At 40.1% G+C, this 144,179-nt stretch overlaps 3 protein-coding genes across 5 annotated transcripts in view; all 3 read right to left on the bottom strand.

The window, feature by feature from the left end:
* Positions 1-21,915, bottom strand: part of LOC124259313 — a 24,348-nt gene extending 2,433 nt beyond the window's left edge. Inside the window, exons 1-2 of one of the 3 annotated variants that reach the window (XM_046693423.1) lie at positions 21,715-21,915; positions 15,990-16,057 (exon numbers count right to left, since the gene is read on the bottom strand). In XM_046693423.1, coding sequence (XP_046549379.1) covers positions 15,990-15,995 — 6 coding nt within the window. In that variant the 5' untranslated portion in view covers positions 15,996-16,057; positions 21,715-21,915. Of the gene's footprint in view, positions 1-2,540; positions 2,580-15,989; positions 16,058-16,395; positions 16,653-21,714 lie in introns of those variants that run through there. The other 2 variants (XM_046693422.1, XM_046693421.1) reach the window with 2 other exon arrangements.
* A 15,541-nt stretch (positions 21,916-37,456) lies between these two features.
* On the bottom strand, positions 37,457-41,155 carry LOC124259314. The gene is made up of 2 exons (XM_046693424.1): positions 40,933-41,155; positions 37,457-38,673 (listed from the first exon to the last, which is right to left on the bottom strand). The coding sequence occupies exons 1-2, from the start codon at positions 40,975-40,977 to the stop codon at positions 37,588-37,590; spliced, it is 1,131 nt and encodes a 376-aa protein (XP_046549380.1). The 5' UTR covers positions 40,978-41,155; the 3' UTR covers positions 37,457-37,587.
* Positions 41,156-54,887: 13,732 nt separating this feature from the next.
* Positions 54,888-122,289, bottom strand: LOC124259308 (zinc finger protein 423-like). Its single transcript, XM_046693416.1, is given in 10 exon segments — positions 54,888-58,296; positions 59,167-59,294; positions 61,597-62,528; positions 62,531-63,147; positions 63,334-65,020; positions 78,642-78,781; positions 82,147-82,406; positions 108,511-108,696; positions 109,185-109,280; positions 121,861-122,289. Coding segments are annotated over 10 exon segments (4,254 nt in total). The 5' UTR covers positions 121,901-122,289; the 3' UTR covers positions 54,888-58,128.
* Between the last annotated feature and the right edge of the window lie 21,890 nt (positions 122,290-144,179).

Below are 144,179 nucleotides of genomic sequence, written 5' to 3'. Positions count from 1 at the left end.
CCTGATTTTTTAATTTTTATCCTGCAGTGTTTGAAAAATACACACGTAGTGACAGGCAAACACCGTATAACCCAGTGAAGATCCGGGTTAGAATTGGGTTGTTTTAGCAGCCCATGCTTGTCGTACGAGTCGACTAACGGGATCGGCTGGCCAGGCTTGACGACTGGGTTGACACATGTCATCGTATCCCAGTTGCGTAGATGGATGCACGTGCTGTTGATCACTGGATTGTCTGGTCAATCTCGATCATTTACAGACCGACGCCATAGAGTTGGCATATAACGGAGTGCGGCGTTAAAAAACTAACAGACAAACAATGAGTGAGTGAGTGAGTATGCTTTTACGCCGCTTTTAGCAATATTCCAGCAATATCACGGCGGGGGACACCAGAAATAGGCTTCACACATTGTACCCATGTGGGGAATCGAACCCGGGTCTTCGGCGTGACAAGCCAACGCTTTAACCACTAGGCTACCCCACCGCCCCTAACAGACAAACAAAACAGTTATATATGTTACCATCAGTATCTGCCCGGACCCTACAAGCACGCTCGTGTTGGAACGGTAGTGTTAGAAGGAGAGTGACCATACAACGTTAGCAATGTTGAAATAGTATCAAAGCACTATAGCTCACGTGGAAAAGCACCAATTTATCGCCATTCTGTTACTAATACAGTTTACCAAGTCGCTCCATGCCTGAGCTCTTCACATCTGGAATCACCAAAATATCGCTTTCATAGTCAGGCACTTAATCGCTAGCACAGGCCCTTGTGTCTTTGCGAAGATTAACAATTACAAAAATATGTTTTTGAGATGACCCCCGACTCGAAATGCTACACAGTACAATGTCATAATGTATTGTGCTGTAAAACATTTCGAGTCGGCGGTCATCTCAAATGGTTTGTTTTTTATAACATCTTTAATCCTCGCAAAGACAAGAGGGCATCTGATCGCCAGCACATAAAGTCAGCGATCTAACCCACTCAGCCAACGCAGATCACCAGTCTAAACGGTGTCCCTCGATAACTGACTTCTCGACCCTATTGCTTCATGTTCATTGCTTTTTCTCTGTATTTGAGTGAAGTCCACTGTCGCACGGACATCCTTATCGCTCAATTCTTTCTTGGATTTCATTTAAATAGCACTTTATCGGATGTTCTCATGAAGTTTGCTGTTGTTGGTGAAGTACTTTTATGAACGAGGAGTTTAAAAAGTAGCCTTACAACGGGTATCCAAAGTTAAAAGTATTCTTTTTAATTTTGGTTTTGGATATGTTTGGTTGAGCCAATATGTTGATAATGTAAAAATGTTTACAATCTTATTTAAACAAAGATTTACAGATAATTTAAAACAGTCTTTGGTACTCTTCCTTGAGTAATTCCTCCAAATGAAACTATATCAGTATTTTAAGTCAATATTAAATGTCGAATGTTATTTCTCGTTTAACATTTCTACCCATTTAAGAGCTGCTTTAGCACAATTTAGGTGCAGTAATTTTAAGACAGTTGTAGAAACAGGGCCTTTTATCAACACTTACTATATTTAAAGATTATGTACATCATGTAAATCCGTAATGAAGATGAATTCCATCTATTGTTCATTTGTGAAACCTATTCACAACTAAGAGAGTGGTGTATTACAAAAATATTAAAAAGTCATACACCTTTTTCCTTAGTTAATATTTTCCAGAATATTAACTTAGATACTGTAAAATATGTTGCTTTAATTCACTTGGGCCTATTTAATGATAAAAGGATTATCATAAACACTCTTGAAAAATCATTGTGCCCCTGACTACACTGTATTTTTTAATGTATTTTGGGCCTATGGCCCTTTATAGTCTGTTTCAGTGAATTTCACTTTAAACAAAAAAGTAAATCAAATAAAGTGGAATTAAGACAGCAAATCCTCATAAATTTGCCTTGCCAACTGAACATTTAAATCTCAGAATTGTATTCATTGTAGGACAAAAGTTGCTTAACAAACGATCAAACATTCAAATCGCTATTATTGGTTTGTATTACAAGGGGGTGAGCGCAGTAGATGGAACAGTGAAACAAATGCACGTGCGGTTCGTGGTAAGCGTTAACTTAGACCAACTCTACTTGTTCTCGGTGTTTCATTTAATGTGCATACACCCTTGTAATACAAACCAATAATAGCGATTTGAAACTATGATCGTTTGTTAAACAACTTATATCCTAAGTTGAAAACAATTCTGAGATTTAAATGGTCAGTTGGCAAGGTAAAATTATGAGGATTCGCAAACTTAATTTCATCTTATTCGATTTACCTTTTTGTTTAAATTGACATTCATCGGTACGTTTTCAATGCAAACAGACTCTAGTGGATATAAACTATGACTCTGGCTCTCTGTACTTGAATATTGAATATTACGTTTATCTAAATCAGAGTATACACATGATGCAACACAAATAAAGCATCGAATTCATCTTGAAACAAATAACGATCCAATGCCGATGCAGTTAATGTAATCTACCAAAAGATACATATCGAAATTTAAAAATCAAATAAACTCACGTTCGATTCACGTGTTGCTACCATCCGAATTCACGAGACAAATAACATAACGCACGTGCTAACGGAAGCTGCACGCGCAAATTTTGAAGTGTCAGTTAATCGTGCGAATGATAACTGGAAGGGCGGATACGGGGGGACTGTTGTGGATGGTTATGGTACAAAGATTTCTGGGCATGTTGAATAAAAAAGATTTCTTTAAAATATAGAAACAAATTTTAAAAACTGTCATCGAACTTTTTGTCTTTGTTTCTTTATATACCATAAAGGACAAAATACGAGTACATAATGACGCGTAGATTCAACCATCATTTTACTACCCCAACCCCAAAGGTACTGACTGAGTTTGGTTTTACGCCGCTTTTAGCAATATTCCAGCAACATCACGGCGGGGGGACACCAGTAATGGGCTTCACACTTTGTACCCATGTGGGGATTCGAACCCGGGTCTTCGGCGTGACGAGCCAACGATTTAACCACTAGGCTACCCCACCGCCCCTACCCTAAAGGTAATTTTCCAATAAACACGGTATACCCTGGTTATAATGTCACCGGTTGTCCAGGAGAAAATATGGCATTATATCCAGGTTGGCATTATAACCAGGTAGGACAGTTAGAGGCCCTATGCAATCAACAAGGTGACTGAGTGAGTGAGTTAGGATTCCCTTCCCGGAGGACACTTGTATTACGTAAGTCAACCCCCCTTGGGGGTACAGCCACAAACAATCATAGTTATTTATTCATTTGACCATTTATATCATTAAGTTTGAATACAGTACATGATAAAAAATTGTGAATTTAGTCAATTTCTTGTACCCTTGTGGCAGACAATATTTTCATGAACAGTTTAAATTAATTTACAGGATAAATTAATTTCAAGAATATGGAACACAAAATGAAACAGCATTTTCTTGATATTCATTCTGCACAAAAATAATGGATTTCAACCTGTTGGGATACATGTATTTACAAACAAGCAGACAACGGCACATTCGCGTTAGATATTTGAAACACATGATAACAACATGATTCTCATCTTCATCATTACGGCAAACAGTACCCAAACAAATATTGGATGCCCAGCTTCCCTTCTCAGTCATTAGGGAAATGGGAACTCATACGAAAATGTGTTGAGGCCCCTGAATATATACTCATGGGAACCAGAATTTCCCTCACAATTCAACACATACTTTGTGAAGAAACCTAAAAAAGAATAAAGGAACACTTGTACTTTCATGTGTTCCCTTATTAGTTTCTACACAAGAAAAAAAATGGTGATTTCCAAAAATTTCCAAAATTGGAAACATGATATTTCAAAGGCTTGGAATTTTTTGTAAATTTAGGAAGGATTTAACCACTACTTCTTTCAGTTTCTCCTTTTCCCAAGGATCCCCATGAGTGTATAGACTGTGTATTCGTCATCCTAGGAGTGTATTCGGCCTCCTATGCGATCAACTAGGAACCAATTCTATATATTAGTATAACCAGGGAGATTATATATAAGACGTTGTAGATTATCCCTGGTATAACTTCACTCATCTGCATCCTTGTTGTTCTAAGTGTCAAAAATTGATATTGACTGCTATATTTGCCCTTGGTCTGGCTAACATTTTCCAAAATACCGTTTTAAGTGTATGTTTTACTTATTATTCACAGAAGCGCAAATAGTTTTTGTTCTGTCACGGTTTGCATAAACACAAATTACATAGACCTACGTTACTTCATGGATTAAATGAAAGTTTACCGGACCCACTGACTGACTGGAAAGGGTTTATTACATGTCATAAAACTAAACCCTTGCCAGGGAATAATACTAGTAGGCTTATTGTAGTAGAATACATTCTCTAATTGTACCCTATAATTAACACCTGTCACAAGGGATGGACCGTTTGGTGTCAGCCCGATCTGCCGACAAATGAAAAATAGGATGTTGTGCCAGAACAAAAAACCCGGAGTGTCGACATCGCGTGGTCAACATACCGTGACGGTGTTAATTAATGAAAGAGAATGTTTGCTTAGTGGTTTGCAAGTGGCTATGGTGGCTACAGCTATGCTCGTATCATGAGTAAATGAATTAAGTTGATTAAAGAGAGACAGACAGACAGACAGTTTATTCTCAAGAGAACCCACCAACGGTGGTACATGAGAAAAGTACAATATAAATTCGCATATGATAATATAATCAATCAAGATGACAGCAATATAAGGTAAATACATATATATAGTGAAATTTTCAATGAAATATGACAAAGTAAGTTAGCAATATTCTCATGCAGCTGCAACTAGTCTGAAGATGATGTTGATGAATTTAGACAGGTCTTTCACATTTTTTACTCTGGTGCTAGATAAACATTTTTTAGCTTGAACATATTAGGCCATTCGTAGAGATCTTTACGTATGTGTATAGACCGCGGCTGGAGAAGGGCTTCACACCTGAACAGGTAGTGGAACTCATCACCAACCGCCGGGGAATTACATAGATGGCACAAACGTTCCACTCTTGGGGTATCAGACCAGCGTCCGGTTTCAACTGGTAAGTTGTGATTTGTTGTTCTAAATTTCAAGATTGGATAATAGACGTTTTTTGGTAGATAAAGGTATTTTTCAAAACTTATATTTTCTTTAAACATTTTATAGTACACACCTTTCGGGCTTTCAATAATGGAACTATGCCAGTTCTGCAGGAACTGGTCTTTCAATATTTCTTCAACTTTTGAAGCTAACCACCGTGAAGAACACATAAACGGATTGTCAAATATATCACCTAATCCACAGTTATTTAATATTTTCTTAACGAACGTTGTCCATAGTAGTTTTTCAGTGTTGTCAGTGAAATTACTGGTGATAAATCTGTAGATAATATTTGTTAGTTTTGGAGTTTCATTATGACTTGCCATTTTGTGCCAGAATAGAATAGCACGTTTATATATTTTGATGTAGAGGGGTTCCCTACCAAGTTCTCCATAAATCATATAGTTTGGTGTTGAATTTCGAAGACCTGCTGCCAACTTAAGAAATTTTAAATGAACCTTTTCAATTAGTTTTATGTTTTCAAATGCCCAGATTTCAGAGCAGTACATTAGGATCGGAGCAATCAAAGTGTCAAATGCCGATATTAAACAGTCCAACGATAGATTAACTCGTCGTGCTTTTTTTAATAATAAGAACATAGCTTTTGTTGCATTTTCTGCTAAGACTTTAATGGCTTCTACAAATCTCCCGTTTCTGTGTAACTTTATTCCAAGGTAGGTATAAGTATCAACCATTTCGATAGTTTGATTGCCGAACGTGAATTTATATTTTAGTTTACTGTTTTTAGCAGGCCCGCTTCCAAAAACTATTATTTTGGTTTTGGACAAGTTTACTTTTAGTTTCCATCGTGAACAATATACATGAAAAGTGTCGAGTGATTGTTGTAAGTCTTCAGGGTCTTCACTGAATACGACAGCATCATCTGCATATAGCAAGACAATAAACTGCAGGCAAAGTATCAATTCGGTTTCGGTTTGGTATTCTAGATTAACACCTTTACTTCCTCGTTTCAGTAGAAATGGCTCAATATCATTTATAAAAAGTGAAAACAGAAGTGGCGATAGATTTCCCCTTGTCTTACTCCCGTGTTGCATGGGAAGAATGAGGATATTTGATTATGTAACATGACAGTGGATTTTATATTCTTATACATGTTCTTTACTAAGTTAAGAAATCTACCAGATATTCCACAGTTTAGCAGTTTATACCACAGACCAGCCCTCCACACAGTGTCGAACGCTTTTGTGAAATCAACAAAGACGCAATAGAGTTTACGTTTTGTTTGTTTTAAAATTTCCCTAATAGCATGTAGAGCATATACATTGTCGCTTGTAGAGAAACCTCTTCTGAATCCTGCTTGAGCTGGAGTTAAAATATTATTTACTTCGACAAACTTAGTGAGCCTCGCATTAAGTATACTTGTGAATAGTTTACCGAAACAACTGAGAATTGTTATTGGTCTATATGAGTTTGGATCTAGGTGTTCGCCCTTTTTCTTATATATCGGTCTGATTATACCCTTTAGCCAACAGTCTGGTACAAATCCGGAACAAAGTATCAAGTTAAAGAAATGGGTTAGGAGTGGTATTAAATGTGTGGAAGCATCAATAAAATAATCATTTTCAACAAAGTCCAGTCCAGTGGCTTTATTTCTTTTAAGATATTTGATTGCCGAAAGGATTTCCTCACCCGTTATAACCTTATTTAAGACATCAGTGTCATATTGTTGATCATCTACAACATCATCTGATATATCCTCATTAGATTGGGATCCATTAATGTCTTTATAGAACTCAAAGAATGTTTCAATATCAGGTGTATTATCATATTTAGTGATATCCCCTTTACTCAGTAGCTTCCAGTATTCTTTGGGCGAGTGTTTCATAAGGTCACGAAACTGTTTAGTGGTCTCATTTTGAAATTGTCGCATACTTTTGTCCATACATTTTTTATATGCTCTTGACGTTTGATGATAATGCGTTCTATTTAATGGAGTGTTACGTGACTTATATTTTCTTTTAGCTTTATGGAATGATTTTCGCATTGTCCTACACTCATTGTTAAACCACGGTTTATCTTTTTTTCTTTCTATTCTGTTTGGGACGATTCGCGCGAACACTCCTGACGCCGAAAGTTTCGCGTGCAGCGTCCACCAGCACGTGCGCTATGTCTGTTGCAAGCTCGTTGACCAGATCTGGGTCAACACCGCGTTCGCTTGCGCATTGTGTACGCTCAGTGAGGCGTGCGATATTATCAACATTTATATTATTGCAGTAGAGGTCCGATTTTTGGTATCATATCGTAACGGTTTGCCTATAGTAATGTTATCTTCCATTGGATTTACCGAGGGATGGACAATTTCATTGGTGATGTTTCTATGGGATTTTAAAACAAATTGAACAGGGCAGTGGACATCTGAATATAATGGTGAGTAATCAATTATTTCAAAATTAACAAAAGACATAGACATGATGGTGACGAAATAACATAGTCCACAACAGATTTGCCTTTACATGTTGCTTTGCCGATTGTTTTGTCTGAACCAACTCTTCCATTACAGATAAAGAGATTTAAATTCTTACACAATTCTATCAATTTAAACCCAAAGTTGTTAGCCCCATCTTTATCTTGTGTGCACCTCTGGTGTGGTAGGCTCAGTTTGTCTAGTATATTCAGAGGGTTAATATCATTTTCAAGTTGTGGTACGTCCATTTCGAAATCATCAACAATGTGCTTATCAAGTAAAAGGTAATCACACATAGTGTTAGTTCTGGCATTGAAATCCCCCATAAGGCTTACATAATCACTGACTGATAGATAGTGTAATAGGGATTGTTCAATCTCATTAAATGCGTTACAATTCACATACTTAGAACCTTCAGGTGGGAGATATACATTACCAATGTACATATCCTGATCAATGTGAAACACAGACTTTGATATCTTAATCCACAGAACATAAGTGCTTTCTTCTTCTAGACATGTGACTAAATCTTTTAAAGTATTTCTGATTGCAAAACCAATACCACCTGATTTTCTTAAGGACCCAGACCTGTGATGAATATGTAATTCATATCCATGTAATCTTAGATCATCAAAGATGTCAGTTTTGGTTTCTTGCAGACCAATAATGTCATACTTCTCAATAAACTCTGTAAATTCGGCATATTCAAGTCTCTTTCTTAGACCACACACATTAAGATTTAAAAAGCTTACTATCTGTTGACTATAATCATTTGCAAAAGCATCATCTTTGTTATTAACATCATCATCACCATCATCATCATCATCATCATCATCATCATCATCATCATCATCATCATCATCATCAACAACATCAACAACATCAACAACATCATTATCATCAAGATCACTATCACCATCAACATTACCGTCCGCAGCAGCAGAAGAAACACAATCATTATTAACACTTCCCTTATCTATGACGTTCAAGGAATGGTCATGTACAGTTTCAAATGTTGCCTTGGTTGCACAATCAGTTATAATTTCATTATCCATGATATTCAGGGGAGTATTATTTACAGTTTGCATAGTGGAGTTATTTGAACAGTCAAATGCAATTTCTTCATCTGAGATATTCATATAGTTATCATGTGCAAATTCTAATGTAGGGTTGTTCACCCATTTAGATGCAGTTCCTTTATCTGATGAGTTCAGATAGTTATTACTTACATACACTAATGCATGATTGTTTACACAATCAGATGCAATTTCTTCATCTGTGATATTCAAATAGGTGCCATGTGCAGATTCTACTGTGAAGTTGTTCACCCATTTAGATGCAGTTTCTTTATCTGATGTATTCAGATAGTTATTACTTACATACTCTAATGTGTGATTGTTTACACAATCAGATGCAATTTCTTCATCTGTGATATTCAAATAGGTGCCATGTGCAGATTCTACTGTGGGATTGTTCACCCATTTAGATGCAGTTTCTTTATCTGATGTATTCAGATAGTTATTACTTACATACTCTAATGCATGATTGTTTACACAATCAGATGCAATTTCTTCATCTGTGATATTCAAATAGGTGCCATGTGCAGATTCTACTGTAGGGTTGTTCACCCATTTAGATGCAGTTTCTTTATCTGATGAGTTCAGATAGTTATTACTTACATCTCAGATGCAATTTCTTCATCTATGATATTAGGTGCCAGTGGGGTTGTTCACCCATTTAGATGCAGTTCCTTTATCTGATGAGTTCAGATAGTTATTACTTACATACTCTAATGCATGATTGTTTACACAATCAGATGCAATTTCTTCATCTATGATATTCAAATAGGTGCCATGTGCAGATTCTACTGTGGGGTTGTCCACCCATTTAGATGCAGTTTCTTTATCTGATGTATTCATATAGTTATTACTTACATACTCTAATGTGTGATTGTTTACACAATCAGATGCAATTTCTTCATCTATGATATTCAAATAGGTGCCATGTGGAGATTCTACTGTGGGGTTGTCCACCCATTTAGATGCAGTTTCTTTATCTGATGTATTCAGATAGTTATTACTTACATACTCTAATGTGTGATTGTTTACACAATCAGATGCAATTTCTTCATCTGTGATATTCAAATAGGTGTCATGTGCAGATTCTAATGTGGGACTTTTCACCCATTTAGATGCAGTTTCTTTATCCGATGTATTCAGATAGTTATTACTTACATATTCTAATGTGTGATTGTTTACACAATCAGATGCAATTTCTTCATCTGTGATATTCAAATAGGTGCCATGTGCAGATTCTACTGTGGGATTTTTCACCCATTTAGATGCAGTTTCTTTATCTGATGTATTCAGATAGTTATTACTTACATACTCTAATGTGTGATTGTTTACACAATCAGATGCAATTTCTTCATCTGTGATATTCAAATAGGTGCCATGTGCAGATTTTACTGTGAGGTTGTCCACCCATTTAGATGCAGTTTCTTTATCTGATGTATTCAGATAGTTATTACTTACATATTCTAATGTGTGATTGTTTACACAATCAGATGCAATTTCTTGATCTGTGATAATCAAATAGGTGCCATGTGCAGATTCTACTGTGGGATTTTTCACCCATTTAGATGCAGTTTCTTTATCTGATGTATTCAGATAGTTATCTCTTAAATACACTAATGCATGATTGTTTACACATTCAGATACAATTTCTTCATCTGTGATATTCAAGTAGGTGCCATGTGCAGATTCTACTGTCAAAATGTTTATGCACTTAGATCCAGTTTCTTTATCTCTGTAATTCAAAGGGTTGTTATTTACAGGTTTCGTTATACAATTCTTTCCATAGTCAGATGCAATTTCATTATCTCTGATCAAAGGTTTATTGTTTACATATTCCACGGAGGAATTTTTCACTGAATGTGACATATCTCCGATATTCAAAATGGGAGCATTTAAATATTCTAATGTAGACTTGTTTACATAATCAAACTCGGTTTTTGTATCTGTGACGTTCAAAGAGTTATTATTTACAGGTTTTAGTGTGCTATTATTTGCAAAGTCAGAACTAGTTTCATCACCAACAATATTTAGAGAATTCTTGGCATTTTCTACGGTGACATTGTTAAAACAATTATCTTCACTGGCACTGTGTACAGTTTCTATACAGATAGGTGCATTTTTCTTGTTCGCCGGGTCACTGTTTCTCGGATGAGTGACTTTTAGCTTGTGCACTGGGCAACATGCATGGGCATGTTTAGCTTTACTGTAAGTGCACAGTACAGGCACATCCTCGTGACCACCGTCGTTTTCCTATCTATGAGTGGTGTTAGGAACATGCTGTTGTACCCGGTAAGGTGGGGTGGGGCCTTTTGTAACACATTATCTACGTAGAGTTTATCAACGGACATGTAGGCTCTTTTATTGTTCTTTCTTGCATCCCTCAGCAGAGGTAACAGTACATCTCTTCTGTAACAACTGATTTCTTCAGGAAATTGTTCAGCAATTGAAAAATTAGTTCCCTTTAGTTCTCTGGCAGCTCTCTTAACAGAGTCCCTCTCAGTTGTATATATGAATTTAGCAATGAGGGGGCGTGGTTTCACTGTATCACCTGGTCGTTGTGGACGACGGGGGCGCCCAATCCTGTGGACTCTTTTGAATTTTATATTCTGGCTGTCTAGGTGCAATTTGGATTCGATGAACTCTCTGAGTAACACTTCGGAACTTTCAAAAGTCGGGGTACTTTCTGTTTCTGGGATGTTGCCAAAAATCAGATTATCCCTCATTGATCTACATCTTTGATCGGGCATAAACCGACCGTTTGGGTGGTTTATCATTGCGTAATCAACAGTCAACAGACCATGAAATGTTGCTTTAAGACTGTAGGCGAATTGGGGTTTAGGCGACTAGAGAACAACCAGTTTGGGTTTGTGGTCAGAGACGGTGTTATGCAGTTGGAATATTCACGAAATATCATGAACTTGTTAATAGATAATTGGTTGTGTTGTCCACACACGGGCGGACTGAGGCAAAAACAACCCAAATGAATTCCTTCTTAAAAACTTCATAGTGTAACTAATTAATTTGGTCATTGACAATAAAAGGTGACTAAATGTTTAATGCATTATTCATTTTAGATCATGTTAAATAATTTCTAGAGAAATCACTACACAAGTTCATATCACAGATGATTCCAGAGACAAATGGTTCATGAGATTCTAGTTTATGAAAAGCATTAAATTCCAAAATAAGCAAACCAATCTGTTCTCTAATGCTCAGGAATTATTACCACTTACATGACAAAAGTTTGAGAAGGTGTCGACTGAGGAAGCCGACCTTTCGACTTTTATAAGGCTCAGGACGTTGACAAGGGGTACGCTTTGACGTTTGGGTGTTATTTTAGCACATGGCTAATCTCATGTGACGTGTTATTACAAGCTGGTGGTTGATAGAAGGAGGGAGACTATATACCGGCGAGTGGTCACTTCTCGAAAAGCCCCTTAGCGTATGCCTCGTCTCGTCACGTGACCGGTGTAGCCAATATGGCGACAGCGTAGATTTTAAGATTGAGCTTTGTTTATTTTCAACAGCTGATTACGTTCGCTGTGACGGCTGAATACCTACATGTAGAAGATAAGTTGAAATGAAAACATTTTGAAGTTTAATCATCTGGCAATGGATAAAAACGTCAGGAATGAAAAATATCGAAGTCAATGTATGTCTTTATATTTTGTCTTATAATCCTAATTATTTTATTGTCATATTTGTATGCAATTTGAAACTTAATGAACAGCATACGATCTGCTTATACTTATAGTGTATTTATAACATGACTGTAATATCTAGACATTTTATAGAATGCCAACAGGAATCACACACGCCCTAGGTATGACCTTGTGTATGTTGTCTGTCTCATTACGCTACACGACGAAAAAAATGATTCTGTTGAATGCTACCACAAATAAATAAATACAAAATGCAAATATTAGAAATCAAACAGACTAAAGTCTGCAACAATGTCAGACTATTACCTTGTTCAAGGAATGTATCCATCACTATCCACATAGGTTTAGTCCCGATTTTGACAGCCTCAAATTTGACAGTGAAATTTCTCACATAAAGGAACAATATGCCATTCATCTGCAGCTGACAAAGAATCCTGTTCCATGTCAAGTGTCTTTCAACAGTCTAATATGCGAAAAAGGGATACATCGTTTCAATTTTTTTCACATTGGTTTATAATCTCATTGGTCATCCAAGATCGCACACATGGCAACTAATTGCATGATGTCCGCCATTCTTTAAAAAAGTAATTTAATTAGCCAATAATGAGCAATCAATCCACTTGTGTCTTTCTTGGCTTGGTCATCTGTTTAGGTTGAAGAAATTTTGTCAAGGTGGCCAGAAGCCCAGCCCCTGTGTCCGTCACTGTTGAGGAAGCAGATACCGACCAGCTTGCAGTTTGGTTTGGTAATTAGGCTGTTGGCGAGAAACATTAATCGCTCTGGATCAGTTCCCCTCTAATTACATGGGGATATATAATGAGAAGAAGCATGAAAGTGTACATTCGATTTCGAAATGGCTAATGATCAACTTGAACATAAGTTTATTCCTACACCTCGTTGGTGCAATATGCCGAAGGCCAAAGACAACCAACGAAAAGGAAATACCGATACCTGGAACGTCGTCTTCAAGAACTGAGACACCAGTTTCAAAATGGAATGTTAACTGTTAGACAGTTTGCTGATTCAGCGTCTCTTCTTTCACATCATTAATATATTTATAATGTACTTATAGATTTGTGTATGTATATTTAAAATTTTGTATTATTTTGTAACATTTCGTAATATGATGTAATATGACTATTTAGATTCCTGTCAAATGTAGCATGTTGTAACATGATTAAATAAAATCTGTCCATATAGTCTCCCGTTACCACTCGTGGCTTACGCCTTCTATGTATTTTATGTGTTTTATGTTTCAGTGTATATATGCTAAGTGCACAGAGACTGAAATAACACACTATCTTTATAACATATATTTGGCTCGTTTTCTCATTAGGTGTGCTCTAACCCGCATAATCCGGAATATCCTCTTCTATCAACACGTAGGCCCATCATTGTCTCTATAATCCAATGTTAATTGCTAACGGACGGGACATCGACCTTGTTTCTTAACTCATCCGTTTGGACCAAAGGTCGATAGAGGGGAGTTTCCATGTATATTCTCACACCGTTATCAAGATGAAAGTTACTACAACCAGGTGAATAGAGGTATATATGCATAGTGACAAGCAGCAAATTAACAACAGGTACTTCAGCAAGTAGCACGTCGTTGGGGCCAACAGGAGAGTAAGATCAACAAGCCTAAATTCACTCCATTGTCCAAGTGATGTAATCAATCAATCAGCTTGTTTATCCTGAACGATGTACATCGAAATGCCGCTCTATGCAATAAACAGGGAGTTGTAATCACGTAAGTGGTATGTTTCGTTATGTATTCCCATACTGTTCACTGCAGTATAAGTGAGATCTGCTTCACTTTGCGAATGACCAATCTTTTGAATATGATTTAAGTTCAACTTTAGTAAACTGCTACCTAACAGATTGATCTCAGATTAAAACATCTCATTCCAAATTCGTGTTTTCAATTTCAGGTACTAAGAAATACTGAATTTTTACATATTAGATATAAATATATCGGTACTAGTTTGACGTGGTCAATGTTGGTCCACTTCAATTCAAAATTCTAATAAGTGTTTCTATTACTCCCAATTTAAGACATTTTTAAATGTGGAAAGTTATTTAAATTCTGATATTCCTTAAATATACATCTCAGATCTGCACTCTCTAAAGTTAGATGTGGTAATTTTAATTTAGCGGTTGAAACTGGAAGATACAATAAAGTTAATTACAAGGTGAGAATATGTTTATTTTGTAAATTGGATGACAAAAATGTTATTGAAGATGAATTCCATGTACTCCTTAAGTGTGAACGTTTTTCTGATTTAAGGTTAAGATATATTCAGAAATATTTGACTGATTTTATCCAAATGCCCATTTTATTAACATTATGAAAACACATAATAACTGTATCATAAGAGATGTCAGTATTTTTCTGTATCATGTACTTCAGCGCATTAGAAATGTTCCTCTAACACAGCATGTGCACTAAACTATCTATATCATATGCAAATGACTGTATGTTGGCCTGTGGCCTTTTACTGAATAAACTTGTCTGTCAGTTCATGTCATTATGTTCTGGGGGCGGTGGGGCAGCGGTCCCAGTGCCTATTTTGCACTACTCGGGGGGTCGAGTTTCAGATCGAGTTAGGTAGACCCCCATGTCATGTACAAAATCAATAACACCCCCAACCCCCCACCACGACCCCTTCTCATACATGTTAAGCATAAAAACTTGTAAACTCGTATACAGAAACCCGAGCAACTAATTCCTGGTCGATTCGGCCCTACCTACGTTACAGTATCGTCATGAGAAACAACGTCCTGCGTCCTTTTATCACATCGTAAATTTGATTGCTCTGTTTGCACAGTCGTGACAAGTGATAAGGGGGACAAGCCATATAAACCCTTCTGGTCCAAACAAGCAGAGGTGTTCCCGGTCGGTAGTTGTGTGATCATACAGGAATGCAATATTGTAATGTTGTATTGTGATACGAGGCTTAAGATAAATACATCGCTATGCCACTGTTATAACGCAGCACATAAGATTAATTACATAACAAGTTAGATTTGTAAAAACACGAGAATCATAACGGAACATGTTCAATAACCAGTTCGTGCCGATTCTCTTCTATGTCCTGGTTGGCAATGCATGTAAAAAGCAGAATCGTCACAGTGCCTCCAAGCACATATGTTTCTCCTCTTCCTCGTACCATCGAATAACCACCCGTGAACTCCCGGGTTAGAATTGGTCTTCAGTAACCCATGCTTGTCGTAACAGGCGCCTAACCAGACAGGGGGTCAGACTCGCTGACTTGGTTGACACATGTCATAATAACCCTGTTACGCAGATTGATGTTCATGCACTGGATTGTCTGGTCCACACTCGATTATGTACAGACCGCTGCGGCGTAAAGCTAAACTCACTCACTCACTCACCCAATCCTTCATATATTCTACTAATTAAATACAGGTCTTTATTACGAAACTAGACACTGGTACAATTTCGTTACAGCTCAGATTCATATGGGCACCAATCGAATAACAATTTCATAATTGATCTATTTTCAGTCACCGTCAAACATGAGTGAATGTTTTGTTTTGATTGACGGTTCAGCAAACAGTATGAACAGGCGAGTCACTATAGTTCTGAGATCACATAGGAACATTGGAACAAAGAAAATACATTCTTGTGATTTTCAGAGATTATGTCAACTATCTGGACGTATTGTGTTCTTGATATTATTATTTCTCTACTCACCGCCATTTTAACCGTTTGCCTTTCTCCTCCTGACGCCACAAGAGGTTAAAAACAATGACCACCCGTATCTGAAACAAACAAACGCTCTGACTTTATCTCGGGCGGTGGGGTAGCCTAAAGGTTAAAGCGATCGCTCGTCACGCCGAAGACCCGGGTTCGATTCTCCACATGGGTACAATGTGTGAAGCCCATTTCTGGTGTCCCCCGCCGTGATACTGCTGGAACATTGGTAAAAACGGCGTAAAACTCAACTCAATTCACTCATTGACTGACTGTATCTGTGTATATCTGCGGATAGTGATAGCAGCAAATACGACAGAAGAAACAGAAGAAGAAAACGAACTGTTTAGAATTCACCGGACAAAGTTTAGGGTTAGCATTAATGTATACAAAGACAATTCCTGACCTGCCGTGTTATACCAGAGTGAAACGACCGCTGCTGTTTTGCGAATGGATCACGTGAAGCCTGTTCAAAACTAGCCTCCCAACAGTTGCCAAGCTATTGGTCGTGGTGATATTCCTGGTTTTCTCGCCCAGGTGTTGCCTTCATGGTCGGTCGATATCGCCATGGAACATACTGAACATACTATGAGCGCTTTATAGTCACTGGTACCTCCTCTTGTACAGGTGTTGTCCGGGAAACAATGGATTGAGTACAATACCTTTGTAATTTCCGTTACATGGATTATGCATAGTGACCGGGAATGAGGTAATTGCACATGCATAATAAAGACTGGGCACTGGGACCATCTAAAGCAATCAATGTGAATAATGTATGCTATGGTTATCTCACTCGTATCTTGTCCCGGTGTAAATGTATTCTGTTGTATAAATCTGCTATGTAAGGACTCTTCTTTGACAGTATCTATAACTGATTCGAAGAACAACCCTCCAATAAGAAGACTTTTGATGCGTTGCGATGAACTGGCACTGCCTTCCCTCTTCATTGCGTTGACTTCCATGTCGCCTCTTTCGGCAAGCATTGGTTCTGGGACCAATTCTTATAATATATGTTATTTGGGATTACACTTTCTTAGTAAAGTACAGATTCTTGAACTTTGGTGGGGTTCAGTCCCATCCGGGATTCGAACCTACACCCTCACAGTCAGGCACCTAATCGCCAGCACACAATGTCAGCCGCCTAACCCGCTCAGCCACCGAGACCACTTCTTACCTGGATATTCACGGGGTGATAGACAACGCAACCAATCACAGCGCTACACGCTCTACCACCAATGCCCGCAAACAGCGGTCAACGTGTCATAGTCAAGCAAACAATATCACTTCCCTGTTTTACTGAAGGAAAAGAATAGGGATCACATCTATATTGTTTTGCATATATATATAATTTTATGCGATCCCTTATTTTTTTTCTCTCTCAGTATACATACGACACGCATTGCTGACTAGCGTTCAAATCAAATGGTTGACCCAAAGCAACAAAAGAGGAATGCAACATCAACATTTCAACAGTGTATCCACTATTGATTAGTATTATAGCAGCTGATGGAATCTATGGCTTTTATCAATGCCATTTTGTATTTTGGATATCAAATGATCGTTCTCTATCTGAACATTAAAGCTGCTATCGAATGCAATAGGTGAGGTGAAATTGGGTTTAACGTCGTGCTTGAGAATATTTCGCTCATATGACGACGTGCATGCGTGTGCATGTGTATGTGCGGCTGCTTGTACTAGCCCAGACTGAAGCTGGTTTTATAGTGCTAGCCCACTGAGATACCACGCCGCAGTGAAGCATGAATACCCCACTCAGACACATTATACTGACTCCGAGCCGACCAGTCCTTGTTGTACCCATTAATGCCGAGCGCCAGGCAGGGACCAACAAGTACCATATTTTATCGTCTTTTGGTATGACGTGGTCGGAGATCGAACCCGCGACCTTCCGCTCTCCGGGCGGACGCTCTAACCACTACACCACGGAGGCGGTCTTCGAATGCAATACATGGAAGACCTTAAATACTATTACGTGGTTCTATGTGCAAAATGTGTGTGGTTCAGACATGAAAGGGGTTAATAACAGGACTATGGAGATGACGTTAAAAGGGTTCGTGTTCTGCATACATAGTTACATTCGCAGTGATTTATGCCTACATATTATATGTTCATGTCATTACCAATGATATACAATCATGGGATATCAATACCACTTTATCGGGCTGGAATATCAGCAGCATGCTGGAGAATCATTTCGGATAATGTATGATAAATTTTTATATACGCCTCGTTGTTGTTGATTGTCAACCCTTGTTGATGGTTTTTAAGCCACAGGGGCGTGTCACGCTTAGAAACAGCGTTGGAAAGACATATAGGTATATAGACCCTACCCTAGTACTGTATAAAAGGAAAGGGATGTAACGACGGAACCACCCCCTCCTCAGTCAAAGTTGACAGCACCTATGTAGGGCTAGATCCGATCGGCAGCGGCATTCCACGGGTCTAAAAACTTATTGCAACATCTACAAATCATTTCCTCGACAGTAAGCAGGCATTTTCTCCAAAACCATCGGCAATCATACTCACTTGTCGGCCATAGATGGTGAAATCTAACTTAGATTGAGGAGGGGGTGGTTCCGTCGTTACATCCCTTTCCTTTTATATAGTACTAGGGTGGGGTCTATATACCTGTATGTCTTTCTAACGCTGTTTCTAAGCGTGACACGCCCCTGTGTATTAAGCAACATTTCATGCCGTTTCAGCATGATGAGTGAGCCTAGTTTTACGCCGCTTTTAGCAATATTCCAGCAATATCACGGGAGGGCACACCAGAAATGAGCTTCACACACATTGGAATCGAACCCAGGTCTTCATTGTGAAGATCCGGGTTAGAATTGATGTTCAGTAACCCATATTTGTCGTAAGAGGCGACTAACGGGATCGGCCCTTCAGGCTCGATTATTTACAGATCGCCGCCATATAGGTGGAATATTGCTGAGTGAAGCGTAAAACTACACTCACTCACTTCATCGTGACGAGCGGACGCATTAACCACTAGGCTACGCCGCTACCCCACCGCCCCTTCAGCATGATGAAGTAACCGCCCCTTCAGCATGATGAGGTCACTGCACTTCAGCATGATGACATCACCACCCTTCAGCGTGATGAGGTCACCGCCCCTTCAACAAAATGAGGTAACCGCCCTGAGGTAACCGCCCTTCAGCATGATGATGGTCACCGCCCTTCAGCAGATGGAAGTCAATGAGGTTTCGGCCGCCCCTTCAGCATGATGAGGTCACCGCCCCTTCAGCATGATGAAGTCACCGCCCTTCAGCTCAATGAGGTCACCTCCCTTCAGCATGATGAAGTAACCGCCCCTTCAGCATAATGAGGTTACCGCCCTTCAGCAAGATGAGGTCACCCTTCAGCCCGCCCCATCTTTCAGCATGATGAAGTAACCGCCCCTTCAGCATGAGGTCATGAGGTTACCGCCCTTCAGCATGATGAGGTCACATCCCTTCAGCATAATGACATCACCACCCTCACACCGCCCAGCATGCCGGTCACCGCCCTTCAGCATGATGAGGTCACCGCCCCTTCAGCATGATGAGGTCACTGCCCCTTCAGCATGATGAGGTCACCGCCCCTTCAGCATGATGAGGTCACTGCCCCTCTTCAGCATGATGACGTCACCGCCCCTCCATAATGAGGTCACAGCCCCTTCAGCATAATGAGGTCACTGCCCATTCAGCATGATGAGGTCACAGCCCCCATAATGAGGTCACAGCCCTTCAGCATGATGAGGTCACTGCCCCTTCAGCATGATGAGGTCACCGCCCCTTCAGCAAGATGAGGTCACCGCCCTCTTCAGCATGATGAAGTAACCGCCCCTTCAGCATGATGAGGTCACCGCCCCTTCAGCATGATGAGGTCACATCCCTTCAGCATATTGAGGTCACAGCCCCCCATAATGAGGTCACAGCCCCTTCAGCATAATGAGGTCACTGCCCCTTCAGCATGATGAGGTCACCGCCCCTTCAGCAAGATGCGGTCACATCACTTCAGCATATTGAGGTCACAGCCCCCAGCATGAGGTCACAGCCCCTTCCAGCATAATGAGGTCTGGCCCAGCATAATGAGGTCACAGCCCCTTCAGTATAATGAGGTCACAGCCCCTTCAGCATAATGAGGTCACAGCGCCCCATCAGCACCATGATGAGGTCACAGCCCCTTCAGCATGATGACAGGTCACGGATATGAAGCTGACAAACCTAGGAACATTATCAACGCTAATGGGGGTTCATGATCATAGGGACGCCAAATGCTGCTCCTCAGAACACCGAGCAATCCTTGTTCCCTAAAAGCACCGTCAGCAATCGTGAGAAATTTCAAACTCCACATTCACATTTTTGCGGAACTACAACCCAGTACTACTTTGACATGGTACAATTATCTAAAGAACCACAATACTTTCATACCGGAGATAACACTATAGTACTTGCTTCCCTATTTATCAGATATCAAACACTTCATGTCAAACCTTTCCCGTAAACCCCAGCCAAGAGGACAACCAACGTGTGCTTATTTACTGTGCATCTGACCTTGTGTGTCCTTGTCTTAAGTCTTCCATATACAGAGCAACATGTCTTTTTCTGATAATGCGTGGCTTTGTTTTAAATTCCCGATATAATTGATTGTTTGTGTGGATATTTTGTATTTTATTCCGGGCATCTATAACGTTTGTACAAACACCTATTCTGTGTGTCGATTCCTCTCTGGTCTCAACCGTTTGTCTGAACACGTTGACTGTGTATTGAATTCCCGACATAATCAACCGTTTGTCTGAACACGTTGACTGTGTATTGAATTCCCGACATAATCAACCGTTTGTCTGAACATGGACTGTGTATTGAATTCCCGACACCGTTTGTCTGAACACGTTGACTGTGTATTAAATTCCCGACATAATCAACCGTTTGTCTGAACACGTGGACTGTGTATTAAATTCCCGACATAATCAACCGTTTGTCTGAACACGTGAACTGTGTATTGAATTCCCGACATAATCAACCGTTTGTCTGAACACGTTGACTGTGTATTAAATTCCCGACATAATCAACCGTTTGTCTGAACACGTGGACTGTGTATTAAATTCCCGACATAATCAACCGTTTGTCTGAACACGTTGACTGTGTATTAAATTCCCGACATAATCAACCGTTTGTCTGAACACGTGGACTGTGTATTAAATTCCCGACATAATCAACCGTTTGTCTGAACACGTTGACTGTGTATTAAATTCCCGTCATGACCAACCGTTTGTCTGAACACGTTGACTGTGTATTTAATTCCCGACATGATCAACCGTTTGTCTGAACACGTTGACTGTGTATTAAATTCCCGACATGATCAACCGTTTGTGTGAACACGTTGACTGTGTATTAAATTCCCAACATGATCAACCGTTTGTGTGAACACATGGACTGTGTATTAATTCCCCAACATGATCAACCGTTTGATTGTGCACCATCATCTGACCTGACAATTTAACTGTGACCTGCGAAAAACATTGTCCGGGTCGCGTTATTTGTCTGAGTACAAATGTCCCAAGGAAAAAGGGTATAATTTTGAACATTGTGCAATACTGACAAATCTGAGATCAAATGACAAACAATGCATACTTTCAGCGAAAAGGTCACCGGAATAATCTACACGAAAATACGGGGGTTGTTCGATGACAAGTCTGTTAAAAACATTGTATATGTACCTGCAGATATGTCTCCTCAGAGCGATGGTCCTTTCCTGAGATAGCGTTGGTCACTGCCAACAAAAGTATCCAAGACTAACTGTATTTCCCCAACAGCAATTGAATACTCAATGTCAGCCGATAACCCACCCTTCAGGCTTCAGTTACAAACACGCCACTTTATAACCATATCCGCTTTCATGACGTCGCCAACTTGAGCCACCTACAACATAGCTATTATCAACAAACAGCTCAACAGCACTTGCCAGACGGGAGGATTGAATGACTACATTCGATCGTACGATACACTGAAGTCCGGATTCAAAAAGAGGACTTATAATCCCCGCTAGTAGACTGGACCCGGTTGTATCAAACTTTAATTAAGCATTAACGTGCCATCAAACGTTCATTTAGTAATGCTTCATTAAATTTTGTTGTACTAACTAAAAGGTGTTCCCCAATTTCATTATTGAAGTTCAAACAGGATTTATGTCTGACAGATATATTGGTAATAATATTCGTATGATTTATGATCTTCCGCTATATTAATTGTTTCATTTTTCAATCCCTATCAGTTTACTGTAAATAAAACCCACTCAACTAGTCACACAATCAATTATTCGAGGTTTCTTTATGATATAAAGTATAGTATTTCACGAATGACATGTAGAATTCTGAAATGGCGAGAACTGTTAACAGTCAATTGTGAGGAAACACCTGTTTGTACTGCCATGATTCCCTTCCGCCGCGTTATACAAAAAAAACGATCGGCGGCATCCAGCTGGGTGGACACATCGGTGAATAGCTAATTAAGTATCATCATCAATTTTATTTCATTAATTGAACGAACGGCGGAGTAATTTTGTAAATACCGCTAAAATATGGCGATAGATAACTCAACGGCTGCCAGTACACTGTGCGATTACGGAAAGTGTGAGCGAACAAAATACTGTCTGACATCTGAACGACATAAGTATAAAATGGGTTTGTGTGCTTATGTATGACATATAAAGATAAGGGAGACTAACCCCGCTATGCTAACCTCCTGGATGCCACTCAGATCACCTTAACATTCTAATCGATAGCCTAACATATATTGTCTATAGCAGTCTATTCTGAAAGAGGTGTGAAACGACATACCTTTTCGATAATTTGCGAAGTAGATGTTCTTCGCAGGATGTGATAGTGACCGTGACCTTTTCCGTTACTATAAGGGTAATGCTATTTTTGAGGGCATTATCATTTGCAGAAGCCGAGGTCTTCCATTAACTGCCCGACGAAGGGAGGGCAGTTGATAAAGACCGAGGGCTTCTCGCAAAAATAGCTATTACCGATCCTATTACAAAATACATGGAATTTGTGTTGAAAAGAAAAAGGAAACAATGAAGGAATTTGACTGTAATTTACCCAAAACCAACTTCTTACGGGCTTGACTGCCCGAATGCAATTACGTCATCAGAACAATTCAAGTGACGTCACAACAGAAAATGACGATATTCGACCTTGGCCTTTGACAAGACCATAGCCTGCAACATGACAAGCTATGACAGTGTTCGGTTTTGGTCCATCAACAGTCTTAATAGTGCAATTGTTAAGGTTAGCACCAACAAGAAAGCTATTACTGCTATTTAAAGAGGGAATTTGGGTTGCTTACTTTGAACTTGTTTGACCCAGAATATCTGCCAGTCGAAAGCCACTAATGTCGAACTATGACGTCACTTGACAACAGAACTGATAGTGGCCCGTCGTTAAGGTTGAGCGGTCCAATACCATTTGCAGCGGACCGCAAATTTCTGATAACAGGAGGGCCGTTTCATGATAATTCCATGTATTTTAGCTATAATCAGGGGCAGTTAATCCCAGCTAGTTGGGAATGATCTCCCTTCGTATATAAGCCGTCGCTCGACCTTCTATATTTTCGAATTTTATAAAAGTAATAAATCAGTATCTATGACGAAGTGCAAAACCATAAGCTTTTCTCATCGGTTTATACATCAAGAAATGTGTGGTTTCAAGAATGAAAATATACAGTGTATACATTAATCAATTCAGCCAGGAAATGCATATGGTAAAATTTGTGTTATTAAAATGTTATATGTGTGTAAACTGTATGTTTCGTATTATTCTTTATACATAGGAGGACGTAGAGAGCTGCCCTATACCAAAATGAAAATAATACATAATTCTCTAGTATTTGTATCAATGGCTATTTCTAAAAAAACATTACCACAAGAATCTTTAAATTTAGTATTCAAAGCTCCGATTTAAAAAATTTAACAACATACATAACTGATCTTGTATATATCAAACTTAAACACGTATCTTGAATGCTAAATGTATGCTTTTCGATCAAAGGTACTTCCATTGACTCCTACGTTCTACCCGGTAGTGTGTGGTCATGTGCATAGAGCTCAGGCGACAATTCAGTTGAAGTTAAGCACCACTGGACAAGGAGAGTCCTTGGGTGGGTGACCGTGTTTGGCAGCTTGACTCCTGTGGTTTCTAGGACTTCAGTCCTGCCCCACAACGAAGCACATGTCATACATGTGGTCTCATCTTAGGCAAGTGAGTTTGTTCAAAATTGCCACTGTTCACCCAGCAGAAAATGGGTACCCGGTGGGATGTCATGTGACTATTAACCTTCTAACGCCTCACAGGCAGCTTGGGTTATCAGGGGTAATAATGGGCCGTGCTTTGATTGTTAACGCTATGAGCATTCACACAGTGAATGGAGTTTAGCGCATTATAAATGCACTTATTATTGTTACACGCTTTTGCGCGTTGACTAGTGGACCATTTCATGGGATAACATAAGGTATACCTTAGACCTTTGTTTCAATACTAATTACAGTAGTGTAGCAACACAGTGACTCCACTTTTTGATAATAAGATTAACCTTAACAAAGATCTTTACAACATGTAGACCCAGAATAAAAAGAATTTTTTCTGTTCAGTCATTATTTAATAATTGAATAAAAAAAAAGGACTGGTCTAGACGCCAGACCACAAAAATGGTGAAAATGTGGTGCAGTTCTGGCGACCAAATGGGATGTGATTTTTCACAATCAGGACTGATTTAGCTTTCATTTAAAGCCGGTTTTGCATGCATACAGTGCCAACCAAATGTAAATATGACCTTCAAATGATACAGCTGAATAAGAAAAACCTAATTTTGGTAAAAGTACCATTAATTTGCAAAGTTTAACTCATATTGTTTTCATGAAATGAACTTTCTATTAAACTGACCTTTGACCTTACCAAATATTTTTAAGATGAGCAGATATATAACATTTTGTCTACAATTTTAAATCATGACCTAAGCATTCCAAAACTACTATTTTGATGAAACTCGGTCAATCAAAACCAGAGTTATTAAATTAAACCATATATCGGTTAAAATATTACCATATAACTGAAAAGATTTGTTGCACCTTAAGAGGGCCCCTGCACGGTAGTCACGCACAGTACTTAGCTGATGACAACCGGCTTCAAATCAAAGCTAAAACATTCCTGATTATGAAAAATCACATCCCATTCGGTCGCCAGAACTGCACGACATTTTCACCATTTTAAGAACCTGGCTTCTAGATCAGACCAAAAGACATCTCTGACGTACTCCAGACAAAACACTCGAACATATCAGAAAGTGATTTTTGTATTCAAGAGGCTGCAAAGTGTCTATTTCAATAAAGACAGACTGGGTAATGTCTTCCTAAATTTGGTGTTGTAATTTCGCTGAGTAGAAATGCATCTCTTATGTGTGCTAGGGACTTGTGATCGTTGGTTCGAATCCCAGATTCGCGGTGAGAATAATTCTTGGTTTGTTTGGACAATACCCTTGGTATACGCCTAACTTAAATCGATAAAGAGACTTTCAATAATTCAAATAAGACATTTCTAGAGAAAGCAGAGCCGATTCCGATTATGCCATACTCTCGTGGGGCGGTAGGTAGCCTAGTGGTTCAAGCGTTCGCTCGTCACGCTGAAGACCCGGGTTCAATTCCCCACATGGGTATAATGTGTGAAGCCCATTTCTGGTGTCCCCCGCCGTGATGTTGCTGGAATATTGCTAAAAGCGGCGTAAAACTAACCTCACTCACTCATAATCTCGTGTTGTTTTTATCATCTGTCTGCTCAATGTGGGAAGAAAGTCTGTAGTTGACAAGATATCAGTCCGGATTATACATACCTTCAGAGCACATTATCGCGGACACACCGCCACATGATAATTTGTCTGAATCATTGATTCAGTTATGCTTTGTGTGGCGCGTACCTAAGAAAATACATGTATTGACATGTACAATTATTGTAGTTCACGAAGCGACAGCGTCTGTCAACAGACTTAATAATAATGGCGCACTTCGATACGACGCCTGACCCTAACCGGGTTTATGTCAACCCGTTTGCCATTCCGGGGCAACCAGGGCACTCGACTGGCTTCACCAGTTCCACGTGGTCATAAATATTGCAACTGCAACTTGGTGGTGGTGGCGACATTTATTGCAGTCCCCTGTCCCACATCTGTAATTCTGTGGTGAGACATAATAACCCGATTGCCAACAACCAGGGAATGTGACTACAGTCGTTTTTGACGTCAATATTTTGCGACATAAGAGTCTGCTCATTATGTGTATTTTACCACCTCTGACGCCAACACGAGGGCCACTGGTCCAGAGCGATTAATGCTTCTAGCCAACAGTCTAATTACAAAACGAAGCTGCATGCTGGCCACTACCTGCTCCCTCGACCGTGACGGACACGGGGACTGGGCTACTGTCCACCTTGGCAGAATTTCTTCGACCTAAACAGTGGGACATTAGGAAGGGTGGATGCCCATCAGATGCCGTTATTTGAAAATATCCCCGGTACTTCTTGTCTGATTGTAATAAAGTATCCCAGCAGTGTAGGCTTTTTCAGATTTTCTAATGCTTGGATGGTATAATGACTGATCCAATTTGATCCTATTTCTGTGTTTTTTTACCTCGATATTTAATCATGTAAAAATATGATGTCTATTACCTATGCTATGATGTTAAAAACACAGATTTGATTTATTTGAATCCGTCAACCCCGCTTTGCCATTGCTAAAAATCTAAAAGTTTACTTAGGTACATAGGTATATACAGGGCACAGCAAATGCTTATAAGTATTTCTTCTGCAAAATGAAGTTCCGTTCGTATCCTCAAAACAATGTTGACCCATAAGTTTTGTGGGTGTTTTTCAGGCAATCTAACTTGCATGCAATACAGCGATTACTACTCTCTTGCTGTAACCCTTGTTTGGTGGTAAACCTATACACATGTTATTTGTCATTATTCACTTGATGGTTAGTTAATGTATTTATAACAGGTATAATTAGTGGTAACACCACTCAGATTATCCGACAAAGGTTCCCATTTGGCATTTCTCGTGTCTGGAGTAAATACTCATCATTATAAATTGAGGTCTGATGTGGCAAATGTATTACATCTTATGTTATAGGCCCATGAAAGTGCAGCAAGAGGAATTATCAGTTGAGTTGCAAAAACAAACCTCGATCAAAGGATTAACCGATAACACGCTGATTGATTAATTGCCTTTATCCTGCACAGTGGATTTGTCATAAGGTAGTGTTTATGTATGTATTAGAATATTGCAATATTTGGGGCCTATCTGTAAATATCGATATGACTAAAGTATTTTCTTTCCAAAAGTCATATATTTTATCAAAGCAGGTTTTCTATCATGGTAATATACCCCTTGAAAGTGTTGCTGAATTTAATTATTTAGGTTTATTATTTAAATCTAATGGAAACTTGTCGCCAGCTATTAACATACTATCGGATAGGGGCCTGAAGGCGTGTAATGCTTTACTCAGAGAAGTTAGGACCAATAAGATAAATGTGACAGTAGCGTTAGAATTATTTGATGAGTGTGTTGTACCTGATTTGCATTATGGTTGTGAGATTTGGGGATGGAAACAGGCAGAATGTACTGAAAGAGTTCATCGTAGATTTTTTTTAAATATTCTCGGCGTTAAAAGTAGTACAAGTTATTTATTAGTGTACGGTGAACTCGGAAGATTCCCACCAGGCATACAGCGTGAATTACAGATGGTTAAGTTTTGGTTTAAGTTTGTTCAATCAAAGAATTGTAGTATGAAGGAAGTCTATTTTAGATGAAAGATCTGGCTGGTATTCTAAAGTAAAAGATATCTTAATGAGCAACGTTTTTTATTATGCATGGTTGTCTCCCTTTGAGGTAAATATTCCAGTTTTCATGGCTTTCGTGAGTGAGTGAGTTTATTTTACGCCGCACTCAGCAACATTCCAGCTATAAGATAAATTACATAAATTCACGTATTGGTACCAGGAGATAAGGAAATCTACTACTTATATGTTATTCAAACAATTTAAGGTAAAATTTGGTTTTGAAATGTATTTAGTTATGTAAATTATTATGTAAATTAAGATTGTCATCTCATACATTATTAATTGAAACTGGTAGACATAGTAGTAATAAAATCCCACGGGATGAAAGAATTTGTACTAACTGTAATCTTAATGACATAGAAGACGAATTTCACTTTTTACTCGAGTGTCCATCGTACACTCACCTAAGATCTATTCATTTAAAGAAATATTATTGTAAAAATTATTCAGTTTATAAATGTATACAGTTATTATCATCAGAAAATATTAATACTCAACGCTCTCTAGGTAGATATGTGTATGAAGCATTCTGTGTAAGAAACAACTTTTAACTTATTAATAATGTCATCCTCACCATCCAACATAAATATTATCTATATTGTATTGTATGTATGGCCAGAGGCCCATGTGGCTTGCGTCAATCAAATCTGTCTGTCTGTCTGTCATGTAGATTTACTACCTTATACACCCTGTCGTAAAGTGCCTGTGTAAAAACAACGTCATTCCTTCAAAGGATTAACCGCCAATACATTGATTCATTGCTCGTTATATAGTCTCCCTCATTATAGCAAGCGTTATCTGTTTGGAGGCTTTTCGCCTCGAAGTTTCAATTATCGATTTCAGGCAACAGTGAAGCGGCTAAGATCAAGTTTCCAATAAAAATGTGCATTTTATGATAAAAGCACAAAAGTTGGTCATCATTTTCAAGAACATTTCTGATATAATTTCAGATATGGAGGCACATATTTTTATGTCCGTGAGCGCATGTGCAGTAGACCAAAAATGTCGTACTGTTTTTAATGTTTCCTCTTACACAGTCAGCAGTCTAAGTAAACTTACGCTCAGAATTATTCGTTACACTCAGTTTAATTAGACTGACATAGTCAGCATATGCTATCATTACAAACCAATAATTTCCCAATTGATTGTATACAGGTACAGGAAAAGAAGAGAAATAGTTCATTTACATTAATTAAAAACATCCCCAAAATATAAATGCTCCTTCCATCCAAAGTGTCAGGTAGCAGACAGCTTTTCGAATATGGAGCTCCATGACAAAAGATAATGTTCTGGTTTCATCTGATGGCTACTGACTGAAAATGCACGGACTATTTTGTAAAAGAACTCCTGGACAATAATCCATAACTGTTTGGATATTTTCAACAATAAAACCTTTAAGTTGTTAGACTCAAGGGCAAGTGTGGCAGATAAGCCAGGTTATTTGTCTTTCGCAAGGGAGCAGTCATTTATTATCATTATTTTATACCTGTAAACATCACTAAAGCGCACTTTTATTGTTTGATATTTTTTAATCAATTAAATTATTGCAGTTCAGTGACAATTTTGCCTATTTCCATTTTACAAGTGTCAGATCAAATATTTTCTATACGTTTCCTTTAGAAATTACCATTTCAGCATAATCAAGTTGTTATGTGTTGGTTTTCAAGATGGTTCATAAAAATATTTTATTAGAAATTGAAAACTCATGGTGACACATTAATCGTCTTCGCTTACAGGTTAATGCAAGATAAGAGGGTATATAATAAATATAGAGCGTCATACTAGAGCATTTGGATGTTTTGTATTCAACTCGAAGATGTCATGGGAGCAGAGAAACAACTCGTTCTTCGAACTCATTGTTTCTCTGCTCCCATGACATCTTCTCGTCCAATACAAAACATCCAAATGCACTGGTATGACGTTTTATATATTCATTGCATCAATAGGAAGCTGAATGAGTGCACATGCCCCAATATATAGAATATATGCCAAAATATTGTCGAAAATGTGTGACATTGTGCCTTTAATATATACATGTACATGTAGTTAAAGGTATATTCTGTACATGGTATTATATCCCACGACAGTTTAGTTATGACCTGTAATAAGAGTGTGTATGTAATTGTTAGAAAGACCCTGTACATGGTATTATATCCCACGACAGTTTAGTTATGACCTGTAATAAGAGTGTGTATGTAATTGAGGCCCCTGTACATGGTATTATATCCCACGACTGTTTAGTTATGACCCTGTAATAAGAGTTTAGTTATGACCTGTAAGAGTGTGTATGTAATTGAGGCCCCTGTACATGGTATTATATCCCACGACAGTTTAGTTATGACCTGTAATAAGAGTGTCTATGTAATGGAGGTCCCTGTACATGGTATAAGAGTGTGTATGTAATTGAGGGCCCCTGTACATGGTATTATATCCCACGACTGTTTAGTTATGACCTGTAATAAGAGTGTGTATGTAATTGAGGCCCCTGTACATGGTATTATATCCCACGACAGTTTAGTTATGACCTGTAATAAGAGTGTGTATGTAATTGAGGCCCCTGTACATGGTATTATATCCCACGACAGTTTAGTTATGACCTGTAATAAGAGTGTGTATGTAATTGAGGCCCTGTACATGGTATTATATCCCACGACAGTTTAGTTATGACCTGTAATAAGAGTGTGTATGTAATTGAGGCCCCTGTACATGGTATTATATCCCACGACAGTTTAGTTATGACCTGTAATAAGAGTGTGTATGTAATTGAGGCCCTGTACATGGTATTATATCCCACGACTGTTTAGTTATGACCTGTAATAAGAGTGTGTATGTAATTGAGGTCCCTGTACATGGTATTATATCCCACGACAGTTTAGTTATGACCTGTAATAAGAGTGTGTATGTAATTGAGGCCCCCCTGTACATGGTATTATATCCCACGACAGTTTAGTTATGACCTGTAATAAGAGTGTGTATGTAATTGAGGCCCCTGTACATGGTATTATATCCCACGACTGTTTAGTTATGACCTGTAATAAGAGTGTGTATGTAATTGAGGCCCCTGTACATGGTATTATATCCCACGACAGTTTAGTTATGACCTGTAATAAGAGTGTGTATGTAATTGAGGCCCCTGTACATGGTATTATGACCTGTATATCCCGACAGTTTAGTTATGACCTGTAATAAGAGTGTCTGTATGTAATTGAGGCCCCTGTACATGGTATTATATCCCACGACAGTTTAGTTATGACCTGTAATAAGAGTGTGAGTGTGTATGTAATTGAGGCCCCTGTACATGGTATTATATCCCACGACAGTTTAGTTATGACCTGTAATAAGAGTGTGTATGTAATTGAGGCCCCTGTACATGGTATTATATCCCACGACAGTTTAGTTATGACCTGTAATAAGAGTGTGTATGTAATTGAGGTCCCTGTACATGGTATTATATCCCACGACGACATGTTTAGTTATGACCTGTAATAAGAGTGTTATGTATGTAATTGAGGCCCCTGTACATGGTATTATATCCCACGACAGTTTAGTTATGACCTGTAATAAGAGTGTGTATGTAATTGAGGCCCCTGTACATGGTATTATATCCCACGACAGTTTAGTTATGACCTGTAATAAGAGTGTGTATGTAATTGAGGCCCTGTACATGGTATTATATCCCACGACAGTTTAGTTATGACCTGTAATAAGAGTGTGTATGTAATTGAGGCCCCTGTACATGGTATTATATCCCACGACTGTTTAGTTATGACCTGTAATAAGAGTGTGTATGTAATTGAGGTCCCTGTACATGGTATTATATCCCACGACAGTTTAGTTATGACCTGTAATAAGAGTGTGTATGTAATTGAGGCCCCTGTACATGGTATTATATCCCACGACAGTTTAGTTATGACCTGTAATAAGAGTGTGTATGTAATTGAGGCCCCTGTACATGGTATTATATCCCACGACAGTTTAGTTATGACCTGTAATAAGAGTGTGTATGTAATTGAGGCCCCTGTACATGGTATTATATCCCACGACAGTTTAGTTATGACCTGTAATAAGAGTGTGTGTATGTAATTGAGGCCCTGTACATGGTATTATATCCCACGACTGTTTAGTTATGACCTGTAATAAGAGTGTGTATGTAATTGAGGCCCTGTACATGGTATTATATCCCACGACTGTTTAGTTATGACCTGTAATAAGAGTGTCTGAGGCCCCTGTACATGGTATGTAATGGAGGTCCCTGTACATGGTATAACCTGAGTGTGTATGTACTTGAGGGCCCTGTACATGGTATTATATCCCAGGACAGTTTAGTTTTGACCTGTAATAAGAGTGTTTATTACCAACGAGGTCAACGCATTGGTAGTTGCATATTAATCTCGTACGTCACACGAGTGAAACCAAAAACGTAACAAAAATACGCTATTTTCTCAATTTGATGCATGTAAGACGTGGGTAATAAATAAAATACCACACTCGGTCTCATTACATACGAATTATACGAAACTCGTGACTCGTTTCGTATAATTCGTATGTAATGAGACCTCGTGTAGTATTCTCTATGTATGTAATTGAGGCCCCTGTACATGGTATTATATCCCACGACTGTTTAGTTATGACCTGTAATAAGAGTGTGTATGTAATTGAGGCCCCTGTACATGGTATTATATCCCGACGTTTAGTTTGAGTTATGTAATTGAGGTCCCTGTACATGGTATAAGAGTGTGTATGTAATTGAGGCCCTGTACATGGTATTATATCCCACGACAGTTTAGTTATGACCTGTAATAAGAGTGTGTATGTAATTGAGGCCCCTGTACATGGTATTATATCCCACGACTGTTTAGTTATGACCTGTAATAAGAGTGTGTATGTAATTGAGGCCCCTGTACATGGTATTATATCCCACGACAGTTTAGTTATGACCTGTAATAAGAGTGTGTATGTATGTAATTGAGGTGTATGTAATTGAGGCCCCTGTACATGGTATTATATCCCACGACTGTTTAGTTATGACCTGTAATAAGAGTGTGTATGTAATTGAGGCCCCTGTACATGGTATTATATCCCACGACTGTTTAGTTATGACCTGTAATAAGAGTGTGTATGTAATTGAGGCCCCTGTACATGGTATTATATCCCACGACAGTTTAGTTATGACCTGTAATAAGAGTGTGTATGTAATTGAGGCCCCTGTACATGGTATTATATCCCACGACAGTTTAGTTATGACCTGTAATAAGAGTGTGTATGTAATTGAGGTCCCTGTACATGGTATTATATCCCACGACTGTTTAGTTATGACCTGTAATAAGAGTGTGTATGTAATTGAGGCCCCTGTACATGGTATTATATCCCACGACTGTTTAGTTATGACCTGTAATAAGAGAGTCTATGTAATGGAGGTCCCTGTACATGGTATAAGAGTGTGTATGTACTTGAGGGCCCTGTACATGGTATTATATCCCAGGACAGTTTAGTTTTGACCTGTAATAAGAGTGTTTATTACCAACGAGGTCAACGCATTGGTAGTTGCATATTAATCTCGTACGTCACACGAGTGAAACCAAAAACGTAACAAAAATACGCTATTTTCTCAATTTGATGCATGTAAGACGTGGGTAATAAATAAAATACCACACTCGGTCTCATTACATACGAATTATACGAAACTCGTGACTCGTTTCGTATAATTCGTATGTAATGAGACCTCGTGTAGTATTCTCTATGTATGTAATTGAGGCCCCTGTACATGGTATTATATCCCACGACTGTTTAGTTATGACCTGTAATAAGAGTGTGTATGTAATTGAGGCCCCTGTACATGGTATTATATCCCACGACTGTTTAGTTATGACCTGTAATAAGAGTGTGTATGTAATTGAGGCCCCTGTACATGGTATTATATCCCACGACTGTTTAGTTATGACCTGTAATAAGAGTGTGTATGTAATTGAGGCCCCTGTACATGGTATTATATCCCACGACAGTTTAGTTATGACCTGTAATTAGAGTGTGTATGTAATTGAGGCCCCTGTACATGGTATTATATCCCACGACAGTTTAGTTATGACCTGTAATTAGAGTGTGTATGTAATTGAGGCCCTGTACATGGTATTATATCCCACGACTGTTTAGTTATGACCTGTAATAAGAGTGTGTATGTAATTGAGGCCCCTGTACATGGTATTATATCCCACGACAGTTTAGTTATGACCTGTAATAAGAGTGTGTATGTAATTGAGGCCCCTGTACATGGTATTATATCCCACGACTGTTTAGTTATGACCTGTAATAAGAGTGTCTATGTAATTGAGGTCCCTGTACATGGTATAAGAGTGTGTAGTATATCCCATTATATCCCAGGACAGTTTAGTTATGACCTGTAATAAGAGTGTTTATTATGTAATTGAGGTCCCTACATGGTAGTTATATCCTCGTACGACACGTTTAGTTATGACCTGTAATAAGAGACGTGTGTATGTAATTGAGGCCCCTGTACATGGTATATATCGTGACGACTGTTTAGTTATGACCTGTAATAAGAGTGTGTATGTAATTGTGGGGCCCTGTACATGGTATTATATCCCACGACTGTTTAGTTATGACCTGTAATAAGAGTGTGTATGTAATTGAGGCCCTGTACATGGTATATTATATCCCACGACTGTTTAGTTATGACCTGTAATAAGAGTGTGTATGTAATTGAGGCCCCTGTACATGGTATTATATCCCACGACAGTTTAGTTATGACCTGTAATAAGAGTGTGTATGTAATTGAGGCCCCTGTACATGGTATTATATCCCACGACAGTTTAGTTATGACCTGTAATAAGAGTGTGTATGTAATTGAGGCCCTGTACATGGTATTATATCCCACGACAGTTTAGTTATGTCCTGTAATAAGAGTGTGTATGTAATTGAGCCCCTGTACATGGTATTATATCCCACGACAGTTTAGTTATGACCTGTAATAAGAGTGTGTATGTAATTGAGGCCCCTGTACATGGTATTATATCCCACGACAGTTTAGTTATGACCTGTAATAAGAGTGTGTATGTAATTGAGGCCCCTGTACATGGTATTATATCCCACGACAGTTTAGTTATGACCTGTAATAAGAGTGTCTATGTAATGGAGGTCCCTGTACATGGTATTATATCCCACGACTGTTTAGTTATGACCTGTAATAAGAGTGTGTATGTAATTGAGGCCCTGTACATGGTATTATATCCCACGACTGTTTAGTTATGACCTGTAATAAGAGTGTGTATGTAATTGAGGCCCCTGTACATGGTATTATATCCCACGACAGTTTAGTTATGACCTGTAATAAGAGTGTGTATGTAATTGAGGCCCCTGTACATGGTATTATATCCCACGACAGTTTAGTTATGACCTGTAATAAGAGTGTGTATGTAATTGAGGCCCTGTACATGGTATTATATCCCACGACTGTTTAGTTATGACCTGTAATAAGAGTGTGTATGTAATTGAGGCCCCTGTACATGGTATTATATCCCACGACTGTTTAGTTATGACCTGTAATAAGAGTGTGTATGTAATTGAGGCCCCTGTACATGGTATTATATCCCACGACAGTTTAGTTATGACCTGTAATAAGAGTGTGTATGTAATTGAGGCCCCTGTACATGGTATTATATCCCACGACAGTTTAGTTATGACCTGTAATAAGAGTGTGTATGTAATTGAGGCCCCTGTACATGGTATTATATCCCACGACAGTTTAGTTATGACCTGTAATTAGAGTGTGTATGTAATTGAGGCCCCCCCACGACTGTACATGGTATTATATCCCACGACTGTTTAGTTATGACCTGTAATAAGAGAGTCTATGTAATGGAGGTCCCTGTACATGGTATAAGAGTGTGTATGTACTTGAGGGCCCTGTACATGGTATTATATCCCAGGACAGTTTAGTTTTGACCTGTAATAAGAGTGTTTATTACCAACGAGGTCAACGCATTGGTAGTTGCATATTAATCTCGTACGTCACACGAGTGAAACCAAAAACGTAACAAAAATACGCTATTTTCTCAATTTGATGCATGTAAGACGTGGGTAATAAATAAAATACCACACTCGGTCTCATTACATACAGAATTATACGAAACTCGTGACTCGTTTCGTATAATTCGTATAATGAGACGGCAGTATTCTCTATGTATGTAATTGAGGCCCCTGTACATGGTATTATATCCCACGACTGTTTAGTTATGACCTGTAATAAGAGTGTGTATGTAATTGAGGCCCCTGTACATGGTATTATATCCCACGACTGTTTAGTTATGACCTGTAATAAGAGTGTGTAATGTAATGGTGAGGCCCTATGTACATGGTATTATATCCCACGACTGTTTAGTTATGACCTGTAATAAGAGTGTGTATGTAATTGAGGCCCCTGTACATGGTATTATATCCCACGACAGTTTAGTTATGACCTGTAATAAGAGTGTGTATGTAATTGAGGCCCCTGTACATGGTATTATATCCCACGACAGTTTAGTTATGACCTGTAATAAGAGTGTGTATGTAATTGAGGCCCTGTACATGGTATTATATCCCACGACAGTTTAGTTATGACCTGTAATAAGAGTGTGTATGTAATTGAGGCCCCTGTACATGGTATTATATCCCACGACAGTTTAGTTATGACCTGTAATAAGAGTGTGTATGTAATTGAGGCCCTGTACATGGTATTATATCCCACGACAGTTTAGTTATGACCTGTAATAAGAGTGTGTATGTAATTGAGGCCCCTGTACATGGTATTATATCCCACGACAGTTTAGTTATGCTTATGCTGGATCTGTTGTCAGTGGCAAACAGGCGTCTTCATTTCATTGTCACTCCATAAACGTTTCAAGTGGATTATGACACACTCAGAGATACCGATGTCACCGCAACTCTCGCTTGCTTCTGCACATGTGGTCAAACATTGTAAACAGAATTCCATGGCAATCCCCCTACTTTCTCAAGCTACACTGGAGATTCGAGCTCCCACTGGCATGTCTAGGTCACAGTATCACAGGCTCTGACGGGACATGGAATAAAACTTAAGTAAATCTTAAAATATCTACGTTTACAAAATCCTCAGCCATGTTTGTGAACAGATAAGATATCTCCACGTGGCAATAATGACGTCAGAGCATATATATACTGAGGGAAACAAATAAAGGAACACAAGAAAATTCAAGCGTTCCTTTAATATTTCCCAGTTTCCATCACAAGTTTTGAACACCGTTGGGGGACTGAGAATAAATAAAAGAACACTGCCATGAAGTGGTGTTCCCTTATTTGTTTCCCTCAGTATAGTTGAAAGTTCCACAATTTACTGTTCATCAGTGTCGAGGGGACGTGCTTCGGGAGCCGTCATTAATTTTATAATATTTGGTGGTGGCTGGGGTTGTAGTTTGAAACAGGACTTCTTTTCAGTTTGTGTATGTAAGTGTGTTTTTGTTGTTTTTTTCTATAAAAAGAGGAGCCGAAGGATTTTATTTTTTTAAAAACACAACACATTATTTTCAGGACATCCGCCATTCCAGCTAAAACTGTTCATGTTTTATTAACTAAACAGTGTCAAACTATTTCAAGAAAATTCACCCCAAAGTATCGCTTTTTAAACATTTTAGTACATTAAATAGTTAACTGGGAACGTCAAATAATATCCCTACCAGCTCTTGGGCATAAATTCTGGAGAGGTATAATTACATTTAGTGAGTTGTCGATTCATGAAACAATATAGATTATCTTCTCGTTGTCTAAAAAAGGCTGCTATCCTCCCTACACCACTGTTGGTGATCAACAGGGTGTCACAATGACTCAGCACTTCCTGGTCCAGTATCACCTTCCGGAAGCCCTCACATCGAGGTGACTTGTCCACATGCGCAATAACACCCGGAAGTGTCACAGAAGTATTTGGGAAAAGTCGAAGGCTTTCATTTCCTATATTTTCTGAATCTGTCGACACAAATATTTTATATTTTGACGTGTCGTTATATTGTTCCAGAAACTTCCATATTGTTTCAACGCTTTCAGGATCGTTTCTTGTCTCGCTATCATTTGGAATACTTGGATTCTTACCCATACGAATTTGTGCACAAATAAGCGAGTAGTTCCTTGGAACAAGAGATAGGAATTTATCCAGATCCTTTTGCAAATCATCCTTTAAACGAAACAACGTCCTCCACGATTTGGCATAGATTTCACCCACAGTAGCATTCGTCATCCACCCAAGACTATCTCTGTATTTGATATTCTGTTTCAGATATTGAACAAAATCTGTATTAACAGTGAGATAAGTTATGTTTTCTGGGAAGATTTTGCCGACGTCATCAGTAGATAGTTTCACGCGCAAATAATGTGCCCCACTGTTGAGCTTTCTACACGTGTCAGATTTGAGTTTGTGTATCTCAGGATTGACTGTCCAGTCCACTTTATTTGGGCGGAGAAAGTTTGACAACTCACAAGGTTTGTTCATCTCTATACCAAACCCTCGACCCGTCATTACCGACGTGACGTAACCAGCAACGATGCCTTTCTGACGATCTGCATATCCACCGCATTGCCGGCCTTTCAAGCATCTGTATATTATATACTGGGAATGTCTCATTATATCCCCAGCCGATGAATTACTCCTTGATGCAAGGCTGAAGATTGTGACACGCATCTGATTATTCCTCACAGCCATGCCGTAAATGACAACGATGACGGCAACCATGACGATACTCACGACAGCGACGTTACGGGACATGCACTGCGATAACATAAAAAAATAACGTTGTTATATAACAAAGGAATATTTCCATATCTGCTGATGGAAGGGTTGGTCGGTTGGTTGGTTGGGGTGTTGGTTGGGGTGTTATTTAGCGCCGCACCCAGCAATATTACAGCTAAAGCTGTAGATGACGGCGGTCTGTAAATAATCGAGTCTGGACCAGACAATCCAGTGGTCAACAACATGAGCATCAATCTACCCAATTGGGATACGATGACATACGTCAACCAAGTCAGCGAAACTGACCACCCGATCCTGTTTGTCGCCTTTTACGACAAGCATGGGTTGCTGAAAACCCAATTCTAACCCGTATCTTCACGGGTCGTTGATCGAATGGGAACAAGGTCACAGATGTAAAACCTCTCACGTCATTTCGTGTGTTTTGAATCTTAATTTTTGTGGATATATTTTGGTCACTGCCTTTAAAGAAAATTTAGTGAGTGAGTGAGTGAGTTCAGTTTTACGCCGCACTCAGCAATATATTACAGCTATATGGCGGCGGTCTGTAAATAATCGAGTCTGGACCAGACAATCCTGTGATCAACAGCATGAGCATCGATCTGCGCAATTCGGAACCGATGACATGTGTCAACCAAGTCAGCGAACCTGACCACCCGATCCCGTTCGTCGCCTCTTACGAGAAGCATGGGTTACTGGAGGTTCATTCTAACCCGGACCTTCACGGGTTAAAGAAAATTTAGATTTTTCTAAGTTTTCACGTCATCCACTATGCCCACTGAACACGTCTTATTATTGTTTCATAAAACCCGAGACAATATTTGCTTTTACATATCGTTTTTTATTTGTGTGAGTGAGTTGGGTTTTATGCCGCTTTTAGCAATATTCCAGCAATATCACGGCAGGGGACACCAGAAATGGGCTTCACACATTATACCCGTGTGGGGAATCGAACCCGGGTCTTCGGCGTGACGAGCAAACGCTTTAACTACCAGGTTACCCCACCGCCCCTTTTGTATTTGTGGCTCATGTAACTGCTGGGGCGGGTTGGACATCTACACAACATTATCAAATGTAGTGTTCCCTTTTCCACCCGCCAGCATATACAAATATCAGGATAGCGTACAGAAAGTAGCCCCACCAAACGGTAGCAAAAGAATACTGATAACTACAGAAACCTTTAGGACCATTCGGGGTTGTTTTTTCATATTTTTTTTCTTGAAAAAGACTGACTGAGTTTGGTTTTACGCCGCTTTAAGCAATATTCCAGCAATATCACGGCGGGGACACCAGAAATGGGCTTCACACATTGTGCCCATATGGGGATTCGAACCCGGGTCTTCGGCATGACCAGCCAACGCTTTAACCATTAGGCTACCCACCGCCCCCTCAAGAAAAGGAAAAACGCATGGCCCTAAAAGGCCTTCGTAAATAACTAAAACATATCTACTCTCAAAAGAGGACTTTACTCTTAAAAAGAGTTAAAATATATGCTTGGTAATGCAGGATAACACATTCACAAGATAATCGGATGGAGTGATGCTGTCTCGTAACATTCTGTTATCTACCACTCTCTATGTACAACACCCAGTGTCAAAGGACTGCAAAAGTCAACACGCTGTATCCAAAAGCCTGAATAAGACTGGCTGGCTAAAGAAAGTACACGCACGAATATTAGATATACTGACAAATTATAAATGTTATCAAAGCATTACTGCAAACTAAGACAAGGGAATCTTTAGGTCCAAAGCAGAACAATGATCGACAATGACCCTTATCGATTACATTTCATTTGTAGGCACCACCATGGGTGTTTAAAAACTTTCCCCAGCAGTTAAATAGACTCCTTAGGGCGGTGGGTAGCCTAATGGTTAAGCGTCCGTTCCTCACGCTGAAGACCCGGGTTTGATTCCCCACATGGGTACAATGTGTGAAGCCCATTTGTGGTGTACCCCGCCGTGATATTGCTGGAATATTGCTGAAAGCGTCGTACAATTATACTCACTCACTCACTCACTCACTAATAGACTCTGAATTATCTGCAAAGTCAATACGTATCGTTCAACCTTTTGAGGGACGTAGATGTGGCCTTAATATTCCGTTTGGACAACCCATCAATGCAGCCATTTTAACAAACAGACCGCCATCTTGATAGTTTCTTACGACCCACTCGAAGCACATGTACTCACGTCTGTTTTGTAATTGGAGATTAAAATATTAATATTTATGGTTGATACAATCATGTATAAAATATTCCAAAGAATTCCAACAGTGAAATACCTTTCTCCACGACACCCTCTCTCTTTCCAGCCTGGTCCCATTCATCCGTGAGTTGTATCCTGTTGAGGGAGATGTATCTCTTAGAATATAGGGCGAACCCCCGACAGGTGTGTTCCCAATGTCCCACAGTTTACAAAACCACGTTAACCGGGCTGCTGAACCTTGTCCTGGTGTGGACTGAAGAACAGAGAGCAGCGTGTGCAACCTGTGTGTGTTCCGAATGATAACGTCAACCTCTTGTGCCACCTTCTCGCTAAAACTAGGCTATCTTTACTGCCGTACTATGTGTGCACACAGATAATGTCAGGAGCTGCTGTTGATAGGGGCTGTTGATTAACTATTATATGGGTGGCCGGGGCTGTAAGATTGGTCTTGAGACAGTTTCATAATTTCCCCACCCATCACAACATTTTCTCTGACATGACTTTATGCCTAAATGATTGCGTGCGTCCTCTTGAAGGAGAATACTAATGAAAAAACAACAACAACATAAGTGTAAAGGTATTTTAAACGTCACCTTTCGTGATTCAACTGGAACAATACGTTTGTAAAACAGCTATAAACACATAAAGTACGTAGTCCACCCGATCCCAATCTATATCTGCATTCAATAAAATGAAACATTATTTCATTGACACATTTTCAGTTTGTAGGAATGTTACACATGATCACCATACTCCAAGGACACAGTCAGTGTAGCCCATTAATCCGATAACGCCGCTCTATAGTCTCCCCTTCTCCCGGCGGATGCGCTGGTCAGCTTCAACACAGAGTCGGGGATGTTTCGGCTCTCTTGCTATCTTCACTTTGAACAGTGACTGACTGTTCTCTCTTGATCGTGGTGATGAAGGAGAAGATATTCGGATAGGATGATGTCTGCTGGTTCAGTTTGTAATGCCATCCTTCTAGGATGTTGATAGTCCTGTGGGTGTCGTTGGTGTAATGGTTCCAGGTCTGGATTCGCCATGCTCCTTCTATCCACTGTGTCCTGACATAGTCTATAGGTTCAACTACACTAAATCAGTATCACATGCTCCCTGAACAAGTGAAGAGACAGAGACATGTGACAGCTGTGATTGGATGAAATAGTGTAAGATGTTTATGTTTTTAAAACATCCAACCAGTAATTAAAACTGACCACAATTTTAAGTATTTAGTTATGTCATTTTTATCACCATCACTTATGCTTATTGTGTGTACAGATATTTTCCAGTAGGTGGCATTTGGTGCGGAACTAGGGTTGATGTGTTCCGCTTCCTATGCTCGCAAAACGAGCCGGACAAGTTGGCCTGATATTTTGTTTTATGGTAGTTTAAAGGCCAGAGTGTACCCATGTGTACATGGAATGGCTGTTGATAGCCTGGATATTTTTAAAAAAAATATAAGGTTACTATAGAAGTCTATGGGAAAACAGTTGGTGTTGTGTAACCTATATACCATGCCGTCATATGATTCCGTGGTACTTACGTTTCCGTGGTATTTTTTAATGACTCACAATTTCTCACGAGCCACTCGCCAAATCGCGCCACCTATCGATTTGTTACGTTCATCAGATGATCGGCACGGGTCTGAACAAAAAATGTTCAGACTTTCATCAATTTGCGTACGTACAGTCATCTACTATTAAAAACTAATGCAACTTTAAGTCTAGCACGTAATGCATTTTTTGCGCGATCTTTGCAAACATTTTCTATAAACTTACTCAGCTTCAAAGTTTTCCAAACATCGCTCGTCTTCTAGCTGATGGCATCAATAAAAACAATCATGTGACCTAAGGGGGGAATCCCAGCTCTATTTTTTAAACTATAGAAGCCCGATAGGGTCATCTCTTAAGTTGTTTTCTTACTTTTCATTTCACGTATCCCGTATCAACTCTACATATTTTATGAACTGGAAATTTATGCTGAAGATATGTGACTATTGTGTTAATTCTACAAAATCGTTTACTGTATTACAATTTATCAACTTCGATATTACTGTAAACCTACATTGACACTTCCGGATTGGCTGTTGACAACGTGTGAGATTGTGACATGTGCTGTGCGCCCGTAATTTGATCTGAAGGAAATACCACGGAAACATATGACGTCACCAGAGTTTGTGCACAATGGCCGCCTGTCGTCCGTTACGGACAACAATGAACTTCAGAATGACAAAAGTGTTTCATTGACATTAAATGATACAAAGGTATGTTGTCTAACACTATATAATGTTTATATGACTTGGCAATATGAGCGATCATATTCATAGTCGTAAATTTCTTAATACCACGGAAACCCATGACGCGAGGGTACTTGGTAACCAGGTTGGCCGCGGTGGTGAAGATAAGAGTTCTCTTTCCCTGGTTTTCAATGTCAGCAATTAGAAAGTCTTCACTGGAATCTGTTCTTGTCCATTCACACCCCTAACTGGACCTCAGGCTGGGGTGTCACAAACCAATCTGAACGACAAACCAATCAGGACGCGCGTAATGATTGCGGTGCTTTGATAAAAATAATCCCGAGTACTTAAATCGTTTATGGCATTGTCATTTTTTTTTTTAATCATGACAAAATATTTATCGTCACATTAAAAGTGCAAAAAAACGTAGCTAACTCAATTGTTTTTAATTTTAAGGATAATGCCATGGATGATGAGAGAAACAAATACACGCACGTGCGTTTGTTTACATAACGGCTCTCATGGGTCCGATTGAGTGTATTTCAGATGATCTTGAGGGCTTGTTTTGAAGATTGTACATGCGCTTCTAACATTTTTAGGAAATATATTTATAAATCTCAACGAGTTATAAAGCAAGAATATAACATCTGTTTATAACTAATTTCAATCATTACCATTGGGCTTATGTTTCACATCTCTGAGGATATTTTAGTCTGACTTGTTTTTAGAGTATTCTTCTTACAATTCCACCTGGGGTATGACAGCGGAGTTACAAGAATACTCATTTTGAAAGAAATATTTAAAAATCATGTTTGAGTATCTGCTTTTGGAGTTATTGTAACTGTAAAAAGATTATTTTATTTGTATATTCAATAAAACAAATCCCATTTGTGATTCTTAAACCCTGTTTAGAAATATACATTAGGAAATATAACGTGAACAGCTGGTCATTAAGCGATAGAATATGTATAGCATATACTTTTTCTCTCCATCTTTTAGTTGTACCAAAGAGGTTTAATTCTTTGAAATAAATTGAAACAAAACAGCAATACAATATACGAGTGCATCCGTGATATTGGCATCAAACAGGAAGGTGTGTGTGTGTGTGTGTGTGTGAGAGAGAGAGAGTGTGTGTGTGTGTGTGTGTGTGTGTGAGTGTGAGCCTAGTGGTTAAAGCGTTGGCTCGTCACGCCGAAAACCCGGGTTCGAATCCCACATGGTTACAATGTGTGAAGCCCATTTCTGGTGTCCCCCGCCGTGACGTTGCTGGAATATTGCTAAAAAACTGCGTCTCAGTCAGTCAGTCAAACAGGAATAGAGTTATCGTTCTTATTTAAAGTAGTTCTGATGTTCATACGCCGATATGGTCACGAATGTAAATCCTATGGAGGGGCACGAGTCGGTATTTGGTTTGTGTCGAAATAACACGAGTTGATCACGAATGATATGGAAGTGTGAACATTAGTACTACTTCAAACAAGAACGACAACTCTATTTCAATTCCAACAGTAATGATGATGATGGTGATGATGATGATGATGATGATGATGATGATGATTCTAACGTCATTATTACCAGCTGTTCACCTTATATTTCCAAATGTGTACTTTAGATGCGGTTTAAGAATTGCAAATGGGATTTTCTTTCATGAACGGGCAATTGTAATATCATTTTATTTCAGCTGTAATAAGTCCCAAAACATATACACAAAAGTGACTTTAGAATATATCTCAGACTGAAGAATACTATGTAATGTATGTCTCTGCCTCGAGTATTGACTTGTAGATAGAGTAGTCCATTGGGAATGGTGAAGAAATAATTTTAGCGTACCAATTCTGAATCTCTATGTCTTGACATTTTTTGCCACAGCCGTGGAGACTGTACAACGCACCCATGGTTTGAGAAGGAACTCCGACCAAACTGCGTGAAGTGGGGATTCGACCAAGAAGGCCAGTTGACGCCCCTGTTTTGAGAGACTTCCATCCCTGCGATGGTGTCGTAGAGTCCGGAACTGTAACCTTAGAAACTGGAGGCGAGTCTGGTTCAGTTATGAATCACGATTTCTTCGTCACCGGCAAGACAGCGTGTTTACAGTCGGAGAAATGAACGTTTTGCCCTTAATTGCATTCGACAGGTCGACAGTTCGGTGGAGACAGTGTCGGGGTGTGGGGTTCGATATCCAGCACACAATGATCTGATTTAGTGGTGGTTCCGGGGAAATTGACAGCAAATCGGTACATCAACGACGTCCTTACAGGTCACGTGCTTCTGATTATGGACCGACAGAGGGAGTTGTTCCAGCATGACAACGCTACTTCACATACAGCACACGTCACGGTCCGCTACCTCCCTAAGATAAAGCCCATTCTGGGATATTCTTCCCTGTAGGCTGTAGGTCAGGCAGTGACTAGGCTGATATGAGTCCGATAATGTGGACTGTTGCTCAGTAATCACTATGCCTGGGCCAGATCGCCGTGATATAGCTGGAATAGTGTTGAATATGGCATTAAACTTCACTTATTCACTCACTAACTCACTCACTCACTCACTCGGGAGTTCGATCTCATACCCTGTCTTGCGTTTGATATTTGTCGGATACAACAAAGTTCGGCTGGCTTGCAGTCAGTGAGTGGCTGATTAGTTTAGTTTTACGCCGCTTTTAGCAATATTCCAGCAATATCACGGCAGGGGACATCAGAAATGGGCTTCACAGATTGTACCCATGTGAGATTTTTTTGCGTTGGCGGAGCCAAGGGGAGAGGGTGGGGTGGTTCACACATTGTACCCATGTGGGAAATCGAACCCGGTATTCGGCGTGACGAGCGGAGGCTTTAACCACTAGGCTACCCCACCGCCCCTGAACATGGCCAGAAACACCCTTCAAAACAGGAAGGTGTGTTCTAATCATAGTTATCTCCCTCGGGGCGGTGGGGTAGCCTGAGTGGTTAAAGCGTTGGCTCGTCACGCCGAAGACCCGAGTTCGAATCCCCACATGGGTACAATGTGTGAAGCCCATTTCTGGTGTTCCCCGCCGTTATGTTGCTGGAATAATGCTAAAAGCGGCGTAAAAACCAAACTCAGTCAGTCAGTCAGTCCCTCGGTGTCAGCCTACATGGCGTGAAATTATTCAACTGGGTAGGTAAAGTTCATTAGGCAATGTGGGCATTCATGCCTCACTGGTTTTGTAGGATTAGGTTTGATTATTGCTGGACTGGTCCATTATTGACCACAGCAAGAGTGAATCATAAGAAAGTTCAAATATTCATATTGAGATATTTATTTACAATGTTAACAGTGATATATTGAGGAAAAACGTAAGGGATCACATGAAAGCACAAGTGTTCCTTTATTTTTTTCAAGGTTTCTTCACAAGTTGTGCGATACAAAGCTTGTGAAGAAACCTGGGAAAATAGGAGCACTTGTGCTGTCATGTGATCCCTTATTGCTTTCCCTCAGTATATATATGTTACAGGGAATGTGTGAAACCAGGGATTTAACGTTATACCTAAAAGAGTCAGTGATTTCGTGATATCACTGTGACCCCCAGGGATTTCATGTATTCCCTAAAAGTTCAATGGATTTCGTGAAATTACTGATTTTCATGTTGTTCCATTACACACATTCACTGTTAGGATATCAGTGAATGTGTGAAATTAATGTTTGTAGCTTAAAACTTTACCGTTGATTCTCATTTCATCCCCCTTGTTCTTAGGAGTTGAAAACTTTGACAATTTACCGATGACACGTTTGGCTAATTACTACCTTGAGTCGGGGTACCAAGTTACTTTTCTTATCGCGGCATCACACTTGCTAGTGCATCTTATTGTCATGAATAATACTTTTGTCGTTGGGTGTTGATATAAGGATATCAACGTTGTGTATCAATATTCCTTTGGTAGTTCTAAAAGTTACAGAGGTTGTTTTAGAGATTCCGTTTAAAATGAAAAACAAAACCTTTACAAGTTGGTAGTTTAACTGGTAGGTGTGTGTGTGTGTGTGTGTGTGTGTGTGTGTGTGTGTGTGTGTGTGTGTGTGTGTGTGTGTGTGTGTGTGTGTGTGTGTGTGTGTGTGTAATAAGTTACACACGTACTTTAGTTGGATTTTGCAGTGATTTTTATGTTAATTGTAATATGTCTCGCTCTATGAGAAAAGCACTAGCTTGGTTTACATGTGTGGTAGCGCCGCTTAGAATCGAAACTGAAAGAATTTGCTTTTAAAGTAAAGATTTTATTGAAGATGAGTGTCATGTTTTATTGCTGATGAGCGATTGCAACTTTTTAAAATCTGGCTAGCTTGTCTAGGTGTATCGTTTTTATCCGCCAAAACCTGCCTTAATATTCTTAAAAAGACGTACTGCAAATTTGTATATATCTACTTAAAGGTCACATGCAACGTAAAACACAACTTTGCAGATTCTGATACCTTTCGGTATGGACTTACCGAAACAAATCATCAAAAATGCAAATTCAACTTATAAAGTTGAAAAATAACGCGATGAAAAAAAACGCGCGAAATCGGAGTTCAAACGATTCACTAATTTTCCCCAGACTTTTCTGGGGAAAACGGGTTTCAACAGCTGGGCTGCGCTCATAGCACGTGCGCAGTGAATTAGGTTCGCGCAACTTGGAAGCGGGCTGTCCGGTGAATACTCGGCTTTGGTGTGAGCTATTTTCCTAATGTTTTGTTGATATCTCACAGGCGCGAGCTTTTAAATGTTATGACAGTAAATAAACTGTTTATATAATTTCATTTGTCTATTTAACCACACGTTCTTCTTACCGAGTCACTTTCTCAGTTCGATACTAAAAGCAATGTCATTATTTAGCGTTGACAGAATTTCTAACTGTGATATAGATATGTCGTTGTCACAGACAAAACTCAATGTCTTGTTTTATTGACACCTGTGTGTCTGCCTGCCTGTCTGCTAATGACAATATTCAATACACAACTGGGATCACTGACCACATGCAATTTGAACTTAACACCAATCAGGCTATACACCATAAACAAAACGCATTGATTTATGGCCCGAGTTCGGTCTCTGTCACATTATGTAATTACACAGACAGGCAGGTGTGATACTTGAACACATGACATGTTATGATGTCTGTTGATTGCAAAATGTTATACACAAAAAAATGAGCATGTATTTACAAAAGTCAACATCTCTATATATACACACACACAGGGGCATCTGCAAATGAACCAGCCGTTACACTTGAGTGCACACCCACCCGCTCTGACTGGGTTCGGTATCCCGGCTGCTTCGTTTCTAGGGAAGTAAACCCAAGTACACAATATTGCACTTTTGATTTGCGATTGTACGCTTATAATTTTGTTTATATGTTTTTTCATAACCAGCAATGTATATTATATGTCATGAATAAGTGATAATTGTGTTTTAATTATGATTGATTTTTGGGTTGCATGTGACCTTTAATGTAATTTGTACCCTTATTATTGCATTTTAATATTCATATATTATACTCTGTATATTGTGGCACAAGTGTCTCTCATAATTCCGTACGGAATGGCTCAACATTTTCCTGCGATATAGCATTTAAAAATTTAGCGAGGTTTTTCAGAAATTTTGCATTCTTTTTTTTTTGAAATAGGCATTAAAGTTTAAACAGACTAGGCCATTCATAGAAATAACTTGGAACATCATCATCCCGCTGTTGGGATATGGGTTTGGGAAGGAAACGGTATTTTCTTTGTTTGTCCTCAGACTACGAATGATGTGACAATGGACAAAGAACTGTTTGTTGTGATTTTCGAGTCGACTTGTGGTGGTCAGGGTTTCCAGAAATGTAACTGTAGTCCTAACCAATTTCGAACGTTGTAAATGTTTTAAAGTGCACTTGTATATAACAGTCTATCTTGTTTGCATCCTCAGCGTCTTCTATTTCAATCTTTCACGAATGATGTCCCTGGCAATTTTAGGGAATACATGAAATCCCTGACAATGGACAAAGAACTGTTCACTGTTCCCAAACACCAAGTCTCCAACAGGACAGTTGTGTCAGTTTTTTTGCGCAGCAAGCCCTGGTCGACATTGTGGTGGTCCTGTCAGCTGGTTTCTCACTTCAGTCCTAAATGTAACTGTAGTGACACTTGAACCAATGTAAATCGATACGTTGTAAATGTTACTCCTGCTCCTTAGGGACTATCGGCGATTGCATCCACCCACACATTCTCAACTTCCTCAACTGAAACAAGAGGGAAGATCTTCGGCACAAGCTGCTCGCCTATGGAAGTTAGGGTCTTCCTTGTACAGTGAAACAAGTCCAAGAGTCTTCTTCTCCGAACATCTTGAGCATAGTGAAGTTGAAGCACCCACTCAAACGTCAAACACAGTGAATTAGCAGCAACCTTGTCAAAGTCCATCTGGAAGAAGTCAGGACTGAAACGGAGGTTTTGATGACTGGCTTCATCGTTGATCAGCTGGAAGGCCGTAATGTATGCTGCTTCAGTCTTGTTTGGCAGAAGGCAGTAGACTAGATGGTGCGTCAGTCCCCGAATTTCAGCGTGGAGAGTGTAGATCTGTAGGAAGAGTTTGTGTAGAACGTTCCATCACCATGTATGACATCTGCTTCGGAGAGATGTTCCAAGTTCTTTCTTGAAGCAAAGATGAGAATTCGGTCCTCGGCCCCATGATCTGCGATGAGTAAGTCTTCTCCTGGCGGTGGGGTAGCCTAATGGTTAAAGCGTTGGCTCGTCACGCCGAAGACCCGGGTTCGAATCCCCACATGGGCACAATGTGTGAAGCCCATTTCTGGTGTCCCCCGCCGTGATGTTGCTGGAATATTGCTAAAAGCGGCGTAAAACCAAACTCAGTCAGTCAGTCTTGTCGGTTGACTTGAAACCTATGTCCTGCATAGTGTGCAAATCTGCCGTCACGAACATTGGGAAGGTATCTGACATTAACTTGTACATTCGCCACAGTGATGTAGATATGGACACAGCTAAAATCTCTCCAATCTCCTAGTTCCATGCTGTCAGTATAGTTATGCAAAGTCATCACTGCTCCGATGTGAGGGAATGGAACAAACATCAACCTTTACCCGTTACTTGGGGGAAACATAAGCGAGGAAAAGGTGTCTATAGGTCGTTGGTGAAATGTGAAACCCTCTTTGGATTTATTTCTGATTAATGTGTATGATTTGAGAAAAAAACGTTTCTCACATTTTCAATATGAATTTACATTCAAACTTTACAACTTTACATTATATACTTTAATGAGGATTGTGTTATTAGCGTATGAATACGGAGACTGTGAAACGGTTTTGTCACGAGGTGGACCGCGACCTTCCGCTCTCCGGGCGGACGCTCTAACCACTACACCACGGAGGCGGTCGGTTTTGTCACGAGGAAGACGCTGACATGTCTGACCGTAAGTTTTTATTTGCTGGCATTTTAGTTAAAGTTTTCATATAGGCGCATGTGTGTTTACCACATCCACGCATTAATAGTCAGTTTTAAGTGAAACTGTTTTGTATTGAAGCATAGATATGACAAATCATACACATTACCGGTATATATAAAAGTAAAATTGGTTCCACAAGTCGGTTATATTGTCCCTCTCCACAAAAAGTTAAAACAAACCACAAGTCGGATTTAGTTTGTTATGCTCAATAGAAGGAGCCAGATGTCGCATGAAACGATTCCCGTCGTTATTCAGAGAATGATAAAGACACATATATTTATAAATACTAATATGTAATTGCGAATAGTCTACTCATTCACATGTCAAACATTGCTATAAAATTAATACTATTAGCTTCATTTTCGGTTTTGCGGCAGTTATATTTCAAGAGAAGGGGTCACATGTCGAGAATCACCCAGCAAATTATATATTTGGGATGGCTAAAATGATCGATAATCGGAAATATCGTTGATAAGAAAAAGTATTAATAATTATCGATATTGTCATTTATAATATCGTACATTAACTTTTGTGATAGAAAAAAGTTTAAATTTTCTCACACAATATACAAACATAGGACTTTATTCATCGTCTGCTTCTAAATAATGTTCAGGACGATGTTTTGTTAATATCCATGTACAAACATGTCACGACTCAACAGAGATGGGAAATATTTTCATTTCTTTCAGACAATTTTGACATTTGTTTTATAGTAGACCTATGACCAGAAATGATTGAGAATTTTAGGAATATGTTTAACTGGATTTCTAGTGTAAACAACCTATCTATCAAGTGCTTGATTTCATTCAATAGAGACAACTCCGTTAATCCTTTTTCATTAGTTTGTGAAGAGTTATCACCCTTTGTTTACTTGCTAGCAGACGACATTTTCAGTGATCCTCAGTATGGATGATTTAGAGAAGAGGAAATTGATTTTAGAGTATTATAACAAGGACATCAGATCAGCTAAAGTGATTTCAAGTAGAACAGGCATCCCTTTGTACACTGTTTATCGTGTTTTGAAAAATATTGCAAATGGATATGGCATTGAGCACCGGGGAGGCGCAGGTAGGCCCAGAAAATTGACTGTCGGTGACAGGAGGCGGCTTGGTATTCTTGTTTCTAAAAACAAACGAAGGAGTTTAGAAAACCTAAGGCTGGATATGATTGATAGAGGAACTGTGGCTGTCTGTAAGGAGACAATTAGAACTGAGCTGCATGCCATGGGTTGGCAGAAAAGTCGAGGAATTCCATCACCGATCATGAAACCTGAACAAAAGGAGCGAAGGTTGAACTGGTGCTTACAGCATAGAAAGTTTAACTGGGACAATGTGATTTTCTCAGATGAAAGTTCTGTGTGGCTGTTTCCTAATACACTGAAATTCTGGACCAAACAAACTGAAAAACATTTGTATCAGCGCCCAAAGTACAGTCCGAAATTTAATGTGTGGGGTGGCATATCTGTGTTAGGGGCAACGCCCCTCTGTGTATTTGAAGGGAATATGAACAGTGAGCGGGGACCTATAAAGGAAAGTGTCAATAAGAAAAATCTGACAAATATTGCTGAAATGAAATAAGAGTTGGTCCGATATTGGGACAGCATGGACCACGACTTTCTAACTTCTTTGATCAGTAGTATGCCCCGCCGCATTGAAGCCTGCATTGCTGCCCATGGTGACTTGACAAAATACTAACTGTTCATCTGTCTTTGAATCTAGAGTTATGTTCTGCTAATATTCACATTTAATACGTGAGTAATGAGTGAAAAAAAAAAAAATATTACAATCTTTAAATTCTCAATAATTTCTGGTTGTACTGTATCTGTATTATCTATATATCAATAGCCAGCCTTACAAGTTACTGAACCTGAGCCTTGACGCACCAACGAATATTTAGCCATTCAGTTGCATTCAGAACATACTATAAGGTACAATTTCTTAGATGAAATTAACAATATGCTTGAACCATGTAAAATGAAAGCTAGAAATCTCCATGGGGTAAGCATTAATGTATATGTGGTATCAGCAGATTGCCATTCCTTCTGCAAAGTTTGCAACTTGTGTTTCTGGATAATTGCATAGGAATTACTATTAGACACTACATGTACGTGCGGGACCACCTCCGTGGTGTAGTGGTTAGAGCGTCCGCCCGGAGAGCGGAAGGTCGTGGGTTCGATCCCTGGCTGCGTCATACCAAAAAACGTTAAAATATGGTACTTGTTGGCCCCTGCCTGGCGCTCGGCATTAATGGGTACATCAAGGACTGGTCGGCTCGGAGTCAGTATGTGTCTCAGTTGGGTATTCATGCTTCACTGCGGCATCGTATCTCAGTGGGCTAGCACTATAAAACCAGCTTCAGTCTGGGCTAGTACAAGCAGCCGCACATACACATACACACGCATGCACGTCGTCATATGAGCGAAATATTCTTAAGCACGACGTTAAAACCCAATTTCACCTCACCTCACATGGACATGCATGACGAATGACGTGTGATGTTTTGCGGGAAATTGCCATGAAGTGTGTTCGGAGAGCTGTTGACGTGTCTGGATGTAAGTTTACATGTTCAGAACTGTACCAGATTGCCATCATTCTTGCAAAAGGAAAATCCAGTGTGCTCTTTCATTTTTCTTGGCAGACGATGTATACACCGACCAATAGATGCATCTAAGGTTGCTGTTTTCACAAAAGGTATCATTTGTTTTGCTTTCAGCTAAATTACCCCTGATGAGATCTGTAATCAGATCTGTAGCAGAGAATTATGACATTGCGTTTGTCCATGTAGATCGAAAGACATGATCGTAACCATCAAGTTTTCATCGAAATGTGTGTAAAAGCAAAAGATGAACAATCATATAACGCAAGATACAGGAGTTCGAATCCCTGTTTGGACAATAATTTAAAAATATAAAAATCAAGACTTTTGCAATCGTACTTTGTTTCTATATGTTATGGTTAACATATATTTCAAATTTGAACGAAGTCGGTGAAGAAATGAATATTTTAGAAACATATACCGCTACACTCATTACATTGATTTTTCTGTGAGGCAAGAGAACTATCTTTTGAACCAAAGCCAAAACTGAAAATTCTCAAAATAGCGTTTTCTACCCTTACTGACTGACTGACTGACTGAGTTTGGTTTTACGCTGCTTTTAGCAATATTCCAGCAACATCACGGCGGGGGACACCAGAAATGGGCTTCACACATTGTACCCATGTGGGAAATCGAGCCCGGGTCTTCCGCGTGACGAGCGGAGGCTTTAACCACTAGGCTACCCCACCGCCCCTGAACATGTATGGCCCGAAACACCCTTTGATGAGATCTTTATGCCTTACTAATTTTCAATAGGCTGGGGCATTTGGTCCACAGAACAGGTCACATTTCTTTAAAATACTGAAATTAAAACCTGTGGAAAATTAATCCTAAAAACATTGAAATATAGGGCTTGTTACTGTCTGTGAGTTAAATAATAATACAAAAACTATGCGGAATCTCTGTTTCTCCTGTTCATACAATGCCATGTTTTTTCTACCTACCTAACCTTGAGGAAGTATTTGAAATTTGTTTTTTAAATTGTATTTTCATTTACCAAACAGAATTTCGGTCCTCCGCCTCAGTGGTGTAATGGTAAGAATGTCTGTCAGATAGTGGTTTGTGGTTTAATCCCTGGCCTCATCATACCATAAAGAAGTTAAAAAATGGTACTTGATGTTACCATGCCTGGCACTCGGTACTGAGTGGATAAAACCACAACTGTCACCTTGGAGGCAGCATACTGCATCGTCCATGTTAAACTGTGGCATAGTACCACAGAGGGTTAAGTCGAAGGAAAATTCCCTAACAATCACATTCTTACTCATGCTTATACACATGTATACACACACACGCACACATCCAAGCACATGCATGTGCATGCACGCACGCACGCACGCACACACATTGCTTTAAAAATGCCATAATCTTGAACACACCCTTAAATACCATTTCATATCAATATACAATAGGTTCCCTTTGATTGGTGGGGTGATGGTAAATGGGGTTTAACCTCGTACTTGAGAATATTTCAGACTGCTTGTACTAGCCTAGACTTAAGCTGGTTTTATAGTGCTAGCTCACTGAAATACCATGCCGCAGGTAAGCATGAATACCCCACTCAGACTCATTGCACTGAGCCGACCAGTTCTTGTTTTACCCATTAATGCCAAGCGCCAGGCAGGGACGGCAAGTACCATATTTTAACGTCTTTTGGTATGACGAGGCTGGGGGATGCAACCCTCGATCTTCCGCTCTCAGGGCGGACACTCTAACCACTAGACCGCGGAGGCGGTCTCCCTTGGATAGGTTCAGACAAGACAATCAGAAGAAATGAGTTACGAGATTGTGAGTCTTTCACAAGTTTTATTATGAATTCAGCACTTATATCATATCAACACAAAGCTTCACTGGTCACAAAGCTGCTACAGTCAGAACATCGTTGACATGGAATTAAAAAATATACCTTCTATTTTTGCTGCATCCAAAGTAACACACTCCATGATGGATCAACATCGTGGTGACTTGATGTCAGGAAGTCATATTGTTCCTCATAACAATACAGGCAACTTATGAAAATCATTCACAATAATCACTGTTGATGTGTCCAGAGAGGGACTATTTCAGGGGACGTTATTTTTGACACAAAACTTAAATCAGTGAGTAGGTTTTCTACCAAGAGAAGGGCCCACGTGGAGTCAGAATTCTGGTGTCGCTTGTTTTTTGTAAATATCAAATATCTTTCCCTAAATAGAGAGTGAGTGAGTGAGTTTAATGCTGCTCTGAGCAGTTTTCCGTTATATCAGGGATTGTCAGCTTAATCAAGGGTGAAAACCAGAAGTAAAGCGGGTCTCACACATTCACCACTATGATCAAGCAACAAGCCCAGTTACCATGGTTATGGTGCTTAGGAACCTCGAGTGAGTGAGTATGGTTTAGTTTTACGCCGCTTTTAGCAATATTCCAGCAATATCATGGTAGGGGACACCAGAAATGGGCTTCACACATTGAACCCATGTGAGAATCAAACCCGGGCCTTCGGCGTGTTGAGTGAACGATTTTACCACTAGGCTACCCCACTGCCCCTTAGGAACCAAGAAACTTTATTGGGGCAGACTGGGATTCAAACCCACAACCAAAGGTTTCTGATATAACCATGTGAAACAAACCTGCTCACAGAGACTGGATAACTGGATCTCTGAAGCTCCCAGTCAAAGAGGGAGTCAGGGATATTTGTGACTTTGGTTTTTATCACTGTCAGTGATACTCAAGGCACAGCCTGCCTGCATCACCAAGAACTGGTTCCATACATTGTTCCTTTGTTGGGAATCAAACCAGGTTGTTGAGTGTGGTGAGCATGTTCTGTACCCACTAGGCCACCCAGTACCACCAGTAAGTGTGCGACAGTGTAATACTGACATCGCAATATGACAGCAGTATGACAGCATGTAACACTAAGAATCAGATTCAAACATTGTACCAGTGTTGGGAACTGAACTTGGTCTCTGCTGTACGAAACACAACTATGGCCACTCAGCCCCCCACCCCACTACCAAAGAACAAAAGGAAATCATTGTCTTCAGTTATATTCATTATCAAAATCATATGGAAACTAGTGGTGGTAGGTCATTTACAAATATAATTGCATAAATGTATCTAATTCCTCCCTCAAACATTTCCTACATAGAGACAAAATTCATTTTCAAAACTGCTACAAACAACAAAATTTCATCCTCTGTTCGTTCTGTGAAATTCCCTTCACAGGACCAGATAATACATTGCATATGAAAAATTCAACAAGCAACAACAGATTCTCACTAGAGTTAAAATACATTTCTTGCTTCTGATAATTATATTCTTCTGTTAGTCTATTGTGCTATACACAACATTACAAAAATACAGATGTATTCAGAATACTGCAGTCGTAGACTTTCAAACCAAACGTTTCACCAAACATAGTTATATGGACCCTAACAAGCCAATGAATGCATTATTTAGTTTCAAAACTTTTTTTGCGAAAATAACAAAATCTCCAGTGTCACAATCAGAAAACGTTTGCATTTTAAAACCTTTTGCTAGACATGGACAACCTGTTTTGACAGGTATCAAGTTTGTACATAACTACTTGTCTTATATACAAAACTAACAAATCATCACATACAATAAACCACACATCTCCATAGGAATGATTAAGAGTCATATACAAACATTTGTACAAAAAGCAAATTACAATCTTCAAAATATACTAATATTTTCTACTCAAAACTGCCTTAAGTTAAAATACAGATATCACAATCGCCAACATCTCATAGCACTTACATAATCTTCTCCAGCTAAAAAAATAACAATTAAAACAAATATTCCACGGTTCTGAGGCACTACCTGCACAATAAAAAAATAATAATTATGTTGTCCTTTTTCTGTTCTTATTGACAAGACTTAAATACTCTGACACCAGTAAGCAAACCATATTTTACAAACAGGCTGCTTCTGTCAGATTTGTGCAAAACACATATTTTTCTAAATGAACATGTTTTCGTGTACAGAGATGGCAATGCCAAAAGGATTGAAATTAGTAATTTTAATTTTTTAAATACCAACTAATGTCAGTTTTTAAACAATCAATCTTAAAAGGATATGAACATTATATTTGACAAACCTTGCCTATTCTATCAGAACGTTCTCGAGATTTTGATGCATCAGTGAGTTATCCCCCTTTAACCACAATTCAAACAAGGCCTGAGGGTCTCTATGGAGACCTGAAGAAGTTAATCTACTTTGCTCCTAACCTAATAACTGTCAGTACAAACTACCATTAAGGATGTCCATTCGTCGGCATGTAATGCATTTAACTTTTTTAAATATCCTTTCTTCATAGGAAAAGTATATAACAACCTAATTAATCAAAGAGTACAAGTTAATGAAAGGTTGAGTTGTGCAAAATAGCCATACCTGAGCAATCATGCCAGATTCCCTTTGAAGGTATTTTCTAACAGAGTCATTGTGCATTAAAGAATCACTGAAAATGATTCATGGTATTACAATGTTTACCAGATATAAGTAGCATCAGACATAATCAAAATTTAAACATTTAAACGTAGGTCTTAAGCTTGTACTCATAAGCATGGATATGGCACTGCGAAACCCAGAAATATAGTTATGGCTAATTGGAATTGGTACCCATGATTCTATGTTTGTTGCACGCTGAAGGGATGCAACTCTACACAGGGAATTGCAGCAGCTTACACAATGGTCCACTCATGCCCCCGAACTTCTGGGTTCATTTTTGCATCTGTGAACCGTGACTAGACCACGCAGGTACGAGCCAGGTTCAATTTCTGTAGTAACCAGGTTCAATTTCTGTAGTAACCAGACCCGTCCAGCAGACATTCTAACATTCCTAAACAACAAGACCCTACAGCATCAACACTTGAGCAACAGACACATTTACACAGATCAACAGAGTCAGGGTAGAGCTGAGACCATTATTTTAAACAACATTGACATTACATCAAATCTTTAACTGACACAAAATGGACAATCTGAACAACTCAGATCCTGTCAAAGGTGAGCTTCTAATGGACCAGTATTTCATTGGTGGCAGTGGTGGTGGCTCCATCTAGTTCATCCTTCTGGTCAAGGTCAGATAACTCTTGTATGCCATTCTGGCTGGCTTCTTCGCTGGTGGTGTCACTGTGGGTGTCCATCTCAGACATCACCTGTTCCATGAGCGCTGCAGAGTCCTGCACAACAGACAGCATCATCAATATAGGTGGGCATATTCAATACTCAGGAATCTTGTTCATGTATATCTGGAAGCAGTGGGTAGCCTAGTGGTTCAAGTGTCTGCTCATCGCACTGTTTGTTGGTACTGGTGGCTGCGGTGGCTGTGTGGGTTAGATCACTCACAGGTGCCTGACTCTGAGAGTGTGGGTTCGAATCCCGGATGGGACTCGGCCGAACAAAAGTACTAGAAACATTTGACTACTATCTAAAGGGCATTGTGTATTCAAGCAAACTAAGGTGAGCGATGATGTGTTTTATTCCGGATACTTTAGCAAAGTCCGGCCTTCACGCTTCCCATGTAAACAATCAAAACTGGGTCTTTTATAAGCATAAAACAATCTCAACAATATCCACCTGTATGGTCTGCCCACAGAGCTAATGGTCAGTGTTTGAACTCTAAAGTGCCTTAAAGATGGCGCTTGTTGCTACCAAGGGGCCCATTTCACAAAGCGATCGTAGTGCTACGACTGTCGCAAGTTTATGTTAAGTATGGGAGTTATGATCACCTTAACGCTACGATCGCTTTGTGAAACGGGGCCCTGAATGATTAAAATATGCTGCTTGTTGCTACCCTGGCTGATTAAAAGATGCTGCTTGTTGCTACCCTGGCTGATTAAAAGATGTTGCTTGTTGCTACCCTGGCTGATGCTCAGCACTAAGGGGATAGAACAAAGACTGTTGTCATCATAGTCTAATAGCATGAATCACTGGATTGTCTGGCCCAGACTAGATTATAATAGGTCTCTGCCATATAGCTGGAATATTGCTGAGTGTGCCATTAACTACAAACAAAACCTAATGGATGACAGGACTGATTTGAGACTTACATGTTCCACATGGGACTTGATATGATCCCGGAGATATCGGCGGCGGGAGAAGGCACGGTGACAGACCGGACACAGGAAGGGCTTCATCCCTGGGTGACATCTCATCTGGCTCTTGCGGTTTTCTTTTCCTGCGGATGAAAGTTTACCATGTCAGCCCTGTCTCAATCTTCCACAAGGATCAGGAAGTTGATCACTCCAGGAATATGTGAAGTTTTGAGCGAGTAAGCGAGTTTAGTTTTAAGCCGCTTTTAGCAATGTTACAGCAATATCACGGCAGGAGACATCAGAAATGGGCTTCACACATTCTTCCATGTGGGGAATAGACCTCAGGTCTTCGGCGTGACAAGCGAAGGCTTCAACCACTACGCTACCCCACCGCCCCTGAAGTTTTGAGGTTTTGCTGAACAAGTAAAACAGTACTGTACTTTAATTACCCTAAAACATGCATACTACTCAAAACAAGTTAAGAGCACCTGATATTTCACACTACTGTAGGTAATCCCCCATGCTATGATAGATAAACAATGATGTGAAACAATCAGGTATTCTCTAAGTTCTTTTGTGCACCTTATGCAGAATTCTCTGACAGTAGGGGCTGTGAGCTGGCCTGAAGGTTAAAGCATTTGCTCATCACGCCGAAGACCAGGGTTCGATTCCCCACATAGGTACATTCTGTGTGAAGCCCATTTCTGATGTTCCCTGCTGTGATATTGCTTGAATATTGCTAAAAGTGGCCTAAAACTAAATTCACTCACTCTGACAGTAAGGGGCCATCTATATCCATAACATCTACATTTACATGTGTCCCCATTGGTACAAGTTTAAGGGATTATTTTTTAAGTTCAGCTTAATGACTTGTCACTTCCATTTTAGAAAATTCTTAAATAAATTTGATCTTTTTCAACAGAAACAGGTGTACTGTATCAGTTGAAATATGGAAAACAGCTTGGTAACACATGAACTCACCCAATTTAACACACATGAACTTATTCACTTGGCAGATAACACTTGAACCTATTAAATAGGCAGATAATACTTGAACTAACCCAATATTCCAGTAAGTTAGTAACACTTGAACTTGCCAGTTAGACTAACTGGTCAAGTAACAACATAGTGGGCAGGTGGACACCAACATGGGATGTTCGAAGGATTTTCAGTTAAGCACTAAGGCAAGAACTTGGCGAAATGAATCAACATTTTTCAACATTCTTTTTACTTAGATTCTGGAAAATTGCAATTAAATAACTAAATACTAAGTATTAAACTTGCTTTAAGTAATGTTTTTAAGCCAGAATTCAACTTGCTATAAGTTATATCTTAAAGAATTAGAAAAGCTTTTGCAATTACCGGTACATGGGCTGTGTATCAGTCTCTACTAAAACCTACATAGATCCCTGTAACTGTGACATTTGGGGCTGTGCAATATGCATCACAAGAATCACCCACTGTAATACGAAAATCCTCTATAAAAAGGGGAACAATAAGGCATCATTGCTGAAGTGGCACGATGTCCCTATTTGTGTCTTTCAGGGAATAGAAATGACTGTGAATTACAGAGTATTGAGAAAAAATGATGAATCGGGGGATTTGGGGATACTGGAGAATCTCATTTGGCCAACTGGACATTCATATGTTTTTTCCCTGCTATGCAGGCCAACTGGGCAGGGGGACTTCTGGGGCTGAGAGATACGTAGCATGGTAAAGACAAAGCGACGAGGCAGGAAGTGGAGTTTTACATCCGTCTCACATAGCACAAGGATCCACACCTGAACTCTAACATACAGTGATCAAAAGTCAAGACTTATGTACCTAAGGGTAGGACGAGACAGTGTTTTGGTCTGTAGGGCTTATATACACATCTGCAACAAGTAGGTGGAGGATATCATAGAGGTTCCAAACAAATTGTTGTCATAACCTGCCGCTTGATTTGAAATGGCTAAGTTTCATTTGTTTATTGATTAACATTGCACTCAGCAATATTCCAGCCATATGTCAGAAGTCTGTTAATAATCCTGTTTGGACTAGATAAACAAATCACACCATATGAAAGCATGACATCAGTGTATGAAATAAGCCAAAACCCAGCCAGACATCAGGGCTGGTAACTTCAAAATGTTACAAGCCCGAAATGCATTTAACCAGACGAGACACCAAGATATTGTGAATTTACTTAAATGTATGGAACATCTAAATTTTTTACCAGACCATCGGACTGGCTAGCTGTAAATTTAGACCGTCCGTCAGAAATCTAGCCCGTCTCGGGCAGTCGGACGGGCCTTATTTCATACACTGATGACATGATCTCATTAAATTACAACCACCATAGGTTGCTGGGGCCAAACATAACCAGGAATCCCCATGGTAAATGTAATGGAGGGTGACAAGGTTACACAGAGGAGATGCTGCTGCTGCTGCTGAAGCCATACATACCTGTCTTGTGTGTCCTCATGTGTCCCTGGAGATTACCGAGACTAGGGAACTCTTCGTCACACTCGGTGCAGGGGTACGTCTTCTTGATGCCGTCAAGGTCAATGTTGGAGTGTATGCTGAAGAAGTGCTGCTGCATGGTCCCGACTGAAGTGAACACTTTGGGGCAGAGGGAACACTTGATCCTCTCCTCCTTGTTACCATCACATTTCCTCTGGTGAGCCTGGAGGTATGTGGTGCTTGCGAAGTGCTGGTGGCATCGTGGACACTCCACCGTGGTGGATGATGTTGGGGAGCTTTGACGAGACTTGGATGAGTTTTGTAGGGAGGCAGAAGCACCGAGAGCATCTTTCATTTCATTATGGATCATGTATTTCTGTGAACTGTGCAAGTGGTGGGACAATGTGTTGAGGAAGGCTTTCTGAGAGTCAGGGGAGCCATGAGTTGAGGAGACTTTCCCAGGGGACATGCGCAGTCCTGGAGAAGTGTTCATGTGAGGGCTTGAGGAAGCGGCTTGTTGGTGGGAAAAGAGATGGTTCTCAAGCTCGGCACTAAAGAAGAACTTCAGGTTGCACTGATTGCAGGCATACTTGCGTCCACCGACCCCATGTTGTAGAGCATGGGCTTGGATATCTGTGATGGAGCTGTAGACGTTGCAGCAAATACTGCACCTCATTTCATCACCTTGGTACGTATGCTCTATCAGGTGACACTGCAGCTTGGAGGGTGTTTCAAAATTCTTGCCACACAGTTTACACTCATGAATGTTACCCTCCTGAATCATGTGAGTAGCAACATGCATCTGAATCTCATATTCTGTAGCAAAAGACTCTTGGCATTTAATGCACTGAAAAGTCTGCTTGTGGGTCAGTTTATGAGCATCAAGTTGGGCACTTGTTTGGAAAGTCTGGCTGCATTTTTCACATGTATGTTCAACGGTCTCTCCATGATAACATGGCTTACAGACATAGTATGCGTCCTGCCGCTGGTGTTCAGCTTTGAGACAAGGTTTTCTTTAGAGTCAAAGCTTTTGAGACAGACACAGCATGTATAGAAGCTGGGCTTTGACTGAAAATGGTGTTTTCCATGCATATTGAGTTCTACCAGTGAGGCAAGGGTCTGCCTACACACAATGCACTGCAGTAAGGAGCCTTGGTAACCATGTTCCTGGGAATGGATGTAGAATTGGTCCTCACTCTTCAGACTGATCTTACACACAACACAAGAGTTTCCCTGCTGGATCTTACAGTGCTGGAGCTTGTGTTCTGCCAGAATGCTACCCGATGGAAACACTTCATCACAGATGTTACACTTGAGATTCTCCGAGCTGAGATGAATCCTCATGTGCTTCTCATACTCAGATTTGTTCTTGAAGGTCTGGCTGCAGTAGATGCAGGAGGACATCTGTCTGTCTCCAGTCAGAGCAGATATCAGGGCTGAGTTTGGGACCACCAGCTTGTCTCGAGGTGGAGACAGCAAGTCAGTAATGTCCGATGTTTTGGTGATCTTCAGGCCATGATCCTGGGCTTTATGCATGGTGAGGAGGACTGCTGGCTGAACTTCATGTCACATATATTACACATATGCATGGGCTCTGTGTTCTTCCAGATAGCAGATCCCATTGCTGCTGGTGAGGATGCTGGCATGGGACTGGTCCTTGGAACTGGAGCAGGTACCTCTTGTTCAAAGAGAAGCTCGGGGTCTTTTTCAGATTTGATTTTTACAGCTGGAACTTCAGGCTTCGGGATGTGGATGTTCATGTACTGGTTTGTCCCCATGGATATTCTGCATGTGCTGATCTAGAAGATACTCTATATGGAAAGAACTGTCACACATAGGACACTTGAAGGGCTTGCTATGAGTTGTCAGATGACACTGCAGTTCCATCTCGTTAGAGAAACTCTCCTTGCAAAAGAGACACCGGTATGGCTTGGACATATGAAGGTGGTTCACTCGTACATGGACCTGCCATTCAGTCTCTGAGCGGAAGATGTTGTCGCATTGTGTGCACTTAAACAACTTGCACTCATTGCTGTGTTTGATTGCAAAGTGGACCTGGATGTTGACCTTGGAATCAAAGATCTCCTTACAAAGGGAACACCTGTAGAGGTGGTGGGCGTGGATGTCCATCAGATGTTTCTGAAGCTCATCAGGCTTGGAGAAAAGCTTCATGCAGCTTGTGCAGCCGTACTCAGTAGTCATACACAGGTAATGGATGGAGGAGTGATTCTCAAGCTGATCCTCAGTCTGGAAATGCTGGTTGCATTGCTTGCAGGTGAACTTGGTCATGACCGATTCCAGATGGAGCTTCATGTGGGCCTGGAAGTTTGTCAGATCATGGAAGGTAGCGTTACACTGGTCACATGTTAAACTGTTTGGTACACTCTCGTACATACTGGTCCCATTTCCTATTGCACCCATGTTAAGCCTTTTCGGGGGACTACAATGTTTGTGATCCTTGTTCAGCTTGGACCATGATCTCCTATTCTTCATTTTGCCACCAATCTTAACCTTCTCCGAGACTGGAGTCTTGTGAACAGTGTTCCGATGTTCCTCAAGAGCAGTTGGATCTGAGAAGGCCAGGGTACATTGAACACAGTATATAGAGTCTACCATGGCAGTCGACCCTTCCTTGAAGTAGTGAGCAGTCTTCTTGTGCTCTGCAAGAGCTTCTATACTTGGGAACTGCTTTGTGCAAAGACTACAGGGGTACTTGATGTCCATACATGGCTGGTTCCTGTGAACCACATTCATGTGATCATGAAGACTGTAAAGATTTGGATAGGGGGCATTGCAGTAGTTACAAGTGTAGATCTCAGCCGGTTTCACACTATGCATGCTTTGCATGTGAATTTCCAACATTTCAAGGTTATTAAAATCGTCTCTCATACAATAAGGACAAACCAATAGATCACTTGCAACACTGACTCTACCAGTAGACAAAGAAGAGTTATCTCCACTTAGCTGAATTAGGTTAGAGTTTTCTCCACTTTCCTGAACTAAAGACACATCATCTGAGTTGGGTAAGTTATGAATATCCATATGCTGACAAAGCTGTTCTGTGCTGAAGAAGTTCTCAAAGCAAACTGGACACTTTAGCTCCAAGGGGTTCTCATGGACGTCGTGATGGTGATTGTCCAGAGCCTCCTGTCCCAGGAAACACTCCCCACACAACTGGCACTGACACTTCTCAACCTTTACTGTGTGGATAATGAGGTGAGCCTGCAGTTCTTTGGTGGTTTGAAATTTTTCCTGGCACTGAAGACACTCCAGTTGCTTGTTGTTCGCTGACTGCGATGACAAGGTCTTGTGGGACAACACGTGGGACGTCAGAGACGCTGCAGTCTGGAAGCCTCGGGAACACACCGGACACTGGTAGGGTTTGCCACTGTCATGAGTTCGCATGTGACTCTTCAGATGATCACTCCTGTAACAAAATCATATTTATTAGTTGGGTATAATTATTCAGTTAACCTTAAATATTTTATCAACAATGGCCAAGGATGAGCTCCACAAAGTGATCAGAGGCAATATTTTGTTTTCATGTGGCATACAGACTTGGCCAGTTATAGATCAGAAAAGCATTTTATAAATTCCACCTGTAAACTTAAATGTTTAAAATGAACCATAACTGCAACAACAATAGGTTAAATCTTTTGAAAACCAAAATAATCTGAGCTGGTCTTAGTATATGAAGCATAAACTACAATTACTTCAGAATATGATGTTTTTCGACAAACAATGTCTCTTCCTTATCACTTTCAATACAACCAAGGTTCATCTTAGCCTCACAGGATAACAAACACTGTTACACAGACAATCAAAACCCATTTTTCCACTTCAAGAATTGAGCTTAGATGTTATTCTTAAAGTACAGAAAGGACCATATTCAGAACTAATAAGGGCTGTAAACCATGACTTCCTCACAACACTAAGTTCAATTCAAGGTAAAAACAACAACTTAGAGAATGTTACATCAATTTGAGCTCAAGTAATGATACAGTTCATCTAAATAATGTCACAAAGCATGTAGATATTTGTTATCTACCAATTTTTGTTGGAACCAATTTTGTCATTTTAGTACCGACTCCCTCAATTAAGCCATACTGCGCAGAAGATAAGATACACTCTGCTGGTTCATGTCAAATGCAGCTTTGCATACCTGTAATTCTAGGAGAAAGATGTGACCTGCCCTTTTCTGAAATAACTGATTTTTTTCTGAAACCATACTCATGGAAACAAATAAGGGAACACATGAAAGTACAAGTGTTCCTGTATTATTCTCATATCTTTTCACCCACAGTGCAATACAAAGCTTGCATAGACATTTGCAACATCAAACACATTGTGCCCATGTGGGGATTCGAACCGGGTCTTCGGCGTGACGAGTCAATAACCAAAGAAGCACTGTCTTCGAAAGTACTTCCATCAAGTGTTCCCAACAGTATTACCCCAATCACCCCCAGTGCTTCCTTGCATGAGGATATCAGTATCCTGTTATCAAGAATAAACTTTCTTAATTGATTTGCAAAAAGATACATTTTACATTCTACCTTCTTAATCCTATGAAAAAAAAATGGCTGAAAACAGACCATATATTCAAGTTAATAAATTTATAGAATTTTCTGAACTATATGATGGCTGTTGAAACATAAAATACTGCTGTCTGATGGGCACTTCTTAAGTGTTGATGCATGACACAGTAGATACAATTTGTAGATAACAATGTATGTTACTTGTGCACATGCATATGCATCACTATGATTGAATTCATTCACTATAATACTGATTACTGTATACAATAGCAACAGGCACCAACAGTAATATATTGTGTCTACTCTGTCACAAGGCACTGAGTGGCTATTCAGTCAGCATACCGGGGCAGTGGGGTAGCCTAGTGGTTATAGCCTTCGCTCATCATCCCAAAGACCCGAGTTCGATTCCCCAAATAGGTACGATATGTGAAGCCCATTTCTGATGTCCCTCGCCGTGACATTGCTGGAATATTGCTAAAACAGTATAAAACCATACTCACTCACTCACTCACTCACTCAATCTGCATACCAATAACAGAATAAAACCATGTGGAACTAAATACAGCAATCACAGACACCAGAAGAAATTCCTTTCTTGCAGTGATTCTTCAGTAATGGTCAATATCCGAGACACCAACAATATTCTTTTTCAAACAAATTCCCTTCTCGAGTCATTCTTCAGAAATGGTCAATATCCTAGACATCAGTATAATAAAATATATAATATTCATTGAGCATCTGTCCTACCTGGCCCGAGGAACAAACTGATGTTCCAACATCTTCATGTCACCCAGGTAGCAAGACATAACAACTGCATGTACAGGTAATTCTATACCAGACAATAACAAGCAAGAGAACCCATCCCACACACACTTCATGCTCCCTCCAATTACTTCAGTTCCGTATCACTGGCACAGTTCAATGACTGAGAATACTATAGGGGCTGTATATAATCCCTCGACAGATTCCCTGGAACTATAATACTGTCACAGAGAGCACTCCACACTTATGAGATCAGATGGCTGAAGTAATCCTATTGTAGTAGGAACTCAAGGATTGCTGTAATAATTTCTGCATGTACATGTTTGTTAATTAATGCCACACCCAGCGACACTCCAGCTATGCGACAGCAGCCTGAATGTGTGGACCAGACAGCAGCCTGTACATGTGGACCAGACAGCAGCCTGTATGTGTGGACCAGACAGCAGCCTGAATGTGTGGACAAGACAGCAGCCTGTACGTGTGGACCAGACAGCAGCCTGTACGTGTGGACCAGACAGCAGCCTGTACGTGTGACAGCACCTGTAGTGTGGACAGACAGCCTGTATGTGTGGACCAGACAGCAGCCTGTAGGTGTGGACCAGGACCAGGACCAGATGTGGACCAGACAGCAGCCTGTACGTGTGGACCAGACAGCAGCCTGTACGTGTGGACCAGACAACAGCCTGTAGGTGTGGACCAGGCAGCAGACTGTACATGTGGACCAGACAACAGCCTGTATGTGTGGACCAGACAGCAGCCTGAATGTGTGGACAAGACAGCAGCCTGTACGTGTGGACCAGACAGCAGCCTGTACGTGTGGACCAGACAACAAAGTCATCGATATTCAGAGGATCGATCCATCCATCCATCCTGTAGGGGACAAAGTCACCAAACCAGCCCACCCGATTCCAAAAATAGCCTCTAATGATCAGCACTTGTTGGTGCAATACTCTTGTAGTCAGCGTGCGAAATCATTTCCAAATGTTGCTATCAAGTCGGGCAAGCAATGAATGACCGTTACTAGCCCACAAAATACTTCACTAGCCCGAAACTTGAATGTAGAAACTAAGCAAAATATAACAAATATAGATGAGAATAAGATTTTGTCGGCACGACATGTGTTTCATCACTAAGCTGCTAATATGATGAACATTTTTATCAGGCCATAATCTTGCATGATTTAGCAGTGTGTTATAACTTAACAAGTCGGAGAGCGTGATATATTTACAAAATGACCCCATGAAAATTCACTAGCCAGTCAGGCCAGTGACTGTGGAGATTTACTGGCCCGACTGGATTTTTACTAGCCATGGAATAATGGGCCAGTGGTTATTTCACACACTGCTTGTTGTGATACCTTCAGGGCTGTAATAATCACTTGTGTACATATATAGAATTAAAGGCTGACTATCAGGAACTTGTAACCACTGACTGTCAGCCTGCTGGGAAATAGAGTCCAGAAAAAGCATTAGGGCATTTTTGTCTCTGCCATGGTTTATGCAAACTGTGTGTGTGATGCGTACTGACCATTATGAAAAGACATGCTCACCTTTGTCATGTACACATATGTAATCAATGACTTTCCGGTATCCATTAATACAACCTTCACTGTTGTATGGCCTTGTATGCCAAGTGGAAACTCTTTGGTCTGATAATCGAGATGGTTACTCTTTAGCGTTGATAATTTACATATAAAATTACAGGTCCACCAACCAAGTATATTTCCTTGTGTTGATTTAAGAGGACAGGAAAATTGCCATATGTTAGTCATAAATAATCAATGTAACACTTCATGGAAAGAAATATTTACACAGTGTAGAACATTCACTGGAGATAAGTTACTAGACTTCCAGATGATATCAGCTAACTGTTATATTTACAAAGAGGGTGATACACATGATGAAAATGGTTGATAGCAACACCTGTGTTTTGTAATTCTATAGTGGTATGTATTATGTACTTGTGATGTAAGAAAATTGACCGGTCAGATGTTGAGTTATTTCTAAAAAAAACCTTACTGTTAATTTAGCTTTGACACACAAGTGCCCTTTGGTTTTGATGACAAATATTGTATTATCAATCGTATTATTTTAGCAGTGGAGAGATACATTTACATATTAAGTAACAAAGAAAACAGTATTTCTTTAGAATCCTTTCTAATGGTCTTAATAGATATAATTAATGTTGAAGAACATATTGGTAAAGAGAATACTGTATAAGCTAAATGGAAAGCGATCTCAAGCAAGTTTAAATGTTTTACACAATTGAGTGAGTGAATAACTTTTCACCGCTTTTAGCAATATCCCAGAGTATCACGGCGGGTGACACCAGAAATGGGCTTCACATTTACACAGTTGAAATTATACTATTATTTGCTCTTTGAAAATCTGAAATACCAATATGCTGTTCTCATGTCCTTTGAACTAACTATACCATATTCTTTTTTTAAACAATACCACACAAAACTTAAAGCATATTTGACTTTTGTCTCCCGGAAATAAGGGTGTGAGTCTGGCTTTATGCTGTTTTTAGCAATATTCCTGCACTTGCATGGCACCAGAAATGGTATTCGAACCCAGCTTTTGGGTGTGACAAGCGAACACTCTAACCGTGATAAAATCAGTTCTGAGCATAAAAACAAAAGGCATGGACCATCACATTGCTGATAGACATTTATGTCATTTCTGGAAAGTCTGTGTAGGCATTTGGCTTGATCAGGGTTCACATGACATGACCTTCAAGGGAGTAGTTAAATTTTCACGACCTTCTAATGAGTCATTAGATCTTCATGACCTTCTAATGAGTCATTAAATCTTCATGACCTTCTAATGAGTCATTAGATCTTCATGACCTTCTAATGAGTCAATAGATCTTCATGACCTTCTAATGAGTCAATAGATCTTCATGACCTTCTAATGAGTCAATCGATTCTTCATGACCTTCAATGAGTCAATCTTCATGACCTTCTAATGAGTCAATAGATCTTCACGACCTTCTAATGAGTCAATAGATCTTCACAACCTTCTAATGAGTCAATAGATCTTCACAACCTTCTAATGAGTCAATCGATCTTCATGACCTTCTAATGAGTCAATAGATCTTCACTACCTTCTAATGAGTCAATAGATCTTCACAACCTTCTAATGAGTCAATAGATCTTCACGACCTTCTAATGAGTCAATCGATCTTCATGACCTTCTAATGAGTCAATAGATCTTCACGACCTTCTAATGAGTCAATAGATCTTCACAACCTTCTAATGAGTCAATAGACCTTCATGACCTAATGAGTCAATAGATCTTCACAACCTTCTAATGAGTCAATAGATCTTCACGACCTTCTAATGAGTCAATAGATCTTCATGACCTTCTAATGAGTCAATAGATCTTCACGACCTTCTTATGAGTGTAGAGATCTTCACGACCTTCTAATGAGTCAATAGACCTTCACGACCTTCTAATGAGTCATTAGATCTTCACGACCTTCTAATGAGTCAATAGATCTTCACAACCTTCTGAGTCAATAGCCCTTCACGACCTTCTAATGAGTCAATAGATCTTCACGACCTTCTAATGAGTCAATAGATCTTCACAACCTTCTAATGAGTCAATAGATCTTCACAATCTTCTAATGAGTCAATCGATCTTCACGACCTTCTAATGAGTTAATAAATCTTCACGACCTTCTAATGAGTCAATAGACCTTCACGACCTTCTAATGAGTCAATAGATCTTCATGACCTTCTAATGAGTCAATCGATCTTCATGACCTTCTAATGAGTCAATAGATCTTCACGACCTTCTAATGAGTCAATAGATCTTCACGACCTTCTAATGAGTCAATAGATCTTCACGACCTTCTAATGAGTCAATAGATCTTCACGACCTTCTAATGAGTCAATAGATCTTCACAATGAGGTAAATTACAGTGTAACATCAGATGATGATACTGGGAATGTATCTTCATGTCATGCACACATTTAGCACCCAGTTGTCCTGTTTCAACATTTACACTGGGTACTGCCAGTCTTTCAGTCTGGTTGACATGTTGGATTTCATGGAGTTTCTGATCTATGCTCTGGAACCATGGACATGGTCAGATGCTAGGGGGTGTCACAATTAGCTGTGGCATTGATTGCACAGACTCTGAAACACAATATTCCTTTTCCTGTTAAGATCAGAATCAATGTTCATAAAAGTGGAAGGTCAAAAGGATGTGCGTGAAATGGTGCAGATACACACAACGCTACCTACATCACAGATACAGGGAAATAAACTCTTGTTTTCCCCAACCTGTTGCTGAATAAATTATTCTTCTGAGACATTATGATACTGTTGCTCAATAATTAATTCTTTTGAGTGAGTGAGTGAGTTAAGTTTTATGCCGCTTTTAGCAAAATTCCAGCAATATCATGGCAGGGGACACCAGAAATGGAAATTCTTTTGAGGCAATGTGAGGTCATCACTGAATAATAAGTTCTTTTGAGGCATTGTGAGGTCATCACTGAATAATAAGTATATTCCATTTTATTTCATTTATAATTATTTACCTTTACTGTAGGAGTGAGTGAGTGAGTTGGGTTTTACGCCACTTTCAGCTATATTCCAGCAATATTCCAGCAATATCAAGGTGGGGGACACCAGAAATGGACTTCACACATTGTACCCTTGTGTGGTATCGAACCCGAGTCTTCAGCGTGACAAGCGAATGCTTTGACCACTAGGCATGAAGTGATTTTGTCTTGGACATTTCCACTTTGATTCAACCACAAGCACTGGGGTGAGTGAGTGAAATGATTTTATTACTTACCCGTTGAAGATATCACTGTTTAATAATTTTACAATATTTATGAAACTCGTGAATGGTATTGGTATCTAACTCACTTTCGCTCTTTAGATACCAAACCATTCACTTTTAGGAATATTCCAGCAATATCACGGAGGGGGACACCTGAAATGGGCTTCACACATTGTACCCATATAAATGTCCATGTGGGGAATCAAACCCAGGTGTTCAGCGTGACGAGCGGACACTTTAACCATTAGGCTACCCCACCGCCCCACCACAAGCACGGAAATTACTGAAGACTTGAAGGCCTAAACAGTAGCAGCTGTTGTTTCCGAGGGTGAGTCAGTGAGTTTAGTTTTAAGCCCCACTATTCCAATATTCCAGCTATATGGCGGCAGTCTGTAAATATGCAGTCTGGACCAGACAATCCAGTGCTCAACGGCATGAGCATCGATCTACGCAATTGGGAACCGATGACATGTGTTAACCAAGTCGGCAAGCCTCTTACGACAAGCATGGGTTACTGAAGATCAATTCTAACCCGGATCTTCACAGATATGGTTTCCAAGAACTTGAAAAGAGTTGAAGAGTTTACAACCTGTTTAAAACCAAGTTACAGTCAGGTCAAAAGGCCCCAAGGGTTAGGTAAATAGATAGATTGTATATTGGTAGTTTTGAACACCACTGAACCAAACGACTTGGACCAAAAGTCCAGACACACATAAGCTTTAATATTCCACTGGGTCTTTTCAATGTTCAGTGTATGTCTCAATGTGATACATTTTGTGGATTTGGGCTAAGAAATGACCACATAAAAAAATCATCAGCAAATCATCAAAGAAATCAACCAATCCCTTGAAAAAATCCCAGCACTATCTAATCACTGAAGGATAGAAAAACCTAACAAGCACAATATGCAATGGGAGAACATTATTCAAACTAATCAATGGCATAGTCATGGCGACTTAGGGGAATTTAAGAACGCTTACATATAATGGACAATCTCAATCATTGTAAGACATTTTCAACATTATATCTTCTAAATTCAGGTTTAGAGGAACATTTCACAATGTACTTTATCAGTTGTTAGTTAGCCTACAGACTGTCATTTGATAAATGAACTGATTTGTTGGATTTTTATGATGGATGCCCACATTTGAAATTTACCATTCATAACATTCTGTAACTAAGCCAAATTAACACTTGTGTATGGGCCTGTAGATGTTAAGCAATAACAAATTATAAAATGTTGTATAAATGCATCCATGTTGGACATACTTTAAATTACACTCAACATTCTGATGCCTACCTTAACGAACTGCTTCCAAACGCATTAGCAGATTACTTCACAATGGCAACTTATCTCATCTCTTACAATGAAGCATTAACAAATTAAAACCGAGAAATTACTCACAGAAGAATAAGATTGATCAACCAGCATCATGGTTACAATGGGCACTTTGTGTCCTTCTGGTGTAAAACCTTGGTGTTTGTGTCATTTCAAACATTAGACACTAACAGCCTCGAAGGAATCATCATCATTCCGTCAGATGTAAATATATCAGACGAAAAATCAATGCTTGGTTACTTCTTCTACATTGTGTCTTCATCATGAAAGCCTAAAACTCAATATTCTTTATGCTAATGGGATAAAAAGGTGATAACACCCCCACTTGTCCACCTGGAACTTCCATGGTAATAGCAAAGGGGTGTTATATTGGATAGTATAGTAGAAGCAGGCATGTGATATGGTTTTATATAACAGGATAGAATTACAGCAGGATGACTAGATTTCCCTCCATCATGATACATTGTTTTACAACAAAGATGCAGGCAAGATAGCACATTCCGCTCAACATTTCAGTTATTGCAAGCTCACATGTCTTGAATCGCTGTGTATGATGCAGCGATGTTTGTCACTTTTCTATCAGAAATATCAGACATAAATTCATTCCTCAGTATCATGATATAAAACATGAAAATGGGAAGATGTTTAGAAGAAAAAGGGGATTTACGCATTTGTGTTTAGATCTGTTATAAAAACAATCTTTCGAGTACATTTGAAAATCATTTGAAAGAAAGTCTGAACCTAGGAACAAATGAAGGACACTTGCACAAGAAAGTGTAACGCCTAACACAAACTTGACGAAAAATTATTAACTCACCCGCTTTCTTCTGGTTTTGACCGTCTCACAATCTCAATAGCCCGCAAGAAATGCAATATACAAAATAAATATACGGACAGCTTAACAACGCTGATGTACAGAAATAATTTTACTGTGCTGTCACGGACTCTCCTGGGAAATTTAATCTATTGGGCGAGTGAGAAGAGGTGACATTTTCAATTCCAGGTACATATCGCTATAGTTTCACTGCTAAGTAAACCTGTTGCCATGGTAACCAAACATCAAAGTTTCTTTATTAATCTGCACAGATACGCGACATCTCCAGGTAGAGTTTTTCTTTGATCAGTAGAGATAATAAATTGGAGACTGGCTGCCAATAGTCTGTTCATTGCACATACATCAGAAAAGGTTAATAACGATGATGATGGTGAATGATCTCCCTTGGGAAGCAACCGAGTACTGATTTCTGTCTGCCGGGAGCCGAGACACATGTATGGAAACCCACAAGGGAAATCAACTCAATACCTTCCCTGAAACAATTACGGAGATGCTTCAATAAAACTACTGAAAGAAAAGAGCAAGCACACAAGGAAGCTCGGTTGGAAAATATTGTCTCATGGGATGAGAGCATTTTGCATACAGCAGTGTTTTGGAGACATGCATAAATTATTCAAACTTTGTTATAAACTTGCTGTATTCCTTCTGGTAGCAGAAGAGACTTGGTGAAACACTGACTGTGGGGGAATATTGTAATGTAGATTTTTATGACATTGTCGTCTTGTGAGTCGGACAGCCTGTCTGTGATTTTCTCCAGAGGATGTGGTGTAGAGCTGCAGAATTCAGAGTGACAGTCTCTTGAGGATGTGTCATGAAATATTGATGCATATTACTGTCTGAATAGAAGAAGAACAAACTCCTTTGGCAATGAAGAAATTCATCAGTGTCTTTAAATCAGATATATTCCAGGCTGTAAGTTTTTTGCACGTCATATTTGCCAATGTCTGAGAAGAATATGGGTGAAGTTTGGATACCTCAGAGCATCAAGATTGACTCATTAAATAACTAGCAAGAGCCTCATCAATTTGTAATCAGAGCACCTTCCCTGAAGATTGCTTTACCTCGAAATCTGAGAGCACAGTTGTCTGTAACTCATATCAACTCTGTATAGAATATACGTTTTCTCTTCACATTGCAAATTAGTTTAAAACGGCCGTTGTTGTCATTCAAACGATGGTGATCCTGGCCACCGAATAGTAAAGAAAAGGAAGAGGGTTTCCATTTCTCTGTAGATTTCAACACAAAGACATGTTCATATTCTTGTTGAATTTGTCTGTGAACCAGTCAGGCTCAACAATGGTATGTTTATGCCAGTCATACTAGTCTTCATTATGTATTGACGGCTACACATGGATGCAAGTCACAAGTTGCCTACTGGGATCAGGCAACACTGCAGAGTACATGGTCTATGTAATTCTACCACAGGTGCTTCAATACCAAAGCAGCAGGATTTCTACAACACCTTGATTAATACAGGGTTTTTCAGCAGATTCTGAATTTCAGTTTGATTTTACTAGTTCTTAGGTGACCAACGTATATTTTGTAATCATATGTGATGTAATACTGTATTTATCTGAAGAAAAAAAATGAGACATTTCACTTAAATCAAACTGAAAATAGGCCATCACAAACATCTTTCTCATCATGCATGAGTGAGTGAGTGAGTTTAGTTTTACGATGCACTGAGCAGTATTACAGCTATATGGCGGCGGTCTGTAAATAATTGAGTCTGGTCCAGACAATCCAGTGATCAACAGCATGAGCATCGATCTACAAACATTGGGATAGGATGACATATACATGTGTCAACCAAGTCAGCGATCCTGACAACCTGATCCCATTAGTCGCCTCTTACGACAAGCATGGGTTACTGAAAATCAATTTGGATCATCACGGGTTCATCATGCATGAAAAAATTGTTGACTTATTTACAGCTGTTACCAGTTATGTCAGCCTTTTTTCCATCTTTTATATAGTTTTATTTGATATGGATAATGTGAATGTCAAAACCACTGCCTTTATCATAAGTTTATCAAAATGTGGAAATCCCAACCTAGTTATTGGCTAAAAATAGACTTTTGAGAATTAGCATCAGAAGAATCTGTCTCTGATTGTCACAAATTTGGTGCAACACATCCACAGCCAAAAACCAGTCTCAATAAGAAAGACTTCTTTAAAAAAATGTGTGTAAGTAAATTAATTCTCAAATATAATTACTAAAAAATACATAATGGTGATAGGAAATAAATACAAATCTGACTTAGCTGTGAGTGAGTAGGTACAATGCTGGACAAGTAATAACATCAATGAGGACATGAAGAAATCCACGAGATGTGACCACGGAACACTTAAACCAATAGATTGCCTCATCGCCTTAAAGCCATGAAACCACAAACTAATCATTCCTGTAAATAAGTAATAACACACTAATAACAAACTCACAGCTTATGAGGACTTGGGGCAGTTCAAAAGCTTTCTATGTTGTCAAAATGATCTATATATGGTGTAATATTTCAACACCAACACCATATATCTACACCTTCACGTAAAAGACATTAGATAATTACTCAAGTTGATTCAAGCAAGTGAAACTTTGTAATTTGATCTTGCACAGAATACACATTTATCAGATGGCATAGAAGGAGGTTGATCTCCACATGGTGCTCAACCAATCATCAACAAGAAGGATATAACTTCTGTATCTCCCATTCAGCATCTTGAAATATTACCCACATGTTCCACAGAAGTAAGTCTTAGGTTCTCCAGTGTGTGAAGAGGTGTTTATGAAACCAGTAGAAGTGAGGGTGAGATCTGATGACACAACAGATCCTGGTACAGCATTACATTATAATGAGTCCCATACATCAGTGTAAGGACAATGACTTTGTCAAACCAAGGCTCAAACACAGATCATGTTTCTGTGGCTGGAGACTGACATGATGGAATTCTGCTTCTTGGAACTCTGCTTCTTGAAAGTTGCTGCTATTACCGGTAAGTGATATCTGAGTCAGGCTTGTTTGATATGCATACCCTGACAACATGGTACATTGCTCATGATGGTGACCACTGGTCCCTCTGGCCAGCAAGGAATAGCTGGAAACTACTGACCAGCAAACAAAAGCAAACAGGCAAGCTCATAACCGCAGTTAACGTCACCTCACTACCCTGTTGTCAACAAGTGTGTGTTTTTCATGGTACTCTTGTCATAGAAATATAGTGAGTGAGTGAGTGAGTGAGTGAGTTGAGTTTTACGCCGCACTCAGCAATTTTCCAGCTATATGGCGGCGGACTGTAAATAATCGAGTCTGGACCAGACAATCCAGTAATCAACAGTATGAGCATCGATCTGCGCAACTGGGAACCGATGACATGTGTCAACCAAGTCAGCGAGCCTGACCACCCGATCCCGTTAGACGCCTTTTACGACAAGCATGGGTTACTGAAGGCCAATATTCTAACACGGATCTTCACAGGTCCATAGAAATATAAGCCGTGCTCGAAAGTAACTGGGGTCCTTGAGTTATGGCAAACAATCAAATCTGGACCAGACAAACCTGTGATTGACATTATGAGTGACGCAACACATCAGACTGATGACAATCATCATCACATCACCATCACCACCACCACCATCATCATCATCATCATCATCATCATCAGCAGCACAACCACCACCACCACCACCATCATCATCATCATCATCATCATCTACACTTCCGCCCACCAACATCACTCACCACAATCATCTGCAACCTCATCATCATCATCATCATCATCATCATCATCATCATCATCATCATCTCATCACACTTCATTCCCACCAACATCACTCCACCACAACCCATCTGCAAACCACTCCCACAACCCATCTGCAACCTCCACAACCTCCACTAACACCCACCTCCACCAACATGTACCACCTGAACCCACCATCATGTTCTTCATCACCATCACCACCACTACGGAATACACTATGGAGGAGATCCGTTCACCAAAGTATTATTCCTCAGTTAAACCATTTGTAACAATTTACTTGATTAACACATCAACAAACCTCAAGTTTACATAGTACATGAACAGTTTCATGTCCTTAAAACCTAATATGTTAATAAACAAAGAAATAAATACCTTCAAAGTACAACAACATGTTAAGGGAAATAACCTTTTGTATAATTGTGAAAAGGCAAACACTTTTAAACCACTTAACAGTCAACACTAAGAAAAGTCCACTTTAAAAAGTAAATTTATTAAATTTTGATTCTGATCAATAAAAGGCTTACATGCAGCAGAATAAACCTAGTCAAGCCATCTATACGCTGAAGTTTGACACTAGACAGAATTGAGGTATTTAGGCACACACATCACCAGCAAGCAGTACTCTAACTCTGAAATCACCAGAAACTATGGAAAAAAACACACCTGTGAAATTAGTATCTAACAGTTTAAGAACAATGTTTTTAACGACCCTAAAACTGCCTTGTGAAAAAACAACAACAACAACCCCATATTTTTAAAAAGTGATTTAGCTCCAAATCTGAAAGCAGTGTAAACAATAGGTTCCAGGGGTATCAAGATGTCCTGCATCACTCTTACAATCTCTGACCTGAATCTAAAATTTTAATTATTATTAAATTACCTATCACACAGACCCCATTTGTAATTTCAAACCAGAAATGCACAGTCGTAGTTCAATATGTCTTCTTTTCATGAGCATGGAAACTCAGAAACTTTGTAAACAACAACATTCTGCAATACAAAACAGAAGTTAATCTTTACTTACCTGGAAAACGCAGCATCACACTGTTGGCACTTGTACTTCTTTATGCCTGTGTGGAGTTTCATGTGGCGATCTCGACTGCGCTTATGGCGGAACAGACGATGGCAGTGGCTGCACTTAAACGGCATCTGGTCTCCATGAACCTAGCAGCAACAATTTCAATTTTAGATCATGTAAATTTCTGTGCTTTCTGTTAACAGGGCTTGATAAGCATATTCTGCTAAATTCCATTTCTCCTTGTTTTTGTAGGAATATTGATTCCAGCTGGCTAATTTGGTTGACAGTTTGCACTAATTAATTCCAATATTGAATTAATTTCACATTCATTGAGATAAAACAACCAGATAAATCAATCTTGTAAAAATGTAAAAAGTATTTGAAAATAATAACTAACACACTACGTAAGGCATATTCTTGAAAATTAAATTACACTGAATTCTTACATAAAATTTCACAAACACTGACATTGTAGTTGACAACCTTACAGCAACATATTCAGTAGACAAATACATTTCACATGAGGTAAGGCTGCGAAATGGGTCTCTGTTGATACAAACATGAAGAAAAAAACTGACACAAGCTTTAAGGATTTGAATTCTTATTGCTCGTCCTTCAGGATTTCTTACTCCCAGTAAACATCAGTTTGCATAAACTGTACAATACAGTTTTCCAGCTATCAGTAACATCTGAGAGTGCCAGGAAGAGATCTCCCAGTAGGATGGCCAACCTCAGCTTTGAGTGAACTGGAGTTGCATAAACACACAACTCAGATGCAGAGTTCAAAATTAAGGGGATGCTTGGGGTCTTTCTAGTTTGCTCCCGTAGCATCTGAATCTGTAGCCCTTCAATCTTCAACTATATCATTGAGGCAACACCTTGACTTATGTACCACTGAATCTGCAGCCCTTTGATCTTCAACCATATAACTGAGGCAACACCTTGACTATTGTACCACTGAATCTGCAGCCCTTGGATCTTCTACCATATCATTGGGGCAACACCTTGACTTACGTACCACTGAATCTACAGCCCTTCGATCTTCAACCATATCATTGAGGCAACACCTTGACTTATGTACCACTGAATCTACAGCCCTTCGATCTTCAACCATATCATTGAGGCAACACACCTGTACCACTGAATCTACAGCCCTTCTGATCTTCAGCCATATCATTGGGGCAACACCTTGACTTATCTGCAGCCCTTCGATCTTCAACCATATCATTGAGGAAACACCTTGACTTATGTACCACTGAATCTACAGCCCTTCGATCTTCTACCATATCATTGGGGCAACACCTTGACTTATGTACCACTGAATCTACAGCCCTTCGATCTTCAACCATATCATTTGAGGCAACACCTTGACTTATGTACCACTGAATCTACAGCCCTTCGATCTTCAACCATATCATTGAGGCAACACCTTGACTTATGTACCACTGAATCTACAGCCCTTCGATCTTCAACCATATCATTGAGGCAACACCTTGACTTATGTACCACTGAATCTGCAGCCCTTCGATCTTCAACCATATCATTGAGGCAACACCTTGACTTATGTACCACTGAATCTGCAGCCCTTCAATCTTCAACCATATCATTGAGGCAACACCTTGACTTACGTACTACAGGCATAAAGAAGTACAGTTTGGCATCAAAGATGTACACTCAATCAGTGACTAGAGATAGAAAATTGTGCAGCAAACAAACTCAAAGGGACCACTTGTTATAACCATAGTTTGTTGCTTGTTGTTTGTTGTGACTCAGACCAAACTTTGGTAGTCCTAGCATGTTTGGCCAAACAATTAAAAAACCCTTTCCTTTGTGTTTGATTAAGTTATTTTTGCTGTTCACCAGTGCAGTCAGCAATATTCCCACTACATGTTGGCCACCTGTAAATATTTGGGTATGTACCAAACAATCCGGTGATGACATTGTGAGCTATAATGGAAGCTACTTGGGGCAATGACATGAACCAAGTCACCTGGCCTGACCACCTGATCCATATGGTGCTACTTTCTATGACCAGCATAGGATGCTTAGGACCTATTAATTCTAAAATTCCAAAGGGTTAATTAAACTTTGTGAATTATATCTCATTACAAAACAAATTTAGAACAATTTAATAACAGCTAGAACAGCTTACAGTATAACAACAGGAAATTAAGTTCTGTAAGTCTTCATTGGAAATCACACATAGCCCATTAAAGTGAGGTTGGCACAAACACTGTCTTAACACTTGATTCACATTCAAGCCCGTGAAAATCCGGGTTAGAATAGTTCAGCAACCCATGCTTGTCGTAAGAGCCGATTAACGGGGTCAGTTCGTCAAGCCTGCTGACTTGGTTGACAAATATCAAAGTATCCCATTAGAGTAAATCGATGCTCATGCTGTCGATCACTGGATTGTCTGGTCCAGACTTGCTTGTTTACATACCGCTGCCATATAGCTGGAATATTGCTGAGTGTGGCGTTACACAACAAAGTGTATACAAAAACAAGTGACATACTAACTATGGACATGGCACTCACAGTAGGGACATAATTGATGCCAGACATCATTATCAAACTGTGAGTAATGTATGATCTTTATCTGTATGGTTATTTACAGAAGGCTGTCATTTAGCCGGAATATTGCTGACTGTGACATGCAACAAACATCATTTCAACAACTCAAAAGTCCATGTATCAATTTCACAGAAAGTGCAAGTTACACCAAACGAAGGGGCAGTGGGGTAGCCTCATGGGTAAAGTTCTGCCTCGTCATGCCAAAGGCCCAGGTTCTATCGTCCACATTAGTACAAAGTGTGAAGTGCATTTTGGGTGTCCCTTGCCTTGACAGAGCTGAAATATTGTTAAAAAACAGCCGTGCCATTTTAACTATTGATAAAGGTGGCCTGAATCTGTGCTGGCGGACTCACCACAACACCTTGACCTGGTCATCTCACCAAACGTCAGTTCTAGTGTCTGTATACTTGTACACATATGTGACTAAATCTACATAGGGCCAGACCAATTTTATTTCTTGTTTTAAGGGTCCGCCAGTCGTATTTTTTCAAGAATAACAAAAAACTAAAAATCAATTTGCCCTGCTCAAAAAATAAAATCCTAATGTTCTTATTGGCCAAAATAATAAACTTACAAGAAACTTTTTTTAGATTGTTTTTTGCCCCATATAAGACTTCACAAATTGCCAAAAGTAAAATACTTTTAGTATTTAAAAGGTGTATAACTTTGACTGGTGATTTTTGTTCCCTCCTGCCTTTAGGTTTTCTGAGGACAAAAACCTCTAAAACAAGAAATAGAATTGGTCTGGCCTAATGTCAAATTGTTTTTGACATGGGGATGTATTTGCAACCCTGCACACCCTTCACCCTAGTGACCTGTGTATGTATAATCATATCTAAATAGTATAAGCATTTTTTTGCTCAAACAAACTGCTCAGGCTTACAATGTTCAAGGAGCATCTTAAAAAACACTTGCAATATAAGTTTCTGAAACTTACAATTTCATGTATTTTGAGGTAAGCCATTCGAGGGAAGGCCTTGTCACAGAAATGGCAGCCATAGGGAAAAGCCTTGTTGATAGTGTTGGAGAACGGCAGGTGATCGGGAGTGAGGGAATCCGACACGGGTGAGCGGGAGTCACTTCCTGTTGGCGGGCTCTTGCTGCACTCCAGAGATGATGACGTGGATGATGGTGTATCTGATCGGGCAAGGTTAGAAGAATCGTTCAGGGTCCACGGGATTGCAATACACGTCCCATCTGAAATAAGAAAGCGAAGAACTGAGGGGCAGTTCATTTTGAGTTCACATATCTTCATTGTTAGCAGATGACTTCTTTATGAATCACAATAAAAGGTTTCTGAAATTTTTAAGGGTTGATACAGTGAATGAAATAAGCCAAAAACCCTGCCAGACATCAGGGCTGGTAACTTCAAAATGTTACCAGCCCAAAATGGATTTAACCAGACCAGACAATCCAAAGAAAATTACTCAGATGTATGGAACATGTTTTCTAAACATTTTTACCAGACCATCGGGCTGGCTAGCTGTAAATGTAGATCGTCAGTCAGAAATTGGTCGGACGGGCCTTATTTCATACACTGATTGATATCAACATTCTGGTTTCATGCATGGTGAGCAATATTCCACTTATTTCATGGCTGCTTGGAACATAATCTTATCCGTATTCTGTACCAGTGGTTGATACCATGAGCAACAATCAACTTAAGATGACATTTATAACTTCTTCTGGAGTTGTACTGCCTAATCAATTAGTTATGTCCAGAACAAATACTCAGACAACATGCTAAGAATCCCCATAAAATGCATAAATAAACACCATGTACTAGCTGATTTTTACAGCTATTGTGCATTAAAACAACAGTTAATGGGTAAGTGAGTTTGGTTTTACGCTGCTTTAAGTAATATTCCAGCAATATCAATATTTACCAGAAATGGGCTTCACACATTGTACCAATGTGGAGAATTGAACCCATTTTTCGGCGTGACGAGCGAACGCTTTAACCACAAGGCTACCCCACCGCCCCAAACAATACTTAAACCAACAGAGCTAATAACCCCCTCCATTCCACGTCTGAACTACAGTTCTTTCACTTTCAGAAACCATCTTTCTTTATAAAAATCAAACTGAGCATACAAGAGTAGAAAAATATAGATGGAATACTTCCCAAAAAACACAAATGAAACCGCATGCAACAAATGGCTTAAATCAAGTATTAAAGGTATCAATATCTTCCCATTCCAGATCCGTTTCTGGCAGCATTTACATGCAGAGAGCTGGTTCATAAGTGAACTGCATAAATCTTTCACAAAGATGGCACAAAAAATTTAGCCTAATCTAATTCCACCTTGCAAAAAAATTAACCAATGCAGCAAACTATTTCCAAATCGGAAAAACGTTTCCTTCTTCTAAAATCTGCTTTCATACATGCTTCAATTATTTGCATAAAAGCGTCAAACATAATTTGTTATCGTTCTTGCTCATTTGAGGGTAGAAGGACAAGGAGACAGTAAAGGCCCTAATCAAAGAAGCAAGGCTGCACCAAGGGTCAAGTCCACTGAGTGGTTCCTCTCAAACCCAGCACAACATATCAAATGAAATCAGTATATTGCCAATCCCCAAGATATTTTTCACTGTTTCCCATTAATATTTATTTGGCTTTATTTATCAAAGATGTCCTCCGGTAATAAAAGCTGATTCCCTGGATGGCTTGGCCATCTCTTACAAAATATGCTGGTATCCGTTGAGAGTTAAGTTTTCTGATTGACTAAGGTCTGCTTGTAGAGGAGTTAATTAGAGCCATGCCCACAGGGGGCGCTGGTAAAGAACAGCACGCCATATTATGAAACTCTATCATCCCAAGGGAGATTATAAACCAGAGAGCTACATTTTCACGAGTTAATTCTAACGACAGTTTGCGTCCTCTCCCTAAAGTCTCTCATCTCTCGATGTCTTGCATATTATGACAAATGAAAACTATCTTAGGTTTCTTCTTGTTAAAAAATACAATGAACCCCCTGAGGGCTCATTATTCAGGCAAGACCTCCGAATAGTTTTGTATATCCATTACAGGGCTGTCAATATATTCAGGTGTTCTCCCTGGGAACCAAGCAACACAGTTACTGCGGGCAAGCTGCATCTTGCAGAGGCTGAGTGAAATGCGGGGGTTCTACACAAAGTACGCAAACTTGGAAAACTTTCTTCATGATGATTGGAATATTCTGACAAACCACATTGGGTTTGGAGTTGATGGTGGTACATAATTAACTTTTCGTTTGGTTGGGATTATTCGTTTACACGGATATCCTCAATAAGAGGAAATTTATGCTTTTTTTATATTGTAATTCATTGTGTCCATTTCTTACTTATAACTATGAATGATGGAAATGTGTATTATTTATATTAAATCAATTTACATTCAATTGTTTTCATACCGAAAAAGGTTTAATGTGTGTTTTTTGTCTTGCAAGATCTGTGTCTTCGTACCTGAAACCGACAGCCATTGGAATGTCAATTCAGATATGGAGAACTAGGCGGACATTGTAATTCCCACATGCATTTAAAGTTCCATGCAGCTGAGATTCAACGTGTGTACATGTCAGCAGAAAAGCCATGCAGGATGCATACAGCGAAGGCGACCGGTTCAGAACCTCCATGTTGAGAGTTATGTGAGGTTGTGTGCAGACATTTTCTGTGATAATTGAACCTTCGGAGACTGGAGAGCTCCCTGGGGCCACCATTATAAGCAGGATGCATCGTAGCCCACGCCCCTGGATACCAAACTGGGGACCTGATGTAATTATTGCCACAGCCACATAGCACTTACCACCTGCCAAGACCCAAATGAGTGATCTCCCTTGGGTGTCTGCTGCTGACTATGTAATCATTCTCTACCAGGTGGAGCCCCCATCGGGATCAGCCAATGGCAAGCTAGACCTCAGTAGGGCCCCTTACCATCGAGGCAACTCCCCAGTCTAATCTATCACCATAATACAGTCCATTTCATGGCTCTTTTCAGAGGCATTTTATCTGCCCATGGAGACCAGGAGGTTTCAAACTGGAGAAAAGTAAACCCCAGCTGCTAAAATTATTTCCGGATCTGCACGAGCTTTATTTCAGGGAGGAGGGAGCCTCCAGTAAACTGAGCGAGACAGTGCCCCCTTGGGGATGGCCATGACACTCGTCAATAAACTTGTAGTTTTTACCCCAAAATGGGATCAAACGAAACCCAATGGCATAACATAAAGTACCTTGTCTCTTCATGCTGAAACTGAACGAACGGATTTCTTCAGGCAGATTATTGAACATACCGGCAACATAACATCTGCTTGAGAATTACCAACACGTAATATGGAAATTGTAGAATTTGTATTTTTTATTCATTCCTACAACAAGAGGTAGGATTTGTATCATACGTTTGTTGACAAGTTTGATATTTTTCATTCCCCAAAGCCTGCTGCTGACCTCTGTACATGATGTTTCTCTCATTGACAACTGATGCAGTTTCATGTGTCATGATTACAAGCAAAAGAACACAGATTTAAGTGACTGAAGTACAAAAAGTGTTCCTTGAACACAGAAAACACATGTTGGGCCCTTGTCTGCAGCCATATAACGCTCTGCACTTGTGCGTTCATCACATGTTGGTATGTCAATCTCTTTCCCTGGCACCAGAGGTGTTGCTCTGTTGCCTACAGGAAGACTCCCATCCTCAAGTCTCTATGGACTTTATACAACAATGAGGCAAGGCACTTTGCATCAATATTTCTCCTTGGCAAAGATCTTCAAGCCATATTTGTCTTCTGCAGAAGACTTGTGTCTTACTTTCTTTGCAATGTATAATTTCGAGATAAAAAATCATGACTTATTCAGTAAGTACATATGATGCAATGTTGAAGGCGTCATGTCCAATTAGAAGGAGTTATCTCCCTTTACAATATGGAACCAGTGGATGATTCTCTTGACTGTAAAGTAAACATGTATGGTGAAAAATGCTGAAACAAGTTTAGTAATGTCTCCTGAGATGTGTCCCTACTTACATTGAGGCTTGCAGCCACTGAACACTACACAAAGATACTGCTTAAGAAAACAATTGATTGGAATCTGCAGAATATCATACTTCTTCTGACACCATTGTTACCATCAACGTGGAAGACAAGGCACACACATCATGTTTTGGGTGTCATGGTTACCATCAAATTCCTGGTGCCATTGTAACCGTTCATCTAGTTGCTGATGCTACTGTTACCATCCATAAAGATGGTGACGCTATTGTTACCATCCGATATCTTGCTGGTGACATTGTTATCCTCAAGGTGTTAACACACCCACCATGCAGCTATTGCCATTGTTACCATCAATCAAGTTGCTGGTGCCATTGTTACCTTCCATCATCTTGCTGGTGCCATTGTTACCATCCATCATCTTGCTGGTGCCATTGTTACTATCAATCAAGTCGCTGGTGTCATTGTTACCATCCATCATCTTGCTGGTGCCATTGTTACCAACATCATCTTGCTGGTGCCATTGGTATCATCCATCATCTTGCTGGTGACATTGTTATCCTCAAGGTGTTAACACACCCACCATGCACCTATTGCCATTGTTACCAACATCATCTTGCTGGTGCTATTGTTACCATCCATCAAGTTGCTGGTGCCATTGTTACCATCCATCATCTTGCTGGTGCCATTGTCACCATCCATCATCTTGCTGGTGCCATTGGTATCATCCATCATCTTGCTGGTGCTATTATTACCATCCATCATCTTGCTGGTACCATTGTTACCTTTCATCATTTTGCTGGTGCCATTGTTACCATCCATCATCTTGCTGGTGCCATTGGTATCATCCATCATCTTGCTAGTACCATTGTTACCTTTCATCATTTTGCTGGTGCCATTGTTACCATCCATCATCTTGTTGGTGCCATTGGTATCATCCATCATCTTGCTGGTGCTATTTTTACCATCCATCATCTTGCTGGTGCCATTGTTACCATCCATCATCTTGCTGGTGCCATTGGTATCATCCATCATCTTGCTGGTGCTATTTTTACCATCCATCATCTTGCTGGTGCCATTATTACCTTCAATTATCTTGCTGGTGCCAATGTCACCATCTACCATCTTGCTGGTGCCATTATTACCTTTCATCATCTTGCTGGTACCATTATTATCTTTCATCATCTTGCTGGTGCCATTGTTACCACCAAGGTGACACATACATCGACCACATTGCTAGTGGAAGTGTTCACCTGAAAGTTGGAGACACAACACATGCACCATGTTGCCGTGCCAATTTTTGCACCCATCATTTTGCTGTTGTCATTGCTACCCTGAAAATCATAGACACCACCGACCATTATGTTTCTGATGCCACTGGTGCCCTCCAGCATGTGTCTCATGTCACTGTGTCCATTGATCGTACATACTATGCATGGACCGCCTCCGTGGTGTAGTGGTTAGAGCATCCGCCCGGAGAGCGGAAGGTTGCGTCATACCAAAAGACGTTAAAATATGGTACTTGTTGGTCCCTGCCTGGCGCCCGGCATTAATGGGTACAACAAGGACTGGTCGGCTCGACGTCAGTATAATGTGTCTGAGTGGGGTATTCATGCTTTACTGCGGCATGGTATCTCAGTGGGCTAGCACTGTAAAACCAGCTTCAGTCTCGGCTAGTACAAGCAGCCGCACATACACATACACACGCATGCACATCATCATATGAGCGAAATATTCTCAAGCACAACTTAAACCCAATTTCACCTCACCTCACCTACTATGCTCCTGAAGGGATACCACTGTCCTTTCAGCGAGAATTCATTACACTGCCAATAAGGCACGATGACCCTCATCTAAGTCGGCTCTTACAAGAAAAGTAAGTGGCACTTACATGCTGATAAATGCTGATAAATGAACTCAATGCAAACATTGCTTAATTGCAAGGCTCACTCATGCAAAGTTTCACTGAATACATGTACAATCTTGCAGTTTCAGATAAATGAACGGTGTTTGATAGACAGACGGACCCATATGTTATGACTTCAAGATATTTGTACCCTTTGTGGGGTCGTATGGTGCAGAACTGCATTCCATGGGCATGGCAGAAACTTATGATCATCTGCTGAAATCCAGGGGGACGTTTCACAAAGCAATCATAGTGTTAGGCCTGTCATACTGACTGACTGAGTTTAGTTTTACGCCGCTTTTAGCAATATTCCAGCAATATCACGGCGGGGGACACCAGAAATGGGCTTTAACACATTGTGCCCATGTGGGGAATCGAACCCGGTCTTCGGCGTGACTTAGGCCTGTCATAAGTCTATGTTAAAGTATGGGAGTTCTGATCATCTTAGCGCTATGATCGCTTTGTGAAACGGGGCCCTGGTTTGCCCCAATTACGTTTCTTGGTTCGTCAGCACCCATGCTTAATAGTGAGTGAGTGAGTAGGGTTTAACGCCACTTTTAGCAATATTCCAGCAATATCACGGTGGGGGACACCAGAACCACACTTAACGGCTTCACCAACATGGTAAATGTTTTGAGACCGCCATCACTTTGGGCTTTCTTCCCACATTAAACTGACAAAATGGCTTTAATCCCACCTCACTCACTCACTGTGCCCTTAGTCTTGAGACACCCCATACTCCCATCATTACACAGGCTTACAGACACAGCCCTAGAGCCACAAAGATGCAGCTAAACCTAATATCTACTGTCCACAATAGTGACAACATGCACGGACATCCATCCATAGCATGGAAGTCCACCAGCCCAAGGAATACTCTATATGTTGCACAACCCCTCATGAAAAATACATTATAAGTTTTCAGAGAAGAAGAAAAAATAAAATTACTGTCTGGGATAAATGTGACCATCTGGGAATTCAGGAAAATATAACAATTTGCTTCAAACTGTATTATTCCACCAGATGACATATCAGTTACCGGCTAAGCACATACATTGGCTATGTTGATGAGGAAATTTAAGGAAACACATTTTGAGAACAATAGTCAGTTAAGATGGAGATGCAAATTAAAGTTATCTTTTCCACATTTTGCTGCAGATGCAGATATCTATAACACCAACGCTGAATATCCCCGCTTCCATATCACCCATTCATCATCACCCTCTCTCCACAATTACATCCCCGATGAAACAACGGACCACCAAAACTGATAATAGCTGTAATTTAATTTTGGTTTTTAACTAAACCTCATTTAGGTGACAACAGGCTGAATTAATCCGGCGTGGGCCACAAAGTACAAACAATTGATGCAAGTTGTTTGTACAAATATGCTAATGGTTCCCTGAACACACCTCCTCTCCCTGTCAACAATGGCCCACACGGATGCACATCACAAAATCTGTTAATTAGCCTCACGTCCCAGTGCAGCCTTCCAAAAACAGACCTTAAACCAAGAGCCATTCTTGTTTGACAAAAGTTGGAATAAGTCCATAGGGGATGATCCTAACTTATTAATAGGTACTTTAATTATTGATCGGTGGCAATGAGGAGGCTTTAAAACGAGGCATTTATCATTTCATTTGAAGATCAATAAATTATCTTGATTGGCAACCAGGGAACCAAAGATAACAAATTCCCAGTTTCTTTCAATGGCATTTACTCTTTCCACTGGCTTGAGACTAGGTACCGTGGGACGTTAGCATAATTGCATGTGACACAGCCGACTGCTTCAAAATATGTATAGGGCCATGATGGGATTGGAGTCCTCTGTTACACACTGGTGTTTTGAATTGGACTTAGTGCATTTAAGCTGTAAAACTTAATAGACATATATAGTAATAACAAGCGCTAACATCGCATAACACCTGATTATAATCTGAGCATCATTTCCAACTAGAACCAGAAACCATTCTTCTTTTATCTTCATGAAACTGAATGAATGCTGTTGGTATTTGTGATTTTTCCTGTGACATTCAAACTCCACGAAGATATCTCAGCACTGTGACTACTCCATGTCAAGGGAAAGTCAGGGAACCTTAAGACTGCTTTGAGGAAATCGGTACAGGATTATATGGGCTACAGCAGAATCACACATTCCCCAGGGTGCCAGTTCCACAAAGACATCTTTGCGCCAAGACTGTTGAAAGCCTATGGGAGTTTTGTTCATCTTCAAAGCTCTGGAAAGACACCATATCATAGCAAGGGATCTCAAAAGGCAGCTCTATGCAATGTATCTTGTTTGGAATTGAACCCAGGTTTTTGGCGAGATAGGCAAATGTCGCAATGTTTTCTCAACACAGGCAATTCAAGACAAAAAGTTTGTTGGTTAATATTGCTCTCAGAATGTTCCAAGCAAATGATGATGGCTTTAGAAACTGAATCTGGACAAGAGAGGGAGTGAGTGAGAATGGTTTTACACAACCTTTAGCAATATCACAACAACTGACGCTTGAACTAGGCTTGATTCATTCCACCCATGTGGGGAATAGAACCCAGGTCTTCAGTGTGATGAGTGGATGCTTTAACCACTAGGCTACCCCACCGCTCCTTTGACCAGTGAAACCAATGAGTGATCCACACACAAGAAAACGGTGATATATTACAATCATAGGGCATATTACAATTTTGTTTAGTTATATTGTAGCTGTTTCAGAAGGTTTCTTGAGCTTTACAGCACGTGTTCCAAACTGATAACTTCCATTCTGGATTAAATGTTTTTAAGACAAAGCTCTTGATTCAGAATTTGACAACTGGCCAAACAAACGTTCTAGAATGTATTACAGGTGGCTTAGATTGTATGGCACCATAGGTTATGCAAAGGAAGGGTGCCATAGTTTTAAAATGTCTAAAGACAACATAAATTGTTTGGTACATATTTCCTCTTGGCATTTGTCAATACCTTACCATCTGCTTTAATATCAGTGATTAGGTATCATTGATTTCGTATCTTGCTAATGAACCAGGGCCCTGGCTGAGTCTGAGTGTCTTACATGTTGCATGCTGGTTTGCACAGTAGGTAATTAGGTGAGGTGAATGGGGTTTAAAGCCATGTTCAAAGTGTGTGTGTGCGTGAGTGTGTGCGCGCGCGTGCATGTGTGTGCATGTCCGTGTATTCAGTCTCAACAAATGTCGTTTCACTGCACCAGTACCATGTCAAGTTTAAAGCAGCCTTCACACGGCAAAGTTACGTTGACATCACATGTTGCCAAACTCCAGTTTGAGAGTGTGAACATTCCAACAACTAGCCACCAATACCAATTTCAGAGCTGTCAAACTGTTGTCGAGAAATAGGATCAGTCTCTATTCTCACCAATTATTTCTAGAAAATTCAAAAGGCTTACAATCACACCATGAACTGACAATCCAAAAACATAACTTTCAAACCACAAACTTAATGAACACCAACTCTTATGTATTGTACAAGTAAACTTGCAAACTGGTAAAGAACAATGCAAGCATGTTTCATAAGAACTTCAGAGATGACCTTGACCTCTTGACAATGTGGCACCAACAGGAGTCATGAAGACACATTCAAGTTTCAAGGCTGCAGAAGAAACAATGCCACACTACATTCTCACATCTTCCCACCAAGCTGCTGCAACACTTTCATTTTCATGTACAATTACCCCAATGTAGATGATGGTTTATCAGAACCCATAAACATTCAGTATCAAAGTTAGATTCAAGATACTACCACAAAGTGTAATTTAATTTCAATCCCACCTGTTGCAGACCCAAACTACCAAGCATCAGTGAACATCAGTTCATGTAATAAATTGGCACGATTTGAAACAGCATGTCGAGTGCTTGAACAACAGGGAAGCTCAAATATGGCATCCTTTCAATATGACGCACGCCCAGACAAACATATGACAGAATTTATTATTGGTCCCATGAGGTCCAAACCCAGACAAGTGGTGAGACAGGGCTGTCCCTGAATACCCCCCGGTCTGCTGATTCAACAGCTACACAGTCAGGAGGTCCACACCTGCATACCATTACAATACAAACTTCAATAGCCAGCCGCTTGGAATGTTTAAATGCCCATTCGGATGATTCTCAAAACACAGACCTTGGGTAATTGCCAATAAGTCCCTAATGTGACTATAATGGCTGATTGTTTAGATACACCTGATGAGAATTCTATGGCCCAAATTGCTACATGACTGATAACAATGAATTCCCACAATGTGCTTCTTTCAGACCGATGCTTCTTGTGGGCAACATTTGTTCTTAAAGATAATGGTAGTGAACTTCTTGTGCTCCAGCTAGCAAACTTTTCCATACAATAATATGCTGCTGATGCTTTTGTTTTCAGACTTGAATTCATACTCCAATGAAAGCATGAATACATGATACATAGGGCTTATTTCTTCTGCATGTGTGTCATACTGATGTCAATAAGAGTGGCACAATTGTTACACTTCCCACGTGGCACCAGTACGAGTGAGTGAGCATCATTTTACGTCCCTTTCAACAACACTCTGGTAATATTCCGAACAGAAATGGGCTTCGCACGTGTGGGGAACAGAACTCAGGCCTTTGTCATGACAAGCTAACACTTTAACTACCATTTCAGATGAGCCACATTTTTTCTTCAGCAACCCATGCCTGTTTTAAGAAAAGACAAACCAGATCGGTTCACTGACTTGGTTGATACATGTCATCATATACCCAGTTTGGAAAATCTTCGCTACTGGTGTCATGGTTTGAAATAGATAAAACAGGGATACTACGACTTAGAGCTGCTCCGGATATCAATCTTAAGAATACCCATACTAGAAAACCCCTTGCATTGTCTACACTGCCCAGTCGCCATAGCTTAAACTTTCTCCGCGATGAATTAAAACTAGAAGACTATCGTACACGATCAAAACTTTCCTTGAAGACCACGAAGGCTTTATGAACAACACTGGATTGTCTGGTCCAGACTGGACTATTAACAGACTGCCATCACATAGCTGGAATCTGTGGAGAGTGGCATTAAACAACAAATCATATCCCATAGACAAAAACAGAAACAAAATTATGGAGATTCTGGGATTTAATCCTACAATCAGCAATGGGGTAGCCCAGTGGTTAAAGCATTTGCTCTTCACGCCAAAGACTCTGGTTTGATTCACCACATGGGTACATCGTGCGAAGCGCACTTCTGTGGTCACCGCCATAATATTGCTGGAATATTGCTGAAGGCAGTGTAAAACCATACTCACTCAAACCTATCATTGTATTCCTTTGCAACAAAGGGAGGGAACTTTTTCCACTGAATTCAAACTCACATGCTCCTTTAACCATGAAATCTAGCAATGTGATTGGCTCATATCTGTCTGACAAAAGCACATACAATTCAGCTCAGTTGAATTTTACGTCATTATGGCACCAAAATGATTTACGATGTCACTTCTTCCAAAAATACAAACTGAAGTTAAAGTTACGACTCAATATCAACATCTCCAAAAATAAGTATCACACACAAACATTTAACTCTTTAAAATCTTGTAAGTAGTTATGAAGATGCTATGGAGGATATTTCCAAATTCATCTCATCAATGCTCAAATGATTTCCAATGCATTTCCCTATTTAACTTGTACCACATGTTCCTGCATTCAGGGTAAGACTTGCCTTGCCTTTGCATGTGTTTGTGACCAGTGCCACTGGGGATTCAGGATATGTTCACCATTTTGTGAACACCTGGTATCATCACTGTTTGACACGATACATAAGCACATGTTGACCTAGTCTGAATTACACAGACCCTGATTTTAACAGACATTTCGTATGATTATGGAAAGAATTTGGTCACAACCTCCAACACCTGATATTTGTCTGGAGTCAGTGAAAAGGTCTGACTTTTCTCTAAGTGAGAGACATTGATATCCATTAGACACCTCATTTTCTGTGTTATATATGTAGTAAAATGTCAAGTAGGCTGAAGGAATGTTTACAACAAACACAATATTTGTTTATCACTTTTTGATTGGTTCTATAATATATTTATAATTGACGGAAGTGTCTGATTCCAAATGCAGTACTGTGTGTGAGAGAACTGTAAGGTCAAATGATGTACTTCAGTTTTCAGCAGTGAGGTGGGTGAGTGAGTGAGTGAGTGAGTGAGTGAGTGAGTGAGTGAGTGAGTGAGTGAGTGAGTGAGTGAGTGAGTGAGTGAGTGAGTGAGTGAGTGAGTGAGTGAGTGAGTGAGTGAGTGAGTGAGTGAGAGTGAGTGAGTGAGTGAGTGAGTGAGTGAGTGAGTGAGTGAGTGAGTGAGTGAGTGAGTGAGTGAGTGAGTGAGTGAGTGAGTGAGGGAGTGAGTGAACGAACAGTAATACATTATTTCACCAATATTCCATACAATATTTAAATCAATAACTTCACTGTACTTCTCATTCCATCCACCTTAATCCACATCAATATATGGAGAGAAAAAAATATAATGTAAAAAAACCCATCTCAGCCTACAACTGTTTGGAACTGAAGAACCTTTATCAACTTATACAATGCAGCCCAAAGCATAAGTTTCAAAGCATCAGTTGTTATTTTTCAATATTTCCTCATGTGTGTCTACAATTTCATTATACCTTTGGATCATACACTGTTTAAAATCTATCCCATGGTGCACCAGAAGTAGTGGCGCCATGGAAACCACAGGGGTTTGAAACCCTTGGGATGTGCTTACAGCAAACGGCAATATCATCTATAGAGCACCAGTGATAATGGGCTAGAAGTGGCAGTCTCCTGGGGACAAGAGGCCTGACCCCTCACAGGCAGAGGGCCATTTGTTCTCATCAGGGAGCAATCATGTAGACTGTGACCCATGAAATATTTGCTACCTGCAGTCTAGCCCAAAATAGGAACAATGGTCTCATGCTGGTAATTGCTATATGATTGACACGGTACCCAGTGCAATGAAAACATTTTTTTTAAATATGAGTTAGATAGGGTTGGGATGATACACACCAGCTTTTATTTTCAGTGCTTACTCTCAACAGTTTCATGTTTAGGAATTATGTCGCTTTGAGTCCAGAGTGATCTGCTTTCCAATAAATGCTACACATGCAGCTTTAGTTTTGATAATTCAAACTGTAGTTACATTAGTAGTAGTAATAAACACCCAAGGACTTGGGAAAGGACTTAGTTAAACCATACAACTCAGTAAGCCAAATGTGATTTCAATGACAGCAGTAATAATAAAATATTCCACTGGTAAAACTTTCTCATAAAAGATTTGCTGGTAAATTATGCCATTTGTGTTGTTGTTTTCTATTGAAAAGGAATGTATATATAATTGATGTTCAATGAGTGAGTGAGTTTAGTTTGGCGATCCCGTTAGTTGCCTCTTACGACAAGCATGGGTTACTGAAGATTCATTCTAACCCGGACCTTCACGGGTCTGTTGTTCAATGACACAATCAGCAATATTCTACCTATATGACAACTACCTGTATATAATTTAGTTTGGACCAGAAAATCCAGTGATTGATATTCTGAGCAGCAATCCAAACATTTACATGACTCACCATTTGATGTATTACTGACTGAGTTTAGTTTTACGCCGCTTTAAGCACTATTCCAGCAATATCACAGCGGGGGACACCAGAAATGGGCTTAACACATTGTGCCCATGTGGGGAACCGAACCCGGGTCTTCGGCGTGACGAGCCAACACTTTAACCACTAGGCTACCCCACCGTCCCCATTTGATGTATAAGTTGCATCTTATGACCACCTGAGTAACAGTTTCTAACATAGTATCCTCGTGTTTGTAAAATGTGTGTTATTTACACAAGAATATAAATATTGTCATATTTCAGTTTTTAAGGTGCACATATAAGGATTATTTACAGACGCCAGTCATCAGAGTGAGTGAGTGAGTTCAAATTTAAAGTCACTTTGGCAATATTTCAGCCATATCGTGACTAAAACAATATATAGATTAACAATAAGTAAAGATAGATTGTAAAATCCTGTCAACGAAGGACAGTAAAACAACTAGAATATCACAGATATAAGCCAGTCATCAGACTAGATGAAGGTCTTGGGATGTTGATATGAACATAGCACTTAACTGGGAAATACGGTACATAACATTCCTTTAAGGATTGAAACAAAACGATGACTATCTTAATGTAGTTTGCCAAGTTTCTGCTACATTTGTACAAAATGAAAGCAAAAAAAGTAATTTGATATTTTGAAAAGAACACTTGATCTCATGTAGATGGCAGCTTAATGAGTGTCTCAGTATATTCTTGTAAGTATCACTATACCTCGTCAGTGTTGGAAATCTATACATTCCTGAATATCTAAAATACAAATTCACCATTATCACTTCATTTCATGAATGGATAATTAAATTCTACATTATATGAATCTATGGTTTCTGTGAGTGTCATAGGCCAAAAAAACAGGTAACAATGACTGTTTGGAAGAAAATAGATACATTGAATTATCCAATTCTCTTGTGATTTCAAAGTTATGAACATAATTACAAACATTACAGTTATAATCCCATTTTATGTCAATACTGAGAGAGTGTCAGTTTGGTTTTACGCTGCTTTTGGTTTTAGCAATATTCCAGGAATATCACTGTGGGTACTACAGAAATGGGCTTACACATTGTACCCATGTGGGGAATCAAACCCAGGTTTTTGGCGTGTCGGGCGAACGCTGTAACCACTAGGCTACCTCACTGCATCTTTTTGTCAATAAGAAATAGCTGGAATTTAACAAGATATCGGGTTTCTTGAGGAATAATATACACAGGACTGCTGCATAAGGAACAACTGTCTTCTTCAGGGTGACGAAAGATTCCTTAGAAACCCTTAATATAAGAGGGATGCTGTAGGGCTATTCCTATAATGGTGAATCACACCTTGGAGTGAGTGTGTGAGTGGGTCAGTCACCTGGTGAGAGCGACTGAGTGAGTTGGTTGTTTGGCTTCTTAGGGTGAGTGAGTGAGTCCACTTGTGGCTGATTGGTAGGGTCGAGTGAGTGATTTAGTAGATAAACGTACTGTGTTTGGAAATTAGATGAATATTAGACCGAATTGATAGTCTCTAAATTTCAATTGAAGCCGAACGCATAGCGTGAGGTTTCAAATGATTAATTTAGAGACTATCAACCAACCTTTTGTTTTGTGTGCGGTGTTACTGTACACCCCACCCACCCACCCCAGGCCACACTATAATGGAATCGTCTGACCTACTTATTTTCTTGGAAGTAGACAGTTGTAATAATTATGATAGTGAGGTTCCCTAATAATTGTGGAGGAGAAATCGTAAAATTGTATTTTTCGAGTTTTAATAAATGTTTCATCAGCATTTCCATCACGTCTGTTGTGTTGATGTTAGTCATGTTGGTGGCCAAGCTGAAGTAGTGCGGCAGTGTTGTATACGTGCGCAGTGAAGCGCATTTTCAATCCAAATTGATACAGTCTGATTTTATGGATTGACCAATCAAATTCAAGCATTTCACGTAGCCATGGTAGAATGAGAGATTTTATATAGATTTTAATTTCTGTTGCTACAGTTTCTAAATTTTCATCAATGAATTCTTCGAAAAGAGGTCCTTTGGGAAGCCATTACAAAAGTAAATATAATTATCATTTTTTGACAATCTATTCATTTTTCCAATGAATAATCACTGTGTCACAAGGCTTGCCCTCAAATGCAAAATGTGAAAAATGATCAATTTAATGCATTGCAGGGTATCAGGGCAAACTCCTCAGCCTGAGGCTGTTACTGAAAATCAAAATATTGACATATCGATACAGTGTACCTCCTGACATTGTTTCTAAATATGGATACAGATGTTATCACCTGGAAAATATCTGCTTAATTTTGTGAAATATTTGGTATTTTGTCAACAATGGTACTAAATTACAAATGTTGGTAATGACTAATAATATACTGGGAAAACTGCAGACAGATTATCATGGATAATAAGTAGTGGTGTTCCCATGATCGAAAATAATCGAAAATCGATCGAAAGATAATTATCGATTATAAAAAACATATTTTCGATTAATTGGAATTTTGTTGTTTTAGTATAGCACACTTGATTGAAGTAAACTAACCATTCAATTTGATGAATATTCATGCCTTCAACAGCCTAAAGCTATGCGCATTGTATTCATGGTTTCGTATTCATCGCTACGGTAAATATTACTGTAACCTGTCTATGAATAAATTTTACATCTATCATGAACGTAATGAGATATACTGATAGATATTTGTTGTATAAATAAACAGAATAATTTGTATGTAGAAAGTAAAATTACTGCACTTTAAAATTTAGATATGAAAATATACACGTATTGCTAACTGACAGAAAAAAAAACCTAGGGAAAAACCCTTAAAATTGGTGATTATATTAAAAATGTATATATTTCGATTACAATCGATAATCGTTCACCAGAAGTCCTCTATTAATCGATAGTGGATTTGATTTTCGATACCCAACACTAATCAAGACATTGCAGGTTTGGACCTGACAAACCAGTGGTCGACAGCATGAACAACATCCAGGCCATCTGGGTTTGAAGACACCTAATCAGACATGTCACCCAAATGTGTCATCCCTACTTCTGAAGGGTGAGATGAGGTAGAAATTGGACTTACCGTCATAATAAAGAATATTTCGCTCATATGACAACATGCATGAGTGTGTATGTGTGGCTGCTTGTACTAGCCCAGACTTAACCTGGCTTTATACTGCTAGCTCACCGAGATACCATGACGCAGTTAAGCATGAATATCCTACTCAGACACATTATACTGACTCAGAGCCGACCAGTCCTGGTTGTACCCATTAATGCCGAGTGCCAAGCAGGGATCAACAAGTACCATATTTTAGCGCCTTTAGATATGACACCTTTAAGGCTGGGGAGTGAATCCGCAACCTTCCGCTCTCTGGGTGGTCAGTCTAACCTCTACACCAGGGAGGTGGTATATTTCTGAAGGGCATGGAAGGACCTAGGCATCACTGTACAAAGCAACCGTATCAGTATGACTGTCATAAGTTTGTGTTAAGGTTTGGGACTTATCATCAGGGCTAAGACCACTTTGTAAAATGGCAACCTGTTCATACCTCAACTCATCTAAGGATATCATATATTCAAACTGTCACCATTATCAAGTCACATGACATGTCAAAGTCTCATAAAGTAAATAATTCCATGAAAGTAAAAAGTTGAAGGATAATGTTTCCATGGTAACAAGGCCCAAGTTGTAATCAGCTGCTGTACTTTTGAATGAAAAAACACAAATTTACCCAAATTCAAATCACCCAAACTGAAGAGACGAAAATGTTTGCGTATATATATTCATTTCACCCAAACTCAATCCATACCTCAAACCCAGAGAGGCAAATCGAAAATTCAAACTCTTAACTCTTTATGCATATCAATAGTTATTTATGAAACGAAAATTACTCTCCAACTTAAATGATACACAGTCAGTTGAGTTTAAGGAAGGACTAAACCAAGCACTCCCTGTAGGGCCATCAGTGAATATTCGTCCCATAAAAAACGTCCGAACCTTTGATTGCCGCTAATGGATATACATAGAAACAAATAATGTGTGGTTGTATTACATGACGTACAGATTGGAGCTGGCTGCCCAGGGCACTATCATTACTACCTGCTGAGCCTCTCAGAGCAGGAATAGCCATTGCCCTCGTCCCTAGATGCTCGTAACACATGCTGAGAGAGAGCAGGACAAAACAGGTTTGAGATCAGGCAAAAACATGGCTGTGTTGACAGCTCATTTATCTCACGGACAAAAACCAACCGTAGAAATGATCTGGACAAGATTCTGCCAAAATCCATGTTTATTCATGTCAAACTTGGAATGACATGTGCAAAAGTTGAAGGTTATTAATCATGCACTGTTTGAAATGGCGACATGGCTGTGCAAGTATCATTTTAACAGGAAGATGCGCCCCGAGTATGGTTGACAGTTGTACTCATCTGTGGGCAATGTTAAAGATGCTTCACCACATTCGCATATGAACTGTTATTTCTTATGCATTTTAATTGAAAAATATAATGTCTAAGCATTTACATTGCTACAGTTATTTTTATGACTAATAAGTTTCAATTAGTACTTGAAGCACACTCCATACCCACTGCTGCGATTATGACATCACCACTGTGTACGTGCTTACATTTACCCTGTCTCACAGATTCATTCAGCAACATGAGGGCGGTCTACACATAACTGTTTTTGGACCAGACAAACCAATGACTCATGCTATCCATCAAATAACTCCTGCTGGCCTGGTCTATTAGGATGTGAGTGAGTGAGTGATTTATACGCGGCTTTTAACAGCATGTCAGCAATCATGGTGTGGACATCAGAAATGTGGGGATTTGAACCCAGGTCTTTGGCATGATGGGCGAACCCTCAACCACTTACCTTTCCAAATGCCCCAATTGGGATGCATTCATCATGTAAAGATGACAAGCATATGTTGCTGGCCACAAATTCTTAACTAGAATTGTCAGAATTGTGAATATGGCATCTTGTGCTATTGATCCCTTGTCACACACTGGTTCCACACAGATGAAATGCCTCACAAATGTGATGTGTGGACAACAAAAGTTTTGTGATCATTTCAGAAGAATCTTTCTTTTTTATGTGACACTGGATAACTGGGACTTCTTAATTCACTGCCAGAGGAATGTTTACATCTATAACGATTATCATAATTCAGATGGACAATGGTAGACATGTATCTTGTAAAACATTTAACAGATCACCTTGGTTCATACTTTGCATTAAATTGATTAATTACGGGTCTAAACAAATCATTGTTATCTAAGTACAGAATAATGAATTTAATCATTGTTGAATATATAAATACAATTTCAGTTGAAAATTCAGACAAATTCCAATCAGTGACACCTCTACACATCCCCAAATGGTAAAGTGATTAAATTGTTTGAAGTTGGTGAAACCTAACAAGCTCTAAAAAAGTATAGAAGACATAGAGAATCTCACCCGAGTGTCTTTTGATATCAAATATATCACCACGAGTTGATAAAATAACAAATATCCGAGGCTTGCCGAGGATATTTTTACTTTTATCAACGAGTGTTGATATATTTGATATCAGAAGACACGAGGGTGAGATTCTATTTATCATCCAAAATCACTCTTCATTAATTTTCAATGAAAAATGTACATCTCTGAACACAGTACTGCCATAAGATTTGCAGTGCAGCGATGTCATAGCATTGTGACGTCATCAAGTTCATGACGTCATAGCATTGTGAGGGCATTGTGCAAAATCTACTGTCAAAACGATATCTCCTAGGAGATATCGCCTGATCTCACACAAGCGATATCTCCTGTGGAACACAGTTTTGGATGATAAATGGGTATCCAGGCCACGTTAACAATCTCCTGCATGCTTGTGAAGAATTCTGAAGTCATCTCGATTCACATTAGTTACTTAGTTTCTACATCAAAATTCTCTTGTATCAAACTGAGTTTGGTTATTGGCAGAAGAGGAGGTTTCAATCTGCCTCAAGGCACGTTTTGTTACAGTTGATTTTTTTGTTATCCAAGCTTGTAATATTTCATTGTTAGCCGCTGATGTGGACGGGGCCTGATTGAGTTAGATAACAGTAGCTCCAATGAGCGGCAGTCACGACAATTCCAACACAAAAAGGAAAAGAGCTTCTTTAATAACCTACTACTGGTAATTGAGAAGAGGGATTGGTAGCAATACAACTATACATATACACTAGAAATGAATAGAGACAGAAACAGCAGTGCATGCACAAAACATTATGACTGTATACAAAACAAAATGAATTACACTGAACACCCAGCAATGGCTGATTGACAAGGAAAATGAACTGTTATACTGCCATGTCATACGAGCAAACATAAGAGACAGTTCAGAAAGAGCTTTAACTACACACTTCATGGCTAGAAAACAAAGAAATTGATGCCATTTCAAGGAAGATCACTATATAGACAAACATATGGGAACTGACACCATTTTAGGGAAGATCGTTGTATGACCAACACATAGGAACCGATACCATTTCAGGGAAGATCATTGTAGAGACCAACACATGGAAACTGTAGTGGTGTGACGATTCATCGATACGCAGCAATGCATCAATCCATGGGCCGCCGATACAGTGAATCGATACAAAGTTTTACATTGTCGTATATCCCGATACCATACTTCAAAAGGGCCACGATACATCAATGTTTTACTTTGAATATTGCCGAATCGCGATATCTGTGAAGAAAGACTTACTTTTGTTTGATGATTAAAATTTATGCATACTTATTTTCCATTCATAAGTTTCACGGAAATTCTAGCGTCAGAAACTGTGTCAAACATAGCACTCGCATTTTATAAACATTCACAAAGTCCGTGTATAAACTTAATTATCTCATTTCCGAATGAACATTGAAACACGCTGGCGGAATTTGATGAAATACTTAAAAATGGTTCTGTTTTACTCTAAAGGTGTTTTATAGTTGGTGTTAGAATTCAAGATTTTAGTATCGTGATAAATATCATATCGCCACCCTTGTATCAGGATCCATATCGTATCGCAGCTTCAGTGCACAATACTTTGGCAATATATAGTCACAACGAAAATTTTAGAATTGTGATGTATCGTATCACAGGTTGTATGGCAATACCAGCACTGGGAAACTGAAACCATTTCAAGGAAGATCATTGTATAGACCAACTCATGGGAACTGACACCATATTAGGGAAGATCACTGTATACACCAACACATGGGAATATAACATTTTGGGGAAGATCACTGTATAGACCAACTCATTGGAACTGACACTATATTAGGGAAGATCACTGTATACACCAACACATGGGAATATAACATTTCGGGGAAGATCACTGTATAGACCAACACATGTGAAATATACCAGTTCAGGGAAGATCACTGTATAGACCAACACATGGGAAATATACCAGTTCAGGGAAGATCACTGTATAGACCAACACATGGGAACATACCAGTTCAGGGAAGATCACTGTATAGACCAACACATGGGAATATACCAGTTCAGGGAAGATCACTGTATAGACCAACATATGGGAACATACCATATTAGGGAAGATCACTGTATAGACCAACACATGGGAATATACCAGTTCAGGGAAGATCCTGTATAGACCAACACATGGGAATATACCAGTTCAGGGAAGATCACTGTATAGACCAACACATGGGAATATACCAGTTCAGGGAAGATCACTGTATAGACCAACACATGGAAATATACCAGTTCAGGGAAGATCACTGTATAGACCAACACATGGAAATATACCAGTTCAGGGAAGATCACTGTATAGACCATGTATTCATATGAATGACAGACCAGCGAGAAGGTGATCCTAAATTACCCTCAATGACTTTCACAATTTTTTAGAGTTGACTAAAGTGATCAATAATCTCAATTACATTTGATGGGAAGAAATATCAATGATTACCAATATGAAAATTGTGTTGTTGATAACGTCTTACATTAACTATAGTGGCATAGTTAAGTTTAAATTTTGGGAAACTCATCAGGAGATAAAAAGCAACTGATTTTGTTAAATCTTACTTTATAATAACTGATCAGAGAAAATTTACAATGTATATTCCTGATTTCCTCTTTTAAAGCTCGTTATGTCTGTGTAACTGTTGATATCATCTGAAGGACACATATGGACACTGAAACTATTTCCAAACTTTCCAAATAACTTCAGAAGTGACAATCACCAGAACTCAAATCCACGAACAATACATACTGTTTAATTGTAGTCGACAAAACACACATCTGAAGATGTTTTATCTTGTATTACAAAGCTATTACATATTTTTTATCAAAATGTCAATATGTATTCTGCCAAGTAAGCGATGCAGATAAACTTCTTCATGAGCTGGAAATAAATCTCTTTGAAATGTGCAAATACTGTGTAATCAGGGACGGAATCTGAACTCAAAAATTGTCAAATGAAAGCAAAATCAAAATGGTAGACTGTTTCATTGTTTCTGCAGTCATCAAGGGGTCCTTGAGCCTTTGAAGATCTCAAATCCGTGAACCAATCGCGTATGAGCGGGAGCTGTGACCCTATTGTGTAGGGCACCCCCTGGGGACAGAGCTGGACTCAGATTGAGAGTGGTACACTCAGTCTCCCTGCTCCCTGTGTAATTACTGGGCTTCTCTTCACCCCAGGGGGTGGGCTGCCTCTGACAAGACCACTAGGCCACTGCACAGAGCGGCAGACTAACATAGTCAACCCTCGAGGGGTCCTCACAAATGTCTTTGAAGACCCCCCTTGTGAAGTTCATTACGCCAAATCTGCCTTCCCTGGTTTGTATTGATTTTAGAAATCACAGCAAAGCTAACTTGCAGAAAATCAAGTTTATTTTTCCATCCATGCTGTGCTAAATATATATACCTGGTGATCAGTGGGCGTCGCCTGAGTGCTTAGGTGCTTCCTTCCACATGCTTGTGGCAGAAACATGCATGCTTCCACAACTTGGTAATAGCAGTTTCAGAAATAGCAACTTGAACACTAAGTACTTTCAGTATATATCACAGCTGTATTCATAAAGTAAAAAATGTAACAGTTAACCTGTTATCACAATTATATTTTACAAATAACAAATATGTCAAGTTTAAAATGCTGAAGTAAACAATTAGGCCCGGAAATGTCACATCAATGCCATCAACGGAAATTGGAGATACCAATGCATTGAAGCCATTGTGCCAGGAACATTGAATTTACATCGGAGTGAGTGAGTGAGTGAGTGAGTGAGTGAGTGAGTGAGTGAGTGAGTGAGTGAGTGAGTGAGTGAGTGAGTGAGTGAGTGAGTGAGTGAGTGAGTGAGTGAGTGAGTGAGTGAGTGAGTGAGTGAGTGAGTGAGTGAGTGAGTGAGTGAGTGAGTGAAGAGTGAGTGAGTGAGTGAGTGAGTGAGTGAGTGAGTGAGTGAGTGAGTGAGTGAGTGAGGTTTTGAAGCCTGCAGCAACACTGCAATTGTATCCTCCCAGAGAGTTATTATATGCTGCGACTGGAATGGGGAAAACTACCAGTCAATACCCTCAGTCTTGGGAGCCATTGGGCACTCTAACCAGACTGGGCCACAGTTGAGACAGTCGTCCCAGGTGGCCATTTGTTCATGGACTGTCCACACTCAACCACAGTGTCATCTGATCCCTGCTTAGATTCCTCTCATCACAATCATTGCTTACTCAGCAAGGAATCTGCACAAGTGTGAATACACACTTATTGATGTCTCAACAGTATCAGCTATCAATACAAACTTTCTTCTGACAGAGTTGGTTTCTTATTGAAAAGTACAGCTACTGCTATAAGGTGAAATGTTGACTTGATCATCAATCTTTTGAGTATTTTTGAAAAATATGTTGATTCTTCAAAATACAGGAAATAATTACAGAGAGAGCAATATTACACCAATATTAAGATAATTTCAACAACAGAGATTACCATGGATGAGTTTCGCACATTGCACTATGTGGAGAATCAAACCAATGAAGAGTGAGTAAGTTTAGTTTTACGACACTTTTAGCAATATTCCAGCTATATATCGCAGCAGGGAACACCAGAAATGAGCTTCATACATTGTACCCATGTGGGGAATTGAACCCGGGTCTTCAGCATGACAAGCGGATGCTTAACCACTAGGCTACCCCATCGCCCATAAACCAATGAAGAGCCAGCACTTGAGCACCTCCACTAGAAGGCTACCTAACCAACTTTCTACATCGTATATTTCACAACCATGTGAAAATCATTTGAAAACAAAGACTTGGACTGCCATTTAAATATGTCTGGATTATGGACTAATACATATTTATATACTAGATAATAACAATATACTATTTTCTCAAAGACTGTGACAGCACAATACGGCAACAAGATGAGCAAGGTAGCCAGGAAATCACGAGTGACTGAAATGTACAATAGTGCATCAGTTTCTGTGTGGCTGTAAATATACAATAGTACTTTTACACAGCATTTAATCAATATGAACGTAAGATTTGATAACTCATTTCACAGCCTGCTGCCTGCTAGTCTGGTCTGAAAGTGACAGTAATAGTGTCCAAGTACATCGTGGTGACAGCTCGCGATTCTCGGCACCCGTTGCCTGTCACTTTGCTATTGACGCATCCCCGCTGATAGTCATTTCACACCATCACTTCACATTTTTCTGTTCATCGATTTCTCGCATTAAAGGACAACCTATGTGAGAAACTGGATGCCTCTGGGAAATGATATCTATAGCGAGGAATAATGTTTTCGCTTCAAATTAAGGTCGGCTGGAAAGAAAGATGATATGATAATTGGATGAGGTCTATTTCACAATGACTTTTTTTTAATCTCTCCAAATATCTTGACAGTTTGTTTTTCTTCTCGTAACTGATGAAATTCTCAAGTAAGTGAACAATGGACTAGGTGTGTCAGAAATCTATCAAAACTAATAAGTTTCCTCATTGTGAATCATGAATCATTGACTATGAATTAGGTCTTGGGTAAAGGAAAGGCATCCATCTGTAATCATAACACACATGGACGTTAAGTGAACCTCAACAGCATATTAACATAATAGCTGAAATTATTTTCATGAATAATAAATCATGCAACCCTCCACACACAAATTTCAACTCTGTCTCGCAGTCAAATATCTCACGATAAAAGATGGTGCCAAATACTTTAGAGATTACTGGCCTGAACAGAATTTTACTTGACTCTGGTTATCATGCTACCCATTTAGCACCAACACATCCGCCTCCTTGCCTTGTTGTTATTATTGCTACCATGTATCAATAAAGGGATGTGTAAATTCTTTCTTTGCCATCTTGAACCATTCTGATATGTCATCTTACAACATTATGTCCACACACATCAATTGCAAAAAGTATTCCTATGCTTATCCCATTTTGTCCATTTCCACGAAGGTCTTCACAAGAGTTGATTCCCTTTTCAATACCTACACACCTAGCGTGTTAACACATGGCTAACATACCTCTTACAGTTGTAATTGGTTACTTAGAATAAGATTGATCCTGAAAGATTGAATGAAACTTTGAAGCATTTCAAACAAAACCCAATCCTACCAAATTAACAGGGTTTTTTTCTACCTGATATTGATCACCAGAAAGCATTAAGCTTTGTCACATCTGATTCAGGCAATGAAACTCTATTTCATCATACTCCCCACAGCAATCAAGGATTCACTTTTATATTTAGTCAGGAAGTAGGAACAATGTAGGGAGTTCCATGTACTACACATGTGCTTGCATTACGCAATGTCCAGCCTTATTTGTCAAACTGATGAGATTGGTATTTCCTCGATTCGCTAATAGAACCGAAATAATGGTGGAGTAGGAACTATTCAAATCAAGAGAACATGAGGCCGTTCTGCTGTTTAACTTTCACAAAGCTCAACTTTATTGCAGGCTAGGTTGCAATACGTTCCACAGTTACAATTTAAGGATTAAATATTCTCAAACAGCAACAGAAATATCAAAACGTGATTTGAAAAGTGTAAGCTGGTGCCATTATTCCTAGTGCTAAGGCACCTCCTGCATCAATAAAACACCCGCTGTATGACAGTGTTTAGTCCTCTCTTGGGAGAATAACACCATGAAGTACACTTTTCAATCACATAAATAGAGACACACATCTCCACACTGTTTTAAAGACATTCCTTGAGATGTTTCCTTTTCAAGAGTTTCCATACAGCGACCCATGTGAAGAATTGGTCTTCAGCAAACTATGATTGTCAATGTGACTAACACTAACAGGTTGGTATAATTAGTTTATGCATGTTACCTTATCCCAAGTGCATGAGTGAGTGAGTGAGTTTAGTTTTATGCTGACTTTAGCAATATTCCAGCAATATCATGGCAGGGGACACCATAAATGGGCTTCACACTTTGTACCCATGTGGGGAATGGAATCTCGGTCTTCGGCCTAACAAGCGAATGCATCAACCACAAGGCTACCCCACCATCCCCCAATTGCATGAAGTGATGCTCATGATGTCAGTCACTGGATTGTCTGGTCTGGATTGGATTAATTATAGAGTATAGCTTTCAGTAATGAGGACTGTAGCATCAAACCAAAAATACACACATACATGCTCAGGGGTTGAAATAACTTTAAAATTGCTAGTGTACTCCGGTACAGTGGCACATGTAAAATCACTTGCCCACTTACTACCATATTTGTAAGCCTAGGTTACAATCAATGCTAAGATGGCTTTGAGCAATGGGACCTGCTGCTGTCTCAGTCACACCATCTGAGTGGTGAACGTTAAACAAAGATGGACCCTGGAAATACACACTAAGACTAACAGATCCCTACCTCCATTGCAGTCAAAGTTCCGATGGTCCATGAACTGGTCCAGGCTGTGAAAGATGGCATTACACGATTCACAACAGAACGGCTGACCTCTGACCTCTGCTGGATCTTCGTCTGACAGTATCTCTCCATCGTCCTCTTCTGTCCCATCAGCCTCCACTACAGGAACTGGGGTCTGCGACAACGACTCTAGAAGAAGAGCAGGCATGTCACCTGACATTGTTGTTCTGTGTAAAAGCGCATTGTTCAAGGTGGTTGTAATCACAATGTCATCAAGTAAGGGACCATTCATAAAATATAGCCGGGGGGTGATAATGACTTTTATGAAGAAGCATGTAAAATGTGAATGCCCCCTCCCTAAGTGTTCCCCTGCATGTCTTGTACAAAATCAAATCGAAATTATGAACAGTCCCTAATACTGAAGTCGTGCAAAACATGCTGATGATAGATACACTAAAATATGATCAAGTCTGGGGTAGAGAATGAAGTGTTCGATTCTTGCAATGATATGCCATCTATTCAGTCATTGAGCCTGACCCCCCATTCCATCTGATTGTCTCCCAAAAAAGCATAATATCTGTGGTCCTATTCTAACCCAGATTCCCACAGACGAAAAACCCCGATAAGATAACAATTCTTGTCAGAATTCTTCGATTCACATACAATACAACACTAACCAGAATCAGTGCCCACTGTTGTCACATCAGGGGTGTCTTCATCTTGGATGGAGTTGTCTTCTCCTAGATCAAGGCCATCCTCTCCTGTCAGAGGGACTGTAATGAAACAGACATTATTGTTAAATGCAGTTACAAATCAAGTTAATACATACAAATCTACATAAATCTATAATTTTATACAAGAAACAGCTTATAAGCCTTAATACAAAAGAACTTTCAAACACGCTCTGTGTTTACATGACGCATATAAACAAAACACACAACCAGACATCATATTTTGCCAAAGTGAATTGACTAGATATTCTCTGTTACTGAAAGTTGTACCAAATTAGCTATCACTTTGTCATGAAGTATCACCAACAGAAAGGGCTAGCTAGAACAGCCATCAGTCACTCAGTGCCGACATGGTCAGTGCTTCAGAGAAATATTATCCTTCCTGCTACTGTCAAGAAGTGGGGAATGGAGTTCCAGAGGGGGAGAGACAGTCTCAAGGATGATCCAACACCAGGAAGACCTTCAACTATCACCACTAAATAGTGAGGGAATCAAACCCTCATGGGCTGTACTCATTGGGAAGAGCACATGCTTTAACATCTTGGATACCCCAGCACCCACTCCATGGAGGAAAATGTCGGTGTGATACATCAAATGACACTGGATGATCAGTGGTTCAATAGCTCTCGAGGTGCTTGGGTACCCTAGTGGTTAAAGTGTTCGCTCGTCACACCGAAGACCCGGGTTCGATTCCCCACATGGGTACAATGTGTGAAGCCCATTTCTGGTGTCCCCTGCCATGGTATTGCTTGAATATTGCTAAAAGCGGCGTAAAACCATACTCACTCACTCACTCACTCATCATCTCTCAAACTACTGACACCATTTTAAAGCAGACTCAGTTGATTTCATTTAGAGATTTATATCCATGGGTGAGTCTTTGGTTCAACACTATCAGCCAGGGATACACAACAGTCAAAACAGCTAATGATGGCCTCAGTTTTCTGGGATTCCAAAAGAATCCTACTGGTGGACAGTCTACCTTCCAAAAGGTCACTCTCTGAAAGTGTGTGGCCCCACAGGGAAAATGTACCACCTCCATCATCATGATGATGGCTTTTCTTCCACCCCTTAAAAGTAGCTGGAGTATACTTCACTTCTTCAGCTGTGGTAGTACATTTCCACTGAATGATGTAGTTGGTCAACAGAGGAATGGAAATGTCATGTTGTCATATGCTTGTTTCTTTGTTGGTTAACTCTCCACTCAGCAATACACAGCTACAAGACAGCCACCTGATTTTGTCGGGCCAAAGACCTAAGATTGATTACCCACACAGGTACAATGTATGGAACCAATTTCTGGCAATCCCAGCTGTGATAGTACGAGAATATTGCTAAAAGCATATAAAACCCAACTCACTCAATCTCTAAAGTGAGTGGCAATGGGGTAGTCCAGTGGTTAAAGCATTTGCTTGGGATGAAAAAGGTCCAGGTTTGATTCCCCACATGGCACTGAAGCCCATTTCTGGTGTGGAACTCTGCTAAAAGCAAGATAAAACTTACTCACTCATTCTATAGGGAGTCAATAGTGTCCTGCCTGTCACACACCTGTACAAGACACAGTATTTCACAAGAAAGTTTAAACAAACCAGAGCAACCTGTACTCTACAGGAAACACAACCAACCCATGGATCACTCAAAAACTTTTTGTAAATACATAAAGCGACGGTCAATATGAGAATCCCAGAGGTCAAACAAAATGACGGACAATTAGCTCACGGCCACTATGTTCTCCAGGTCCACCGTTTCCCATGGTGTGTAATAACTACCCAATAACACACACTATACCACTGTCAACTAATCTCACTTAATCACTCACTAAATCACAAGAGGGCTCAGTCAAAAGGGCCATTTGCAATCTTGTACGATAAAAGTGGATGATAACATTATTTTAGTAAACCTCATGCCATACGTTCAGTTTTAAATCACATTTAGAGCTGTTATAATTGTATTACATACCTCTGATTTTCTAACACAGTATGCTTATCTCCTAATTATCCTTGTAATAATGACAATTTGACAAGTGTAACATTAAAACTTACATTGGGGATGGGGAGGGGGGAGTCAGAGTCAGGGTCTGAGAAAATCAGAGGTCACTATATGACATTTCTCAGAGAATGGGTGGGTGGGTGGGTGGCTTGGATGGTGATTGAGTGAGACATAAATGTAAGATTCTGTCCTGGTTGAAGGCAAGATCAAAGCTATTACCTATCAGCAACACATGTCACAAAGCATCCATCTTGGTAATATACAGTGGTAGAGTTACAGCAGCAGGATGGAGGTTCAGAAAATATACACAGCAAATATTTATTGGAACGACCCATTGCACACTGTATACATGTTGGGAATAGAACACAGGTCTTCAGCCCGACAAGCCAACCCTTCAACCATCAGACTATTCCAGGCTGAGTCACATACCTGTACTGCAGACCTCAAATGTAAGTACGAAACATACAATCATAACAATGAGTGAGTTTTAGTTTAGTTTTACGCCGCACTCCAGCTATATTCCACTCAATATTCCAGCTATATGGCGGATCATGACGATGAAGATAGCTACTGATGCAGCTTACCCATCACTTCTACATCATGATTGAAACTCCAGTGTACAGGTAAAAACTGTTTTACACATTTCATGTGTCTTCACACTACTCTGGTCTCCAGAAGCCAACACATTGAATACATGTGCAGGTTACTACTTTCCTCAGTATTTCTCATCCACCTCTGTTAGACTACACTGAGCATGTGAGGAAAGACTTTGGTATTTATCATTTCTGTTTTTGAAAACAGGTTCATGATCTCAATAAAGAATCACTAACCATACTAACAGTGAAAGCCAATCTCAGCAAACAGTTAGTTACTTGTGCTGATCTCAACAAACAGTTACTTGTGCTGATATCAACAAACAGTTAGTTCCTTGTGCTGATCTCAACAAACAGTTAGTTACTTGTGCTGATCTCAACAAACAGTTAGTTACTTGTGCTGATCTCAACAAACAGTTAGTTACTTGTGCTGATCTCAACAAACAGTTAGTTACTTGTGCTGATCTCAACAAACAGTTAGTTACTTGTGCTGATCTCAACAAACAGTTAGTTACTTGTGCTGATCTCAACAAACAGTTAGTTACTTGTGCTGATCTCAACAAACAGTTAGTTACTTGTGCTGATCTCAACAAACAGTTAGTTACTTGTGCTGATCTCAACAAACAGTTAGTTACTTGTGCTGATTACTCAACAAACAGTTAGTTACTTGTGCTGATCTCAACAAACAGTTAGTTACTTGTGCTGATCTCAACAAACAGTTAGTTACTTGTGCTGATCTCAACAAACAGTTAGTTACTTGTGCTGATCTCAGCAAACAGTTAGTTACTTGTGCTGATCTCAACAAACAGTTAGTTACTTGTGCTGATCTCAACAAACAGTTAGTTACTTGTGCTGATCTCAAAACAGTTAACACTTGTGCTGATCTCAACAAACAGTTAGTTACTTGTGCTGATCTCAACAAACAGTTAGTTACTTGTGCTGATCTCAACAAACAGTTATCTCAGCAAACAGTTAGTTACTTGTGCTGATCTCAACAAACAGTTAGTTACTTGTGCTGATCTCAGCAAACAGTTAGTTACTTGTGCTGATCTCAACAAACAGTTAGTTACTTGTGCTGATCTCAACAAACAGTTAGTTACTTGTGCTGATCTCAACAAACAGTTAGTTACTTGTGCTGATCTGTACTTGTGCTGATCTGATCTCAGCAAACAGTTAGTTACTTGTGCTGATATTAACAAACAGTTAGTTACTTGTGCTGATCTCAACAAACAGTTACTTGTGCTGATCTCAACAAACAGTTAGTTACTTGTGCTGATATCAACAAACAGTTAGTTACTTGTGCTGATCTCAACAAACAGTTAGTTACTTGTGCTGATCTCAACAAACAGTTACCGTATATGACCGTCTATAAGACGACCCCATGGATAAGACGACCCCCAAACTCGAACCTTAAAATCAGTGTCAAAATGGAATGTTTCGTGCATAAGTCAATTCCCCGTGATGGGGTCCTAATCGCGACAAACACAGACCACAGACAACTGGCAGTTACCAATAATTATAACTTTGGTCGAAATCATTTCCATTATATTTAAGTTGGTTTTGCTTCGGTATGACATAAGGCAGAACATACCTGCTAAGTAAACTTACTCAATGACATAATACTTAGGTGAGTAAAATGACTGAAATACGTGAAATATGTGAAATACGCACATATTTGAAAGCAGTGGGTAACGGATAATGAAAAACCCACTCAAAATTCATAATACCCACTGCAAAAAAATACAGTGGGTACAGTACCCACATGAGCTAAATCTTATCTGGAGCTCTGATTAATCATTAACATTGCTTGCTGATCTCAATAAACAGTTGCCAATAGTGTAAACAGATCTCAGTAAACAGTTGCCAGTAGTGTAAACTGATCTCAGTAAACAGTTGCCAATAGTGTAAACTGATCTCAATAAACAGTTCCAGCAATATTCCAGCTATATGGTGCCGGTCTGCAAATAATCGAGTCTGGAACAGACAATCCAGTGATCAATAGCATAAGCATCGATCTGCACAATTGGGAACCGATGACAAGTGTCAACCAATTCAGCGAGCCTGACAACCCGATCCCGTTAGTCGCCTCTTACGACAAGCATGGGTTATTGAAGATCAATATTCTAACCCGGACCTTTAGAGGTCTGATGTCAAGAAACAGTAAAGAACCGTGTATACTGATCTCAACAACAGTGTATGCTGATGTCAGTAAACTGTTTCTAACAGAGCATGTTGATTTCACAGTCACTGACAGTTTATGCTGATCTCAACAACCAAACTCTTACCATGCAACCTACCTCATTAAACAATCTTGAAATGAATGCAGATCTCAATAAACAAGCTCTACTGGGTATGCTGATCCCAATTAAAAAATCAAAACTGAGCATGTTGACCTCTCCAAGCAATCACCAACAATCTATGTACCTCGTTAAATCAATTTGTCTGTCAATGAAATTGGTAGAAATATCTTACAAATGACATTTCAGGCAAATTTAACACAGGTTATCATGGTGCCATCTATATACATAGGCCTGACCTAAATATTACATAATGAGCCAGGAAATAGCAAAGACGAAGTTCATAATGGTGAGGTGCACTGAGTTCATACAATCTTAATTCCCAAAGTAGTTCTCCTGGCACGCATCAGAACGACTTTCTTCTGGCTGGAATTGCACAAGTGGTATACTTTGTTCCAAAATAAATTATATGGCCACATATCTGTGAGCACGGGGACTAATTTCACAGGCTCTGACCATCATGACATATTGCAGTCAATCAGATTAACCCCAATAATTGCAATAATTGAATAAATAAATAAAAAAAATATTAAAAAACTTTCTCCTTGGGGTAAGTCAAACTGAATGTGAAATAACACTTATTCCCAGCGATTGAAAACGTCATTCATGACGAGCAGGGTTTCATGGGAGCATGGCCTGTTTACCCAGCCCATCACTGATACTATTTAAGCTGTACAAATATTGGTGCGTTAACATCAACCACAGAGTTCAGCAAGGAAATATGATGGAAACTGATGAATGTACAATTCATAAACCACACCAGGACAACTGTGTAGACCCCCAACTTCCACTGCATATTTCCATGGCAACCAGCTGCTCCCCTGGGGTAAGGGCTACAATTAACTGAGAAAGTTCCAGCTTCCCCTTGGGGGGTCAGGCTCCATGGCAACTAGGCCATCCCAAGTCTCCCATCTCCTGCTGCACAGTTGACTCACCCTTACCCCAGGGGAAATCAGCTGTAGGCTTGCCAAGCAGTGAATAATGGGAGCCCCCACCCCGGGGGACAAGTCCAGAGAACCCCACCCCCTTGGAGAATACATTGTTCTCATCTTGCAGGTTACTTCTCCAGGAAAACACAGCTGAAAACCCATCAATTTCCTACTGCAATGACATGTTTTTCTTCTTTCCACAATTTTCTCTGCCATTGGCTTTCACGAGATCTTTCCATATCAAGATAGAGATTTTTTAACAAATTTCCAGAGACATGTAATAATATTTTATGTGGTCCATGAGGAGGCTTGTGTTGAAGGCACATATTGTGAATGAGAAGACATTGAAAACATCCATCTTGGAGACCCCTGTTTTTAACTCAACCAAGAATACCAATCATGGGATTCTTAAGTTCATTGTCAATTAACACTGGAATTATACTGAATTATACTTACACTAGGCAAAGATATGTTTTTCATTTTAATCTATTTGTCATTTAACAATCAATGATTACAGGTCTTCTACATCATAGGTTTCCCCCATTAGTGCCACAGCTACAGATTGAAAACTGAACCATGATTGTTCTGTGCCCAAACTGTTAGACTTGGTGACCTCAACCTCTTTTATGCAACGATTGAAATTGAGCACAAAATTCATAAGGTACATCTTTTAACCCTTTCTAGTGATAGACAGGAACTACTTCTTTTAAATAACCACTGGTCAAAAATGGTGCCTGCACTTAGTATGTTGAATATACAACATTTAGTAGATATGATAACAATGTCTGGAAACTTCAAGAAACCTAACTCTCAACTTGGCTCTCTGCTAATGGCATCTGAGTTTTGATAAGAAATGTATTTTAGAGACAAATACATAAAACAGACAAACAAACAATGACATCAGCTCACTTGGATCTTGGGTTCACATAATCTAAAAAAAATGGTTCTGGTCTTAAATTTGTAAGTTTTAAATTTACTAAGAACTATTTTTTTAATACCTCAAAGGCAGAATTGTTTTCCCAAACTGAAGGTGAACAAGGACGATTACATTGCCTGAGATATGTAGCATCTTCCAAACTTTAAATGTCTCGACATTTCGGAAGAACATTACTTTTGAAAGTAAAGTCTGAAGTCAATATCCCTAAGGAAAACACTGCAAGCATCTTGAATTACGTTTTAATATCCATAAGATTATTTCCTAATAGCTGTTCCCATCTGAAAAGTATGTTTCAAAAGAACGTATTACTGCTAACATATATTGTTGTAGGTATGTGTGTACATGGGGAATTATATCAAATGTTACAAATATGATTGTTGTTGTCCGTTAACACCGCATTCAGCAATGTTCCTGCTATATGGCAGCAATCTGTAAATAATCAAGTCTGGATAAGACAATCCAGTGATCAACAGCATGAGCATCGATCTACTCAATTGGAACATGATGACATGTGTCAACCAACTACCAAGTCAGCGAGCCTGACAACCCGATCCCGTTAGTCGCCTCTTACGACAAGCATGGATTAGTGAAGATCAATTCTAACCCGGATCTGCACGGGTTACAAATATGAGAAGAACTTTAACCATTTGGTAACCAACGGAAGTGTTCATGTCACATGGAACCATGTTCCTCACGGAAATCTCATCACCTGGAGAGGATTTCAGGTGAAAATGGATCCCTGCGACCTATGCTGGTGAGAGGCTAGTGATTTAATGGATCGGGTAGTCAAACCAGATGACGACTTGACTGACTACACGTGATGTGGGAATATGCTCATAAAATCAATTACTGTTCCTGGTTTGTTAGTACATGCCCAAGCCAATAGCCAAGTGTGGCATTAAACAAACCAACAAACATAATAATCCTAATTCATATTTTGCAATGGAACTGCAAGGAAAGTGAAATAATCCATCTTATTAAACTGATAAAATTGAAGACAAAATAGGAATAAATTAAATAAATACACGTATCAATTATCATGGAGTTATTTTTATTTTATTTCTTTTCCAATCCACATGCCCTTAGCAGACAAATTTGTAAATCTAATTGTGATATTTATCAATTAATACCTTTTCAATATTTCCATTCTTGTCAATTTTGAGGACTTAATTGACAAAAATAGACATTTTGAAAAAATATTTAGTGATAAATATCACAATTATATTTACAAATTTGCAAACTAGGAGCACATAGCTTGGAATCTTAGTGTCATTTCTTTACAATGGAATATCCAATATATGAACAGGTAAAGATGAATGCTCTCTTTTTCACACAAATATACATGATATTTGATGCCAAACATCAGGATGACAGATGATAAAAATTAGAATAATTGATTTGTTAGTTTGTGGTTTGAGGCACAGTAAGCTCTATTTCCCCATATCCCAGTGGCCTGTGTTTAATGAGAATGGTAAGACAAAACAGTGGTGGATATCATCAGCAACTCCAAAGGTGTCAGGATACGGTGACACACCATCAACCAAGGCCTAAAAAATGATGTTGTGGTTCCGATTAACTCATCGACCCATGAATTCTGGTGTTATCCCTATTTTTTTAGGCGGTATGAATAAAATAAGCTTTCAGATACCCTTGTTTTTTCACTGGCACCGATGGACATCGGTCATTCTGAAAGTCGACATAATGGCTGCAAGCTTGATTAATAAACAATTATAATTTATACATTGATAATGTGTTATTAGTTTGTACTTTAATTCTAAATAAAATGTAAAATAATCCTACCTATATGACCCTAAATTTTAAAGAGGTGTAATCAGAACCACAAAAAAATATTATTTGGCCCAAGTCACTGAGCCAGACCGACAAATCCAATTTAATCACAATGGACATGATTCAGTAATGGGGAAATATTCTAACCTGAGTCACCTTCGGGTTCATATGAGGTTAATTTCATAAAGTCATAAATAAAGTTTCAATGAAAATACAGAAAACACGAAACATTTTTTAACAAAATTAAGGAATGCTAATTCATAGAAAACAAAAAGGACAGGCCTTTATAATGAATGTTGAATGAGATGTTGTCAGGAATGCAGTCTCAAAGTGTGAAAGCAAAAAGTGTTCCCTAATAGCCTCCAACCCCATCAACTGCTCATTAACATGCACAAGGATGTTATCTTGACAACATGTTAAATTAACATCAGCATGGGGTATGACAAAGCCTGCCACCCGAGGACAAACAAAATCCGGTTGTTTTGTTGAGACGGAGGACAGCTCCACCCCTCAATACCCCCCATCGCCAAGCGGATCCAGCCTGAGGCTGGTGGTGGGAGGGACTGGGGTAAATCAGAGTAATTCTCAGTGGGAGCTCGGCATCACCCCAGCAACCCAGCCCCCTCCCACCCCCCTGGCAGCTTGGCAGTGCATGCACCTGTCTCTCCCGGCACTGTGTGAGAACAGTATACATACATACATTAGTGATATATGACATATACTCTAGTCCTGGGCTCTTCTAATTAATTCACTTTGCATCACAGGGGGTTGGAAATTGTACCCTAACATGTTTGATAATGAAAATGAATCAGGAACGTTGTGACATTGTCAGGTTAAAAGTTTAACTAAGTTATGTAGGGAGTGAAGAGGTGCTGGATGAAATATGTACATAGTACTGGAGGAAATATAGGTGCATGTGCGTAGTTTATCAAAAAGTAAACTGGAAGGGTACATTTGCCAATAAAGATGCAGGATGATAGAGTTGTCTCTGAGGGTACTGGAGGGTACTTGAAAGTACATAGGGTATTTGAGGGTACATATGGCATGGAGGCTGGTGTTAACAGAATATGACTGGGTGGGGTGTTACATGAATTGGTAGGGTGTTACATAAATGGGAAGGTTGTTACACAAAAGGGGGTAGGGTGGTATATGCATCGATACTTGAAGATATAGTTGCACTGGTACAGCACAGTGATAGGGATACAGTGGTACATAATTGGGTAGGGTGATACATTATTGGGTAGGGTGGTACATGATTGGGTAGGGTGGTACATGAATGGGTAGGGTGGTACATGATTGGGTAGGGATACATGATTGGGTAGGGTTATACATGATTGGTAGGGTGGTACATGATCGGGTAGGGTGATACATGAATGGGTAGGGTGGTACATGAATGGTAGGGTGGTACATGATTGGGTAGGGTGATACATGATTGGGTAGGGTGATACATGATTGGGTAGGGTGATACATGAATGGTAGGGTGGTACATGATTCGGTAGGGTGATACATGATTGGGTAGGGTGGTACATGAATGGTAGGGCGGTACATGAATGGGTAGGGTGGTACATGATCAGGTAGAGTGAGACATGAATGGGTAGGGTGGTACATGATCAGGTAGAGTGAGACATGAATGGGTAGGGTGGTACATGATCAGGTAGAGTGATACATGAATGAATAGGCTGGTACATGATCAGGTAGAGTGAGACATGAATGGGTAGGGTGGTACATGATCAGGTAGAGTGATACATGAATTGGTAGGGTTGTACATGATCAGGTAGAGATACTTGAATGGGTAGGGTGGTACATGATCAGGTACAGTGATACATGAATGGGTAGGGTGGTACATGATCAGGTAGAGTGAGACATGAATGCGTAGGGAATGACAAGTTGTCAACAAGGTTTCTAAGAGTGACCATCAAATCCACCTAGTGACTGACCTTCTAATCCACACAGTTTCCTCCTTTAACAAACATATACTGTTGGGGACAGTAACCTAACTCTAACCTAGACTCCCCACAGAGGCTCATACAGTGGCACCAAAACATGGAGTGTGTTCTAGTAAATCAGTGTTTCTGCACATAATTCGTGCACAGAGTTTGGCTTGAACATTGAGTTTGTAAAAGAAAGCAAAAAATGTCATCAGTGAAGGTCAGGTATCATCAAACATTATAATTGTGATGGTTGTTCAAAAAATAGAAGCTGAATGACAAAGATCCTGGACACAACAGAAAAGTTAAAAATTTAAGATTTGGGACCTCCATACATTCAAATGCAATAATAGAATACCTCAAGGACCTAAGTGCCCCCTTAATTATTAACACTGAATTGTTTTGTACAGGACGCGAGACATTTTGCCATATTGGTAATGAACTGGCACAGAGACAACTTATGGTGCGGATAGGTGTCTTGTATATGAGTCATATTAACTATTGTGCATTGTGACTTACCACACTCAGTTCTTATCACAATGTGATATATCATGATAGTACACACATGTCAGGACATACAAAGATATCTGGTTATGGCTTGATAAATATTTATTACATTTTGGGGTATGCCTAACCATGACTGACATGTGATTAGCATATTAGGGAACTATGGAAATGGATGGATATGAGCAATGGAGATTTGAAAAACAATCTGCTCATGTTTAAACATGATGTTATTTGACAAATGTTGCTTAATTTCTATGTAATTCTGCTGACAACCACTTATACAGTCACAGACTGAACAGGGAAATATTTGAATGAATTAAAAACTGAAATTCTAAATGTGTTTCAGTTCATGGTTCAGTCCGCTCAACTGTAACTGTCATTGACATTTGGAGAAAAAAATGAAATTGGAAAATACAACATTAAAACAGCCCGTGTAAATTGAGACTATACTTAATAGCCCTGAACACCAGTCTAACTGTGACCATGTCTCAGGAGGAATGTAGGATCACTCACAGCTGGACATCTAAATCACCATGACAACACCTCCCCCATTACCATGGAAAAACCCCTCCCTACCCCCTGGGTCAGGTTGTGTTCAATATCCCCACCCCAGGGGGTTTGCGCCAAGAGAGGAGAGAGGCTATCACTCGGCTGATACTGCCAGCAGGGTGCCCTGTTCCTCACTTTATCACAACCAGCACAATAGCTGATGAAGGCACCCCTTGGTAACTGGCAACATTCACCTAGCAGAAACAGGTGACAGTCGGCTGTGGAGATATTGATCAACAAGGCCATGTAATACAGAGGGACCATAATGAAAGACACAACTGACACATAGAGTGGTTGACCTTATTTAATTCACTACTGTGACACACTTAATTCTGACTTCTTATCAAACTCATTGTCTCAAAATATCAATAATACATTACGAAAATGATAACTGAGAAAATACATCCTTCAAATATATCTGTTTTACCATGTAACACTACAGGAGTACTGTCAGATGAATTCTGATAACCAGTGTGTAATCAGAACATATTTTTAAAAAAGTAGTACATTTGAAGATGGGAAAGATATTACTCTTACTACGTGAATGCTTCCCTTCCTGTGAGGGAATCAGGCTAGAAAACATATGATGAAATTTGGTCCTGTCCTGACATCTATGCTGGCATCCCAATCAATTTTAACTGACAAATCAACGACTACAAGCGTAATCAATATTCCATTCATTATTATGACTTCAGTGATAGTAGCATACGAGCAGACTGAACGCTGAGCACGATGAAGCGGACAAGAGATTCATTTACAAAACCATATCATGTCATTCTGGACAAGTTAAATGAGACATTTCACCACAGACAAGATGTAAAAATTCTAACAAGACGCCATATGAAAAGAAAATCCCAAAACGTGTTACTTCCAATCTAGTTCGTCTCACTTGTTCACTTCCAGGAACTAAACCCTACGCCTCTCACTCAATCGTAAGACCCCATGTGACAGTCATTCCACTCAAAGCGACACTATTTCCTGCAGTGTCAGACTGCCAGTAGCTGAGATTTCACCATACAAGAAACGCCGAGTACTGTCACATACAAAGCACTGACAACAATCACAGCACACTAAACACATAGATCTATACATAATCTTTACTTACGTTTGCAAGATTTAGGTCGTGCTTGTTTTCGGCGCGACATTTCAGACCCTGGTTCCCCAACGCAGCTTGTCTGAGAGAGCGCACGGCGCTGTATTCCGCTGTTGAAAGCTAAAACCCAGCATGTGGGCCCAAGCTACGTCATGAAATGAATATTGAATTGCCCTGAAACTAACTGCGCCCAAGGGGGGCTCTCCCCTGGGACCCAACCTTTCCTGTACACCCCGAGTCTGCCACGAGATGGAGTCGCCTGGGGGATGAGGTTCGTGGTATATTTAGCTCTGGCGACGTGCAGGCCTCGGAGATAACACATGTGAATAGTTCGGACTCCCCAGGGAGCAGAAAAACGCCGACTTCTCCCTCCAATGAGCGAACTACTTCTAGTTCGTGGTCCCAGTGGGGTTCCCAATCTGCCATCTTTCACATGGCAATGGCTCGATGTAAACATAACGAGTTGTCTACTACGCATGCGTTGAAGAGCGTCTGCTACCAGGAAAAGATTACTCTGAATAGAGTCTATCAAGCTTCCCGCTAAAAAGAAGATTGACAGCTTCATGAACAAAACAGGTCATATATTTAGTTTCCTACAAATCGTAAATTTAAGGTGAAAATTATAGCCATACCACACAAATGATAAATCACAATAAACATCCGTTTTGATTTCATAAACTATAATTGTGCATTTATAATCAGTACCTCTCTAATCTTATTATAGATTTTGGATCCTTTTTCTGTTATGCGTAATCAATATTACAGCGACATTATAAAGCAGGATAAACCTTAGTATTTCTAAAAAGACACATATAAAAACTAAATAGTATGGTCTTTAGCTTATTCTTTTGGATCCAGTCAATTAGTGAATAAATTCAACCACTGAAAAAAATACATTTTTTTAATTTCTAAACAAAAGTTGTGGAAACAATTAAATTGACAACCCTACCTGTATATAACAGGAGGTTAGTGTGGTCGGATCTGACATCTTCGTACATCCGACCAAACAACTCACTACTATCAAACAATTAAATTGACAACCCTACCTGTATAAAACAGTAGGTTAGTGTGGTCGGATCTGACATCTTCGTACATCCGACCAAACAACTCACTACTATAAAACAATTAAATTGACAACCCTACCTGTATAAAACAGTAGGTTAGTGTGGTCGGATCTGACATCTTCGTACATCCGACCAAACAACTCACTACTATCAAACAATTAAATTGACAACCCTACCTGTATAAAACAGTAGGTTAGTGTGGTCGGATCTGACATCTTCATACATCCGACCAAACAACTCACTACTATAAAACAATTAAATTGACAACCCTACCTGTATAAAACAGTAGGTTAGTGTGGTCGGATCTGACATCTTCGTACATCCGACCAAACAACTCACTACTATAAAACAATTAAATTGACAACCCTACCTGTATAAAACAGTAGGTTAGTGTGGTCGGATCTGACATCTTCGTACATCCGACCAAACAACTCACTACTATAAAACTATTAAATTGACAACCCTACCTGTATATAACAGTAGGTTAGTGTGGTCGGATCTGACATCTTCGTACATCCGACCAAATAACTCACTACTATAAAACAATTAAATTGACAACCCTACCTGTATATAACAGTAGGTTAGTGTGGTCGGATCTGACATCTTCGTACATCCGACCAAACAACTCACTACTATAAAACAATTAAATTGACAACCCTACCTGTATAAAACAGTAGGTTAGTGTGGTCGGATCTGACATCTTCGTACATCCGACCAAATAACTCACTACTATAAAACAATTAAATTGACAACCCTACCTGTATAAAACAGTAGGTTAGTGTGGTCGGATCTGACATCTCCTTACATCCGACCAAACAACTCACTACTATCAAACAATTGGGCACACCTTTTCGCAGTCTAAAACAGCGTTAAAATATTATTATATGTGCTATACCAGTGTAACGAATAATACTGAGCCTAAGTTTACTTAGACTGACCTTTACGAAACAAAAAACATCAACAAAAAGAACCAAATATATTCTTTTGTGTAACTTTTCATGACAAATTATGACTAATTGTAAGATTTAAATAGAATTGATAATACGACAGTTACAGCATTTAGCCGTTTAGTACAAGGCATAGACTAACGCTTAGTCCCTGAATATATACAAATTTGATGGTAACAAATAAACCCATTTAAATTGAAAAGGAGCCCTAGAGAGTTGGGAGATTCGGGGGAAATCCAGACTTGCTTCATTTAGGGCTTTAGTACTGCAAGGCGGGCTAAGCATTAAGGAAAATATTGTGGTTCAGGGACAGTGAGACAGACTATACAAGGCAATGTACCCGTGAAGATCCGGGTTAGAATTGATCTTCAGTAACTCCTGCTTGTCGTAAGAGGCGACTAACGGGATCGGGTGGTCAGGCTCGCTGACTTGGTTGACACATGTCATCGGTTTCCAATTGTGGGAAGAAGGCAAGGAAAATACAAAGGAAAATACACAGAGTACGATTTCCCGTCTCTGGCAGCTACGCACGCAGCACAACTCGACCAGAGATCGTCCTAGAATTGGGAGACCAAGGGTGATAACTCCAGCGCAAGACCGCTTCATCCGGGTGTTTCATCTGCGAAATCGGACCGTCACTGCAGCGTACACCGCCGACAATGTTCCTGGGCTGCGTCGAGTCTCTGCACAAACCATCAGGAATCGCCTAAGAGAGCATGGAATCCGACCGATGCGACCACACATACAGGACCTGTTCTGCGACACCACCATCGTCGTGCACGTCTTCAATGGAGCAGGAACGTTCGGCCATGGACCCTCTTGGATTGGAGGAGGATCTGGTTCAGCGACGAGTCGCGGTTTATGCTGTATCGACATGATGGCAGGATGCGGATTTTACAGACGTCGAAATGAAAGATATGCTCGACAGTGTGTTCGTGAGGTCGACAGACACGGCGGCGAAGGTGTAATGATGTGGGCAGGCATATCTGTGAATGAATACTGACTTTGTATCCAATGAAGAAACAGTAGCGCAACAAACCATTTATACACAGACATGCATTTCCAGCTGTGTTCCACCTGAATGCAGGGTACTCTAAGCATTGGGTGGCCCCATCAAGGGAAGAATGCAAAACAAATTCAAAGGAAAAATATGTACTCCAATGAAGAAAAGATCAGCAATTAGAATGCACCCCTTTTTACATCCGTAACATCCCTACTGCAATCAGGAGAATAATGATGGTGGCGGTTATGTTCAGGGTAAATAGATGGCGATTACAACTGTTACTGTGAATTGTTAAATCCTGAAGAAAAACATCAGGTGGAAATAGTTACGACCTATTAAAATCCCCGACCCCGACCCCGACCCCGACCCCGATCCCCGATCCCTGATCCCTGACCCCCGACCTTTTGAATAAAGATTTTAATCCGACATCGATATTTTGAACCAAAATTGTACCAAAAGAAACCACCCGTGAAGGTCCGGGTTAGAATGTACCTTCACCAAACCATGCTTGTCGTAAGAGGCGACTAACGGGATCGTGTGGTCAAGCTCGCTGACTTACATGTCATCGGTTCCGAATTGCGTAGATCGATGCTCATGCTGTTGATCACTGGATTGTCTGATCCAGACTCGATTATTTACAGACCGCCGCCATATAGCTGGAATATTGCTGAGTGTGGAGTAAAACTAAACTCACTCACTCACTCAAAAAGAAACCGGAAGTTGAAAAACATCAATCCTCGAAGATCTGCGTTAGAATTGGTCTACAGCGGCCCACGCTTGTCGTAAAAGGCTACTAAAGGGACTTGGTTGAAGCATGTCATTGTATCAGAGTTGCGTAGATCAATGCTCATGATGTCAGTCACTGGAGTGTCTGGTCCAGATTTACAGCTGGAATATTGCTGTGTGAGGCGTTAAACAAACTAACATGACTGCTTTAATTGTGATGGTGATACGGGTAAGAACTTGGTTGAAATGAAAAGAAAGAATTCCTCGATGTTAATAGCGGGGTGGCACACAAGAAGGGTTTATTCGTTGGTGACGTATTTGACGACGTGTGTCGTTGTGTTTCGGACCCAAGGTGACAGTGTTACAGCCCATTCGTCACCACTCGCCCCTTTCCGTAACCTCCTATTCGGCTTGTCCCGGAATAACACGAGTTGGTCACGAATGTGTTACAGCCCAGCCTCGTTCTCATGTTAAATCCTGTTTTCGAGCGTACACTTTCAAAGCCCGTCAATTTGCAATGCCGTACTCAGTAATATTACAGCTATATGGCGGCGGTCTGTAACTGTTTTAATCCGGACCAGACACTCTAGTGATTGACATGATGAGTATCTACGGAATTTGGATACGATGACATGCATCAGCGAGCCAGGCAACCAGATCCCGTTAGTCGCATCGTGTGATAAGCATCAGTTACTGAAGATCAATTCTTACCCGGATCTTCACGAGTAAGGAAGCTTATGGCAACGCAACGATCATACGAAACGTGTTTATGTTGTTTGATACGTCCTAACAACAGCACCGCGAGGGTGGTGCTGTATTCTGTAACGGTTGTTATCCACATGTACCGCGTCTACGACAAGACGTCATTAATGCATTGGTCAATACATCGACGGTCGGCGCAGTGAGCTGGCGGTTATTACCGTGAACAGATTGCGCAGTGATGCAGAAACCTGGCGGTTATCTCAGCTTCGTTAATTAGCAGTGCTAATGTAATTAGGACCGTTAGCTTTGAGGTGTGAAACAATTGACAGTGCGCTAATTGTCGACTTTTCTTTTGCACCTGCCAAAGCTAATTAGGTTCGAAGCCCGGATGGGACTCAATTACGAAAAGTACTAACATCTGCACTTTACTGAGAAAAGTGTTAGCCCAAATATAATATGTTACATTTGACCACTTTCTTGGGTACAATGTGTGATGCCGTGTGATATTGCTGGAACATTGCGCGTATCAAACCATACTCACACACATAGGGTTAGCCCGTCTCACAGTCCCTGAACCACATTATTTTGCCTACTGCCAAGCCCTCTCGGCAATGCTAAAGTTCGACATGAAGCAAGTCTAGCTAGATTTCCTCAGGTCCAGGCTGAATCTCTGGTCTCCCCGGGGCTACTTTTCAATTTAAATGGGTTTGTTACTATCAAAATTGTATATACTCTCCCAAAAAAGAAACGCATCATGAAAATAGCAATTTCATGTAGCAATGAATTAAAACGTGATTCCTTTTACAAAAGGTTTTGCTCTGTTTATGAGTCCTATGGTGTTTATGTTTTGAAACATCACAACAAAACGCACCATCCGTAAACTACTCGTATTTAACAGCATGGTTTTCAATTTCGGCGTGTAGTGTCACCGAATACACAATTCACATGCAATGCACGTGAAAGTTGGGGATCAGATAGTCTCAATGATGGGTATAAAAGGTTGATCGCTGTCTGTCGATAATTCACTGTATTTGGAATATTGTTGACGAACGCAGAGTGCCACGTCTAAGTGAAGCTTGAAGCTGGCCAGTCTCAACGTGCAGTTGCCCGACGCATGAATGTTCACCAAAGCACCATTTCACGGCTCTGGGAGAGATATCGCCGGCAGAATGCGGTAGCAGATGTCTCTAGTTAGCAGTGGGCGACCTCGAGTGACCACTGCGGCGCGGGATCGCTACATCCGGGTACATCACCTGCGTCATCGAACAGCTACGGCGACCAGTACCGCTCGACAAATACCCGGATTGAGGAGGCTTTCTGCACGGACCGTCAGGAACAGGTTGAGAGAGGACCTTATTTTGGCCCTGTGCTTCGACAACAACATCGTTGACATCGAGTTCAATGGTGCACCAACGTTCAGGCCTGGAACCTACCGAATTGGCGTAGAATCTGGTTCAGTGATGAATCACGATTTCTATTGGAACGACGCGATGGAAGAATGCGGGTGTAGAGACGTCGACGTAAACGTTTCGCCGACGCTTGCGTTCCCCAGGTGGACAGATTCGGTGGGGAGCGATCACCTGCCGTAGGAGAAGTGATTTGGTGATGATCCAGGGCAACCTGACAGCTCAACGGTACTGTGACGAAATCCTACGCCCACACCTCCTTCCAATCATTGATCGCCAGAGGGAGTTGTTTCAACAGGACAATGCCAGGCCCCACACAGCACGTCACACTAGAGACTTCCTCCAGAACCACAACATCAATGTGCTCCCCTGGCCCTCAAGATCACCGGGCTTAAACCCGATCGAACATCTGTGGGATGCCCTGGACAGACGGGAGCGACGCCGTAACCCTCAGCCCCAGACACTTCAGCAACTCGCACAGGCACTACAGGCAGAGTGGGCTGCGATTGGGCAACACGAGATTCTGAGACTTATTCGTTCGATGCCGAGGCAACTTTAATTTCTGAAATGCTCCAATAATTCTACATGTCTTCTTGACAATGTTTTCAATGTAATGATGACAACTCCCGTCAGACGAGAAGGTTAAACCGAAATATTTATGAAAACCAACTGTTTTTAAATATTACAGCAATCAAAATTCAAATTAATGTCTTTTCGGACATATTGCAAAGTAAATAATATAGTTTCAGCTTTTTTCTTGTGTTTTTATTTGGACTATTCCATTTTAATGTGTAGGTAACAGGGAGTAGCTAATCTGTTCATTGAACCGTAAATGTTGTTGTTTTAAGGCGTCTGCGAACTGCCTGTCTGCGTAATGGGAGGACACCGCTTAGGACCAACTGTAACCCGGATCTTCACGGGTGGAGACAAGTATGGGTTGCTGAAGACCAATTCTAACCCGGATCTTTACGGGTATGTAGTCGGTGCTTTAGCGCGGCTTTGAACAGCATGTTATTCAGCTGTATTACGGGGTTTGGGATTCGAACCCACCATCGCAGATTCCAGACACACATGTTTGCCCAAGGGACAGCATCTTATGGAAGTCACTCGTGCCCGGAACAATATGCTTAATTGGAAACTGCGTCATAACAGCCGGACGCCACATCACTCAGAGTTCAAACATACATGTACAGGTTGATTTTTCACAAAAGATCCATAATAACCGCTAACCTCAATCCCATCAAATTCATATATACTCATGCCAATAATGGTTGTCACCCCTTCAATTTTTTTAATTGGAGAGGGGGTTGGGGTGGGGTGTGGTGTGTGGGGGGCTTGGGGTGGGGAGGGGGACAACCATTATTGGCATGAGTATATTAGTGCTCACTATTGCTACACCAAACACCTGAGTTAAACGAGATTGCACATACTGATATGAAAAATGCACAGTTTTCTCAGTTCTTAATGTAAAAGTCATACACTTGATATACTCTGCCAAAAAACCGAAAAGAAACGCTAAAGTGGTTTATGTATTTCTTCTTTGATGGGCATTTTAGTATTGTATTGTTGTACTGGTTTATGTATTGTATACATAACTAGTGTTGGCCGTACTTTATTCTACCTGTACAAATCACTCTCGATACATGGGACACGAGGACATGTCATTCATTTTGTGTGATTATCCAATGTTTCCACGTTTGCGTTTCTTATTTTGGCAGAGTATATTTGTGAGTTTGGTTTTACGCCGCTTTTAGCAATATTCCAGCAATATCACGGCGGGGGACACCAGAAATGAGCTTCACACATTGTACCCATGAGGGGAATTGAACCCGGGTCTTCGGCGTGACGAGCGAACGCTTTAACCATCAGGCTACCCCACCGCCCCAAGTATACTTGTGACTTATGGACATTTGGTATTATATTAAACATTACGACAAATTTATAACGATTTTAATGGCAATGAATAACTGTGGTAGGGGCGGTGAACATTACATTAGATTGATTAACATTCAGTGAGAATTTAACTCAATGACGGGGGCAGATGGTACCATGTATGGAAACGTATTATTGCCACAATCTGAAATCATATTAACGTCCTTCGTTGATAATACATATGTACTTACACCAGATGATACTTACATCAGAAAATTAATAACACAATATCACAGGCTGAGAAACGCTACACGCGATTATAATATTATATATTCAGATGAAAATGTCATCTCCGTTGATGTAAGTATGATATACGTAGATAATCACCGGTTTCGGCCCGTGGCGCTCACTAATACGCTTCAGGCTCGTGGTATAAAACCTAATAATAAATATTATACGGGACGCATAAAACGACACGCATCCTTTCTAATGATGCTGCGCCAAAATGTATCTCGTAATGTTACAATCTGCCATTATGAAACAAATAAACATATTGAAAATCGATCACTGTTCGACTGAGCTGCGGTTCGACTGACTATCAAGTATTTGCATCGTAACGGGGTGCAAGCGATTTATTGTCCCGCTCAGAAATCGACGTGCAGCCTGTTTTCTTGGTGGTCAGGGTATAAGGGATGTATTCTCCATCTCAGGAGGGATGCTTGGTATTTTATTAGGATCCCGGGAACCAATCAGATCTCATCATTCTGACATTGAAGTAGGATGAACCTCGACACGTGCACTTTCACTTACTAACGCTGATTACTTATATCTAAATGTCCGCCACCCATACCTTATATACAGTGTAAGTTTCAAGAATACCAAATGACCCCACTTCATCAATATCATCAACCCCTAGATACAAAACACAATAATAAAGGAGCGGTGAGTAGCCTAGTGGTTAAAGCGTTAGCTCGTCACGCCGAAGACCCGGGTTCGATTCCTATATAGGTACAATGTGTGAAGCTCCATTATGGTGTCCCCCGCCGTTATATATTGCTGGAAACCAAACTCACTTACTTACTCACAGTAATAAATGTTATTAATAATCCTGAAAAAGTTATGAAAAATCATTATTATGCTAATAATTGTATAGCGCCAATATCCAGCTCAGAGGCTCAAAGGCGCTTCATTGTCAATCTCAAGCGGCACATCCTATTATCAATCCCAACTCCCTGGGGATCATATAGCTGACATTGACGTGGTCCCGGAAGATACAGGTTTAACAAACCATGTTTAGGAACTAACGCGACTTGCATGGTGCATGTTATCGTATCCAATTTGCGTAGATCAATGCTCATGATGTTAATCAATGGATTGTTTGGTCCAGACTCAATTATTTACAGACTGCCGTCATATTGCTGCACTTTTGGCGAGTGCGTCATTAACAAACACACAAACACGGGCCGATTTGGACTGACGTTTTCCGCCAGAAATATATACTGAAAGCCATTAAAAATGCAATTTGACATTCATACTGTCTTTACTCACACTAATTTCAACAAATATAAACCTAACTGGCAAAAATGTTTTAAGTGAACATCTGTGAATAATTTCATCTGAAAATGTCCAGTCAACAACATCAGTGACGCAACAACGACATCAAACAAAGGAGGGGTCACTTGCAGTCAATATCGTCTGTGTCCTCCGTGCGCTGCAAGACATGCTCGCAGTCTTTGGGGCATTGAAAGACACACATTTCTCAGGAACAGCTGTTGGATGGTCTGCAGCCTCTGATGGTCTGTGGTCTGATCATAACACCACCCCCTCCAAAACGATCATGTTCAAGGACACAGTTTGGCGCAAGTCTTTCTCCTTTACGTCGATAAATCTGTTGACGTCCATCTGCAAAGGATAAGTTAAACCTGGATTCATCTGAAAACATGACATCTGGCCATGTCCTGTTGCCTAGATTGGCCCCATTTGCTGCCCATCGCTGTCTAGCAAGTCTATGGCGATGCAATAAGGTTGGACCACGGTACGGGTGACGACACAGGATGTTGAAGGCAGCAAGGCGTCCTTGCACCTTTTGGGCGCTGAAATGACATTGACTTGTCTCAATTGTCCTCCTTGCCTAATCATCAGCTGTTTGGAACCGATTTCGCAAGTGTGAAACTCGGATATTGCGGTTTTGTCGAGCTGTTATCACAGGTGGTGCACCAGGTCGCGGACGATCAGCAACACTTCCGGTAGCCCGAAAACGTTGTCTGAGTCGACTTACAGTGGATGGATGCACATTAAAGTGCCTGGCAATCATCACATCTGAAGCACCTTGGCTGACCATACCGATAACCTGATTCCTTTCGTCTTGTGTCAAGTGTGGCATTTTCTCAAAGTGATTGAGTTCCACAATTCCTTGTGCTTTTACAGGGCATGGGTGCAGGTAATGCATGTGCACAACGTGTTTCATGAATGTTGTTGTGTTTACGAGAAATGTCAAAGGTTCAGTTTTAAGTATCAAAGTTCATGTGAGAGAGTTCATGTTCGAACTCGAAATGGGCCAGAATAACAGCCTTTTATCCCTACATCCTCTGTATCGCAGGAAAACATCTTCAATAGAACTTTTGTAAGTTTCAGGACAACAAATACCAATTGCGTTTTTAATGGCTTACAGTATAGTTAAAGATATATATTAAAATAGATAAATAAATACAATCCCTAAAGAGCCATGGAATTGAGACAATGTAGACTTGGCCAGTCATTTTAGACTTGAGTTGGACTTACTAATATATTCTCTTGGAAACATACTGAGGTCGAATCTTTATATGTATGAACCATATATGTATAAACCACGCCCATATCACCTCGACTTAACTCGGTGTGCCCAGGTGGCCTGGTCCAGAGTATAAGTCATGCGCAGTACGCATCACTGGCGAAGTACTTTGATGGTGTTGTTCCGATCCGCGAAGATCCGGGTTAGAATTGGTCTTCAGCAACCCATGCTGGTCGCAAGATGCGACAAACGGGGTCGGGTGGTCAGGCTCGCCGGTTTAGTTGACACATGCCATCGTATCCCAATTGCGTAGTTCGATGCTCATGCTGTTGATCACAGGGTTGTCTGGTCCAGATTCGATTATTCACAGACCTCCGTATAGGTGGAATATTGCTGGGTTCGGCTTTAAATATGTAACAAACAAATATGTTGTTTTTCCATGGTAAAGCTTTATACTTCCTGTATGTTATACACCCATCCATCCATTTTATCAGAGAGAACTATTTCATCATTCAATTTATTAATGAAATCTGCAGGGGTTAATCAAGGGAATAGGGCCGGTGGGGTAGCCTAGTGGTTAAAGCGTTGGCTCATCACGCCGAAGACCCGGGTTCGAATCCCCACATGGGTACAATGTGTGAAGCCCATTTCTGGTGTCCCCCGCTGTGATGTTGCTGGAATATTGCTAAAAGCGGCGTAAAAACAAACTGAGTAATCAATGAAATAGGCTTCACACAAATGTCCAGCCAAGAGAAAGTACACACTTGACATTTGCCCAAAACATATTTACAAACGTTCTCGAAACGTCATATTAAGGTTGATCTGTTGTGTGATGCTGAATGTCATGATGCATTATCATCGTCACGCTGATCAGTATTAAAACGACATTGTCTTGTTTCCATACATGCATGAACCACGCCCATACCACTTCGACTTGACAATCTGTGCTGGTACATCATCAAACACATGACACTATCGATCCACGTATTCCAGGGGGCATTCAGATGTGGTCGGTGTGGCCGTTGACGGGGATTCATTAAATCTATGGCATGTCTAGGTTTTCGAATCACTCTTTTCGTAAAGACAAAGTTGTTAATTATTTATAGTACACCTTCATCAGTTTCAACAGTTTGTAGTTTTATGCTCATGTATGCTATCCTGGAAGAGGTGCGGTGAGGTGAAATTGGGTTTAACGTCGTGCTTGAGAATATTTCGCTCATATGACGACCTATCCTGGAAGAGGCAAGCTCGTGACATGTAGGTTTTTACGAGAAAAGTAACCATACACCCAACTCGGGGACCGCCTCCGTGTAGTAGTGGTTAGAGCGTCCGCCCGGAGAGCGGAAGGTCTCGGGTTCGATCCCCGACAGCGTCATACCAAAACACGTTAAAATATGGTACTTGTTGGTCCCTGCCTGGCGCTCGGCATTAATGGGTACAACAAGGACTGGTCGGCTCGGAGTCAGTATACTGTGTCTGAGTGGGGTATTCATGCTTCACTGCGGGGTGGTATCCCAGTGGGCTAGCACTAGAAAACCAGCTTCAGTCTGGGCTAGTACAAGCAGCCACGCATACACACGCATGCACGTCGTCATATGACCGAAATATCCTCAAGCTCGACGTTAAACCCAATTTCACCTCACCTCACCCAACTCGGCATTCGGCACTTCCCAATCGAGCCGGTTATCTCGAATGGTCTTTGGGAGGAATTCATTTTGGAAGTGGCCTCAATCTTTCTAAATGATAGTTTCCATGTGAACATATCAAAGTGTATTATATTACATTTGGATTTACCCCCAAAATGTAAATAATTCGTCAAACGCACTGCAATGAGCACACTGGGTGTTGCCTTATCGAAATATACAGCAACGTCCCTCGTCACCTTGGCTTTCCGAGAGCCATTGCATGGGGCTCAACTCGTGTTATTCCGGGACAAGCCGTCGGAAAGGGGCGAGTGGTGACGAATATATGGCGCCATCTCCGGAAAACTGTGTTCAGTAATAACTTGTGAAATGACAATTAAATTTCGCACAATGTGTTGTTAAAACCATTTCTCTAACTCATTATAATATTTCAACGTATATGTAAACCTACATGTTGATGGTACTGTGCGCTTGGGTGAGTGAGTGAGTTTGGTTTTATGCCACTTTTAGCAATACATGTATTCCAGTAATATCACGGCGGGGGACACCAGAAATGGGCTCCCAACATTGTACCCTTGTTGGGGATCGAACCTGGGTCTTCAGCGTGACGAGCGAACCCTTTAACCACTAGGCTACTCCACGGCCACGTGTGCTTGGGTGAGTGAGTGGGTACATGCGTGAGGGTGTTTGGTTTAGCGCTGATCTGAAAACCTTCAACGGGGCGTGTCAGCTTGACGAAGGGGGAGAGGGAGAGGGGGGCAGGTCGTAAACGTTTAGCACTTCACTTGGAATATCCCAGTTACACGTAACGTTCGACATGAGGAGATTGCTCCATTAATGTCCGTGGTTGGCGACAGTAACGAACATTGAAGGTATACATACGGCTGTGAAGAAGCGGATGGCTGTAATGAACACAGCCCAATGACAGGAGATTTCAAACACGTACTGTCGAAAAGCAGAACCTGACACGACTATGGAACGCAAAAAGACCTTTTTAAACAACAACGAAATGGAAAAAAAACAACCAGGATACGTTGCTGGGGATCTTTCCACTGTTCCGTCTGCATGTATTCATGTACAGAACCCGTGAAGGTCCGGGTTAGAATATTGATCTTCAGTAAACAATGGGGGCGGTGGTGTAGCCTAGTGGTTAAAGCGTTGGCTCGTCACGCCGAAGACCCGGGTTCGAATCCCTATATGGGTATTATGTGTGAAGCCCATTTCTGGTGTCCCCCGCCGTGATGTTGCTGGAATATTGCTAAAAGCGGCGTAATACCAAACTCAGTCAGTCAGTCAGTAACCCATGCTTGTCGTAAAAGGCGACTAACGGGATGGGGTGGTCAGGCTCGCTGACTTGGTTGACACGCGTCATCGGTTCCCACTTGCGCAATCGATACTCATGCTGTTGATCATTGGATTGCCTGTCCAGACTCGATTATTTACAGACCGCCGCCATATAAGCTGAAATATTGCTGAGTGCGGCGTAAAACTAAACTCACTCATTAACTTTTCATGTACAGCGTGACCCCATTAATCCAGAAACTCCGCACTTCGGACGAGCTCTGGTGGGGACAGTGAGGTCTGGATTAACGAGGTTTTGCTGTAATATTTTTTTCTTGTGAATGGTGGCAGTTCGCTAATCACCTCGACGTCCCAACGAGAACAGTCACGCAGGAATAACCCTGGTCGATGCTAGCAATCAGGATAATGTCGGTATGTTATTTTAATGCCTTGCGTTGCGTACAAGCTTAATCCCCTCATGTTGTCCCTTGGAGGATTAAAAAAACTGGTCCCTGAGTCAGCGGGACGGCAGGGAACCAGTTAAAAATTTGGATTTTAAATATGCTTCTGCCAATCTCGCGTACGTTTTCACGAGAGTTTCAATGACCATTGAATAAACTTTCAGGACAAAAGAATAGGGGTGTGTGTGCACGCACACGCACGCACGCACGCACGCACGCACACACACACACACACACACACACACACACACACACACACACACACACACACACACACACACACACACACACACACACACACACACACACACACACACACACACACACACACACACACACACACACCCTATCGTTTCACATCGCCCACACACACCTATCGTTCCAAATCGCCCAAGAGACGAGAGTTGACCATTCGTGACCAACTCGTCTTATTCCGGGACAAGCTGAATAGCTTCTTGGAGGTTACGGAAAGGGACGAGTGGTGACGAATGGACGTGGAGAAGCCCTTCGTCACCACTCGCCCCTTTCCGTAACCTCCAAGAAGCTATTCGGCTTGTCCCGGAATAACACGAGTTGGTCACGAATGGTGGAGAAGGAAACGTAGGAAGGGAGGGAACTCCTACGCCACTCCTTTCTTCAAGCGGTATGGTTTGAACACCTTTGTTTCTGTGCATCACTGCATGTCGTGTAACGAAGTACTATTCTAGCCATTCGCTCAAAAGTCAAAATATAATAGAGCCTGGACCTGACAATCCAGTGACTGACTCCCTGAAGATCGATCTACGCAATCAGGATACTATGGCTGAAGGGGTCGTTGTGGGCACAGGTACTATAGATATGTACCCCAGGTACGTTTCTGTATACAGACATGTACCCTAAACAAAGTCAAACTACAGAAACGTACCCGGTACCCTAAACGACGGACGAGTCCATATTCCGCGACCCAATACTGAAACCGTATGTAGTTATTCCCGTTCAGCTGATTGCGAGTGGTGTACGTTGTGCACCGTGAAATATTCGTTATACTGTGTATGCTCTTATATGACGCAATCAAATGCATCTAATACAATAGTATGACAGTTCCGATCAAGAAAACTCCACAATGCAGAAAGGAATCGTCCTAGGGTACGTTTCTGTATTCTGATTATGGCCAGGGTACATTTCTGTATACAGAAACGTACCTGGGGTACACATCTGTAGTAACCGTGCCCACAACGACCCTTTCAGCGATACTATGATAGATAGATAGATAGATAGATAGATAGATGCATCAGCCATCTCTTTTGTAAACGGTGGGGGCGGTGGGACAGCCTTGTAGATGAAGCGGTCGCTCGTCACACCGATGACCCGATTCCCTGCATTTGTAAAATGTGAGAAGCCCATCAGAAGCGTCTCTCTCTCTCTCTCTCTCTCTCTCTCTCTCTCTCTCTCTCTCTCTCTCTCTCTCTCTCTCTCTCTCTCTCTCTCTCTCTCTCTCTCTCTCTCTCTCTCTCTCTCTCTCTCTCTCTCTCTCTCTAATGCATCTTGTATCTTTGGTAGGAGATATTATGACATCGATACGGCGCAAAAGTACCTTGCCACAGGTTAAAGACCAAAAGAAAAAGCAAACACAAAAAGAAATCATGTTGTCATATAGAGACGTTCCATGGGCTGTTTCATGTTACAACGCTGCATCTGACGAAATGTTTCATCTCAAGATATCCACAAAAATATCTAGCTACTTCTCCTTATATCTCATTCTTCTTGGGTCTGGTTCGGAACAATTAGTAATCCTCTGCAACATATGTAATGTAACAGATGTTATATTTAGGGTTACACTTTCTTCGTAAAGTACAGATTCCACTACATTGTGTTAGGTTAGGCCCGATCCCGGATTCGAGCCCACACTGTCACAAGGCATCTCGTCAGCAGTCAGCGATGTAACCCACACATCCGCCGCGTTTTTCACAACGATGTAAGCGAGACATCTGGTTGTCCAGATCACGATTGGTGTACCCCTCTGACAAGTGGAAAGCCACTCCCACTGCCGAGGTTATGAACACGCAATGTCTTTAAGAAAGAGTGTACTAAAATCTGTACTTACTTAGAAAGTTTAATCCCAAGTATTACATGTGTTGCATTTGACCACTTCCTGAAAAGCAGAGAGCGGAAGGTCGCGGGTTCGATCCCCGACCGCGTCATACCAAAAGACGTTAAAATATGGTACTTGTTGGTACCTGCCTTGCGCTCGGCATTTATGGGTACATCAAGGACTGGTCGGCTCGGAGTCGTATAATGTGTCTGAGTGGGGTATTCATGCTTCACTGCGGCATGGTATCTCAGTGAGCTAGCACTATAAAACCCGCCTCAATCTGGGCTAGTACAAGCAGCCGCACATACACATACACACGCATGCACGTAGTCATATGAGCGAAATATTCTCAAGCACGACGTAAAACCCACTTTCACCTCACCTCCTGAAAAGCACTGTGTATACATTGTAATCATTTCCTCAGTCTGCTGTTTTTACCATATACCACATGTCAGTCACGACTTATACTATATACATGTACATGTGTGAGACCCGTGAAGATCCGGGTTAGAATCGGTCTTCAGCAACCCATAATTGTCGTAAAAGGCGACTAACAAACAAACAAACTAAAAACTTTGTACAGAAGCGTTGTTAATCCTGACCGTGGATCGTCACGATATGGCTGAGATATTGCCGATGTGACGTTAAATATTAACTCACTCACTCCCTGACCGTGGAGAACAAAATGAGGTCATATGCAAAACAGATATCCGGATGACAGGGGATCGGGTAGTTCGGCTCGCTTACTTGGTTGACAATTGTCACCGTATCCCATTTGCGTAGATTGATGTTGATGCTGTTGATCACTTGATTGACTGGTCCAGACTTGACTATTTGCAGACCGCCGCCTTATAGCTGGAATGTTGCTGAGCGTTAAACAACCAACCAACGTGTGATCGTGTGGGATCGAGTTGTGCTAATGCCCATGTAAAGAGCATTTTACTTCTGCTTCCAGGGGTACAGAAGACCAAAGAGATCCTGTTTGTATATTATACTGGCGCTTCTAACAATATTCACCTCACCAACCGTAAAGAACAAATATACTTTGGGGTTTTTTTGTACTCTTTTAACTATTACATATGAAAGATGTGTGTTTAGTCGAATGCGGAACACCACATTCATTCTTAAAAAAACTTGTGGTTAATTAATACCGAGCGATTAAAAGTTGCCAATAAGTCGCCTGCTTCACTCTCGCCCGCCAACGAAACCACTGGCAGGTTACGTGACTCTGTCGCCAGAGCCCTGCAGTGACGTCATATGAGGAAGGATTTTCAGTTAGTTGTATAGAAAGTGTGTAGCATGCTCATCATTTTGATGATTTCTCGACATCAACGACGACATGCCGAATCGTTGCGTTGTCGTCAATTGCTCCTAGGGATCGGGCGATGGTGTCACCATGCAAAGATTTCCACAGGACCCCGCAGTTCGTGCTAAATGGGTTATGTTTGTAGTGCGAAGCGAGCGTTGTGGAAGCCTTAAACGAGATCTTACTTGTGTTCAGATGATTCATGGAAGTTAAAGAATCAAAACTACTAACTAGTTGTAGTAAAATATGTATATGATTGATGACCATAAAGATTTTCCATGACACAACTTGTAACATAACGATTTCTGCCTCAGAAGCGAGGTTGTGGTCGAAGTAACAATAATATTGTAAGTAGTATTATATTGACACCCACCTCGCTTCCACGAGAAAAATTGTTATAAGCTATGTCATGCAAAATCCTATTGGCCATCAATCAAATACATATTTTACTACCAGTAGAAAGTAGTTTTGATTTTGTAACTCGGTGAAAACAAACCTAAATAGCATTTATCCTCAGACTGGCGGATGTTCGCGACAGGGCGCCGCCATTTTTGAAAATCGTAAAGTCACGGGCTAAATCTGTTAGAATTAATGAGATTATGGTTTGTTTTCACCAAGTCAGAAAATCAAAACTACTTTCTTCTCGTAGTTAAATATGTATTTGAATCATGACCAAAAGGATTTTACATACCACAACTTATAACATAACGATTTCTTCCACGGAAGCTGGGGGTGGGGGTGGGGGTCGAAGTGACAATACTGCGCGATAAATTTCTTGCTACATACACGTGGTTGACGTCCACTCACCAGTATGTAGATACTAGTCAATGTACGTCTTTATATTTGGTCTTATAATCCTAATTAGTTTATTATCATACTTGTATGCATTTTGAAACTAAATAAAAAGCAGACGATCTGCTGATACTTATAGTGAATTTATAACAGGACTGTAATATCTAGACATTTTATAGTTTGCCAATGTGAATCATAATTCGCACACACGCCCTAGTGTATGTTGTCTGTCTCATTACACTTCACGGTGAAAACAATGATTCTGTTGAATGCTACGACAAATGAATAAAAACAAAATGCAAATATTAAAATTAAAACAGATTAAAGTTATAGGAACAATGTCAGGCTATTACATTGTTCGAGGAGGTTCAGGCTCATAACGCCGACCTTTCGACCAAACTGCACAGTTGAGTGGAAACAAAATATCGGCGTCCTGAGACTAGTTTCATTTTGTCAATTAATAAAGGATAACGAGGACAATGAAGCATCAACGAGTTGTTAGAAGAGGATAATCCGGATTTTGCGGATGAGAGCACACCTAATGAGAAGACGACAACAGTTTATATTTTTATCAGTTTATTTCCATACTTGAAGCACTCATCAACAAGCACAGTTGACAGATTTTAACGGGTGTTTTTTTTACAATGATTCACACAAGTAAATACGTGAAATTTGTAACAAATACATCGCATATCCGATGCGTATTCATGATACATATAGTACACACTTTGTTCACAGAGATTGATCCACAAATTTTAACCCAAATGCAACAGGTGGAATGCTGAATCAGCAAACTGTCTCACGGACAGGGTCCCTTGTCTGAGCTGGTGACGGATGTCATCCAGTCGTGTCTCCATGTCCCTGTATTTTTTTCTTCTTGGACGGACGCTTTTCGCCAGCAGCGTACTGGACCAGCTTGTTGTTGGTGGTTCTTGGCCCATCTGAGTTGTGGTGGTTCCACTGCGATATGTTCACCAAGTGCGACGAGTTCAACTTATTAAAACATCTAGAGTAGATTATCCGCAACTCTAATTACGCCTAATCAGAACCTAGGTAACTTATCTTGTACATGTAGGTTTTCAGTTGTCACAACACTCAGCGAATGTAATCAGCTGTTGAAAATAAACCAAGCTCAATCTTAAAAACTACGCTGCTGCCATATTGGCTACACTGGTCACGTGACGAGCCGAGGCATACGCTAAGGGGCTTTTCGAGGAGTGACCACTCCCCGTTATATAGTCTCCCTGCCAATAATGAGCAATCAATCAATGCATTGGCGGTTAATCCTTTGAAAGAAGGACGTTGTTTTTACGCAGACACAGACACGACAGAATGTATTCAGTATAGATTAGTATATCTACATACATAAACACTACCTTTTGACAAATCCGCTGTGTAAGATAAAAGTAATTAATCAATCAGCGTGTTATAGGTTAATCCTTTGATCGATGTTTATAATGTTGAATATTTACTCCAGACACAAGAAATGCCAAATGGGAACCTTTGTCGGGTAATCTAAGTGGTGCTACCACTAATTATACCTGTTATAAATTCATTAACTGACCATCAAGTGAATGTTGACAAATAACATGTGTAGGTTTATACTACCTAACACCTAACACGGGTTACACTAAGGGAGTATTAAATGCTGTATTACATGCAATTTTAATTGCATGTGAAAACTTATGGGCCGACACTGTTTTGAGAATACAAACAGAACTTCATTGTTGCATAAGAAATACATATAAGCATTTGTTGTGTGCTAAAAATGTATGTACCTATTTACCTAGGTAAATTTTCAGATTCTTCTAGCAATGGCAAAGTAGGGTTATTTAGTTTACGGATCCAAATAAATCAAATGTCAATTTCTAATATCATACGTAATAGACGTCATATTTTTACATGACATGATTAAATATCGGGGTAAAAAAACACAAAAATGGGATCAATTTGGATCAGTCATTATATCATCCAGGCATTAGAAAACCTGAAAAAGCCCACACTGCTTTGATACTTTATTACAATCAGACATGAACTACCAGGGATATTTTCAAATAACTGCATCTGATGGGCATCCACCCTGGTGTACAGGTAAGACTCATAAGACTGGATATTGTGCTCATTGTATCATGTGTGTGTCTCCGCGTGGTTAAAACAATGTTTCATTTCATTTGATAAATTAGAATGTCTATAGAGTACCTTGTATATAACAATCTGATCTAAAAACACTACAACCTAAACACAGTTAACTTCATGTTATCAGTTAAGCGCATTTGTTCATCAGCAGGTATTTCAGTCGACCTTAAACTTTTGTTAGAAGGAAGTGCAGACCTATCATGTGAAAATGCAAAAGTATTCAAGTTAGTGCAATCGTTCATTAGTGAGACTAAACGATGTGTATAGCATATTGATATTATTCTGTATAAGCTCTAACTCTTTTTACTTATTCTACTTTCTTGTCCACTATCTGTCATCTTTATTTGCGGAAATCTAAATTACCTATGTACATACCAAGGAGACGGTATTCTAAGTTGGAGAACTTGTTTCTAAAGTACTGTCGGAAATTTAGGCTGTTTTTAGGCTGTTGCTCTGTATCACTAAAATTTACACAACTGCAAATAGCATGTCAAAATAACCCCCATCGGCCTAACTGGGCGTTCAGGGGGGATGCGTAACAGGATATCCAGAAAAGCATGTTTACTCGTAAAATCGGGCAAAATACGAATAGCTGCTGAAAACAATAGATCAGACTATAGATGGCAATTAGGTCGCTCAGCCAAGTATGACGACGGACCGTCGACTCACATGGCATGAAGTGCACGTGCTGCCCACAGGCACAAGGGGTCATCTCAAAGATATTCTATGTTTTTTCATGTGTATTGAATATGACTCTATTGATTATCTTATGTAGCTAATATCTCTATCCCCCAGCCTGACCCCAACCACCGTCTGCGACACCCGTCCTGGTTTTGCTTTTGAGACGACCCCTCCTACCTGCTTCTTTTTATAGTGATAGTGAGACGCTACATCCTTAATAGTTTCAGTATTAAAGTTATTATTTTTTACGTCTGCTATCGTTTATAATGAAGCTATTCAAGCTTAGTCTAATTTCAAAATGATCATTTAAAAAGTGTCCTTTGTAATACAATATCATCGCACACTAATTTGCATACAGCCATGGGCTGTTCTGAATAAGTCGCATTGGACATAGAAAAAAACATTCGTCACCACTCGCCTCTTTCCGTAACCTCGCTATTCGGCTTGTCCCGGAAGTTGGTCACGAAAGGGAAAAAGGTTCAGGCTCATAACGCCGACCTTTCGACCAAACTTTACGGTTGAGTGAAATATAAAGGTCGACGTCCTGAGACTAGTTTCATTTTGCCAATTAATAATGGATCACGAGGACAATGTAGGATCAAAGAGTTGTTAGAAGAGGATAATCCGGATTATGCGGATGAGAGCGCACCTAATGAGAAGATGACAACAGATGACAGATTTTTATCAGTTGACAGATTTTAGCATTTTTAATAAATACATCGTAAATTCCTATAGCATACATTTTTTCACAGATTTTAACCTAAATGCAATTTGTGGGATGCTGAATCAGCAAACTGCCTTACAGTGTTCCTTGTTCAAGCCGGTGACAAATGTCATCCAGTCGTCGCTCCAAATCCCTGTATTTTGACTTCTTGGACGGACGATTCTGGCCAGCCGCATACTCGACCAGCTTGTTTTCGGTGTTGGTCTGTTCTCGTGACAGCAACGACGCAATCTCGAAAATGTTTGGATGAGCCTTGCCGACGTATTTCTTCAGGCGTGAATGCCACCCTTCTAGGTGGTTGTTTGTTCTTGGCCCATCTGTGTTGTGGTGGTTCCATTGCGTCATGTGCAGATCTCCCTCCACCCAGAAGTTGGTCATGTAGTCTCCGAGTTGTCGGCAGTGGTCTTCAACAGTCTTTTGCAGTACATATTCAAGATATCCAGTCTCGTTTTCTCTTGCTGACTCTGTACAATAACCCGCCAACAACCAAGTAACGACCGCCGCGAGCTGTAGGGATGAATCTCTGATCGAACTGTGCATTTGCCATAGATATTTATACCAAAGATATGAACAGTGTTCAGTATTGGCACTCTACTAAAGTGTTATTGTAAACTTTTCAATCAAGTATAAGACAAAATATTATGGATGTCAACTTGACTTGACTTGTTGACTTGAAAGTGACATGTGCGACGAGCTCACCTTATCAAAACATCTAGAGTAGGTTATCCGCAACGCTAATTAAGCCT

The sequence above is a fragment of the Haliotis rubra genome, unplaced genomic scaffold (genome assembly GCF_003918875.1).
Source record: "Haliotis rubra isolate DU_JTF1 unplaced genomic scaffold, ASM391887v1 Scf717, whole genome shotgun sequence".
In the NCBI taxonomy this organism is placed as follows: Eukaryota; Metazoa; Mollusca; class Gastropoda; order Lepetellida; family Haliotidae; genus Haliotis; species Haliotis rubra.
The sequence above is the reverse complement of the archived record's forward strand: the minus strand, read 5'-3'. Positions and strand labels throughout refer to the sequence as shown.

Coding starts and splice junctions, on each gene's coding strand:
- LOC124259314 (XM_046693424.1), bottom strand. CDS start 40,977: ATGAATGGGACCAGGCTGGAAAGAGAGAGGGTGTCGTGGAGAAAG. Junction 38,674..40,932: donor AGAGGGTGTCGTGGAGAAAG/GTATTTCACTGT, acceptor ATGTTATCGCAG/TGCATGTCCCGTAACGTCGC.